General features: G+C 46.6%; 1 protein-coding gene across 1 annotated transcript; it reads right to left on the bottom strand.

Annotated features, from left to right (window-relative positions):
• Positions 1–19,477: 19,477 nt before the first annotated feature.
• Positions 19,478–95,966, bottom strand: Edar (ectodysplasin A receptor). The gene is made up of 12 exons (XM_052164577.1): positions 95,745–95,966; positions 50,457–50,525; positions 49,772–49,894; positions 48,926–49,107; positions 41,890–41,975; positions 31,025–31,111; positions 29,540–29,665; positions 29,364–29,438; positions 29,027–29,099; positions 26,432–26,591; positions 24,924–24,984; positions 19,478–21,822 (listed from the first exon to the last, which is right to left on the bottom strand). Exons 2-12 carry the CDS (start codon positions 50,505–50,507, stop codon positions 21,500–21,502), a joined length of 1,347 nt encoding a protein of 448 aa, XP_052020537.1. The 5' UTR covers positions 50,508–50,525; positions 95,745–95,966; the 3' UTR covers positions 19,478–21,499.
• Between the last annotated feature and the right edge of the window lie 41,461 nt (positions 95,967–137,427).

Raw genomic sequence — 137,427 nt, 5'->3', positions numbered from 1 at the left:
ATTCCACGCTCTCTGCCTAAAAGCCACTTATAAATAATATAAGTCTTAATATCTACTTATCAGTAAGTACATGCCATGTGTGTTCATTTGTGAATGAGTTACCTCACTCAGGATGATATTTTCTAGATCCATCCATTTGTCTGCAAATTTTGTGAGGTCATTGTTTTTAATAGCTGAGTAGTACTCAACTGGGTAAATTGGGTTGTTTCCCTCTTCTGGCTATTATAAATATAACTGCTCTGAACAGAGTGGAGCATGTGTCCTTATCACATGTTGGAGCATCTTCTGTGTATATGCCCAGGAGTGGTAGAGCTGGGTCCTCAGTACTATGTCCAATTTTTTTGAGGAACCACCAGACTGATTTCCCAGGTAGTTGTACCAACTTGCAATCCTACCAGCAATGGAGAGTGTTCCTCTTTCTCCACATCCTCACCAGCATCTGCTGTCTCCTGAGTTTCTGATCTTAGCCATTCTGACTGGTGTGAGGTGGAATCTCAGGGTTGTTTTGATTTGCATTTCCCTAATGACTAAGGAGGTTGAGCATTTGTTTAGGTGCTTCTCGGCCATTCAAGTTTCCATAGTTGAAAATTCTCTGTTTAGCCCTTGTTCATCATTTTTTAATAGGGTTACTTGGTTCCCTAGAGTCTAACTTCTTGAGTTCTTTGTATATATTGGATGTTAGCCCTCTATCGGATGTAGGATTGGTAAAGACCTTTTCCCCATCTGTTGGTTGCTGTTTTGTCCTGTTAACAGTATCCTTTGCCTTACAGAAGCTTGGCAATTTTATGAGGTACCATTTGTCGATTCTTGATCTTAGAGCACAAGCCATTGGTGTTCTGTTCAGGAAATTTTCCCCTGTGCCCATGTGTTCAAAGCTTTCCCCCACTTTCTCTTCTATTAGATTCAGTGTATCTGGTTTTATGTGGAGGTCCTTGATCCAGTTGGACTTGAGCTTGGTATACAGGGAGATAAAAATGGATCAATTTGCATCCTTCTACATGCTGACTGCCAGTTGACCCAGCACCATTTGTTGAAAATACTGTCTTTTTTCCACTGCATGGTTTTAGATCCTTTGTCAAAGATCAAGTGACCATAGGTGTGTGGGTTCATTTCTATGTCTTCAGTTCTATTCTATTTACCTACCTGTCACTATACCAGTACCATATAGTTTTTATCACTATTGCTTTGTAGTACAGCTTGAGGTCAGGGATGGTGATTCCCCCAGATGTTCTTTTATTGTTGGGAATAGTTTTCGCTATCCTGGGTTTTTTGTCATTCCAAATGAATTTGAGAATTGCTCTTTCCAATTCTATGAAGAATTGTGTAGGAATTTTGATGGGGATGGCATTGAATCTGTATATTGCTTTTGGCAAGATGGTTGTTTTTACTATATTAATCCTGCCAAACTACAAGCATGGAAGATCTTTCCATCTTCTGAGATCTTCTTCGATTTCTTTCTTCAGAGGCTTGAAATTCTTGTCATGTAGATCTTTCACTTGTTTAGTTAAGAGTCACACCAAAGCCTGGTGGTGGTGGCGCACACCTGTAATCCCAGCACTCTGGGAGGCAGAGGCAGGTGGATTTCTGAGTGGCCAGCCTGGTCTACAGAGTGAGTTCCAGGATAGCCAGGGCTATACAGAGAAACCCTGTCTCGGGGAAAAAAAATCCAAAAAACAAAAAACAAAACAAAGCAAAACAAAAGAATCACACCAAGATATTTTACATTATTTGTGACTATTGTGGAGGGTGTTGTTTTTCTAATTTGTTTCTCAGCCTCTTTATCCTTTGAGTAAAGGAAGGCTACTGATTTTATATTATAAATAAATTTAATTTTATATCAGCCACTTTGCTGAAGTTATTTATCAACTTTAGGAGTTCTCTGGTAGAATTTTTGGGGTCACTTAAGTATACTATCATATCATCTGCAAATAGTGATATTTTCACTTCTTACTTCCCAATTTGTATCTCTTTGACCTTTTGTTGTCTAATTGCTCTAGCTAGAACTTCAAATTTCTATATTGAATAGATAGGGAAAGAGTGGGCAGCATTGTCTAGTCCCAGATTTTAGTGGCATTGCTTCAAGTTCCTCTCTATTTAGTTTGATGTTGGCTACTGGTTTGCTGTTCATTGCTTTTACTATGTTTAGGTATGGGCTGTGAATTCCTGATCTTTCCAAGACTTTTAATATGAAGGGATGTTGAATTTTGTCAAATGCTTTTTTAACATTAACATTTAATGAAATGATAATGTTTTTTTCTTTGATTTTGTTCATATAGTGGATTACATTGCTGGATTTCCATATATTAAACTGTTGACCGCCAGCAGCCACATACGAACCGGGTTACCTGGAAGAGAATTCTGAGGTTAACGGGAAGGGGGCGAAAGAGAAATGAGTCAAGAGGACAGTTGCCCATAGAGACCAACTTTACTATCATTAAGCCAATATTTATAATCTTAGGAAAAACCACCCTGCCCCCCAAATGGCCGAGAGTTCATTAGATCGTCTTCTTGGCGGGTTGTCTGCTTTCAGTCACGCAGTTTTCTGTTGGTCTCCAGGTGGAGCTGCGCTGAGGTGAAATCGGCTGTATTGTTCCCAAGGAACTAGGGCCGGAGATAATGCCCGGGAAGGGTGGAGGCTGTAGGCCAGGAATGCAGCTTGAATAGGCCGGAGATAATGCCTGGGGAAGGGTGGGGGTTGCCAGCCAGGAAGGTCACAGCTAAATGCTGTGGGGGGAAGGGACATTAAACCATCCCTGCATCCCTGAGATGAAGCCTACTTGATTGTGGTGAATGATTGTTTTGATGTGTTCTTTTATTCAGCTTGTGAGAATTTTATTGAGTATTTTTGAATCAGTATTCATAAGGGAAATTGGTCTGAAGTTCTCTTTCTTTTCTTTGTCCGGTTTTGGTATCAGTGTAACTATGGCTTCATAGAACTAATAGGGTAGTGTTCCTTCTGTTTCTATTTTGTGGAAAAGTTTGAAGAGTATTGGTATTAGGTCTTCTTTGAAGGTCTGATAGAATTCTGGTTGGGAGACTTTTAATGACTGCTTCTATTTCTTTTGGGGTTATGGGATTGTTTATATTGTTTATCTGATCCTGATTTAACTTTGGTACCTGGTATCTGTCTAGAAAATTGTCCATTTCATCCAGATTTTCCAGTTGTGTTGAGTATAGCAAGCACATAGTGGCTCACAGCCATCTGTAGTGGGATCTGACGCCCTCTTCTGGTGTGTCTGAAGACAGCTACAGTGTACTCACATGCATAAAATTAAAAATAGTTTTTAAAAAAGTAATGTTTGTTCATAAAAATATCTGAATCATTAGAGCTGAAGAGATGGCTTCCTAATTAACAGTACATTGGCTGCTCTTCCAAAGGACCTGGGTTCAATTCCCAGCACTCACACATGGTTCACTGCAGTCTGTAACTGTAGTTTCAGGGCAGCCAATGCCCTCTTCTGGCTTCACCAGGCACCTGGCATGCATGTGGTATACAAACATACATGCAGAGAAAACACTCAAGCATATATTTTTTTTTAATCTGAAGACTTCCCAAGTAAGATGAAACCCATTGCTGTAACTTTTCCTGTCTTTAAAAAAAAAAGATTTATTTATTTATTTTATGTATATGAGTACACTGTAGCTATACAGATGGTTGTGAGCCATCCTATAATTTCTGGGAATTGAACTCAGGACCTCTGCTCACTCTGGCCTAAAGATTTATTTATTGTTCTATGTAAGTACACTGTAGCTGTCTTCAGACACACCAGAAGAAAGCACCGAATCCTGTTACAGATGGTTGTGAGCCACCATGTGGCTACTGGGATTTGAACTCAAGACCTTCAGAAGAGCAGTCAGTGCTCTTAACCGCTGAGCCATCTCACCAGCCTAACTTTTCCTGTCTTAAAATTGAAACATTAACAGAAACCTGCTGTTAAGGAATCCAAATGCCTACTTAAAGATTTGTCTTTCTTACATAATTCTAGTCAGACTGGTCAGTTCCGGTAGAAATGTAAACATCAAAGGAGTTAACTCATTTAAGACTTAAGAAGCAACACTTTATGTCTTAAGGTTTATAGCTGTTTACACAAAAATCTAAAAGCACTTTTGATAAATCCATAGGAGCTGGTTGCGAGGAGGCCGAGCCAGAGGCACGCCTGTGGCTGCTGCTGTCTGTCCTGTGAGATGAACACGGCTCACAGGCAGGGGGCCCGGCGTGTTCTGAGCATTGTCTGCCATCTGACTTCTCGTCTCTCACAGACACAGCACACCACCAGAGCTGCACCCTTGTCCTTCTCCACATAGTAGATATAAGCAGCTGAGGCCGGAGAGTGAGCCGGTGTGGACCTCGGTGTCAAGGAGCTAGGGTTGCAGACAGGAGTTGCTGAGACCTTCTGTCAGTTGTCGCCCTTGCTGCAGATGCAATGCCTCTGCAGAGCCATCCTGGTAAAGAGAGAGGGTGCGGGCTGTCTGCTGCTAGTCTGCTTGGCTGTGCTAGGGTTCTGTGTGCCCCCTCTGGACCCACTCTGCACTCTTCGGGTGGGAGACCAACCTGAATTTCCTACTGGACTTGGCAAACTTCAAAGGACATCAGAGACTTAACTTTCCCACTGTTCCCTCAGGGCCGAGCCCTGCCAGGTTTATCCCTGTAAGAACTGAAATGAAACAGGAAACAATGAAAATTCAGACCAACCTCACTAGCAAGAGGGAGACCTGTTTAGCCTGCAAGGGGCATCCCAAGCCCCCCCAGCACTGTGACTAGACACAGCACATGATGTGAGTGGGGTTTGTATAGTTAAGGTTAAGTAAGGGAAGGACAGGGTTTCACTGGGGACAGGATGGTGGAATAAACTGGGGTTGTTTGTTTGTTTGTTTGTTTAGATAAGTTTGTGTTTAACTACAGGAGGAAAGATAGGTTTGTTGTCTATTTCTGCAACCACTAGGGTTGGAGTCAGCTGCTTTTTCTTTTCAACCTTTGGGAATTGTGAAATAGTTGACCTCTTGGAATTTTGAACCCAGTTTAGGGCCTTGATTTCTAAGAAGAGGTGGAAATTTCCCTTTTTCCAGATCAGAGTTACTCCAGAGCCAAAACAACAAATCCCTCCGATCAGGGAGTAGTTACGGCCAAAAAAAAAAAAGGTGCCTCATATAGATAGATAGATAGATAGATAGATAGATAGATAGATAGATAGATAGATAGATGCTGTCATGTTTCCCATCTTGATGATAATGTACTAAACCTCTGAAACAATGTGCCAGTCTCCCAATGAAAGTTTGCCTTTATAAGAGTTGCCTTGGTCTTAGTGTCTCTTCACAGCAATAAAACCCTAACTAAGATATATGTATATATGTGTAAATGTGTGTATATGTGTATGTATCTGTATCTATATATCTGAACAGAGCATTGACTTTATCTTGTATAGTGTGGTAAACTGGGTGATTAGCAATAAACACTCCAGGCAGAATCTCAGTATGGTGTTTAAGCAACAAAGTAAAAATGTCTGGAGGAGGGGGAGGTTCTGTCTAGAGAGAAACTTGTTGAGATTTTTGTGCCTAGTTTCTAAGTCTTTGGGCCCTAAACTAGTTCTGCTTTGTTGGTGGAGGAGCAACATTATTCCTATAGGAGTGTGCATAGCTAGCTGTGGACTGTAGGCAGGAGTCCTTTGTAGTTTTGGAGCCAAGTAGATTCTGGAGCGTGTCAGGCTGATCAGAAGTTTCTCCAGCTTTCTCAGTGCTGGAGAGACAGAAGTTGATGTAAAGATTCCGAGGCCTGCCACGCAGTTCCCAGCCTACAGATGCTGTGAGTTGTTAGGGATGAATTGGACAGCTGTTTTTGCTTTTATTGGAGTAGAGGCCAGAATGGGGAGTGGGCCGTCTGAAGGTATGAGAGACGTGGTGGGCAAGAACGATCCAAGAGATGTCCTGTCCCTGTCTCCAGTCACCAGTCAGATAAAGGTAAGCATTTGACCAGCAGATTCAAAATGGCCCTGTGCTATAGGAGAGACATGGGCACAGTTTACCTTTCCAGTTATGCCAGAAGGAAGATGAGTGCCCTAGGGACAAGGCGTAACCTAATCAGGTTACATTAGGCGAGATTAGTTAATTGTGGGGATTTTCCTTAATTAGGTGGAAAGTACTATTGTCAAGGAGAGAAGGTGCTAGGAGCCAACAACTGGGAGTGGGATTGTACGTGAAAGGGCAGGGTTTTAGGAAAGACTTAATTAGCCCTGGGAAATCTGCTCTCTTCTCCTCAGGGATATTGGGAACTTCAGGTAGATTTGAACAGACTGAAGGTAGGGAGGCCAGTAAGGCAGTTATTTTCTGAGGAACCTTGTGTTATAGGGGGGTCTTACATGTTCCTTTGGGGGGTGGAATAGAGTGGGGATGAGGTTGTCTTGCCATGGCAGGAGGTAACCAACAGCAGGGATGACGGGAAGCAAGGCCTGTGGACACACAAGGCCTGTGGACACACAGGGGGCCTGATAAGCCAGGGCTACCTGGGCCTAGTAAGGTCCTTGAAGCAGGCTGTAGAAACGTGACTGATCATGATCTGTTTTCTCAAGTCCTCTAGACCAGTCCAGAAATCTCCCTGTGATTTTCTAGATTCGAAACCAATCCACTGGAGACCCTTTTTAGTTTGTTTGGTATTATGTGAGGGATGAAATAAACCACTGAAATGGCTCCTTGGTTGGGGGAAGGATTTTAGTGTGTGTGTGTGTGTGTGTGTGTGTGTGTGTGAGAGAGAGAGAGAGAGAGAGAGAGAGAGAGAGAGAGAGAACTAGAGGCACCTAGAAGAGTCCAGAGCACAGAAAAAAAGAAGCAGACAGGACATGACCAGGGCCAGAGAAGGGGAGGATATTGAGAATAGTGGGGGCAAGGAGACAAACCTTATTATAAAGAGAATGGGGATGTGGAACAGCCTTGGAGCTAGCCTAGTGCTGGAGCAGTGGGGGAGGGGAGCAGGGCCAGGAGGGGAGCATGGGCTTTGACCCTGAGTACTGTCAATAGGGACCATTAGAGCCTGGAGACCAGCACGGACTGTGAAGCCCTTCTATAGTCTGGTTTAAGTTGGGACTAAACTCAACTTGGAACCAAATCAGTGGGCCTACCCTTTTTGGAGAGTAGGGTGGACCTGATGTGTATATATTTAAATTAGCAGGGGTCAGCATTAGGAGTGAGATGAAAACCCAGTGGAAGTAAGCCAAGCAGGAAGAGGTATGGGAAATGCCTGGTCTTGCTGTCTGGGAGGGGTGAAATGAGAAGAAAACAAGGGAATGATGTTCCTTTAAACGTGTTGAGCAGGGCCATGGTGGTACACACCTTAATCCCAGGGCTTAGGAGGCATCAGCAAGGGGATCTTTGAGTTTGAGGCCAGTCTGGTCTATAAGGCGAATTCCAGAACAGCCAGGGCTACACAGAGAAATCCTGCTTTGATACAAACAAACAAACAAACAAAAAACGGCAAACAAAAGTTGTGTGGTCAGAGGGAGTTTCATTTGGGAAAGTCTGAGGATGTAGGTGCTCTGGGAGGGTGGTAAGGTGTCGCAGGTGACCCAGCCCTGTGAACAAAGCAAGGGTCAATAGAGGGAAAATGGGTTTGTAACAGCCTTCTCGATGGAGGGCAGCTAAGGGGATATTTTTAAGTCACATCCATTTTTCTGGGAATTACTTTGACTAAGATCATAGAAAGCATCTTCTTGTTACTATGAGAGTCTGTAAAAGTCAGGCATTGTGACCCCATCTCTAAATGTCAGTTACTGAATGTGTGTTGTCTGCAGGCCTCTTAGCCACTAGATTTGTTTCATCCTGTAGGGTTTAATGAGGAGGGAGGGGCAGTGAAAGAGTGAATAAGGGAAAATGAAGAGTCAGTGTGACAAACTGTTGATCAAGGGTGAAGGGGAGGAAGCTGCACTGTCACCAGAGGGTGTCAGTGGCATCCAGAAGTTGTCAGAAGTTATGACTGGTCAGGGTCTAAGCCAGACCAGTTGTATTGGATCAAGATCAATCATTGGAGGGTGAGACTGCCAAAGAAATTTCCTCTGGACTGGAGAAAGCCTAGAGATTCAGAGAGAAGTTGGATCTGTAGAAATACAGTTATACAGGGGCGGGTGGCGGGGGCAGCTTGAGTTTAGACATCCTAAGAGTTTCACTGCTATGGGGTAGTGAGTATGACTTTAAATGGCCCTTTTCATTTTTGTTGTAGGTATTTGATGTGTGTGGAATATTGAGATATTCTTATGGTTCAGCCTCGAGATGGAGGGCTTGGGTTAGGTAGAGGGTGTTGGAGCTTTTGGTCTACCTAGGTCAAGAGGATTTCTTTATTGGAGGAATTGGAGGAAAGAAAGGTGGAGTGGGCGTGGGGTGAAGTGCTGAAAGGAAAGAGCTGTCATTCGCAGGATTATGAGGGATCTGCAATAAAAATGTTCAAAGGTATTTAGATACACCTAATACTTATGTGGAAGGGACCCTCAGGAGGACTGGTGGGAGGAATCTGATCCCGTCTAAGTACAATCTCTAGATAGTTTGGCTAGGGACTCTTACTACACAGTATATGTGTTCTACTTTGCAGGGGATTTGGAGATGGCATGGGATATGTAGGTTCTTTTTTGATGTTAAAGAACATGGTCAGAAATTGTGAGGTTTAGTGTGATTGTAGAGGAGAAGAGAGGCCAAGTTTTGGTCTTATGTCTGTGATGAGGACTTGGGCAACTGTGGTTTTCTGTAATAGTCTCTGACTGTTGCAGAGAGAGGCTTCCTTAAAGGGTGAAGACTACACTTCTCTGTGGATATAAGGGCAAATGTTTATAGCTTGCCATTAGGGAGGAGGCTGGCTTAAATTACTGGCTGTAGATTCTCCTCCAGTAACCATGATTTCAATTAGCATGGAGTAGATAGCTAGGTTTCCGGTACCAGGCACCGTCTTTTCTTGTTGAGTTTCTTCTTGGATCTTAAATCTAATTAGAGGGCTGTTGGTTACTGCCAGGGTATGCGTGCCACTACTGCACCTTTAGGTTTATCGTGTCATGCTGGTTGTGGATGTAGTTCTTGGGTGTCAAAGCTGGGTAGGGCTGTTGGCTGCCTCCTTCCTTTGGAAACTGGCATGACTCCTGATACCATGAGAGCTAGTCCTCAGGGACGGGGCTTTCAGGACAGGGGACTCTGGGCCCTGCTTATGAAGTGCATGGTATCCTCAGCAATCAGGATTTACCTTCCACCTCTGGGGGCAGGGTGTGTAACCAAGAGCAACAGCAAGAGGCTGTATGTTTTCGGAGTCTCTTGGACAGCCCTAGTCAACAACTCAAAGGAAGGCTCCTCATGTCTGGTGTGGAAGGCATTTTGTTTAGCCCGTCTTTGGTCCTTGGAGGGAGCATCATCAACCCAGATGAGGAAAAAAAAATATTAAAACTGCATGTGTGTGTTTATACATAGGAGTATGTGTAGGTTGGAGGTTTTGTGGGTTTTTTGTTGTTTTGTGTATGTGTGGGGGTGCATGCATGCGTATATTGGTAATTAGTTAATAGTGTGATTTACTGTGGCTTTTTCAGACACCCACAATGTTATTCTATTCAAGTCCCTCCTTATGGATTTCTCTCACCCTTGTCCCCTTTCTGCATTTCCATGTCATGTTATTTGTACCCTGATAGCTCCCCTTTACTTCCCCCCCCCCCAGCACCCTTCTCCCCGCTTCTCATGTCTCTGACCAGATCACCAGTACCCTGCTATTCTTCTCTATTGTTCCTTATTTTCCCCATCCTGGTAAGGGTTCTGCTTTAATTTCCTGGTTTCTGTAGTTACTACAGGTATGTACTCACATTTAAAGATTTGGAGTTAGGAGTCTATAATGAGAGAGGACATGTGATGTTTGTCTTTCTGCGTCTGGGTTGGTCACTCAATATGACCTTGTGTGGGTCCATCCACCTACCTACAAAGCTCATGATTTCATCTTTCTTTACATCTAAATAGTGTTCCATTGTGTGTATTTACCACATTTTCATTATCCATTCATGGGTTTTGTGTAGAGCTTTAAGTTTGTTTCTATTTCCTGGATTTCCTAGATACTGAGACTAGAGCAGCAGTGAGCATGGTCGAACAAGTATCCCTTAGTTATATGTCAAGGAGTGGTATAGCTGGGTCATAAGCTGCATTTATTTTTAGCTTCTTGAGTATCTTTTACAGTGATTTCTATGGTAGCTGCATAGAATAGAAGGGCTGTTGCTCATTATTTAGTCCTAAATGGGCATACATGGACCAGGAATAGCGTTGGCCCAAAGTTAGGAATGTAATTGGAACAAAGTTCCCAACAGTGTCATAGGTGTTCCTGGGGGAACTATGAAGAAGAATGGGAGACTATGTCTGAAATGAAGTCCCAGGATGCCACTGGTAGGTCAATAGGGCTCTCACCTGCCTCTCTGTGCTCAACATGGAGAATAGCCAACATTGGGAGGAAACATCAGTGGTGGGCCTGTTGCCTGCCAGAGTGAGAGCAGCACCCATGCCAGTAAGAGGTGAGACAAGACCCTTCTCCACTCAGGCGGAGTGAGGCAGCTGGAGACCATGGCTCCAGATCGGGTGAGGTCTCTGGGTACTATATCTGCAAACTCAGAGGGCAGAGTGACTCCCAGAAAGACAAAGGAAAAAGAGGATACAAGAGACAGAGAAGGGAAGCCTGTAGAAGAGGCGGCCAGATGGGACTGCGCCCTTCCAGAGAGCCCTTCCTGGATTTCAGCACCACAAGTGTTGAGTTTACAGAAGGAAACAGGATGAACATCGAGACCAGCCTCAACAGCAAGAGGGGCATCTCCATGCCCAGGGGCACCGAGCCAGGCAGCATGGTTTGAGTGGGCTTTGCAGCTAAGGGCAAGGAACGAGCAGCATGGTCTCACCAGGGCAGAGCTGGGAAGTAAGTTGCTTTATTCTAGATATGCTGTCATTCGAAACTGCAGAGGGAAGGGGAGGTCTTCTGTCTGTCTCTGCAAGTGCTGTGTGTCTGGGGTTGGAGTCAGCTGCCTTTCTTTTGCAGCCTCTTGAGATTTGTACAAATAGTTGACTTCCTGGAACTCTGAGCACCCCCTCCCCAGCCCCTGTTAGGCCCTTGGCTTTAAGAAAAAGGGACTTTCCTTTAATCCTTCCAGCTACAGAGTTTGGCAGCTGATGCCCCATCCTCCATCATTTGCCTAGAGCCTGTTCCTCTCCTAATGAACAAGCTTTCGTGGATCCCAGCTGCGATGGTCTGAATGAGAGGTGTCCTCCATAGGTTCATGTATTTGAACACTTGGCCCCCAGTTGTTGGCACTGTTTAGGTTTATTATGGAAGGTTTGGGAGGTGTAGCCTTGCCGGAGGATGTATGTCACAGGGGACAGGCTTCGAAGGTTTATAGCTTTGTCCTACTTCCTGCTCTCTCTCCCTCTCCCTCCCCCTCCCTCTCCCCTCCTCCCTCCCTGTCCCTTTTCCTTGTCCCCTTATCTCCCCTTTTCCCCCTCCCCCTCTTTTCCCCTCTCCCCATCTTCCCCTCCCCTATCTCCCTCTCTGCTTCCTGTATGGATAGTAATGCGAGCTCTCAGATTCCTATTCCTGTTGCCTTCTACCATGCTCTGTTCATTTCCATCATTATAGACTCTTGTTCTATAACTCTCTAAATTAACTCTCCCGTCTACAAGTTCCCTTGATCATGGCATTGAATCACAGATACAAAAAGTAACTAAACACCCATCTGAGTACTCAACCGTTTCTGCTGGGAACCAGCCTGGCCATCACCTTCTGTGTGAACCCCAAACTGTCGTTAGTTCTTAGGACCCAACCTGTCTTGCTTATCAAGAGACGCCATTGCAATTTTCCCATCCATCAGAAGAACACATGCTCCTCTCTGAGTTGCTGGTCTCCAGTATTGTTCGTACAGACTTCCGTAGGGCACAGAGGCTGGGAGGTGCTAAGGTACCACAAAGGATTGATTGATGAATCTTTCTCTCCCAGGAAAAGTGGAAGGGAGGGGTCCCCCCGGCCCCCAGTTTGGGCCATGGCGCCAGATTGCCGAGGATGCCCTTGTACAGGAGCAAGGGCCGGCTTAGTGTGCTGGAGTCCAGCCAACACACTTAGATGACCATTCAAAAGTCATTCCAGAAAGTGTTCCGTTTGTTTTAAACAAATAGGCTTTGGCTCTCATATAAACATTACATATGAAAAGAAAAGACCAAAACACTGGAGTGGGTCAAGCAGTTTTCCTTGTTTGGATGTTGTACTGGCTGGTTTTGTGTGTCAACTTGACACAGGCTGGAGTTATCACAGAGAAAGGAGCTTCAGTTGAGGAAGTGCCTCCATGAAATCCAGCTGTGGGGCATTTTCTCAATTAGTGATCAGGGGGGAGGGCCCCTTGTGGGTGGTGCCATCCCTGGGCTGGTAGTCTTTCTTGGGTTCTATAAGAGAGCAGGCTGGGCAAGCCAGGGGAAGCAAGCCAGTAAGGAACATCCCTCCATGGCCTCTGCATCAGCTCCTGCTTCCTGACCTGCTTGAGTTCCAGTCCTGACTTCCTTTAGTGATGAACTGCAACGTGGAAGTGTAAGCTGAATAAACCCTTTCCTCCCCAACTTGCTTCTTGGTCATGATGTTTGTGCAGGAATAGAAACCCTGACTAAGACAGATGTGTTTTGTCTACCAACTTAATTAAAGCCAACTTCTGCCTTCAGGAAGTCTAAACTGTCCAGGGCATTTGTTGCTTTCGATCTTGCTTTCCTGTAGGAAGGGCTGACTTAGAGAACACAGCCAGCATTGTCACCTGCAATGCTCACCGTGCACACAGCAGAGCCCTGAGATCCTTTAGGAAGTAGCTTGTGTGTGCTCAGCGGGCAGTGACAAAGTCCGCTCTGTGCTAAAGCACATAGGACTTCCCGAAGAAGTCTTGGATTGCAGCTGCAGTGGTCAGCCATCCTTACTCAGCCCATTACATACGGCAAGCTGTGCATTTCAGGTGGCTACATGTACAGCCCTTTCTAGTCATGGCCCTGTGACTTCTGATAACAGGGGAAATACGTTCTCAAGTCCTGCCAGTGACTGGGCCTGCTGCAGGGGACCATTCTGGGAGTAGAGTAACATTCCTCAAAGTCCAGGCCTTCCAGCCTGCGTACTGGAGCAAATTCAAGATCAAGTGACCTGGATCTGAAGAGACAGCTCAGTAGTACAGTAGCATCAGGAGTAGAGCCAGGGAAGAACATGCCCTAAGTCAATGGTAAGCTAACCCCTGTAGTGTTGGTCCACCTTTCTCTGAGACCAGACTCACCGCTCATTTCTGTGCCTGCCTTACATGGCCTGGGACCTATGGGCCTTTCCAGTGAGAGCCCTAGCAAGAGAGTGGAGAAGGAGCAAAAGGATGGGTTTCTTAAATCCCTGCTTCCCACTGTGGACTTGAAATAAGTAAAGGGGTTGACTGTAAGTCAGAGCTGTAAACCTGAACCCACTCCTCTGCTCACAGTTAACCTGCAATAACCTTTCCTCACACCTCAACCAAAAACATCCCTTCTCCTCAGCCTTGAGACTTGACAATTAACTTTCTCTTGCAAAACTGCTTTTAGCGATGGGTATACTAACTCAAAATGGACCTGGTTCAGTAGCTGAGTCCTTTCAGCTGCGTGCATCTCTGCTGTGGTTTAAATAAGACTTGTTCCCTGGGGGGCTGGAGAGGTGGCTCAGAGGGTAAGAGCACTGCCTGCTCCTTTAGAGGTTCTGAGTTCAATTCCCAGCAACCACATGGTGGCTCACAACCATCTGTATTGGGATCCGATGCACTCTTCTGGTGTGTCTGAAGACAGCGACAGTGTACTCACATAAATACATCCTCTAATTAAAAAAGAAGAAAAAAGAATTGTTCCCTGGTGATTGGTTCTCAGCCTGCAGTGTTATTTTGGGAGGGAGCAAAGCTTTAGAAGCTGGGGTCCAGCTAGGAGAAGTAGGTCACCAAGGGAGGTGGGCTGTCCTAAAGTTATCCCTGGCCTCTGTCTCTGACCCATGATGATGTTTCTAGTCTACCAAAAGGAGAGCGGCCTCTGCCCCACATTCCTGACTCCGGGATGCTTTGAAACACTGAGCCAAAACATGCTGGCTACTTTAGCAATGATAAGGGTGATTGAGACAGTCCTCAGAGGAGCACAGTCTCTCCACAGGCCTCCTTTCTGCTCTTCGATCCTTCAGGAGCTAGCACCTGTTGCAGCCTGTGGTTCTGAACCCTGTCTACACCAGAGGTCCTAACCTGGCCCTGTCTGGCTGTGCTGCTTATGTCCGGTAGGACCGTGATAGATTTACTGTGGCCTCCTTCCACTCCAGCAGGCCCCTCCTTTCCCCAGGGTCACAGAGGGAGGAAGCTCCACCTGCACTGTGCAGGGCTGGCCAGGATTCCCTCTGCTCCCTCAACACCCATTTTGCCATAAAATCAAATCGAGTATTATCATAACTGTTGCTCAGAACTCACTTTGGCGGTTTCCTCTTTGTGTTTGAGAATCTGTCCCCATTCACCCTTCCCTGTGTGTGTGTGTGTGTGTGTGTGTGTGTGTATGTGTGTGTGTGTGTGGTCCAGCTGTAAGATGGATATCTACTTTTCCCAGTCTGTCCCTCTCTGCTATTCCTGGGGAAGGCAGCTGCCTGACAAACACCATGATTTCATATCAGTTCCAATAGAAGGAACCTGTGTGTTTGATCTCTGTCCCCAGCAGGGTAAGAAGTCGTGGTACTACATACTGGTCTGGATGAGAAAATGTAAAGTCAGCCTAGTGTGGTGGCGCACGGCTTTAATCCTAACACTTGGGAAGCAGAGGTGGGCAGATCTCTGTGAGTTTACAGCCAGCCTGGTGTCCAATATTGGGTTGTAGACGGGCTATGGCTAGGCTACATAGTAAGATTCTATCTCAAAAGTGAACAAAAAGAGACAAGTGTATGAATATCTAAGAGGTGAAACGGGAAGTGTGAGTGGTAGAAAGACGGAGGAGGAGGCAGGGATGCTGTAGGGCAGGGAGAGGGCGGCCATGTAAGATATCCGTCTTACAGCTGGACCACACACACACACACACACACACACACACACACACATGTGTGAGGTACAAAGCCAGAAGCTGAGCAAAACCTTCCAAGCCTTAGACAGAAAATTACAGTTTGCAATAAGATGAAATTGAACGTGTGCTGTCCGCTAGTACTTCGTCCTTGCTGGGATGATGATTACCCTTACGTTCAGTTATCTTTCATCATCTATAGGTGACCGTGATGGCTGTCAGCTCTAGTAACTCAAGCCAGTTAAGTCCATTTTCTGCCCAAATGTCCCAGCCTGAGGCCCTTGCCCTCAATTATACCTTGTGATTTGGGGGGCTGACATCCGAAGCTTCCTGTGACTGAGTCTCTGAGGGGGTTACAAGCTTCCCTCCCCCCACCTACCTGTGTTTGCCTCTGTCACTGGGGACTTCTTCCTGATCAACCCTCAGGGGACTGCACCAAACTTGGCAAGGCACATCTCTGGGTCCCTGTAGCTTGTTTGGGTGATGGCTGGAGTACAGCCATGTCTGGGTGATATCTCCAGGGCCTTCACTGTGGATCTCAGCTCTGTGTCTACATTGTATCCTTCCCTGATACATCAATCTCTCCTCTATGTAGTCAGTATCCACCCCAGCCCCACTGGCATCCCTGGGGCACAAGACTGTCTCTCTACCTGTCAAGGTGACAAGCTGTCCTTAGCTTGGTAGGGGTTGGAGCATCTTGGTACAGCTGGATGCTGGGCTTCCTGCTGCTTGGTAGAGACAAGCCTCACCTGTGCACGTTTCTCTTCAGCTCTTCTTTATAGGAATGGGGCCTATTGCTTTTTTATTCTAATTCCTGTCTTTCATATGGTGGTACATAAGCAGATATTCTTTTTTTGTTGTTGTTGTTTTTTTTTTGTTTTGTTTTGTTTTGTTTTGTTTTTTCTAGACAGGGTTTCTCTGTGTAGCCCTGGCTGTCCTGGAACTCACTCTGTAGACCAGGCTGTCCTCAAACTCAGAAATCCACCTGCTGCTGGGCAGTGGTGGCACAATCATTTAATCCCAGCACTTGGGAGGCAGAGGCAGGTGGATTTCTAAGTTCGAGGCCAGGCCAGTCTGGTCTACAAAGTAAGTTCCAGGTCAGTCGGAACTATACAGAGAAACCCTGTCCCCCAAAAACAAAACAAAACAAAACAAAAATCTGCCTGCCTCTGCCTCCCAAGTGCTGGGATTAAAGGCGTGTGCCACCACTGCCCGGCTACATAAGCGGATATTAATCTACCATATTATCCAGAAGTTATGCATGTGAATGGTGATCTTTTAGTTATTTCCCTTAAAATAAGGTCCTATAAGCTCCATTTGTAATGGAAATGTAATGGAGTATATATAACTACTAACTAGTCCTCTAGGTTTGGATGACTTGGCCTAAGTAAATAATTTCAAATAAGGAATATATGTTAAAAGTGCTGGTAGGGTTTGTAATAATATAATTGATAGGTATAAAAATTTTAAAGAACTTGCTACATATCTGAAGTTTAATAATCCACTTAACATATTATGCAAACCTTAGCATAGTAAAATGACAGTCGCGTCTGGATACATGGAGAAAGCAGGCTGGAACTGTTCAATGGATATAGACAAACCTGCAATGTTGTATACTTACTTGGAATCCAGTAAGAGGCCATGAGTAGAAACTTTTTGACAAGCATCCTGATTAGGAAGGGCCTTCACACAAAAGGTGCCAGGTTCAGGGACTGAGTGTCAGTTAGTAAACAGGCACCATCTGGAGCTGGCTTCTCACTCAGGGGACGTTGGGGACAGAGCTGCAAATCTGGTCACTGACTATGAGTCTGACAGCTTGCATTCATGGGAACTTGGCAGAAGTTAAGTTTAACTTGGTTCTGTTGTAGATCCGAGCATCTCTAAGGCGTATACACTGAAGAAGGATCAGAGCCAGGAGCAGTGTGGGCTTCTGAGAACACAACACAGTTTTTTCCTGTGGAGAGCCAGGTAGTAAGTTCTGATACTATATACCAGATCCAGGTATACATAACCGCAGTGCAGAAGACCTAGGCCTACCGCCATGCCTGCAACTACCATTCCCCCATGGATCAGAACGGTTCACATTCCATTATATTTATAATTTTGCCCATTTAATTAAAAAAGAAAACGTACACAGCAGTAACAAAGGGGTGGGGACATTCAAGTAAGACCATAGTAACCTTGAGGTAATGAGACCTCAGGGTGGGAGCGGAGCCAACACCTATCTCCTCCATCCCTGGGCCACGGTGTTTCCTCCAGCTATCATCAGACTTTGATGTCTGAGGACCGGGTCTCCCTAGACTCATCTCTACCCAATGAGCTACCCTGCCAGTGTGGCCACAGGCATGTCGTGATTGTGTGAAGTTCCCTTCCTGAAGAAGAACCACGTAAGTTCCTGATAAAGATACATTTGACACACCGTGCCACTGAAGATGAGGTCCCTGTAACTGTGCATCCCCAGGCCACGCAATACTGTAAGGGATTGTTCCAGCCCCGTTCAGATACCAAAGCTTTAGGTTTATAAGCCAACAGCAGCTTGGACTTGAATTCTTGAAGATGTAACCGTATCCGTTTGGTGTGCTGCGACTTCGAAGGACTCTCTTATCCATGTTGTACACGGAAGTTTGAATTGTAAACAAATGTTTGGTTGGTTCTTTGAGGTCAGGTTAGTGGATGGCAGCTGTCTCTGGTATTTGGAAATTGAATTTAAAGACCAAAATAGGAGCAATGTACCCTTCATGCAGTGGATGCCATGATCTTGGGCCAGAGGGCCTAGACACAGAGTCTTCTGTGAAAGGGCTATAACTTATCTGTGGAGCTGAAGAATTTGTGTGCTAAGAGTTCTGCCAGCTTCCTCTTGCCTTCTACACCGAGGCTAATTCTCTTGGTAGTGACCATAGCAAGTCTTATGATAAGCTTTGTTAACCAAATTCTACTTGGAAAACTTTGCAACTTATTGGTTTCCATAGTGTGGAAGAGCAGCGAATAGTGCTGTGAGCCAGAGGAAGTGCTTTGTACCGATTACTTAATTCATCCAGCAATCCCCAAACACTGTATTATTATTGTCCCGTGTACAGAGAACAAAACTGAGGCATCGAGAAGAAGCTTGCCATTGCTGTCAGAAGAACATGGTCCCTAATGTAAGATAAGCCTTGCCAGTGATGCCAGCCAGCAAGATGCACACAAGGGTCGCCAGCACACAGGGGCACCAGCACTCGGGAGCACCAGCACTAGGGAACACTAGCACTCAGGAGCACCAGCACTCAGGAGCACCAACACACGGGAGCACCAACACACAGGATCACCAGCACTCGGGAGCACCAGCACTTGGGAGCACAAGGACACGGGGGGGGGGGGGGGGAGGGGGCACCAGCACGTGGGAGCACCAGCACTAGGGAGCACCAGCACACAGAAGGATCAGTACACAGGAACACAAGCAACACAGGGGCACCAGCACACAGGAGCATCAGCAGCCTGCATCCTTAGAACCCTGAGGTGTTTGTAGGACATGTGATGTAAAACAGGTTCAGGGTGACCATCAGGCAAATAGGTTTAACTACCTCTTCCCATTCCCACCTTCTTATCTCCACACTGGGATTGTAGAAATTAACGCCGTTAAGGGAAACAATTTCTGATATTCCGGAGCATTCAGATCCCAGAGCAGTTTTGAACCCTTACACTGAGCAGTTCTCCAACTCTCTGGATACCTAGAGGGTGCCGACAGCAACCTGTTGCTGTTCACTGGTGGCCAATTAGCACGGTCCTACTTTCCATGGTCTTCGTTGTTCAGCCCCTCCTGTGCACTGGGGGTCTCCTTTCTTACTCTTGTCTCTGGGTCTGGACAATCGATTTGCCTTGCCAACAGGATAAGCTAGAAAACACAGGGAGCCTGTTCTGAGCCCCAGCCTTCCGATGGCCTCCATCCTGCTCCTGGCTCCGTGCCAGCTCAGGCTCTCCATCTGGTTTGTGGAAGAAGATGAAGGCTGACGGAGCAGAGCTGCCCTGGCCACGGTTGTCCAGCAGGCAGAGACCTGAGCACAGCCTGGGCAAGCTGACCCCACTGGCCCTCACTGACCCCAAAGCTAGACTGAGAAATGACTGTGCTCCAAGACACTGAATTTGGGGTAGTGACAGAGTTTGTTTGTCACTGATGGTGGCAACATGGAAAAGAGTGTCCCGTGTTGTCTTCACGTTCCCCATATATGCCTGCCTGTTAGCAAACACCTCTCTGTTCTAACATGTCACGAACCTCGTTCATTGATGGGTGGCCACAACCCCACAGTCTCAACACACACAGTGCATCGACCAGTAACATCCACTCACTTCCACTCATACTGCCCCACTCATAAGTGTTCACAGGCTGCCAGTCTGCAGGTCCTTTTATTAATATGTTTATTGAGCTTATAAAAATATAATAAGTTACATAAACAGAATTATATAAAATATTCACAATTAAGACTTCACTGGCTCAGGCCCTCAGACCTAGCTCGGGTGTTCACCTATAAGTACTGAAAAATAATGACAGTTTCCAGACAAGAATGGCAACATGGAGTTCCAGCATTGGTCAGTAAGAGTCACTGTGGTCTTGTCGGTTCAGAATTCTACAGCATCGACAAAGCACACTGAAGCAAACCCTTCCTGGATTTATTGTCAAATAAAGTGAATGACGAGGCACTAGCTCCCCTAAAGCAGCAAGCTGGGGGTCAGTGGAACCACAAGGATGCTGGCGGTCTCAAGCCTTGAAACCTAATAGGGTGAAGGGAGAGGCCCGCCCACTGCTGCCGCCGCTGCCCATTCTTCAGCAGAACCACAGCCTAGGAGGAGAGCCTGCTGCCCCAGACCTGCCCACGCGTCACAGATGACATTTACAAGTCTAATTAAGGGGAAGCTCTGCGTCCTTACAGAAGACCCAGGGTAAGGGACACTGCAGGATCTCAAAGAGGAATTAAAGGGACAATTAAGCAGACTAACTTGCAGGATATAGAAAATGCCTTCTTTAAAAAAAAAACACAGAACAGACAAACGCAGGAAAATTATATTAAAAATTCAGGACCTAATGATGGTCCTCTCACAGTATGGTCTCGATTCAGTGGTGGGAAATTGCTTGGTTTTAAACACACAACTGATTCCCCTCCAAAGGCTTTGTTCAGTCGAAAGGCTTGTAAAGAAAAAAACAAAACAAACAAACAAACAACCCAGCAGCCTTCTAAATCAAAGGCTTCACGGAAAGCTTTCACTGCTGCAGTCAGCACGTCGGGAGGGGGCCCAGCAGCCCGCCTGGCATTAACCCCCTGCCGGGAAAGCTTCCTTGGTTTTCCATTTCCTGGCAGTTACAGGTGCAGGAAGGGAATCTGCCAAGAGCAACGCCTGTTTACGAGCTCCGAGCTCCGTAAACGCTCTGTCCTTCAGTTGCCCTTACGTGAGAATGGCGGCTGAGTTTCCCTTGACTCCCGTTTCGTGTGGCCACCCACACTGTATGTAGCCCACGGAGGCTCCTCTGGCCTTTCCTTTCCTGCCTCCGTTTTCTTTGGCTCACCCGAGCCACAACTTTCTTGACTACAGACACGAAGACCAACCTCTTGTTTGCAGAAGAGAGGCTAAGTCTGGGGGAGGAGACAGCCACGTTGGATGACTCCCCTCCCACCCCCAGGGGGCCCAGGACTCTCCTCCACCTCAGGCTGCACCGTCCCTCACTGGCTCAGGATGCTGTGTCTGAACTCGCTCAAGCCTCACCCACGAATCAGGCCTGGTCACACTCTTAGCAAGTCGCCATTTCCCTTTCTAGATAGAACACATTATCCCTTTGAAGTCAAAACAGCGTGACACATTGTAACTGCTGGGCCTGCGAGTGGAGTGGTGTTGGAGACCAAATCTGCCCACACTTATGGCTAGACAGACATACCTTGTGTTGTCGGTGACACAAGGTGAGTTCTTCCACTAGCGACTGCAAAGCTTGCACCATTGGGGGTGACTGTAAGCACAGGTCCAGTTATCCCTGAAACCATAGGGCATGCCAACAAACCATGCTCTCTGTCTGAGGCAGTGCAGGCTGTGGGAGGTCTGTACCTTGTAACCGGTTTTCTAAAACCTTGGAGCTATTTTCTCCATTAGGATGCTCTTATTTTCAACTCCTTGAGACTCCATCACCCTTCTTAAAACTTTTGCTACCTTTTTAAAAAGCATCTCTTCATTTGCCTATGTGATGGTTTGGTTACATGGTCTATACCATGCCCCCTGCCTCTCACTAAGTGCCTCCTTAAAAGACAGGGTCAGATTCTTCACCCGTGTCCTCCCCGACATGATTTGGTTCATTTGAGTGCACAGTGAGCTCCTTAGGGGCAGCCTAAGGAGTACTGTGCCCCGCCAGGAAATGCCTTGAGTGTTGGCAGTCCGATGGCATCACTCACAGCTGGAGTGGCTTCATTAGGTCCCCAGCCGGTCCCAGGGAAGAGAGTCCGAGACAAACTCCTCAGGACGCAGCCGGGGGTGGGGAGGCAGGTGGTACCACTCCGGCCCACTCCAATATGTCTGCACACAAGGACTCCACAGCGTCCAGCCGCTCGATCTGCACCAGCTTGGTGAGCAGCTCGGGGATGCTGTAGCCCGCGGTGCTGATGCGGTCGAAGAGCTGCATGCCGTCAGTCATGCCCCCAATCTCATCCCGCTTCAACCCGAAGCTCTCGGCGAGGTGGCGCCAGGTTTTCACCACCGCCTTCTCAGAGTTGTAGGTAGAGCTGAGCATCCGGCTGGTCTTCTCGAGGCAGTCAAATGGCAGCTCCGTGGGGCTGAGGCCTACGAGCGGGATTGGTCAGAGTTACACACGCGTCACAAGGGGAAGCTCAATATGAAACATCTGGTAAGCACTTAAAAAACAAGTAATGTAGCCGGTCGGTGGTGGCGCACGACTGTAATCCCAGCACTTGGGAGGCAGAGGCAGGCGGATTTCTGGTTCGAGGCCAGCCTGGTCTACAAAGTGAGTTCCAGGACAGCCAGGGCTACACAGAGAAACCCTGTCTCGAAAAACCAAAAAAAAAAAAAAAAAAAAAAAAAAAAAAAAAAAGAACTAATGTAAACCCTAAATAGTCTCTTCCAGAAAATATAAAAGAAAGGAATATTTCTCAATCTGATATCAAAACTAGACCAAGACCAATCTTCTTAACAAAATACTAACAAATAGAATTCAACAATAGAACAGAGAATTATTTGTATAGTTCTGGTTCGGTATTCAAAAGTCAATGTGACTTGGATGTTAAGTCCAGACACTGCTAAAAGCTGAGGTCAGGACCAGGGCTCAGCTCACAGGGCTCCTATGCGACATCATGCCAAAACAGAGAAGGCAGAAAAGGAAAAGTAGACAGAGATTAGAAAGGAATAAAACTGCCCTTGTGTGCACAGACAATGCAGAAATTTCAAAAAAATCTACTCAAAGACTTCCATGGCTAACGTACATGGTAACCCAAAGGAAGCTGAGTGCTCTACTGAATTATGTATGGTATGTGAATCCAGTGTATCACTGAGCGTATACTGTATAATTCAACTTTCAAAAGTGTTTTTAAAATGTATATTTTACATGTATGGGTGTTTGTCTGCAAGTATGTTTGTGCTCCATTCACATACAGAGTCCACAGAGGCCGAGAAGGGTGTCAGACCCTCTGGAACTAGAATTAGCAGATGGCTGTAAGCGGCCACGTGGGTGCTGGGAATTGACTCCAGGTTCTCTGCAGAACAGTCAGTGCTCTTTAGCACGGAGCCCTCTCTCCAGCCCCCAGTTTGACATTAATAATCTGGAAATGACAAAATTGTAGCAACAGAGAGCAGACTGGTGGTTGATAGGGCTGCACTGGGGGAGCTGGAGAACGGGAGATTCCCCTGTGGTGGTGGAAGGGGTCTCTGTCTACTGTGTTAACATCAGCACCTTGGTTGTGATTTTTATGGGCTTTGTGAGCTGTTACCATCAGGAGAAGCTGGGAGAAGTGCACCCAGGGCTTTGTCCTATTACCTTACCAAGTGGTAAGAATATCACAAGCCAGATGGTGGCACACACCTTTAATCCCAGCACTTGGGAGGCGGAGGCAGGCAAATCTGAGTTTAAGGCCAGCCTGGTCTACAGAGCAAGATCCAAGCAAACCCGGACTGTTACACAGAGAACTTTGTCATGGGGTGGGGATGGGGTGGGTGGGAAGAATATTGCAATTATTAAAGAAAAACAACTTTAAAATAACTGGTGTCATGATAAACACATTAGGATCTTGAGGAAGGTGGAGCAGGTTGGGGAGGCAGAGGTAGTGAGTATTAAGGTCTTCATGCGATTCTAATGGTCTTGGGAGCCAAGCCACACTGGCTTTAGAGACTCGGGCTTGGCTGCATCTTATTGCTGTGGCATTAGGAGGCACACATGCCTGGGCTGTCAAGGAGCACCTGAGGGCACAGACTCGAAGCTTCTACCCTACAGGACCCGCTGGAGAGCCCTCTTCTTATGGCTGAAGTTTCAAATTAATTTGAAAGCCACAGTCCCGTGGGCTTGATCTTTCAAAGCCAAGACATTCTTTGGAAGGGAGCAAAGGTTTGGGGTTGCTGGAATGTAACTCCCAGACCGTACTCTTCTGGGCAGCCACAGCACCCACCATGTGCCAAGCCCGATCAAGCAGGCTGACCAGGCACGCACTTATGGAGCCGTGCCAGGTTCCTGAAGGCAGCCAAGAAGAATTCTTGGCCCTGGAATTCCTGCTCAGTGGTTACTTCAGGCCAAACAGAGCATCTAACCAGTTTGCCCCGGTTTAGGGCCTTGCACCTCTCCCACAGGGGACCTGAGTGACAGCATGTGACTCTCTTTAGTCCCAAGGTTCAACCAGGTCAGGTGCTTTGTGGAGAGATGCCAGCAGGGCGCGAGGCAGGAAAGTCCCCTGACCTCAGGAGTGAGGAGCTGATTTCCAGGAGGAACAGAAGTTAACTTAGGGCCTGGATTTTGTAGCATGTAGGATTACTGACTGGAATGTTCTTGCTTCTTATCCACTTGCTTCTTACCTGCCTGCCTGACCTGGCTGTTCACGTGGCTGCTCTGGAAGGAGGGGAGAGCCCTCCTGCCTCGTGAAGCTCTAGAGGGAAGAGAACAGCTTCTAGGCACAAGCCATGCCCTTTACGTGACAACGTTTCTGTCAATGACAGAAGACTCTGGATCTATCTGCTGATGCCATTACCACCTTTGTTTGTGTTTGTACACCTAATATTTTTTTGAACCTAAATTTTTTTTTAATTTTCTGTATTCTTTGTTTACATTTCTGTACACCTAATATTGACACAAAGGCAACTCTCAAACCTATGCACTTCTTAGAACATGTACCCATTGGCACTGACTACTGGGTGCCATTAGACGTTTCCATGATGACAATACCGACACAGGCACAGGAACTATGGGACCCCTTCGTTGTATCCCATCAACACCCACGCTGGGCTGTCTCTTATCCTGCAAGGGAAGCACTATGGGGTGCTTCAGCCTAAGCCAGGAACCAAATTCCCTTCCCCTCCACATTGGAAGTCAGTTTACTTAGCCATCCTGACAACCCCCATTAGATATGGATGAATGTCCTTGATTGGTTTTTCACTTAGGATTCTATTTCCATGCCTGGCTTTGGGTCAGTAGGGTTGGGAGGGCTTATCAGGGAAGTGAGCCCTGAATGGATCTTTTTTTTGTTTAAGACAGAGTCTCACTATGTAGCCCCGGATAAGCCTGGGACCCACTATGTAGACCAGGCTGGCCTCAAACTCACTGAGATGTACCTGCCTCTGCCTCTCAAGTGCTGGGATGTGCACTTAAAGATGTGCACCACACATTCAGTTCTAGGATTAAAGGTACACCACCGTATCCAGCTCTAACTGGTTCTCTAGTCCCTTACCTTCCACAACGCCACACACGTTGGCATACACATCCAATATCTTTTTCCTTCGGCTCTGGATCTATAAAGAACAAGGAAGACAATGTTCAGAAAGAGGAAAGACTCCAAATCTTCCCCTTTGCGCTGGCTTGGTCCTGATGGCTAGGCATACTTGCTGGGCCAAGGCCTTAGGTAGAAGCAACCCAAAGTTATCAAGAGGAAGACTGTCCCTAGGTTTCCATGCCAACCCCCATTGTGCACACCAGAGGTGCCATTTGCGTTAAAAAGGACACCAAAATCAGAGCTGTCCTTGGTCTGTTTAGAAGAATGGCCACCAGATGGCCACCAGGGCAGCCATGTGCACAGAGGCCAGCAGAGCTTTGGAAGCCTCTCTTTTCCAGGGCAGAAAGCTCAGGGAAAGCTAGGTGGTCCTGGGTGACAGAGTCCATGCCTGTGGCAGGTAGCATAGATTCTAGGTCTTTTAGCTCACTACACCTAGAGGACAGGACCAGGCCAGATCTAGGATCTCAGTGGGAATTTTCTTTCCTACCAACAATGTTGCCGCAAGGTTTAGCTGGGTTACCCAAGGCACAGACTAAAGAAGGAATGTATGTATGTCAGGGTTTCAGAGCACACCCTGTGCCACAGACATAGCATGCTTTAGTGATAAAATCCTCTGAACAATTTATACATGTGAGTCTATTGCTATGTAAGGGAAATGTATATGTGTATGCACATGTGTTTACATTTACGGCACAGAAGCCTATGTTACTCAAGACTACTATGGAAATGTCTATTTGCATAAATCCTATTCACATCATCCTATGTGCTTTAAATCATCTTCAAGTTATTTCAACTAACACATGGACCATTATGCAAATAGTTATTGCATTACATGGCTTACAGATTAATTATAATAAGAAGCATGCATCTTTAGTACCGTTTTCTTTTTTATATGTATGTTGAATAGAACCCACAGATACATACACTGTGTGTGAGCGTGTATGTGTGTGTGTGTGTAACTGCTTAGATATGCATGGTATGTTTTTGAAGGTTTTTTTTCTGTTCTCTGGCATTTACAATAATTTTTTTTGTTGTTTTTTGGGTTTTCTTTTTTTTTGGTTTGTTTGTTTTTTGGATTTGGTTTTTTCGAGACAGGGTTTGTCTGTATAGCCCTGGCTGTCCTGGAACTCACACTGTAGAGCACACTGTAGAGCAGACCTTTATCTCAGAAATCTGCCTGCCTCTGCCTCCCAGAGTGCTGGGATTACAGGCGTGCGCCACCACCGCCCAGCTACAATAATTAAAAAAAAAAAACCCTTTTCTCTTTTGTGTATAAGCAGTATGTTTAAAATCAATTTCCTCTTTTTTTTCCTTTTCTTTTTTAACTTGTTACTTTGCCCAGCCTCCTCTCTGGGACCTTTGGGAGGAACAGCGCCCTAAGGGGCTTATTCAAGGTAAGATGTCTTGTCTGATGGCTGTAAGTCACCGCCCCCGTGCACACATAGCCAGTGTTGCCAGAGCCTCACCCCAGCAGACTTGTTGCTGGCTACAGACTTCTCCCTGGCCAGGTGAACCAGCGACAGCAGACATAGCTCTGGGGACCCCTGCTTGTCTGGGGCTGGTTCTTCATCACTGTCCACACTGCGACTCAGCAACTGCTCGTTCTCAGAGGAGGCATCGTTCTCACTGTGGAAACAAACAGAGAACCTGTTAGAGAAACTGCAACCCCGATGAGCTGTCCCGGCACCCATCTTGTTACCCAGGCATGGGCAGTGTGGTACAATGTCTTGTTCCCGAAGCACTTGCTACACAGTATGAGCTGTAGGTAAGGAGACATGAGGTGAGAAAGGCACATCCAGTTTCCTGACAAACAAGAAATTCTGGTACTCAGTGGCCTATAGATGTCTACATGGGGTTCCCAAGAAGCTGTGAGTTCCAAGAGGCTGGGGACACCACCAAGGGCTGCACCTGAACATCTCTCCACACTGTGACGCCACAGATGCTTGGTAAAGATTCACAGAGTGTGTTCTAGATTCATGCACTTAACCCCAACAAGGCAGGTGCAACCGTGGGTCTTGGTGTTAAGTTACTGAGATTAGATGGTTGGAGCCCAAACCACACCAGGTTTCTAGAGGATCCAAGAACACACAAAAAAGTGCACTCTTAACTAGTGGTGTTAGAATGAGCCTTGTGGGAGCTACAGAGAGCTCCTAAGGGTGGGCAGGGTGTGTGATCATGTGCACCTAGCCTCGGGTGCTTCTCCCCGATCATAGCTCAGATCACACAAGACCTGGCACCCATGGGTTAGAGCTGACGCCCTTAAACTATTCAAGATAAAAGCAAAACAGTATTTTTTTTCTCAAAGCATTCTGCTTACTTTCTTGCTTTGGCTAAAGAACTTTAGAAAACAAGATTATATTTGCCACACATTATATTTAAGTGTTACTGTTAGCAGTGGAGGCCATATGCAAACACAGCCCTGGAGCCAAAATAAAGAAAAGAAGGTATGAAACCATCTAACAGAGCCACATTGTTGTTATGCTTGAGGGCCTAAGAGGGAGATGGCTGGCCCTCCCCCATCAGTAATTCTGGAAGGCAAATAGAAGAACATAATGGTATCTTTACAGAGCACCTCATGACATTTCCATAGGTCACCACATAGCTCCCAAGTCCCACTTCCAAGACCCGAGAGCTGTTTGTAGGGACAAAGCCTCATGACCTTGTTTTTAGAGCAAAAGTGTAATATTTATATATGCAAAGAGTAGATATTTCCCCAAGTCCAGTCCCACAAATTCTCTCCTCAGGAGAAACCCAAGCCATGGGCACATCCTTGCCTGTTCTCTTTGCTACTTTTAAGAACAAAAAGTCCTGAAAGATAGAAGGGCCAAGCTGGGAGCAAATGGCATCGCATCATACTTAGAGCCCTTCCTCAAACCTTGGCACCTCGTGTGACAGGGCTCAGCCCACAACGTCCCAGAGTCTGAACAATGCTCAGAGTTAAGGCACTGTGGGAACTAAGTCCTTTCCAAGGCCTTGAGTAGTTTCACATCTACTACCCACCTCAACTGTGCAGAGATGCCTGTGCTAGGAGTATTGAGAGCCCTGGGCTGGTCCTCCTCAGTGCCTGAACCCGATCTAGGTAGCTGGAGTCCTTATTCTCAAGTAGGAAAGGCTTGGCAAGAATTTGTGAGTCATTGTGGGAAGATCCTGTCTTGGGTCAGGAAGGAGGGTTTGGCACTCTGTTCTTCTGGAAATTGTCTTAACAACACTTGGGAACGCTGCACCCTAGTTGCAAAGACCAGCATTGGGTAGATGGGGTCCTTCCCATACTTGTCTATAAGGCCACAGTGCAGGACCCAGCAGAAAAGGGGTTTATATGCTTTGTTGCTGAGAACCAGTGCAAGGACCAAGTTCAGATGACTACCTAAAGGGGACAATAGGAAATGACTTCCCTCTTCCGTCGATTTTAAAGCAGAGGTAAGTTCTATAGCCCAGTGCTTAGAAAATGTGCTAAAATATGGTTAGGTAAATCTCTTCCCCCAGAGGCTTATTAGACCAACCCTTAATAAATAGTTGACACTCTGGGCTTTGGTTCCAGTTCTGTTGATCACTGGTGTGTGATCTTGGTCCAGTGATGGAAGTGGGGATGGCATCTTAGGGGTGTGGCAAGACCAGTCTCAGGCCTGGGGCTGGGGTTGTTGGCTTTAAAGCAGTGTAAGCACTGCTGGCAGCTGTGGGAACCCGACTGGCATGTATGTAACCTGTGATTCATACTGGCTTCTCAGTTTGAAGAGAAGGGTGGAGGGCTCGGGGCATCTGGGAGATTGGGAGCAGGGAGAATGGACAAGTAAGGAGTAGCAGGCAGGTTTTACACCTGCCCCAGCTCCTGTAGTCAATGAGGAACAGAAAATCAATGCTAGTTTACAATGCCCCCTTTGATGGGAAGCTGCTCTCTAATATTCTTGAAGCATCCTTAGACCAGGCACCAGCACCCAGTACACTCACGGATACAGCTCGCCTGCCTGCTCAAGGACATACCAGGACCCAGCTGATAACTCCGTCCCTGGGACTGGGACTGTTCAACCTAGCAGTGGGTGTAGATGAGTCCCTGTTCCACATACCTTTTGGGGGTCTTTGTGGGTGTTGCAGTCAACTTCTGGAACTCACCATTCTCAGGGAAAGTCACCACGCTGTCTGTAGGAATGGAGTTTGGGGGTTGGTGAGAGTTAGTTTGTGGTGCTGAACTTGTATCTCCCTTCCCGTTTCCTTTTTAGTAGACATCCTTGGGGACCAGGTCCCCACCCGGGGAAAGAACAAGTGGGTACACCAGCCACCCCAGGGAGCCTGGAATCAGGTGGTCAGGAGGCTGAGCTGGCAGGTTTGAGGACAAGGTGATGCACATATTCCACCTTCATGCTAGATAAGGTGCATGGGGCAGCGTGGGCTATGTGTACAGACCTGGCGCCTCTTTTTTCTCCTCGTGTGTGTTAGCTGGGGCTTCTGCACTCTTTCCTGGGGGACTGCTACAGCAGGCTGCTTGAAGAAAGAGAGAAAGGTTGGCATGAGCTCCCTGGCTCTCTCAGAGAAGGAGACCGAGTATTGGATCAGGGACATGGGTGGTACAAGGATGTCACCTGGGGCCGACGGCTTAGTCTTCATGATGTAGAACATGATGATGAGGACAATGGCAATAGACATGATGAAGATCGTAGACATGGCAATGATCAGGGCGGTGGCCAGGTGTCCTTGGCCTGACAGCTCTGCCAACATCAAGGAGAAGAAGATAAATGAGTTTGAAGGCCCCCTCCTCCAAGCCACAGCACCCACGAGACCCAATCACAGGAATGCTTCGGTGGATCACACTTGGCCCAAGGACCTGGCCCTCCAATTGTGTGTTGGCTGCTAGGTCACGACCCCTCATCAGCTTCCCCCACACTGCCCACTGGGCGTATGTGCATTGTACTTGGAAGATCAGGATGCAAAACGAGAAGTCATTCCTGAGGTGCTCACTCTTAGTACCACTACCCTGAGATCCTGAGAGAAAGGTAAAGATGAGGGCTAGAGAGGCCCATGGACAAGTATCTGTCTTGGAAGCGTCCAGGCACTCCCAAGCAAAAGGCCACCCCTCTGGCTAGAGGTTACATTCCTGATTTGGTTGTAGTTGGCACCTCATCTTCAGAGTGTTAACAAGAGCCCCAGGGTAAAGAGGGCTGAACGGACCCAGCAACCCCTACTGTTTCCACTTCTGCTGAGCTGCTGCTTATTCCTGGAATTGTTTGCTTGATTCCCTGATGGAGCTTTGGACAGGTGGTCTATCTGAAACCTTCCTGTAGTTCTCCAAAATAACTAGACAGGACATCTGGTTTCCATGAAGCAGGATCCAAATGTCCTGCCACCCAAAGAGGCAGTGACGGGCATCTGGCACCCTGGACCATTGGAAGGATGTGCAGAGTCCACTGAGGACGTTGAGACTCCTTGATGCTATCTGGTGTGTTTGTAACTGTGGGGTGTTATGATGTGGGGTGAGATGGGTGATGTATGTCTTACTATTCTCCGTTGCATGCTAGTCCCGAGTGCCGGGGGAAGTGAGGTAGGTATGGCTGCCCTCATACCTTGGGTCAGGATGTAGCAGGCTGCATACTGGTGGTTTGAGGATCCTTAAAGGTATCCCAAGCCTCACGGAGACCCAACCCCAAGCATGCTTAAAAATCAGATGGCATTAAAACCATGGAGCAACTCCTTTGTGCGTTTTATGAGTCTTTATGAGAAGGGATGAACTAAACTCAAAAGCTTGCACTGAGAGAAACATAATGGGGGTGAGGAGAGTGCCCCTCCTCATCATTTCCATTTCTAATGAGCTAGGGAGAATAAAAGCCATTGGAAATGAGTATTAAGTGTAAATCACTGTTGACCCTGGCTCCCGACTGTCACCTCCTACCCTGCCCAGGTGGCTGGAGCACCAGGATACCCATGGAGTAGTAATCACATGCAGCGATCATGTGATTCTGTCACTTTAGGGAAGTGACAAGAGGAAAGGGCTCTGTCTTCATTGCCCCCTCTCTCTCCTCACTCTCAGCTCCCTGAGTTCCAGAAGACCCACAGCTGAGTGCCTTCCTCACCTTTGTGAGCATGCTGGAAGGGGGACAAGGTGCTGCCACCGGAAGTGCTGGAGGAGTGAGCTGAAACCCCGGAAGTGACTCCCACACCTGCGAAGAGAAGAGAGAACCTCAGAGATCTGGCCAAGCGTCACCTTCAAAGGCTGGAAAATAGGGCACAACGGTGAAATGAACCAACCTGGAGTTCTAGACTGTATCGCAGGGAGTAGGGCAGAGAGGAAATGTTTAATGTTCCCCAAAGAGGATTCTGATGTCTTAGAAATTCTTTTATTAAATGTATGTATGTGTGTGAGCATGCCGCCTGTATGTATGCCACATGTGTGCAGGTGCCTGCCAAGGCTAGACAAGGGCATTGGACTCCCTGGAGCTGGAGTTACCAGCGGGCATGATCCACCCAGTGTGGGAGCTGGGAACTGAACCCAGTGCTCTGCAGGGGCAGCAAGTGTTCTTACCCAGGAGTCATTGCTCCCTCCCTAGGACTCTTGTTCTTTAAATAAAGGCAGCTCTGTCTCCTCCACTCCGTTCCCCCATAAACTGAGACAGAGTCTGCGCACTCTATAGGAAGGACAGCAATATATATGAGAGCAATTTTAGGGAGACTAATATTTGGTTAATTTTTTTCAACTATGGAGAGCAGAAATATGTTCTTAATGCCTTTTCTACTCATAAGAGCGCTATATCTTCATTACTAAAAATCTGAAAAAATAAAGCCCCGAGAATAAGCAGAAGAAGCCAGCCGAGCCTCGTGGTAGCATTCTCAGCTCTGGCTGGCCTTGTGCATGCCAGGCAAGCACCGCACCACGGCGGGTATGCACCGCACCACAGCGCGTATGCACTCTGAGCCCAGGGCGAGTTTTTTAAATAGTTTTGACCAATCCGTTTACTAATGGATGTGCTCTGCTCTCCCCCTTAGCCAGGGTTCATTACTCTCCCGCCGCCTTAGGAAAAAAGAAAGTGTCACTGAACAAACAAACAAAACAAAAGGATGGGTATTGTAATGCTTGCCTGCACTAGGAGGCAGAGGTAGGCAGATCTCTGTGAGCTCAAGGCCAGCCTGGTCTACACAGTGAGTTCCAGGGCAGTCAGGATTACAGAGAGATGCTGTCTCAAAAAGAAAAGAAAGACAACAGAAGGAAAAGAAAAAGTGTCAAAGAAAAGAAAAATGGAAGCTGATTTGCTATCAGATAAACCACAGTACTTTTTTTTTTCCTGATAATTAACCCTCTTTAGGTCAAACTTGAGTTTTTCAATTGATAAAAAAAATCAGGGTTGGACCATAGCTTGCAGCAGGGGCAGAATAAGCAGATGTGACCCCAGCCCTTGAACAGGAAAGGGAGTTATGTTTTCTTTTTCTTTCTTTTCTTTCTTTCTTTCTTTCTTTCTTTCTTTCTTTCTTTCTTTCTTTCTTTCTTTCTTTCTTTCTTTCTTTCTTTCTTCTCTCTCTCTCTCTCTCTCTCTCTCTCTCTCTCTCTCTCTCTCTTTCTTTCTTTCTTTCTTTCCTCCCTCCCTCCCTCCCTCCCTCTCTCTCCCCTTCTCTCTCTCTCTCCCTTCCTCTCCCTCTTCCTCTTCCTCTCCCTCTTGTCGCTGCTGGTTATCAGTTCTGAAGAGGTTGATATAGTAATCCCTTGCTTCTGAAAAGCAGCTATAAGCCCAGACAGATCCCCAACCTCCCTGAAGTCAAGTCCTTTCCATCCACCCCAACCAGCCAAGAGAATTGGTGTGGATGGTACACAAGGGTCAGTCCACAGCACCGCAGGGCTTCAGTGAGGAGTGAGTAAGCAGGGACAGCAGTCTAACAGAGATTCCGGGACAAACACAGGCCTGCTGTGTGGAAAGCCTCCCGCCATCTGGCTTGGGCCATCCCAGGAGCAGAAGCCCAGTCCCACTGAGGCGGAGGGTGCTGCATAATCAGCTGACAACCTCACTTTTGAAGTCCATACCCTGAAGTGGAAACGTCTAGTTCTTTGGAAAACTAGTTATATCAAATTAAGTTTTGCTGGGTCACCAGGTGAAACAATGTCTTGCTAAAGCAAACATGTGGAAGACTATGGAAGACACGTGGAAGACACAGGTGAAAGGAGGTTTGGACTCAGCAGACATGTGGAAGGACCTGTGATGAAGGAGTGTAAATGTGACCCCCACGGACAGCAGGAGGTGAGCACTGAGCCTTGGTTTGGTTTGCTCCACCCCCCTATTCTTTATTAAAGACACACATGTGTTGGTTCACCTTAAAATGGTAATGTTGAGCTCAACTTGCGGTAACTGCCATTGAGAAAGAATCTAGCTCAAGAACTGCTTGTGAGGTTCCTGTGGTGGCCTCACCTCAGGCAGGTTGGGGAGCCTGGTGGTTTCTTCAGGATTGCACTACAGTTGCCTGGTGTCTGACTGCCTAGAGGACTTGTCTGCAGCTGCTGAGTCCTATTTGGTGTTTGCTTTGGGACTGCCCAAGAAGATCCAGCTCGTCCCCAAAGAACTACTACTGAACAGGTCTACTTCCTAATAACTTTTATCCTAATAACGTTTCTCTTCCACTGCCTCTGCTGGGTGGTGGCCTAGAGGAGAGGTTGAACCCTTATTAAAAGCAGGTTGCGAACCATTCATGCCTACACTAAATACCCTGTGGAGAGAGGCCAGGTGCCTCTGTTTTCATCCTTATACGTAGTTCAACAAAGATAAACAGTGTGGAGATACAAAAGACTATCACAGGCTCAGGGCAGGCTGGAGGTGTATTTCTGTGCATCAGTGAGGTGCTAAGTTAGCTTGTCCCTCAACATTAGACAGAAATAGAACTATGGCGTAGCCAGAAGAATAAAGCCCAGGAAGGATAAAAATCTCTCCTTCTTTCTCTGAGGGAAGACTGGAAGCTTTCTTGTGGCCCATAGGCTCCAAACTTATGTTCGGCTTTTAAAGTTTATATTTGGGGGTCACTCTTAGGGAGGAGCTGCTGAGGGAGTCCCAGTGGTGGTCTTGTCTACATAGCTATGCTAACCTATCACATGACAGACAATCAGGCTGTGCCTGTCCCTGCTCACAGACCCCACCAAATCCTCTGCAGGTTGGCAGCTGCTCCAGCCAGCTAAGGGGAGATCCCGAGTCCTGCCATCTGTACTTTGCTAGGAAACTAGCTGTCACATGCCATCAGGTGGACTGTCCTGACCCAGCTTTGAACAGTATCTAATTTCTTTTTCTCTAAAGCAAATAGGGAACTGCAAAGAAACGGATCTGTTGGTTTGGTAAGGGGCTCAAGTGAGCTTAAGATATGTGGGCAGAGGGAGAAAAAAAAGCCATGGGCTATGTCTGTGGACGCCAGCAGTCTCTGTCTTTTCTTGTCCCTTCTTGCTAGGACTTGCAGACCAAGGCAGTGACAGGGTTGGGGCTGGGGCACAAACACACCCAGGCCTATGGTCTAGAAAGAAACAATGAAGGTAACTTGGTGAGTACAGACTTATGAAATGCCCCTGTACCCAGGAGGACAGGTTACAAGACATCGCCAAACACTGGTGCAGGCTGCTACTTGCTAAGGATATCTTCCCGAGCCGCAGATGCTACCTGCTTGGACCAGCTCTGCCTTGCTCTGATCTACTGGACATTCCCCAAACTGAACTCCTGCTGGCATGCGTGGAGCACCCAGACTGCACAGGCTGCAGGAGTTGCCAGGTACTCTCCAGCCAAGGATGCTCTGCGGAATACCTGAGAAACGGTAAGTAGAGATGAGGTGGGCAGGAAGGTAGACCTCCCTGAGCCAGAGGCTGGAGCCAAACACCTGCAGGCATCCCCCAACCAAACCCTTCAGTTCCTCATGACCTCCATCCCTGTCTTTTCCCTGTGGTAGACCTCAGGGTCCTTCCAGAATCTGCAGGGAGGCAGACATTTCCCTCAGGGATCCTGCAGCAGATGCTGGGACCGATGTGTGCAGAAGGAACAGAATTACACTGATCCGGCCAGGCCTGCAGGCCATGCAGGTCCTAAAGGGCAGCAACCCATGAACTGACAATAGGCTTTTCAGTATCAGCGCTGAGAGGAGAGAAGGAAGCTGCTGTCTCAGCAGAGACAGAGCTGAGGCAACTTAGAGCAAATACATGCATGGGCGCCTAGATCGGATGTTCTCGTGAGAGTTCTGTTTCAGGCAGGTGCAGGGAGTGTTCTTTATGGAGCAGGATTCAAAACAAATCCAGGGCTGGAGAGATGGCTCAGAGGTTAAGACCATTGGCTTTTCTTCCGGAGGTCCTGAGTTCAATTCCTGGCAACCACATGATGGCACACAACCATCTGTAATGGGATCTGATGCCCTCTTCTGGTGTGTCTGAGGACAGCTACAGTGTACTCATATACATTAAATAAATAAAAATAAATTTTTAAAAACAAATTTAATAGGACTACTCTGAATACAGTAAGTAAAAAACAAATAAACACAAAACAACCACCATCAACAACAAAGCAAAACCCTGCATCTTATTTAGTCTTTTTTTTGTCCCCAATCCAGTGTCCTCTGCTTCCACACAAGAGAGGCATGGCGTGAGTAGACCAAGACCTAGTCCTGCCCATCCCTGGGCTGACCTCAGACTACCTAACCATCATTACGCACCACAGGGGCCCCCAAAAGACCACCTAGAAGCAGTGCGGTATGAGACTGGGCGACAGGGCACCTGCAGGCCTTGGTAGACCGAGTCAGGCCCCTGGTAATGACTTCAGGATGTGCCTGTTCCACAGGATGCTTGGGAAATTCCTCCAGAGAAGACAGACACCTGCTCTCCATGATCCCAAACCCTTGAAACACACATACGAGAATTATAGATGCATGCACGCTAATCATGTGGAGTAAAGTGTGTATGGCTTATGTTTGAGCAAAACTTAGAGAGAGAGAGAGAAACAGAGAGAGACAGAGACAGAGAGAGAGAGACAGAGAGAGACAGAGAGCGACAGCCCAGAGGGCTCAGCTACTGCTACTCATCACTGTATACCTTTCACAAGCCATGGGTCTACAAACGATCCTACCCTGCAAGGAACATGGGTGGGCATAGAAGACACATCGGAATCCACATCGTGCATCATGGAAGCGCTGCTACAGTGCATGTTCCCAAGAGCAGCATGCTAGGCTCCTGCAGACATATTCCCCTGGATCAGGTTGTACTCTGGGCTGATGCTGCCTGACTCTTCACTATCAAGATGTCTGGCAGCCAGGGACACCCCACACGACCCTGTGTCCTCACGCGGTTATTTGCTCTTCCACAGCAGTCTCTCTGAAGAGTCAACTGCAGAGTGATAATGGCTGGTAAAAACTGACATTCCAGAAAATGGGCAGAGGTGTCTGCTCGAGGTCCATTGCTAGACCAGATGGCAGGGACAGATGTGCCCAGTGCACTCTGAATTCCCAGTCTGGCTGCAGCTCAGCTCACCTTCCTCGGGGACTTAGCGAGCTGCAAGCACCAGGCTTAGTGGAGTTATACCTCTGTTCAAAGAGATGATGGCACATAAGGGGCCTTTGAAGTTGTTAATCCACACAATTTATAAATGTGCCAGTATGTATTAGAGGCTGGCTGCCATTCATTCTCTATAGGGTGTAAACAGTTTGGAGTTTTAAGAGTGATTTGGCTATGAGAGTTGTCAAGGAGGTGCCCCTCAGCCCTGGCATCGGCCACACCCTGGCGGTGGATCTGTGAGCGATGGGTGGGATCGTCAGATGCTCTCTAGTTGCTAGGAGTGAGAGCAGAACCTAGCCTTCACATCTGCCCAGATGTGCTTGACAGCCGTCTGCTCCTCAACCAGGTCCTTGGTGCTATGTGGCATGTTCTGGTGTGAATAGTCACACGGGACAGCCTGGTGTGAACAGACACATGGGACAGCCTGGTGTGAATAGTCACACGGGACAGCCTGGTGTGAATAGTCACACGGGACAGCCTGGTGTGAATAGACACATGGGACAGCCTGGTGTGAACAGACACACGGGACAGTCTGGTGTGAACAGACACATGGGACAGCCTGGTGTGAATAGTCACATGGGACAGTCTGGTGTGAATAGTGGCACGTGGGGCTTCACAGAAACAACGGGGCCCACGCTCCTGGAGGCCGGGGTTTCCTATTTATGCTCTAAGGCTCACATGAGCAGTCCTTGGCTCACTGTAAGCCACGGTTCAGTCATTTACCTAGGTGTCCCTTCCTAAGAAACCACTCTATTCTTGATTTAACTCATGGGTCTTAACCACTGACAAGTGATTAAAAAAAAAAAAAGACAGAAGAAGAGGTGTCATGACTGTTCTCAACACAACACAGTACTTCCATTGCGTTATGTCCGTGTCCCCTCTAACTGCTCTGTCCCAGATGAGCCGTTGGGAGTTCTGAGCTGCTGATGTGTGGCCGAGCCTGCTGCCCACCACACTGATATATGCCACCAGCATCAATGTGGGCATTTCCCCGCACACTGCCCATACAGTCCCATCTGCCCTCACAGAGATCTCCTGACACAAGGCCTTAGAGGAAACTGAGGTCCAGAGAAGGAGATCACTTTCTCAGGGATGGAAGCTGAGTGGGGTACACACCTTTCTCCATTCCTGACTTTCTGCCTCCCTCTAGACGGACCTCTCATCAACTCTCATTACAGCACAGGCAGGCTCCGTATACTTAGCTGCCCTGGCGCCTGCGTTCTTAGGACAACATGCGCGAAAGGAAATTGTAGCCAGAGCATCTTGCTTATGTGCCTTTTGCCCTCTGGTTTACTGAAACAAAACAAAGGGCTTTGTGTGTCCCTTTGGTCTAATGTGGACTCACCAGTGCACCATGACAGCAGATGGCAATGAAGAATAAGGCCTGAAGCTCTCCCAGTGGGACTGGGACTGGCAGGAGCGGGGGAGGGGCTTTGCTTCAGGGCTTTGGGCAGAGGCTGTATATGGCCAGTTCCGTGTAGGGAAGACACCGGTTGTATCTGCCTAGTTTCGATGTACCCATGCTGTCAAGCCCACTATGTGCCGGTATTGTCTCAGTAATATGGGCGAGAGAAAGCAGAAACTGAAGTGGTTCCAAGAATCCCACTGCCCCCATGCTTTAAGGGAGATGACGATCAGCTGGGCCCGGCCACCAGGAACAGGGAACATTTTATTCTACTTTATGAGGAAATGCGTTTTCTGGTTCCTCCCGAGAGTCTCTTGGTGGCCTGTGTCACATCAATGCAGCAGCACTCTTGTGCGTGTGGAAGGGGCTTGGTGAGCACGGGCTCACCTTGGCTGTGCAAGCCTGTGGTGGCAGGGATGGAGCAGGAGCTCCACCAGGCAGGATAAATACGCTAACAAAGGCAGGAAGGTTCTAGAAAAAGCCTTTCACCTACACCCAGTGTCAGACCTGTTGAATCAGAGGCAGGCCCAGAAACGTGCGCTATCTCCAGCATTTCATGGGCCGGCGATAAGGATCCTATTCCTCTCATTGCTCCGAGAGGCAGCAGATTCTCTGAGAAGGCCAACAAGGGCTCAGCCGTGCGGATGAGGAGAACGGCGGGTACCCCGACCCCTGTCCTTCCTGCCGAGGAGACCCTTATGCGGATTCAGGCATGTAGCTGGACTGGCTGTCCTGCCCCTGGCCACCTGCCTGCTCCAGATCTCCTGGGCGTGTAGCTGCAATACCACGTGCCCCGGGGCCCTTGACTCAGAGTCCCAAGAATGACAACTTGGTTCCACGCGTCCCAGGAAATCCACCCTTCAGGAAGAGGCGCAGCCTAGGCTACAAGCCAGAGATTTCAAGATCCCGACAAAGATGAGGTTTGGCTTTCCTACGGTGGGGGCTGTGGACAACACGGAGGGTATACGGATCTCCTAGTTTCACCCGGCTATGGTTCTAGGTAATCGGCCTAGTCACAATGCATTCTGGGTAGCAGTAGAGACAGGTAGAGTAGAAGTGTTTTATGTTCTGAAGGAGGCTCAGACCCACTGAAGGAGTGTTCGGCCTACCGTATCTGTCACAGACAGGTTTCTGGGCTGATCAAGATGCCTGGAGACTGGCTTGGGAGGTCCCAGAGCCAAGACTGAAGGTGATCTTGCTGGATTGTAAGAACCTACAGTGAGGCCTTCCTGGGATCTAGCTGTCAGTTAAGTAATGAAGGCAATTAAGGGATTTATTGATTTGTTTGTTTGTTTGTTTGTTTTTAAATCTCTAGGAGTCAGGGACTCTGCCTGCTTACCCCAGACTGGATGCACTCGATTAGGTCTTCTGACTAGCCAGACAACTAGGGAAGGGCATGTGTCTCCGTGACAGCCCCCAAAGACAGCTGCTTTCCTGCCAGGTTCCAGAGATCAAGGACCTTTCCAGCTGGGTGGTGTGGTCCAGCGATCTTCCACTCTGGTGAGAGCCTCATCCCAGAATTATCAGGCATTTAATTCAAATAGATCCCCTGACAGAAGATACATTAGCAATGGCAGCTGACTTTACCACAGGTCAGGCTGGCAGCCAGGAGCCCCAGGGCCTCCTCCACTTTGTAAATTAATTAGCATATGACAGGTAAGAAGTTCAATTTTAAACACATGCAAATCTATTCCAATTGCCAAACTCTCTAGAAGGCAGGGAAAGGTCTGGCCTTCTGATTCCTGACACTGAGCACCCCTGCCTCCAGGCATCTTGCCCAGTCACGTGATCACCTTTCGGGAGCGTGGGGAGGAGAGGCTAGCGGTCTTCCTTCATCCTACCTCCAGTCAGCAGATCTGAGTTGCCCACTAACACATCTTTAGTAAGCTTGACATCTAGATGCAGGGTAAGGGCTCCAGCTTCAGAATAGCTTTATTAGATCACGTGGCAAAGTCCAAGAAACCATACATTAGAGTCCTTTTGCAACAGAAGGAGACCCTTCCCCACGAATGAAAGATCATAAGACCAGAGAAGAAGCAGGCCCATGGAGGGTTATAAACTTAGGAGGGTGACCGTTTATGCATAAAGATTCAATTCTTTGATAACTTGTGACTATTTCCACATTTCACAGCTTTGTGTGGCCCTACATATACAGGAGAACTGAAAGGATAGAAAATACAGCCTAAGTCTCTAATGACCCCAAGAAATCAAAAGTTTAAAATGCTATCTTGCTCCAAAGATAACGCCAGCCTTCAAAGGAGCCCCAAACACTTCACATTCCAGAGCCCGCCCTTTGTTAAGAGCTAAGCAAAAAGGCCTTGAATAAGTGATCCTGGCCCCTGTAAAGTAACTAGAAATGAGCTAATTATCTGTTTATCTTGCTTCTGTAAACTGCTAATGCCATTACCTCCCAACTCAATATTTTTAGCTTATTAGCAATTAGCTTAGCACTGAGTCACTGAGTAACTTGCCTTTCTGCCCTCAGCTTGAGACCTTTGGCCTCAAGAGACATCTGATGACTGGCCCAATGTTTAACTCTACAATGCCCCAAAGATGTTTGCTCTAGATAATCATTAACCTTCCTTAAGGCATAGACTATTGACTGACTTGTTCATTCTGTGCTTCCTGTCCCATGCAGGATTGTCCTCCACCCCTTGCCTTGTGATTTTTCCCGTAAATACCCCTGACTTGAGTTCCTCAGGGTCCACAGTCCTCTAGCCCTGCGCGGTGTACGGCTGTGGAACCCAGAATTCTGGAATAAAGAAATCCTCATGTTATTGCATCAAGACCATTTCTCGCGAGTGATTTGGGTGTCACCTTCTGGGGCGTGGAGTGCTGGGGCACCCTCGGTTTTGGGGGGTCTTACAGAACTTAGTCACTTAGCACCTCATCATACTTCCAAAAGATCTTTGTATCTGTGGTCCCCTTAGCTTTCTTAAGGGTCACAGAAGGTGAGTGGGTCCAGTCTTAAGGTCTCTCTGTCTCTCTGTCTCTCTGTCTCTGTCTCTGTCTCTGTCTCTCTCTCTCTCTCTCTCTCTCTCTCTCTGTGACAGATGGTACAGCTAAGGGACTTGTTTGAGGTACTGCTGGTTGACCTGCATGACAGCCTTACGATCTGGCTCCAAAAATCTGACCCACAGCAAAGCCCTTTGTTGTGTTGTTCTTTAAAAAAACAAGGTTTTATTTTTATTGTGTATATGTGTGTGTTTTCCATAAAGGCCAGAAGAGGTCATACAATCCCCTGGAGCTGGATGGTTGTTAGCCACCCCCCTCCCCGGAGTGGGTGCTTGGAACTGAATGGCAGGCCTCTGCCACAGAAACAAACGCTGCCCAAGGCTGAGCTGCCTCATTGCCAGCCCCTTCTACATCAGTAGTAAAAGACTGGAACTTGTGTTGGTCTTGACAGCCGGAATTAATACTACACCATGAGGTCACTTGGACTTAAGAATGCTATTCTACTGGTGTTCAGCCTGTTTATTTAACCTGCTAAGACAACACAACAACATAACAGCTAACCTTACTATGTCTTGGATTTCCCTGTGTCGTCAACATTCACAACCAAAGACAATGCATAGCTGTAACCTTAAGTTAAACACACTTCTGTGCCCCTAACCCGGGAGCAATGCATCTGGGTCGACTGTGAGTGTTATCGAGTTTGTTACATAGGACACTTGGAGTCAGTGACTGAATCCCTTGTAAAACTCTGCCAAAGGTTTCTGTCAAGTTTCCTTCATCCCTTCCCCATGTGATGCTTTCTGTGCTTCTCAGTACAGGAGAGAACGAAGTCCTTTGTTAGGGACACACACAGCCATGGGGACAGACAGATTCACAAGACAGCCTTCAAGCAGGCATAGATTCAGACTCCTACATCAGACAGACAGTGGGGAATTCGGATCTGGGCTTGCTCTTGGTAAGACTACTCCAAGGGGAAGTACTTTGATTTCTTTTTCTTAATGCAACGCTGCACACATTTTGGGCACTGTGGGGTCATTACTAATGCATTTAAGAGAGACAGTGGTTCTGTTGAAGGGTGGAACACTCACATTCCTTGGTGTTGGGAGGTGCCAAGAGGCAGGAGTAGCAGACCATGCCGTAGATGTTCCTGGGTCTGTTTTCCAGCATGTAGTAGCTACAGGAGGCAAGATGAGACAGAGTTATAAGCAGATGAGTGAGAGATACGGCACAGGTACACCCCAGATGTCACTAGGCCATGACTGAAGCCAAGCATGAGAAAACTTGGTGGGAACTGAGGAGCTGAGAAGCCACTAGTCCTCAAGACCCCCTCAGTTCCTTGGGGGTAGGGGGAAATGTTTAGTATGTCCTGAAGTAGAATGCTCTTTTTTTCCAGGACTGAGATGTTTGGGGGCCTGACCTTACATGTTTTTCTTTGTTACTTCTTTTGTTTGTTTGTTTGTTTGTTTCTTTACCAGAGGGTTTGTTTAACAGGTGTGTGCTTGCGTGCATGTGTTTGTGTGTGTTCACAACTTTCACGAAGGCTTTCAGAGGGATTTTCTATGCACCACTGCATGTGGGCACCAGTGAGCTCCCTGTCTCTCTCCCCATCACTGTCACCTTTCCCAGAGACCACAGGTTGGTGGGGTTGCTTGCAAAATGCCTATTTGGCCCTGCAGCCTTTGGGACCCCACAGTTGCCTGAGTGGATTACAGTGATAGAGACAGAAAACAACTACCCTGGCCACACAGGCCACTGCAGGTGGCCTTGGAGATGACCCTCCTCCCCAGAGAAACCAGGTACTGATAGAATGAATGGGTTGCCCCGGGCTAAAGACATCTGCGTAACTACTGAGTTTGTCTACAGTTGTACTCAGAGGAAAGAGTGAACACTCCGAGTGGCTGCTTCTTCCGGTCCTTTGAACCCAAACAGTGCTCCAGCTACTCCTCACACCCCACCCCTTAAAGGATCCAGCCCTTAGCAGCTGCCACGCCCCTCCTGTAGTGTTTTTCTTTGACATTTTGACTCATATCTCGATGTGAGCCATTTTCCATGAACAAACATTGTATGGTGACCGTGAGGCCACTTATCACATTGTGAGAAATCTATCCAAATAAAGGAAGCTGGTGTCAGTTACTAGAACTCAAGAGATGAGAAGCCATCTCTGCCGGTGGATCCATCTGCAATTGCTTCCTAACTTCTTTCTCATTAGTTGTTTACCGTGAAGGCCCTCCAGATGGCTGTGGGTGGTAAGATGAGACTCTCCCTGGGGGAAGGCGGGCTGGGACACTCTGGACCCCAGCCTGCCTGAGTGCCCCAGCCCGCCTGAGCTTGGATCCTTACCAGTAACATCAGGGTTGTAATTGCTTATCCTTCCCCAAAGCCTTTTATCCTCAGATCCCGGAGCATCTTACAAACATTAATTAACCAATCTCAAAAACACCCTTGGAGAAGCCACAACAGTTTAACTGTTAAGTCTTCTGGAGAAAGCTCCCAAACACACCCTCTGGTCCCCCTAAGAAGTCATCTTTGTCAGTGAAGTAATGAATTACAGAGAGACAATGGCGGATCTACCCAGCAGGGGGCAGGTAGTCCTCCCCTTGCCCACTGAGCCCTGCTTACAGCTTTCTAACTTCTTCTAAGTCCACACCTTTTTTTTCCCCTCCCATCTCATAAGGATCAGGTGCTGGAGGTCAAAAAGGATGAGCCTTGGTCACACCTCTTGCTGGGCACTAGGGAAGGACATTGGCTGTGCAAGGCAATGAATGTCACTGTATTCTGCTCCACAGTTGAACAGTGTTGGGCTAAGGAAAGCTCTAAAGGTAGGCCACACATAAATAAAGGCAGCAAAGCCACAGACTTGAATGTCCCAACTGTGTCTGGAGATCGGTCTCTGTCACAGGTAAGGCTCCGGAGGCATACATGTAGGAGAGGTGTGGACCAGCAGGCCTCAGGACCCGCTATGCACTCACGACCCGGATATTTAGCACCTGGGCAGGGGCTGCTGGCTGCTGGCTGCTCAGTCTAGGGTTGCCTTCTGTGCTGAGGTAGTTTTATCTTGGCAGTAGGCAGGTACTTTCTGCTGTAGGTTGACGTGTTCTGCTGTAGTAGTCCCATCTGGTATCTCTGACTCCCTCAGGGCTCTGAATGTTTACATCTCCAAGCTCTTGCCCTGGCCCTGACTGTGCACTTGACCGAGCAGTACAAAGTTTACTTACTGAAGGAACACTGCTGAATGGCTGGTTTGTTTTTATTTTATGTGTGTGGGTCTTGCGTTTGCCTGTTGGTTTACTCCTGTATTCCATGCATGCGGATGCCACTGGTGGTCAGAAGATGGAGTCATAGCCCCTGAGGCTGGAGTTACAGTTTGCCACGTAGATGCTGGGAATCAAACCCAGAACCTTTGGAACGGCAGCCAGTGTTCTTAACTGCTGAGCCATCATCTCTTTAGCCTGGCTATAGACATTCTTAAGAGCTTGGTCGGCTGTGGGAATCTGTTTAGAGGTTGCATGGTCCACCTGGCACACATGTCAAATGCCTGCAGATGCACAACCGTGTTCTAGCACGTATTGCTGCAAGAGTTTATATGTGTGTGTGTTGTTGTGTATATGTTCCTCTATGCTCGTGTGCACATTTGCATGCAGGGCCCATGTACTTGTGTGTGTAAATGTATGGCGACCAGAGGTCAACATCTGGTTCCTTAGTTGGTTTGCTTTCTGCCTTACTGTTAAAGGCAGGGTCTTTCCCTGAGCTCACCGAGTCAGTGAGACTGCTTGGCTAGTGAGCTGCGTGGCTGGTCCTGTCTCTGTGATGCTTGTTGCCACTTCTGGCTTTTACGTGGATGTTGAATTCAGACCCTCATGCTGTACGGCAGGCACTGGCTGAGCCATCATTTCTCCAGCCCAGAGAACATTTGAAAGTGTTAGCTTTTCCTTTCAGCACTAACCTAAACTAATAAGAGTTTGCACTTGTAGTTCCGTACACAGCTAGACGAGAGCGGAGAACGCTGACCTGTCTTCTGTTCTCCCAGAGAGAGCTTCTGCAGTCTGAAGTGTTCATTAGATACCTCCGGCCCAGCTAGTGCCAAGACCATTTATCTTCCTGTGAAGATGTGATCCCTTACTCTTCGATCCTTTTGATTTTCTCTACAGATGTTCCTGGACTTATCATGGGATTGCGTTCTGACAAGGTCATTATAAGCTAAAGAAATTGTCAAATAGAAAATACATTCAGTGCACCCAGCTCTAGACTCAGCTGGTGGGGCATACCCAGAACATGCAGTCTTGCCTACATCAGGTAACACAGAAGCCTCCTTTGCAATCTCATGTAGTTCTGCTCTGGAGGTGAAAGTCAGATTGGTTGCACTGGGGGACTCACTAGGAACTTTGGGTTCAACCATTCTGAGCACTGCCTCAAACATTCTCGCATCCTCTCCTTTTCTCTCCTGTTCTTCCTGCCCTAAATTATCCAGTCAGGGGCCAAATCCAGTTTAAGCAAGGATCCAAGAGTCTTCTATTCAGACTGACTTCCTCTAAGATGGTAGGAAATGATTCCCCCCTTCAGATTCCTGTTTTTGTATTACCTAAGATTACAGTGGATGTGCTGGGTCATGAGACACCCACGCCATACCACGCCACGCCCTTCAACCTGTGACCTGCAGATTCCTTTCCGCAGCCTGCCAAGCCTGTGGCAGTTGCTAAGCCTCCTCTGTAAAAGCAGTGGCTGCAGGAGCTACCCAGGGCAGGGGATGCCAAGGCCGGGGGAGGTTACGAAATCTAACCCCTTCCCTGCCGCCTTGTCCGTGCCTCCCGGTTGGGTCTCCCACACAGACCTTTCATAACAGGAAAGCCCCACGTGCTGCTATTGCTCAGTGACTGTCTGGGCCACAGGTCCCTACAGAGCTGAGGGTGGGAGCCAGCGGCCGCCAAACCACAAGGAGGGGAGAGGCTTAGCCCTCTGCCTTCAAAAGACAAACACCAGGGAAATCTACATCCTGGCTCATAACCATAGGGGTTCACGGAGCTGATCTGTCCAGCCTGCAGAAAAAGGGCCCCCATAGTCGTCTGTGACAGCATGGGAGCCTCGGTTTTGTTCTGTAAGTTTAGGGCATGCATCAGGAAGTGGGCCCTGCCCTGTGGAGCCTGAGATCCCCAGAGAAGAAGTTGTGGTAAGAGGACCTTGGGGACTAGGGAAGCAGACACTTCCTCTTTAGTGGCTTTAGGGTCGGGAATGATGGACCGATTTAGCAGATATATCTCTCTGCAAACTAAATAGGGAACTGACTACCTACAAACCTATTCCACATGTTGTAGAGTGATGTATTGCGCGCTGAGACGGGGATAAACACGGGCTCCCTCTCCCGCTCGCAAACCCCGATCTGTCCCAAGTGTTGAAGGTAAAGTTACTGTTGCACAGAAGAGAGAGAGGGACTCAAGACTTCAGGGCTGGAAGCATGCTTCTGGAATCTGTGCAGCCCCAACACTCCTCCTGCAAATGGCGTCCACTTGGAACTTCTAGAGGAAGCGGCCTCACTACTGTTGTTAAATGTCTTTGAGGAGTTGGATGCTTTCTGGTAAACATTGGGACCAGATAAATTGTCTCCAGGGCTCTCAAGTGCTAGCTGGCATCTTGCAAGGTACCAGGCTTGTCTGTTTTAGCTAAGAAGTCTCTGTGGCTCTACCTGGTAGTGGAGTGGCTGCATACAGTCACTGCCCCCTTTTAGATAATCTTCAACAGAATGATAATTGCTTCACGGACCCCCGATGGGGTGCTGTCTTGGGCTCTCCTACAGTCCGCTTGAGAGCTAGGTGTGTGGGTTGGGGAACTTCGCCATGCCCTAGCCCACACTCCCTGCACTGTGAGACTGCTTCCTGGATCCCGTCTGGATCAATGGCTCTAGCGTGACTAATGCTCATCACTCACGTTGAATCTTACACCTCGCCACCCATCCATGTGTGTGAGTTGGTCTGGGTGTTCCACAGATGTTCATCACCTCTGGCTGCCACCTTTTCCACATCCCCACCAAATCCTTCTGCCTCCTGTATTTTACATTTCGATATGTGGCACTACTATCCACACCGGCACTGGGAGGGCAGACACCAGTGAATCTTATACACCTATTCTATACCTTGTGTGTCCCCACCCCCATCTAGCTACTGGGCATCCCTGAGACTCTTGCCACACACACACACACACACACCAGGGCTTCTGTCCCAGCTCCTCTGTTCTCCATATTGTTTTTCATCTTTGCTCCGTAGTTCTCAGATCATTCACTCCTCAGTCATTTCCCTTCCTGCATCCAAAGGATCCTGCTCCACAGGGCCTGCTGCATCTTTCCCTGACTTGGCTTTCTGAGTGGGCACCTGCATCTGTTACAAGATGAAGGCCCGAGTCTTTGCTGCTGGTTGCTAGGGTGCTTCCATTTGGCCCCTGCCTCTAGCATCTCCACACATCCTGGCGTGAACTCCTCACTGGGGCCACAGGAACCAAAGGGCCAGGCCCTGAAGATGCTTGTTGCTTTTAGGGAAAAAAATAATCCAGCCGTTGCATGGCTCATAAACGGCGTTTACACAGAGGGTTCTTTCCCTCCACAGGAAGTGCGATGGGGTAGGTGTGCCTTGCACAGGTGACTACCAGGCACTCTGCATTTTGCTGTGTGTCATATGTTTGAAGTAAGAAAAAAAATCATTCTGAAGCCAGTGAATAAATGAATTAATCAAAATCAGAGGCAAGCCCAGGGTACCTCAGTGGTGCTTACACAGTTATATGGGGACCCATATTAGAACCCATTCTGGTTCTAATGCTGTTGCTGCTTTTTGGGGAGTCCCACAACACAGTACCTGCAACAACTATGCCAGTAGAAACATATTTTTCCTCGTCTTTTTCAAAGGGAGCCATCTACCACCCTCCCCATTTATACTTCTCTGCTTTTGTGCATACTGAAGGATAAGGTGACAAGATGAGGTTCTACTGTTTCACAGAATCACCAGGTAAATACATTTGAGTAGTGTCAGTGACCTGAACATGGGATTGCCTAGTAAATATTTGGATACCCGGAGTCTGTGGCTCAGGAGGTGACCTGAGCTAAAGGCAGAACTCTGGGAAACTGGGGCGGGGGTCACCATTGTCACAGGCAGTGGTGGGCGCTGTGTGCGTGCGTGCATGCGTGTGTGTGTGTGTGTGTGTGTGTGTGTGTGTGTGTGTGATGAATAGTGCATTTACAGCACAATTATGTTTACATTGGAATTGCCTTTCTGACCTTTCTGTATTTTCTTATCAAAGGGTAACATTCACTACTAGGATTAGTTCCTCCCACTCCCCTAGGCCCACCACATCACGGGTCATCGACACCATCCAGTCAGCTATACCACCTCTGCCACCACCTCCACCCACACCTGTACCATCACACCTCCACCCCCACCACCTCCACCCCCACCGCCAGCCTTCTATCCCCTCCTCTCTCCTCCTCCCACCCTGCTTCCCTCTTCATCTTGGAGTCTGGAAAAACGTGCTACGTTGTGGCCACTAGAGGGAGGCAGTAGCAACAGCTGTGTGTATTGATTGGGTGTCCAGACAGGAATTTTCTGATGCCAGGCAGAATTTGCGAATGCATTCTATCAGGAAAATAGAAATATTTGTATCTTTTTGTTTCTCAGACCCATTGCATCCTCACTTTGCTTTTTGGGGGGGAGGGGAGGGGGTGGGAGACCTATATCACTCGGGAGAGTGGAAAGCACAGATATCAGAGGACTCAAGCCTTTACCCACACAGTTCCTAGAATGCTAAAAGTAGCACCTTCCTATAGAATACTAGATTACTTCCCCTCCAAAATGCTTTTCATGTATTATTTCATTGTAAGTGTCCTGCTGGCTTGTTTTACATCATAGTCAGGCTGTACTATGATGACACCCCCATATCAGTCACAAATGTAGTGCCTGAAGGCTGCCTACCTGGCCATGGGCAGTGATGAGCCTCACCATCCTGTTGTTATCCCCAGGAGAAGGTGATAAATTTAGGTGGCCATGACACTTTGTGAAGGTCTCTTGTGCCTGTGGGGTTCTGCTCCTAGGGTCAGTGTTCCTTACCCTTCAGGGGTCAGCCCAGCAGCACCCACCGCCCTCCACTTACCCAGGGAGACATGGGCCACACTCGGCGTCGTTTTCCATGTCTCCTGGTGTCAGCACAGTGGCCCGGAAGAAGCCCTCACAGTCCTTGTGGCGCCTGCATATCTGATAACCTCCTTTGGAGAACTTCTCTGCAGGGCAGGGCACACAGCCGTAGTCGTCGTCTTTGGTGCCGTATCCACAGGACTGGCCAGGGAGGCAGGGGATAAGAGAACACACAGCACGTGACTACAGCACCTGCACAGTGGAGTACGCACAGTTTCCAGTCTCAGCTGCAAACTCCTGACTTCCTGGGCTCTTTCGTGAAGAAGCTTCCTCCTCTCTACCAACTGATGCTGAGGGACAGCCTCCAGCCTCAGATGAGGTCCTTTAAATTTAGGTCCACAGGTCCGCTGGCTTCTCGGACTGCCTAAGAGCCCGAGTTTTCTCAGAACTCTGCGAGAATCCCAGATACTGTCACCCCAGACATTTTTCTGGTGCTTCAAAGAGCCTTTTCACAGAAGGGGGTGGGGCACCTCTCAGAACTGATGGCCTGTTCCTGGAGAGCATTTCCACCACATCTAATCAGACTATGAGCCCAACAGGGCAGGATAAGACAATTTTTTTTTTAAAAAAATTCAGGACACCTGAGAAAAATATGCTGGAGAGTACACATCTGGAGAGTGCACATCTGGCATGTGCACATCTGGTATGTGCACATCTGGCAAGCGCACCGGGCTCTGCAGCTCACACCACCCAGCCCTGGTGCATATCCCTTGGTGACCTCTTCCTCCTCAGTGCCAGTGATGGTGATGTGCCTCGAGTGCACACCCCTGCTCCCGAGAGCTCACGGGCACAGCCTGGTCCTTACCATGTAGGGCTCCTCCCCTGGTCTGCATGGAGGGCACTGCTGGCACAGCCCGGTCGTCTGGTTGTGGTATTCATTCTCACCACAGTTGGAGTCCTCTGCCTTGGCTGAGCACATCAGAGACACCTGCCACAGAAAGGATGCCTGGCCTCCACCCTCTCCAAGAAGCAGCTGTTATGTGGGGACAGTGCCTGGAGAGCCCGAGGTTGGCCGAGTACTCGTACCTCCCATCCCTAGCTATCCTTAAAACCCCTTCTTCCTGACCCGGCTGCACCAACCTATCCTTACCCCACGCCCATTCTGCCTTGGCTTCTCTTAAGGTCATGAAGGAGGTACCCTCCTCTCAGTCTCTAGATGTCTGTGTGTTCGTCCTTCGGTCGCTTTTCCAGCCCGCTCCTCCAGGAGGAGCTCCGGAGGACAAGGGCTTTCTGGACTTTTCCAGCTGTGGTGTGGGTCCATCACACAGGCGAACTCATCACTGACCAGCATTGAGGGGCATTTCATCTACAAGCCCCCGAAATAGGAGTGCCAGGTACCGTGGTCCTCGTGCCCTTTTGATAACTACCGAAGCCTAGGTGTCAGAGGCTAAGGCAATCTGAGGTGGTAGAGCTAGAGAAGGTTGTGGTCTGAGGGAAATGGAGGTGCTAATGTATGTGCACCATGGGAGCAGGCACTAAGAAACACTTACCACCAGCACTGGGAGCCAGGACATCCACTTGCAGTCCCCGACGTGGGCCATGATGTCTCGGAAGCACACCTGAAAGACATATTGCATCAGTGCCAGGTGGTCCTGCTGCCTTTCTCTTTGCCGTGTGGATAAAACTAACTTTCCATCCGACAGCACAGGGAACGGCACAGCCCAAAGAATAGACAGACTCTGAGGGAAGCTCCAGGCTAATGGTCCTCACCGGCCATGCCATGGAAAGACCCACTCCCCCAGGGAAGGCTGAACACAGGGGGCCTGCTGTTAAGCTGGAGCTTAGGGCCAGGGTTTACTATGCTTTTCAGTTGGGAGAGTAGTCTGGTATAAACTTTAACTATGGGGTGCCCTGGGCTGGTCCTGCTGGTTGGGATGCAGGACAAGAATCCTGGAGATGCCCATCCCCTTGCTCTCATAGCCCACTGGAAGGGTCTGCCCTCTCTGCGGATGCCCATTAGAATGGATAAGTCAGGTAATGCAGTTCAGCCACCCAATTTTATAGCTGAAGCAACTGAAGGCCAGGGAGCTTAAGTGACTTGTCAAAGGTCATACATCTATTTAATGTATAGAGGATAGCCGTAGTGCAGGGATTCACATGTTTTCACCAACTACTCTAGTACACGGCTCTGTTAGTTAATGGCTCTGTTAGTTAATGGCTCTGTTAGTTAATGGCTCTGTTAGTTAATGGCTCTGTTAGTTAATGGCTCTGTTAGCTAGCCATAGTGTTCTCTGCTCACCTTTTCACTGGGAACTGGGAATTTGTATTTGCAAGGCTAGCTGCTTTACCTGGGAGTGTGAGTATTCATTTCCATATATGTTAACAAGAGCCGATGTGCTGGATTCCCCAGATGCCACACTACGGCCATGATGCTAGCACTGGAGGGTAACCTAATTACAAACAGCATATTCTCTTTGAGAGGTAGCGTATACTAGGAACCTTCCAGAATCCACTGATGACTTAAGCCTCAAATCAAACTGAGCGCTCAGGAACCCCCCCCCCCCCCCCCGAGTTCCTTTATCCCACATTCCCTTGTCATTGTGGTTGGTCATGGGAGCCGGTGATTTCCAATAGCACACCAAAGAATGCTGGGTAGGGAGGCGCAAAGCAAACACAGCACCTGGAAGCCACTTCCTTCCCTGTCTTTCCTCCTACTTGTAGGAACTTGGCCCAACAATATTCTAAAGACACAGAGAAAAGTAGCCAAAGGATTGTGTATTGAGAATAAAGAAAGTAAGCTCAAGTTGGAGAGGGGAGCTGAATGACTCGGGTAGGGTCAGGGAGACCTTGAGCACTGGGACATATTTACTTTCTGATCCCGGAAGAGTTAAAGCCTGCTTAGTCCAGGTCCTAGAATTAGAGTGCTCATTTAGGAGGACGTCCATTTAAACAGGCAGAGAGACAGAAGGAAGGCCGCATCTGATGAGCTTGGAACTTACAGCTTTCAAAACCTGTTTTCTTCCTGCCCTGCCTCCTCCCCACGGAACAGTCAGCGTCCACACTCCTGTTTAAGGGGGATAGATGGGGTCCAAAATTCTGAGCTGTGGGAGTAGTTCAGTGATCAAGTAATAACCCCCCTCAAAACCCCTGCATAACACCCCCAGCGTGTGTGAGGCCCCGGGTCTGGCCTCCAGCACAAGGACCAGAATGTAGGTGCTTCAGTTCCCTGCAACACCACACAGGCTCAAACGTCCACTGTTGAGTGACCAAAAACTTCCTAGAGTAGACCTTCCTGTCTGTGGTCATAAAGCTGTCTGTGTGTACAGGGATGGGCTCTGAGTGACACCCTGGTCTTAAATCAGAGATTGTTTTTGGCTGGAGGTGAAAGAACGAAGTGGCATGGACCGAGGATTAGAGCAGATGGTTTAGTTCTACTCTGGGAACTTTATAATGAGAAAAAGGGCACAGAGCTATTTCACTCTGGGGAGAAGTGTGTTCCCAAGAGCTGTCTGAAGATGGCCATTCTGCACGTGTCCAGGAGACCTGGCCAGGGTCACTGGCAAGGCCTAGAGGGACAGGGTCTGAGTCTTCTATGGGCTCAACCACATGCCTCAAAGTTACCCTCGCAGATAATTGCTGCCTATTGGGTGGCCTGTCAGAAAAGGCCAGGCTTCCAGACACTTTTGCACCTCAGTCCCCCATGAGGCAAGATGAAAGCGCCCGGGTTGCCCTCAGTTGTGAACTTGTTGGGTGTTTTCCTTCTGGCAAGGAGCAAGCTAAGGCAGGTAGCAGGGGAGGCTGGGAGCCTCAGCCTATAGGCAGAGAGGCTGGCTACAGCCCTAATGAGTGGGCTGGGGGCAAGGCAGCCGAGGTCAGACAGGGGCCTCTTCCTCACACACACAGACTCCTGCCTCAGGTCCACAGCTCTGACCTTGCTTCAGGACATCAGGTTTAGCGGGGATGAGTTTCCACCATGACTGTGGAAAGAGCCAGAGGCCCTGGGTACTGGAGGCCCTCCAAGAGGCATATTAATGGTTTCTAATTTAATTGACTTCTAATTATAGCAGATTCTTAGGAGCTACCCTGAAACACGGGGAAAGGGCTGGGCCTGTGCACTTTAGTGTCAGCCTGTTTTGAAAGGCTCATTAAAGATGTGCCCAATAAAACCAGGGTCAAAAGGAAAACAAACAGACAAAGGTAATCAAAAAGCCAGCAGCATCTTCAGTCTTTGCCACTTCTTCTGGAGGGTGTAAGGTCTGCGTGGGACGGCCCCTTGATCAGTGCTGTCCTGTGCAGCAAGAGCGCAGGTGGAGGTCAGCCCTGCCTGGAGGAAATGCGCCTGAGCTTCCTGCTGTGACCTCTCATTACTTTGGGGAGCCCCACTTCCTCACACTGAGAGAGGAGGTACAAGGGCTAGGAGCTGAGAAAGCTGCTTCCAATCCAGGAGCGCCATGACTGGGTTGGCCACCACCAGATGCTGGAAGAAACCAAACCATTGACATGCGATGCTGATCTTTAACCCTCATAATTGGTTGAATGCTCAATGACCCAGGTCAGGGCCCTTCAAACCGAACCCTTGGTAAATTACCAGCCCCCACTAAACTGTCAGCATAACTCACTGGAGTTTAGCTGCATTTGTCTGGGACCTGATATCTAGGACATTTCTCATGATCCAACAGAGACCCTGGGCCCATGCAGACCACATGAGCCACATCTGCTGTCAGTCCTGGGTAGGCAACATGACCAACTGTAGAAATGCTAACTCATGCGACCCACTGTAGTGATGCTAGCTCATGACACAGTGCAGCACACCTCAGACTTCGCTTCTTATTATGTCCTTAGCAATTCTCATCTTTGTTCTATAGGTCAGGAAACAAGTTACCAAGAGGCTAGATAACCTGCCTGAAATACAAAATACAACCATCCCTTGCTTCTAGTTCACACACACACACACTGGATTGAAATAGTGGGTCCCATTTCATGATTGTCTCACAGGTTGGGTCTGTACAGCACCTGTCTAAGGAGTTCACGAAGGATGAGGAAGAAGTCAGGCATTCCTGACCTGGAACTCAGCACAGCACACTCACTCTTGGACCTCTGTACGTGGCTTCCTTCCTCTAACGCACTCCGTGGCCAACACTGGATGACCTGACCTCAGAGAACTTGGACCAAAGAGGGTCTTCTGGATGCCAATGTGCCTGGGGCAAAGCCATTAAAGATTCAACTGTCTGCCTTTTCTTTCCTCTAGATGGAGGTAGAGAAGCTAAATAGACACACCCATCTGCCCAAACCCAGGAAGGGCATCACGGCTGTGCATTTGATGGCTGGAACCAAGGATGAGAATTCAAAACTAACTCACGGTGCAAACGAAGAGCTGGGCTTCTGTCAAAGAACTCTCTCTACTTGAGGCCTGGATTCTACTGACAAGCAGTAGGTAAAACTCCTATGTGCATGGCACGGGACAGGAAGGTTCAGGTAGGTCACGTGTGACGGATGACCCTTGGGACATTTGTGGTTCTTCAAGCCGGAGGTACATATTAGAGAGAGATTAGTTAACTCTCTGAGTCGTGTTTCATGCATTGGAAATATCTCAGAAATGTTCTACCTTGACCACGTTCTGGGCTATAGGATGGGACCAATTTCAGCCCCACTGGAAATACTTCAGGGGTCAGGAGATCATCCACAGCTTAAAGACTAGAGGTCCATAGGAGGCTGCAGTAGAGAGGCCCTGTTGCCCCAGTGTCCTGCTCCTTCCAGCCATTCCTGGTGTTGACCACGGATGCCTCAAGCAGAGCTGATCAAAGGCACACACTTAGCTCTCAGCAGCCAGCGCCCTGCCTAGCCTCGGAAGCCCACAGCCCATTCCTGGGGAGAGGCAACAGGTGGAGATGCACCTAAGTCTTGGAGGGGCAGGTAACATTAACTTGGAAAAGGTCTTCTAGGAAAAGGGCCAGAGGCAGCTTGTCTTAGTCAGGGTTTCTATTTCTGCACAAACATCATGACCAAGAAGCAAGTTGGAGAGGAAAGGGTTTATTCAGATTACACTTCCACATTGCTGTTCATCACCAAAGGAAGTCAGGACTGGAACTCAAGCAGGTCAGGAAGCAGGAGCTGATGCAGAGGCCATGGAGGGATGTTTCTTACTGGCTTGCTTCCCCTGGCTTGCTCAGCTTGCTTTCTTATAGAACCCAAGAAAACCAGCCCAGGGATGGTACCCCCCCTTGATCACTAATTGAGAAAATGCCTCACAGTTGGATCTCATGGAGGCACTTCCCCAACTGAAACTCCTTTCTCTGTGATAACTCCAGCCTGTGTCAAGTTGACACACAAAACCAGCCAGTACATCCATCAAGGCAGGGGGGTGTCTCTGGCCGGATGCCACAGCTCTGTGAGAACCAGGGCTGCATTTAGCTTTCTCTTTCTTCCCTTTTATCCTACCCCTAGCCTATGGGGTGATACTGCCCCATAGAGATGCAAAGGCTGTCTCTTCTGTAGTTAATGCTTTCTGGGGATGGCCTCCGACATGGCCAGAGGTGTGCCTCACTAATCTCCTGGGTGCTTCTCAACCCTGCCAAGTTGACAGCCAACATTACCCATTGTCTTAGCTTTCGATTTCTGTGATCAAACATCATGATCAGAAGCAACGTGAGGAGGAAGGGTTTATTTCAATTTACAATCCTCATGTCACACTCTATCATTGAGGGAAATCAGGGCAGGAAGTCAGCAGGGGAACCTGAGTCAGGAACTAATGCAGATCAGGAGCTGATGCAGAGGCCATGGAGGGGTGCTGCTTACTGGCTTGCTCCTTATGGCTTGCTGAGCCCGTGTTCTGATACAACCCAGGACCACCAGCACATCAGTGGCATCACCCTGGGAAGTGGGATGAGCCCTTCCACATCCATTATTAATTATTCCATATTCACCATTAATCCAGCTAATACTCCACTATCTTGCTTACAGACTAATCTTACGGAGGCATTCTCTCAATTGTGACTCCTTCTTCTCAGATAACCCTAGCTCGTGTCAGCATACCCATCACACCTTGTGACAGAGCAAAGAGGGGTGGGGCAGGATGATTTCCGCTATCATATAACAGGAGGAAACCCAGAGAGGAGAGAGATGCCACAGTGTGACCCAACATATACACACATCTGCCCTTCATCATCAGCATCTTCTAAGAGATGCAGCCCCGGGCCCTACCCACGCTGGCTGCTTGGGGATCTGTATTTCCACTGCATCTGTTGCTTCTGAGCGTACTGAAGTGTGAGAAGCATTCTCAGTGGTGCTCCAGGAGCACGGTGTGGAGTGGGAGGAGGAGGAACGTAATGTTTACCTAGGTCTGAGGAACACAGAAAGAAAGATCTAGCTAGGTCTCTCTCCGCTTAGGCCTGCTGGCCAACAGCATCTCTCACCTATCCTTTGCAGTATCCTTAATTTTGTTTATCCATGTATGCACACATGCATCCATGTTTCTGTACAGCCGCTATAAAATTGTGCATGCATCTGTCTTACAGACCCTGGGGATAGAGAAAGATAGGGTTCTTGCTTAAAAGGAAATGCACCAAACATTTAAAATCATATAGGAGTTTAGGCCCATCCTCCCAAGTTCGCTCCTTAGCTTGCCTCTCTGTTCTCTGGGGTGGCTCCACTCCCTGCTACCACCATCCCAGCCTCTGTGGCTCTATGGTCTTCTAGCCTGCTGGACCACCCTTGAATGAGGAGGGGCTGCATATGGGTTTATTAGGAAGAAGGCACCACCTTGGGTATATTCTATCCCACATCTATCGACTGAGACAATGTAGCCCTGCAGGAAGGGCAATCCTGCAGAATCATTTTCTTATGTGTGTGGGCCAAGGTTGCCTCTGTCCGCCATCTTTTTCGGCTCTACCCACTGGAGTTCTGCATTAGGTGGGTCTTCTTGTTCTCAAAAGGTTGCAGTGACCAGGAGCAGAGGTCTGGCTATCCCTGCACCCCCCAAGCCATATGATACCCTTAGGGGGCCATGTCTGATGGGAGAGAGATGAGGCCCGCAGCGGGCTCACCCTGCTCCTCTGTGGAGCGAGGCCAGGTGCTGGAAGCCAGCAGTGTGTGGGAGGCAGCTGCAGGGCCAGATCCTCTCCCTCCAACCTCCCACCCTCCCACTCTCCTCCACCTCCCAAGTTTTCTCCTACAGGAGGAGCCTGAGGGGAGGTTGCTGGTGGCCTCTTCCCCATGCTTTACAATTCTCTGATCTCCCAACAGCCCCCAGTCCTCTCTAACAAAGATAGACTCTCATTGCCCCAGAAGCTGGAGTTCATCATCACAGCAACTCAAAGCACTTCCCGTTGATGATTGATGACACGGGGGAGGACTAATTATTGCTCAGTGGTGCGGGGATGTGTTCATCTCCCCCTTCTTGTGTTTGGGAAACCTGCTTCATTTCCTCTTCTGGGCCCTCGGGGGAAGGGTTTCGTATCACGCTTGTGCGACAGTGCACCTCTGGCATAGGTCTGCAATGATTGTTTGGGACCAGGAGCCTCTACTTCTGTTTCTTACCGGGTCCCATGGCAAGTGGGATTGACCCATGGATCTGGTAGGGAAGGACTCATGGCCACACAGCTAGGGACGGCTCAGAGTGAAAAATAACCTGGCAGTCTCACCAAGCAGAGTCCTAGAGAGGCAGAGACTGAAGCTGAGGTAGGATGCTTGAGCACTGAACACTGAGAACGTGGAAGAGCTAAGAAATCCAAACCACATCCCCTGGGGGTGGAGAACCGGGTACCACTGATAATCTCAGAGCTGCGAAGGGTCATCCAGCTTCTACTGCATCCTCAAGGATTACAGGGCAAGTCTCTGTGTTCTCTCGGGGGACACTTGGACTTGGAAGCACACAAGCACATGTACACAGGTGAGAATGTGTACGCTCTGAAGAAGTTGTCCTGATGGGAGGTGTCATAGACTGCTCTTGCCCAAACCTAAATGGTGAGGCCTAGCACATAGCAGGCTGTTGGTATGTGTGGTGCGGCCTACTGCCCCTGGGGCCATGGTGAATGAAGAGAGGAACCGGAGACACACAAAAATGTGTTGTCAAGAGACACAGCGAACGTGGGGTGTTTAAGCCTGATGTTGGTGGAACACAAAACAGGGCTCCACAGTCAGCTGCAAAGCTTTAATACAAAGACTTGTTTTATTTAATAGTGTGCATGCACATGTGTGTGTGTGTGTGCGCACACACACACACACAAATGAGTTTGGATGTTTACATCAGTTGTAAAGAGCATCAAATTCTCCAGGAACCAGAGTTACAGGCAGTTACAAGCCTCCAGGCACGGCTGCTGAGAACTGAACTTGGGTCCTCTGCAAGAGCAGCAGTAGACATTCCTAAGAGCAGAGCCATCTCTCCAGCCCTTAACTTGTTCTTGAACAAGTAAAGGGGGGGGGGGTGAACTCTAAAGCAACAATTAAAAGTTAATATAATAAGTATGTAACACACAGCTCATTATCGTCGGCAAATGTCAAGGTGATTTTACTACGTGTTTTCTCTTACACAGTTGGTACCGCAGTAAATTTATGTATACCACGGTCACCACAAACACACAAGGAATGTGTTATGTTACAAGGTTCTCGTGGCTGCCGATGTCACCAAGCCACAGGAATTACTCAGCTCCATTCTAATCTCACAGAATAACTGCTGTATATGCAGTTTGCTGTTGTACTTTAGTGTTGTACAGTCAACCCCTCTTCCTCCTCTCCCTCCCTCCCTCCCTCCCTCCCTCCCTCCCTCCCTCCATCTCTACCTTCTTTCCCCCTCCCTCTCTTTCCTCTCTCTTTCTGCGTGTAGGCACACAGAACTTCTCTCTCACGGTCTGCCTATCCACCAGCCCATTTGTCTGTCACAAAGCAAAGTCATACCTACTCAAGACAAGACTGAACAAACAAGTCAACCCCGTCCTTGTCCTGGGAGCATTTCACATTTTCATGGAAATCACAAAAAGCCAACACAAGTCAAAGAGATAAATCCTGATGGAAATCAGTGCTGAATTTAGTGGGAGCATGGTGGGGGTGGGGTGGGGGAGGTGGCCCAATTAGGAGGTCAGGAGGACTGTTCCAGAGACTTTGAAAGGAGAGTAGCTAGGCATTACTAGCTGAGTCAGTGTAGACCTTAGGTGGCCTGCCCCATTCACCAGTGGGAAGTCCTAGCATGTCCTCTCCAAGGTCAACCACTCTGTTTTCTTCTCTTAGCAGCAGATAAATTATTTCCTAACCGTGTTCCCACGAAATCTGGCGCATCTTGTTTTATGTTTTGCAAACACCATGCCAGGTCCTCCTCAGGTCTTCCCTCAATTCTTTGCTCTCACACACTTTAGTATTTGGAAAGCCATGTGCTCAGCCTGCCCTGTCCCCTCGACACCAGCTGTCCCTCTCAGAGGGCTCTACTAGGGGGCAGGAAGCTAGTGTCAGTCACGCTGTGTAGAGAGAAAGCCTATCTGTCCCACAGTCGAAAAGCATGTCGGACAAATACGACCTTGACCAGAGCTGCAGTGGGCTGTGACATGAAGGCATCTCAGAGGGCTCTTGGCTCTAAATTGTTCGATGGGTAACTTAGTCTGCTCCCACACGGACAGGGCAGTTTGATGGTGAAGACAGGCCGAGGATGTGCAGAGCGCCAGGCAAGGTGTACACACGTCATCATTGTAACCACCCCCACTGTGTCCCACATCCCTGTCCTCCTCATTGCCCTCTGTAAGTCACCATGGGAGCAGGACTGTAGACAGGACACTGAGGGGCTCTTGAGGGCCCTGGTCAGTCCAGTGGAACTGTCTGAGCCTTAAACAGGACCTAAGAGCAGTCATCAACTGTGATACTGGCCCTCAACACCAGAGTCTAATGTCAACTTCACTTAGCGCAGAGCCAGATGTCACCCCACACTTTGACACAGCAGCCAAGAAAGGGCTGGGATCGGGGCCAGCACGGCCATTAGGAAAATAGTAGTACCCCACGGTGGGAGCTGTTCTCGGAGCCCGCATCTCACCATTCTTATGAATATTTGTGTTTTTACATTCGTATTGCTGACTAAATGAGTCTTAAATGCCCATTTGTTTTAGGAGTCACTCATAGCAAAAAACATATAATTTCTGTATCCAGACAGCAATGTTGATCATTTGTGCCTGCGTAGATTTCACGGTCCTGAATAAAGCACCCTTCCTCCTTTCTCTCTGTCATCCCCTGCCTCCTGCCCATAACCTAGCTGTTGAGAATCAGCGTTTGTCATTTAAAATGGGAACAGCCTTGAAATGCAATCCCCCCGACTCTGCTGCACAAGTGCAGGGGTCCCAGGTGGCCCCCGTCACACTAATGAATGTGAGTAGCTTTTCATTTGCCTATTTGATTTCTTCTTGCTAAGCCTATGTTTTTGTTTTGTTTTGTTTTTTTGTTGGGTTTTGTTTTCAAGACAGGGTTTCTCTGTATAGTCCTGGCTGTCCTGGAACTCACTCTGTAGACCATGCTGGCCTCGAACTCAGAAATCCACCTGCCTCTGCCTCCCAAGTGCTGGGATTAAAGGTGTGCGCCACCACTGCCCAGCTAAGCCTATGTTTTAAAGAATTGGTTTCCAGTTGTTTCCTGAACCCTCATGCCATCTGCTTGACGTAGGTGGCAGGTTTCAAAAGGTAAGTACCAGAGGAGCTCTTGCCTGTGTCTTTTTGGACTCTCCCAAGACACGACACACCCACAGGTTGCAGTCTCCCTTCCCGGCCATGAGTAAGCTGGGAGACACCAGGCTTCCAAACTACTTTCACAATGTTTCTGAAGGCCCAGTGGCCGGCTTGTCACTGGCCAGGGAGACAAACATACAAATTCACAAGAGCCTGGCGTGAAACGCATAGCCTCTTCCCAGCCAGCCATGAACGTGGCGAACGGGAGCATGCGCAGTTTAGAGCAGTGGTTTTCGCTGCCCCATTGTGGGTCAAACATCAGATATCCTGAATATCAGATTTTTCTATTATAATTCACAACAGTAGCAACATTACAGTTATGACAATGAAGTAATTTTATGGTTGGGGCATCCACAACATGAGGAGGGTCGCAGTGGAAAGTTAGGAAAGTTGAGAGCCAATGGTTAAAAGCATAATAGGGTTTGCTCAGAGCCCTCATAGCTGATGACCTTCCCAGAATCACCTCAAGGAAGCGTTGAAAACGACTGCCTCAGGCTATTGCAAGTAATCACCCTCAACCAAAACTGCCATATTTTTTATGCATGTACACAGAGGGGCAGCAGCTTCTATGTGCTGGGATCTTGGTCCCTGTAGCTTCCTCTGGCTTAGGAAATAAATTGGGAAGTCACTTAGTGAGTAGGGAGTTAGGCAAAACTGCTATGCAGGAGATGTGTCCACAGAGGAGACAGCGGCGGCCAGAGAGGACTTCGTTGGACTCCCTCAGGCATCTATCTGTGTGATGTGGAGCACAGAGGCTCTGATATTGGCAGATGCTCGGTCACATATAGACCTCTCTACCATCTGGCACTGCTAGAGACACTTGCCGATCCTTACTCGCCCCCGCAGAGGCTAAGGAAGAAGCAGAGGCGGGGAGGTCATTCTCTGCAAACACAGTATTAGAAATGCTTTGGGAAGCCAAGGTGCCCTGCAGGTCTTGCACACAGTGGGGACTGTTGAAGCGCAAGCCGAGAGCTGCTTAGTATTTCTCATTTTCCAGAGCTTTGGAAGTTGAAGTCCCAGAACCAAAGAGCAAGGCGCCTAAGTAAGGCACAAGTTAGAAAGGGGCGGGCTCAGCGTGCCGTGGGCGTGGCTCAGCGTGCTGTGGGCGTGGCTTCACAAAGTCAGGTCTTCTGCAACCTTGTGAAAACCATGGAAATCGCTGGGATGGATGTGTTCATTCTCACCTTTCCTAGGAAACGTCATTGGCGGCTTTGGTGCTCATGTTCTGAGTGAGGCTGGAGAGGCGAGGGCTCCTCCTCCACCTCCCACCTACGCCGTGCGTGACCCATGAAGAGTTTTCTTTTCCCGAAACTTTTCCCTTCCAGTATGTTCCTGCTTTCCTCTCGACCCTTTCAATATCAGCCAAATCAAAGTAACCACAGTACCCACGAAGGGTTCACACTCCAGGAATCGAGGGGGATGATGTAATAAGCTTCCCCCATCGCAGCCACAAAAAGCCACCCGTGCCCCAGGCTCCCTACATTTGAGTGGACGGGATTTGGTTTGTTTGTATTTCATAAGTAGATGCCCCCCCTAATTCTGGGGCTAGGCCACTCCCCCTCCCCCCACTGGCAGAAATAACCCAGCACAGCTGCTGCTTCATTCACCCCGATGACCCCAATGGGGCGACTATAAATAGCACTTTGTGTCGTCCTCCAGAGAGCACTTTGTTTTCTATCTTAAATTCGAGTCCCAACACGAAGCAAGGAACCTGAAGATTTGGATCCTTCCTGTCAAAATCTGCATCTTGTTCCACCGGTTTGAAAGAGCGTGCTCTCTGCCAGTACAGAAACAGGAAGGACCTGGGCAGGCCATGATACCTTGCAAACTCAGCCCGGACCGGAGATAGAACCGCCTTGTATTCCTAGGGCCTCTGCGGGATGGAGGAGGGACTGCTCGCATCCTCCAGAGCTCGGTGATCTGTTCCTGGCTCCACTCGCTCTCCACACAGCAAACCACTCACTAACAGAGGGAGACTGTAATGCGATTACTCTCTGTCCTCTTTCCCACCCCAGACCAGTCTTCAAGTTGAAGTAGCTGAAGTCATTGTTGAAGTATTAAACGCACTTTTTAGAAAAAGAATAAAATGAGTTGGGGCTGGAGCTCAGGGGAGACTACCCAGAATGCATGAGGCACTGAATAAAAAAAAAAAAAAAAAAAAAGACAAATAGCATTGTCCTTCCCAGTACAGGCTGTGACTAACCTGGAAGATCCCAGATCTGGTTTTGACAGTCACACAGGTTTGGGGGTAAACTTGCTTCCAATGGCACCCTACCTTCTGTCACAAAAATTTCAAAGCAAAGACTGGCCTTGAATGCAGTCATGGACAGGAGGAAGAGATTCTAGTGTAGCTATGGCTGATGACAATTAGTGGAGCATAAAGAGAGTTAGTAGTTAAATGTGATGTTCCCAATACAAAGAAATGATAAATGACAGACTTGGCGGACATACCAATCATCCTGATCTATGGTGTGTGCGTGCACACACATACATACATACACACACACACACTTAAATAACATCCCACACTCCACAAATCTGTATAATTACTATGTGCCGGTTAGAACTTGATTGTAGCATCTTTTCATTGACCTAGTGTGTTGAATAACAAGTGTTCGCCTGCGTCTGTCTGGGCTCCGTGCTGGCATCTGCGCACTCTGGAGAGACAGCTCCAGTCAGCTGCTGTTGGGATGCTACTGGGCTGGGTCAAGGTGAACAAGAGACAGCCCTGAGCAGTGACTTACAGGAGTCATTTCTGCTCCCCGTGCCTTAGAGACCTTACTTCTCAAGGGGGGGTAAAAAGAGGAGGGATTTTAAGATGAGGGGTTTGAGAAGACAGATCAGCAGTATGTACCTGAAATCAGAAAAGTGGTGTTTTCTTCCAAAAGTCAAAATAGGTCAACTGCAATGGTGTCCGTGGGAACTGCCTCTGTTGTCCCTAATCTAATGGGAGTGTTATTCATATGTCAGTGGGAGGGATGATAGGACCCTTTCCTACTCTACGAAGGACCCAGGACACTCATGCCCACAGTAGACAGGATTTTCTTGCTTAGTTTGGCTAGTCTTGCAGAGTTAGGGGCAGAAAGGCCATCAGCCCAGAGCTAGCTCAGGTTCAGGGTTTGGAGAGAGGGTCTGTAGTTCCTATCACACAGAGAAAAGAACTGGGCTGCAGGTCTAGGTCCAGATGCTCTGGACATCACTGAGTCAGCACAAGGGCAGAGGCAGCTCCTGACTGTAGAGCCTGCCCAGCCTTACCGTGAGATCTCCACAGCTACCTGTGTGGATGACAGCCTTGGGGAACCCTTAGCAACTCTGCTTAACTGTAAGGGCGATGAAAGCGACGTGGCTCCCTGGTTGTCATGTTATACCAGTCTGGTGACTGGAGAAAGTCTGCTTTCTATTAGTGCAACCTGGAGTCTCTAACCACCGGGAATTGTGACTGTATACATGTAGCATTGCCTGTTTGCATGAAACTTCTCCTTCTGGTGGCACGGGGTGGGATCTTATCTGAAGACAAAGGACCATACCAAGCACACTGTGTGTGGCTGAGCCCTCCTCCTGAGGCCCTGGGAGAGGTTAGTGGGTGCTCTGCCAAAGAATGAATCAAGCTATGCATAAAGGACTGTTTTATTAGGTGTTCCACATGCGTTTCAATGCTGTTCTGGTTGGAATGTTGTGGTTTATGTATCCCTGCACCAAGAGCTCTCCAATGATGCCAAAATATTTAGAACTCAACTATACTGGTACGACAATAAAATTAAAGTTTAAAAGCCCGAAACCAGCTCACGTTAAAATCCTGGAAAGGGTTGCTGTGGGAACCTCATGAGAGTCGGGTGAAAAAGGTTGACGGCATGAATAAAATTCACTCGATTTGAGCATCAGAAGCATCAATCACCTAGAATTCCAGGGGAAATGATTGGAAAATAATACAGCTAAAATTAAAAAAAAAAAGTTGAGACGTATTTGTTTCGAAGATCATGGGTCCTAAATGGATTGAGACAATGTGGCCTGTGCATAGAGTGGAATATAGGGACGGGAGCCCTGTCATGTGCTGTGTGGCTTAAGGACCCATGTTGTATACTTCCATTTAGTAAGGTGCGCAGAGCCTCTAAACTCAAGGGGCCAGAATGCAGAAGCATCCACGCCTGGGACAGGTCCTGCACAGAGAAACTGCTCTGTCCTACGCTTCCTTCTGACACTGCCGGAAGTAAAAGATAATTCAACCAGACTAGAGATTCCCAATGGAGACCCATCAGGCTGCGCTTCTCCGCCTCACTGATGGAAGCGCTAATCCTGGAGCAAGAGGAATCGGCCACCTGGGAGAGCGCCCTCCTCCTGGCAGTCCTCCATTCCAGGGAAGATGTGCTCGGAGCACCTGCTGGCAGCACCACCTGGCACTCCCAGCCTCCCTTGCATCACAGAGAGAGAGGGGCTCCTCGGAATCACCCAGATTCCTGCTAGCACCTGCAGTCAGGGCTGCTCTTTGGGACGGTGACACACCTGGGACAACAGACACAGGAGCATGTCTGCATCAGCTCAGGTCCTGCCCGAAGCAGGGGCTCTGGGAAGCCCGTGGATCTGTCCTGAGCCATTCGCCATTCGTGTTTGTCACCGAGCACAGCCTCTGCCCTGCATTCTTAACTGCGCAAGTGAGATGGCTTTGGCAGTTACTGTTCTGTAAAGAGAACAGCTTTAAGCTTGGAGTTCTTGTCATTTCTTTCAGGACGCCGCATTCCTTGAAGAAGTAACAGAACTCTTTCCTGGAAAATCTCCAAGGACTTTGCTCACGTATACAACCATTCCTGTATTGTCTACTGCAAGTTAATAACGACAGTTATTTCTGGGTGGGAGATTTAGAATCTCCCCCCACCTGGCTTTCTTATTTTATTACCCTGTTTTTATAAACTTTTAGCAGAGACTATTTTTAATAAAAGCAACAACGTAATTATTATTTAAGAAGAAAGGACTATTATTCAGAGATAGATAGATAGATAGATAGATAGATAGATAGATAGATAGATGGAGAGATAGATAGATAGATAGATGGATGGATAGATGGATAGGTAGATAGATAGATGGATGGATGGATGGATGGAGCGATAGATAGATAGATAGATAGATAGATAGATAGATAGATAGATAGATAGATAGATAGATAGATGGAGAGATGGATGGATGGAGGGATAGATAGATGGATGGATGGATGGATGGATAGATAGATGGATGTATGGATGATGGATGGATGGGTGGATGGAGAGATAGATAGATAGATAGATAGATAGAGATGGATGGACGGTTGGATGGATGGATGGATGGATGGATGGGTGGGTGGGTGGGTGGGTGGGTGGATGGATAGATAGATGGATAGATAGATAGATATTGTGGCAGTTTTGTTTTTCAGTCAGTGGTAGAGTGTGGGCTGGCTAACCTGTGCCCACTGTATGACTCATTGTATGGCTATGTTGGCAGGGCCTGGGCCAGCTGCTGCAGATGGCCTGTTGTACCTCTCTGATTGCTGTGGGCCATGATCTCCTGCTGCCAACCACTGTCCAAACCAGGGCATGATTTGTGTGTAAAGTCATGAAAAACACCTTTTTTAAACTTAGAAATTGCCCAGGGATTCCTTCTTTTGCTCATTAGATGTGTCACTTGAGGTTGGAAGCAAGGTCCTACAGATAGCATGGAAAAGGGGGGAATCTCATCTCTCCGAAACCCCACAAATATGCAAAGATCATGACTGATCAGTGCCCAGATCGTCATGGTGTTCAGTGGCAGATCTCATGGGCAGCTGCCCACAGGATGCCACATCTCTTCCGGCTCAAAGTCTCGGGAGCTCCCTACGGCCAGCACCCTCATTTTGTGAGAGTTACGAAGGAGGCAGTATCTGATAAGAATGCCTTGCTGTGGTACTGGGGCCCGCCAGGCAGTCGTTGCACAAAGGTTGGTTTCTGCTAGCTGTGAGGCTGGAGGAAGGACACCTGGACGATGCCTGACCTCAGGAAATGGCTGTGACACTTGGGGACACACCCGAGCTTTTACAGTAGAGAAATCCACAGCCCTCTAAAGCACATTCTTTCTACATGCTCAACAGTCCCCTGCTTACAGCTTTAAGACAGAATGAGGGTAAGGAAGCAACGTGCGTTTGGTAGCAGCCACACTTTAATGATTACTAACCATACCCCATGGTGAGTTCTCACCCACACAAAGTAGGCCTTGTGGTAGGTGACTTTACCCAGTTACAGGCTGATGTGAGTGTCCTGAGTATCCGTGAGGCACGCTAGGCTGGGCTCCAACACTGGGAAGACTAGGTGTCCTGAGAGGGGTTTTTGATTTAGGATGTTTCAACAGGACCTTACTGTAGGTCAGGGAGCATCATTATCTCTTACAAGGATCGAACATATGAATGTGGGGGTATGTAGGGGTAGGGTCGCATTAATATGGGAACCACACGCACTGTTTAATTCTCCTGTTCCTGCCATGCGGCTGAGAGGTGAGGCAGGGCATGCCACAGAGGCTCCGAGTCTGTCCTGCGTATGTAACACCGACCATTTGCCATCCTCTCTGACCAAGAAATACATAACTGCGCTGCCTAGTTTTATGTCCATTTGACGTAAGCTAGAGCCACTTGGAAAGAGGGTCTCTCAATTGAGAAAATGCCTTCGTCAGATTGGTCTGACGTAGGTAAGTCTATAGTGTGTTTTTAAAATTAGTGATTGTGGCCCATTGTGAGTGGGACCACCCCTGGGCTGGTGGTCCCGAGTTCTGTAAGAATCCAGACTGAGCAAGCCATGGGAAAGAAGCCAGTAAGCAGCACCCTCCATGGCCTCTGCATCAGCTCCTGCCTCCAGGTTCCTGCCCTGTGGGAGTTTCTGTTCTCACGTCCTTAGCCAACAGACTACGATGTGGAAGTGTCAGCTGAACAAACCCTTTCCTCTTCCACTTGCCTTTGGTTATGGAGTTTCATCACAGCAAGAACCGTAACTGGGACAATGGCTTTGGAACTGGTGAGATGGGGAGGTGGGAGAGGAAGAGACGGCAAACTTGTTTGAAGGAAAAGCTGGGATTGGGTAGGCCATGCACTCTGGTGGAGATGCACCAGCAGCCCAGAAACTCAGGGCTTCTTTACATACTTAGCTGAACAAGGAGGTGGGTTTATTATATTTAGCCAAAAGAGGACATGGGTTAGCCCTTTTCAATACAGGGTCCCTGTAAGAGCTCAGTCTCAGGCTACAGTCATTCAAGAGAAGGAATCTCTGGGTGACATTTTCTGCACACACTGTCAACATTCATACTTGACCAGAAGAAGGATTTGCCATTCCCATGAGTTTGAGGCTTTAGGGTCCTTGACATCCCCACGATTATCCACTCGAAACTTCACCTGTTCCCCATACGCTCTGTTCTGTGGGCACTGCTCTCAACTCCACCTGAGGCTTCAACTTCAGAGATGGTGAATCTATGTGACATCTAGTGACAAGAACCCGGTGCTGGAGATGAAAGCTCAGGGGGCAGAGGGGAAGTAAGGCTGTACTGTAAGTGTCGGCAAATGACATCCCTGGAGGGTCCCCGTGGAACTTCTGCCTTCACACCCCACCCCTGCACAGCAGGAATTGCCTGTGGCTGATACAAAGAGGGAGTGTGTCTTTGAAGTTGCTGCTTGCTGGGGACACAGCTGTCTTCTGTTATGCCTCACTTTATCCGAGCATCTGGGAGAAAAAAATGCTGTGTTCTGGGGCCATCAAGGCAATGCATCTATTATAGGCCGTCTATTTCTGGTGCTTGTTCACGAGGAGGTTGATAGTTACCTATTCAAGTGTTTCTTAGCACTCTGAGAATTCCATAGAGGCTGATGGTGTCTGTGCATTGAATCATCTTAGTAAGCATCTTCTGTTTTATCTAGCTTGGTGGAATCTTACTCCAATGACCAACCTCTAGAAGAGGGTTAAGAAAGACCCTAAACTTAGTTGACTGTTACCAAGAGCTGAACGGACACTTATTTCTGGTATCTCAGCATCTATGTCTAAGACCATTTAAGGCTACGACGTCTGCCATTCATGATTCCCGTGCTAGCTGGGAGTGAACTTCAAGAAGATTGAAAGTAATTCAAAGCAGACTATAAATGATGAGGGGGGAAGAGGTTAGTCCCATTAAAATTTAAATGTGTGTTTGAAAGTCATTATTTCAAATCCTTCATATGGTTTCTTTATGATCTTGAATGGGTATGTGCATCTGGGCAGTAGCGATGTGCCTTAAAGAGGAGTTCTGTACCAGGATGGGTAAGATGCTTGAAGACACCCAGGTCTTCAAGTTCTTCCTCTGTATGTACACTGAGGATATCGGGCTAAATGTAGAGGCTCTTGTGTTCTACCAGCTCATGAGTGCCTCTTAGGTCTATGTCATTCAGTGAAGATCTTTGCAAAACTTTATGAGAGAAATAGCCAAAGGACCACTCTGTTACAGCATAGTTACATGCTTACTAACTCAGTGGATGGATGTGACTGTTGTCCGAGACTAAATGGAAAGCCAAGATGAAGAAGGCTGGGCTGTAGAAAAGTTGGCGGGACTGGGGACCAAGGACATTGTCACACAGAAGCAGGAGTGCTAGCTGCTTCCCTGTGATGCTGATACATATTTTTTAATCATTCATTCAATTGGGAGAGGACGAGATGGAGAGGGTTTCAGATGGTCTCGATACTCAGAAAGATAGCAGGTGCTTCAGGATAGTTTGTTCATGTGCCAGCTTGTCACAAACTAGAGTCACCAGAGAAGGAGGACCTTTAATTGAGGAATCCCCTTTGTCGCATTGGCCCACAGGCAGCTCTGTGGAGCATTTCCTTGATTAATAATTAATACGAGAGGGCCCAGCCCACTGTGGACAGTACCACCTCCAGGCAGGTGGTCCTGGGCTGTGTCAGAAAGTGGGCTGAGCAAGCCGTGGGCTGCGAGCCACAGGCCGAACTCCTTCATGGCTTCTGTGCAGCACCTGCCTTGAGTTCCTGCCCTGATTTCCCTCTGACAAATTGTTACCTCGAAATGTAAAATGACATAAATCTTCTCTTCTCCAAATTTTATTTGGTCTCAGTGTTCATCATGCAACAGAAAAGCAAACTAGAGCATGAGTGAGGCAGGACCTCATACAGAGGCAGAAGGAGCTTGAGGATTAGCTGCACATGGCCTTGAATCCATAGGCTCTGTCTCCAGTGAGTGGGTAAGGCAGGGGAGAATGAATGGGTTTCTGGGAAATGGAAGGGCATGATAAAAATGGTATTAATCAGTCCGGCGGTGGTGGCGCACACCTGTAATCCCAGCACTCTGGGAGGCAGAGGCAGGTGGATTTCTGAGTTCAAGGCCAGCCTGGTCTACAGAGTGAGTTCCAGGACAGCCAGGGCTATACAGAGAAACCCTGTCTGGGGGGGTGGGGGGGGGGAAACAAAAACAAAAACAAAAAAAACCAAATCCAGAAAACCAAAAAAAAAAAAATGGTATTAATCCTCTGTTTTTCTAGATAAATTTACTTGATCTAACTTCACTTCACTGCTCCTTTATAACCTCCACAGGATTAAGCCCTTTTCTTCTTCATTCTAGAGTTTTCTTGCAAAAACAATCTCACTTTCTTTGCTGAAGTCCTCCAACTGCTCACTGACGGTGCTCAAATTTTCCTTTAAATCTTTGAGCATACTGAAAATTAGTTGTTCCCAAGTCTTTGTTACTTCCAACAAGGGTTCGCTCTAAACTGTGTCTATCAACTATTTTTGAAATTATTATTTTTCTGGGTCACATTTTTCTGCTTCAAGTACTAGAAATGTTTTCTTGTGCATTATAATGATAGACTATAGAGAATCTAAAGACAAGAGTTATATTCCGGCAGTCGTTAAGTTACGAGAAGGTTCTGTTGACCCGGTAGGCCTTGACTCTCTTTTTCAGGGCTGGACTGTTGAAGTCACCCACTGCCTTTAGCCTTAAGGATTGGCCTGATTTTCTTTCCTAAGTCATGACCTTTCAGAGCCCCCAGATGACCCACTCCTCCAACAATGCTGCATCTCCTAATCCTTCCCAAACAATCCACCAACTGGGAAGCAAGCGTTCAAACACAAATACAGCAGCTCAATTATAGAACATCTGTTTCTCATAGCCTTGGCTTCCTGGTGTCACAAGAAAATAGGTAACAAAAGTCCTAGTTTGGTCCCTTGGTAACTGCATCCTTGAAGACTATCCTATCTGTGTGTGGTTATCTCATCAGTAAACGTCGCTGCATAGAGTGCATAGAGAAGCCAGAGTGTCTGGCATACACGAGTGCCAAGAAATGCTCAGTCTATAATATTTATTTCCGATTTTAGAAGAACTGGAAATAAATATCTAAAAAGGAAATAACATTGCAACCCCATTATGCATTTTGTTTCAGTGTTTTATTTATTCAAACCACATTTTAAGACAAGATTAGGTAGCTTTATATACAGAGTGGTTTGCTTTGCCCTTCCCTGGGGGAGTGGTTCTCAACCTTCCAAACGATGAAACCCTTTAATACAGTTCCTCATGCGTGGTGACCCCCAACCATAACATTATTTTCATTGCTGCTACTTCATAACTATAATTTTGCTACTGTTATGAATCATAATGTAAATATCTGCCGTGCAGGATGTCTGATACGCAATCCCCTAAAGGGCTCTCAACTTACAGGCTGGAGCCTTGGTTACTATTAAATGAAGTTCTTGTTAATGGTTCAAAGAATTTCATTATATTGGTGAATCGACAATCAATTAATTCTCTCATATTTGACCTTCAGATTGGTTCCGCTTTTCACTATTGCAACTACTGTTGCAATGAGTCTCTTTGTCTGTAGGATGGGATCCTTCCTGTAACCTGTGAAAGAAGGAATTATGGAGCTAAAGGGCACGCAATTAAAACAGGAGATGTGAGAATGACACCCTTGGGCGTCATTTAAAACCTGGATCATCTGGATAGCAGGTTCTGGTTTCTATCTCACACGTGCCCAGATACTTCTGTAATTTTTTGATTGAGTAGAATTTCCCTGTGTTACTTCATTGGGCTTAGTCACCTTCATCTTCTGGGCTATCAAAACATGCTAAAACAAACAAACAAGCAAACAAAAACCTCTGACTTCTTATTCCTTTTTCTTCTTCTTCTTCTCCACCCTGAACTTCTGTAATTGGGATCTCAAATTTGTGAGACCCAGCAGACAGGACAGCTTGTCAACAAACTGAACATCCTCTCTACAGTTCCTTGGGTCTCAGTTTCCTGAGTTTACAAGCTATGCCCATGGGATTCCTTAGTGGCTTCTAGGTGGTTGTTTTCCATCAGCTCTGTGACAGGGCAAAGCCCTTGCACGGCTGTTTGAAAACAGAGCCAACCCCTTTGAACTCGCCCGTGAAAGCCACAGGTCTTAGTCATGGGGTTAGGAACTCACCAGAGCGGGGCAGGTATCCACTGAGTTCATCTGACTCTCTGTTTTCATTTCTAATGACTGTCTTCAGCGGGCTCGAAATAAAGTACGGCCTGGCTTGCTTGGTGCCGCAGCAGGCTAGATTGTTCTAGGTAGACCCGCCCTGGCTTCCTCTGTCCCGCCCATTCTTTTCCGGCTCCCCTCTCTATACGTAGGCTCCCAGCCTCTGATCTACATCCACACACCTGGATAACTTAGGTTAAGCTCCTGAATCCTCAGGTACTTCCAACTGCAGTGGAGGTGTAATTGCTGCGTTAGAAACTATTTGATGTCCAAACTCTGTCACCCAGCCTACTGTGGAAGGCTGGCAGAGGGAGGGAATGATCCCGCCGATCCTTGCCTTTTAGTGTATCTGAGTTATTCCAAAGGGGCGTTTGTTTTCCCCCTCGACGCCTCTAATTGATGCAGCTGTAGCCCAGCCTCATCTGCATTAAGCTAAATATTATGTCTTTGTAACGTTTTTTTGATCTTCATTAATTATAGCTCAGGAAAGCTGACAAAGGCTGCCTGCCTCTTTAATATAAACAAGATTAATTGCACGGTTCCTGCAGAAAATGAAGTACCAGCAGTTTAACAAAAAATGTTTGTCTTTAAGCAGCCTTTGGATAAAAAAAAAAAAATTTAAAACAGTTACAGGAAGTGCCGAAGCTGCCAAATTACCATGCCCGCGAGCCTCGTCCTCATTATCAGACTAAATGAACGCACACACCCCTGCACTTTCATCCTGCTCCAGGCCCAGGGACAAGAAAGGCGGGATTGAAGAAAAAAAAGGGGGGGGGGACTTTATTCAAAGAAGTGTCTCTGAAGTTTGGAATGCACCCTGGTGTTTGAAGACGAGATTTATACCTGACACCTTTCCGTAAGTTCATTGTTCAGACTCGCCTGTTTTCACATCAACCGCAGACTGCGGCTGGAGCTGTTTCAGCTCCTAACGACCATAATCTAAGATAAATACACGGGGATTGCGATCACTTTCATTAGCAACCGTGAGCTATTCCCTCCTTCAGTGGAAAAGCTTAAAACAGACAAATGGGGCTGAGGGCTTGCTGGGGGCAGAGGGCAGAGGGAGGATGGTGGGGCTGAGGGCGGCTGGAGGCTGCGATGACACCTCCTTGTGAAACCGCAAAGCCAAGAGCCAGCCAGTGCTGCAGTTGGGAGGCTGGGCTCTGTCCTGAGGACAGAAACGGGATGGCTTCTGTGGAAATACACAGTAGCCCAGGAGACCTGGAGGTCCCAGGGTGAGAGTCTGGTTGTTTTAGGTCACTGAATCCCTAAGTTACTTCAAAGGGTGGATGGGGAGAGTGGGCTGTCTTGCCTTTAGGCTGCACGGGAAAAGGCTCCGGTCAGAGCAGGATCCCGGCTGCATCACGCAATAGCATCCTCCTTTGATGAGTCTTCTTGAAGTAACTGGAGTCACCAGCCGTGAAGAACAGAGTCTGTGCATGCTCCCAAGGTCATGCTTGGGATATGGGCTGTGGCTAGGGAACCATCAGTGCCAACCCAAGCTCTCTGTGGCTTCCCATGAATTCCTGACTTTAAGAACATGTTGGAATAGTGCCTAATGGTGTGGGGGAGGGGGAGAGGCTTGTCATACAGGGGAAGTCAAATGTCAGAGATGCTGTCGGGGCTGCTGCCGGGTCAAGCTTGGGACCTTGGCTGCTGGACCCCCCTGGCCTCGGTCCTGGAGAGTCCCAGGAGAGAATCCGACCTTCGGGTGTGCAAAGGAGGAGACACAAGGCATGTTGGAGCACTGCAATGCCCTTAGCTAGCACCGTGAAAGTCTTAAGAGGAGGGAGGGATGGGAGGGGGTTAGCTAGCTTCTGGTGAAGAGTCTAAACCACGTGCTCCCGGGCAGTGACACCTACATACCTCTGGCCAAGAGAGCCGCATGAGGGGAGTGTGGTAGTTTGAATAAGAATGCCTCCCATCCCCACAGGCTCCTCTATTTGAAGGCTTAGTCACCAGGGACTGGAACTCTTTCATAGGATTAGAAGGATTAGGAGGTGTGACTTTGTTGGAGGCAGCACATCCTGGAATTGGGGAAGGGGGGGTAGAGGTGGGGGTGGGGATGGTGAGGGTGGAGGGTGGGCTTTGAGTTTTCAAAAGCCCATGCCAGGTCCAGTCTCTGTCTCTGTTCCCTGTGTTCTCTCTGTCTCTGTCTGTCTGTCTGTCTGCCTGCCTCCTTGCTGGTCACGATGTAGCTCTCTCTGTGTCTTTGTTTCTGTCTCTCTCTGTTTCTCTGGGTCTCTGTCTCTCTCCCTCTGCAGGTCAGGGTGTAGCTGTCAACTGCTTATTCTCCGGCACCATGCCTGCTGCCATGACATGGGTGTATCCCCAGGAACTGGCATTTGATCAGCCTTTCCCACAGAGAATGCTTCCAGGTATGCGCAGGGCATTCAGTAGCTCGGTGGCAGTACTGGCCAACAAGAGGAAGCTGTGTCTGCCCCAACACTGACAATTCAACCAATCTGCTGCCATAGTAACCAGAAACATGCATCACACTTGCACACATATAGCTGAAGGAAACGTAAGGGTCTATAAACCAATGCGTATTACACGAGAGTCTGTCTCCATTCCCATCCCATGTTACAATGCTGGGCAAGTAAAGAAATGCTAGTCTTGACACACTCACTGGAGGTCAGGGTCCACTAGTGGTCTAGATGTCCTCCAGTGAGGGTACAGATGTTAGGTGCCTATTGACACACTCATCACACTGATGTCCCCACCCCAGCTAACAACCAGGATTGAGGACAACTGGACATCTGACTGAGGATGTGGCTTGGCATGTAGATGGTTCTGACTTCCAAACCCCTTGAACTGCAAACAAAAGGAAACTGGATTAATTGGCTAAATTCATTCAACTACTGGTGTGTAAATATGACCACACCCCAAAACCACCATTTGCCATAATAGCTTCCACATGTTTGCCTAGGTACAGTATCACATACACTTCTTATGGCCACATGTAGAAGCAGGCTGCACGTGGAAGAGTGATACTGGGTTAAAATCACAAATCTAGAGATCCTCTCTCTTCAATGGTTTTGTTAAAAAAATCTACAAACAAGAGATCTAGGGAAAGTACCTGTGTGGTAAGCTAACCAAAGAGGTTCCCAGGGAGGCTAGGAGAGGCGGTGCCTACTGTGGACGCTGGTCTTGATAGGGGTTTCTGAATGGCAATCAACTGTAACAAAGTCCTATAGGGTTGTGTGCCAGGGAAGGCTGGTCACTGTGAATTTCCGTAACCTTTGTTACGGAAATTCAGGTTGGAGAGATGGCTCAGCAGGTAAGAACACTGACTGATCTTGCAAAAGTCCTGAGTTCAAATCCCAGCAACCACATGGTGGCTCACTACCATCCGTAATGAGAACTGATGCCCTCTTCTGGGATATCTGAAAACAGCTACAGTGTACTTATATATAGTAAATAAATTTTTTGGGCCAGAGTGAGCAGGACCAGGGAGAGAGAAAAGAAAGTGTCTGAAGATAGCTACAGTGTACTTACATAAATAAATAAAAAAAATCTTAAAAAAAAAATCAGGATTCTGTAAGACCCTGATTCTCATAACTTAGATCATTTGACCATGAAAATAAGTAAAAAATAACATCATTCTAGTATTGCAAAGTATGCTATAAAATTTCACATTGTCCAGTCTTATCGGAAATCCTGTGGCAGGTGAAAAATTTGTGAGTAAACCCATGACAAATAATCCTTAAGTGTGGTAAAACTACAGCGCCATGGGAAAGAGAAATTCCATTTGCTTTTAAAGATCCGTTGTTGGTCCTCTAAAATCGGTAACAATCAAATTATAAAAACTGTGAGAAAGCTTTTTTAAAAGTTAAGTGTTAATCTGTGGTCATTGTAGATTTGCTTGTAGACATGGTATATTTATTACCTCCGTGTCCCTGTCACCACTGCCCAGTTTGCCCACTGGGTTTACATGTAAACTCACAGCATGGTAGCACCCCAGCACACAATTCCATGAGATTCCCAAGATACTGCGCAGTTTCTAAAGGACATTTCAGGACTTGGTTTTCTAAAACATATGATGTAGAAAAGTGAGCACATCGCATAATGACTCTGGGGATCCCACAGTATATCATGACCAGTAGGGTGACTCTGAGATAGAGGTTCTTGTAGGAAAATCTGGCCCTGTGATCTAAAGCATGCAAGGGAGGAGACAGGGCTGTGGTAAAGATGCCCAGGCATGGAGATGAAGATCAGAGTAGGGGTGGGGGTGAAATGAGGCCAGCTCAGGCCAAGCCCAGCCAGTCCCTGCCGTAGCTCAGTCTCACATCATCCTCAGCCCCATCATCCTTTTGTCCATGTTAGTGTACCCCAGACAAACCTCAGCCCAGCCCAGCCTAGCACTATGTCTGGTACACACATGGTCCCTGCTGCAGCGCAACATCAGCACCTGCCTCACTCCCCAGCCCCATCCATATCCTCAGGCCCAGCCCAGCCCAGCCCCAACCGAATTCCAGCTGAGGCCAGTCATTTCCCAAGTGGTTTTCCTCAAAACTATTCGCACTTGGGCTAGCAAGCTTGCCACACCGAGTTCTTCCTGTATGAAGTTTAAGTAAGTGTATGTAAGCAGGCCTAGTGGGTGGTGGTTACCTCAGTGAATGGCACAGAAGGCTTGTCTTCCAGATGCCCCAGCCCCTCAAGAGCTCTAATTGAAAATATCTAGTTGTCTCGATAAGTCTGCTCTCAGGCTGCTCCAGGAGAAGTGAGACCTGGAATTTTCTGAGTTCCTACTGATAAATTGTGCTGGAGGCAGAAGCCCACCAGGCAACCTGTTACTAGATCAATCCTTATTGTATAATGCTCAAAGCAATCCTATTATATGGTAAGCAGGGATGGAGAGGAATTAACACGGAGCCGTGTTCCCTTACGTTGGGGAAAAGACACACATAGAGGAAATAAAAGGAATTTGGGCTGAGAGGAAAGAGGTACTTTTGGAAGAGAAAACCCCTGGCAATGAGGGAAGTTAAGTTTTGGACACAGAAGACCGTCGTTTATAACCAAGTCTGCAAGCAATGGGGAACCTGCGGCTATCAGACTCTAGAAAGCATGAATGCAAAAGTAAGCCAATAGGAAAGCTCCCACAGACCCAGGTCCCAAGTGAAGACTGAGGCCCTTCCCAACCAAAACACCGCTGAACAGGTGTGGCCGTGTCCACCTCTATCCCCAGCCATTAGGGACGCGGAGGAGGGAGGCCTGTGAGTTTAAGGATTTACTGAGCTGAAAAGCGACTTCAAGGCAGTCTTCGGTTTCTTACTGAAAGGGCTGGCGATATGGCCGAGTGAGAGCAGACTTGCCAGGCACTGATTGCAAGGCTCTAGGTTCAAACCTCCCCACCTCCAGCAGCGCAGAGAGACAAGCAAGCAGGCAAAATACCTGCTTTGTCGGAGCACCTCAGACAAAATCTTTTGGGGGGGGGGAGTTCAACAAGCCATATACCACTACAAAAGTAAAACTGTACACTAGCAATACGTTTAGAACAAAAACTCATTCCCATTAATTTTGTGAGGTTTCATAAAGTTCAGCTTAACACTGAAAAATACAAATTTCAATAACCTAAGGCTTTAATCTTCAATACTGCAACCTGCCCATTTTCCCAGGACTTCCTAAAAGCATATTTTATTTACTATTACCCTATTCCAAACATTTCACCAGGTCAGAAGATATGCATCTGGGTGTGTGGATGAGGACCGGTCCCAGCTGTCCCTACCAATGATACTATACATTTCACTTGTCTTCACATCCACTAAGAGAGGGAACTTGGCAACCAGGAAGTTCTTAGGCGAGCTCCACTCTGCTGAGAATCTTTCCTCTCACATCCCACAGGATCCAGGGAGCGTGCGTCTTCCCCTCTGCCTTGGAATGCTTGTGTGCTTTTCCCGTTTCTATCTGGGGACTGCTGAGGAGGGGAGGTCTGTGGCCTCCATGGGTGCTAGGTTGGCATTTGATGCTGGGGAGGTGTGGCCTTTGGCAAAGGAAAAGAGGGAAGCAGGGGTTTTATAACATCACAGAGGAAACCCAAGATGGAGAGACCTTTCATGTCCAAAGACCCCTCCCCGGCTGCAGACAGACTCCCTTGCCCCACGGTTTCCCTTCTAGAACAGACCCTGCAGGCAAAGATACGTTTCCTGCAAACTGGAAAAACCAGGTCCTCTCAACCTCAAATCAGTGCTAATTAAATCCAGTTATAAAATTCAGGTCCAATTTCCTTATCTTTGAGTGACATCTTCTACCTTCCAACGGTGGCTCTTAATATGCACCATGAAAACAGTTGACATCATCATATCCTCGGATCTCCGGCAGTTTCTGGCCCTGGAAGAGCTTCTGATATCATTAGCACATTCAGTGTTTTGATCCGGGTAACTTTGAAGCGCACCTCTCATTTTCATTTGCCTCTCCTATCCCTGTCCCGCCGAGGATTAAATTTTGAAAAACTCAAAGATTTATTTACATAGCATTTTACTAACTATCCAAATTCTGATTTTGTTGTTGTTGTTGTTGCTCTTGTTGTTACTTTTAACACGAAGAATCCTCTTTGACTTGTGATAGTTTGAGATATGCATTCAGTAGCAACGACTTGGAACTTTGGATCTGAATCCTCTCTCAAGATATTGGGCATGGGCATGGCACGGAGCCTGGCTTCCGGCCAGTTCCAAGTGTGCTACTGACACTAACCTGCTTAATGTTCTTATTTTCTGAGCAGCCTTTCCAGTCTCTATTCAATGCATTTTTGACTGGGTATTTTTTGGCTTCTGAGGGACTTACCAGGACATAACCCCACTGTCATTTGAGAAACAGCTGTATCTTTGAATTGGATAATGTGCAATGCATGCATAGAGGTTGGGTGGAGATTTTAGTATTTACTCCTGTTACTCCAGGTCTTTGAGAAGTACAGTGCATTGGGCGAGCATGGAGCACAGAGTGGGGAGCACAGAGTGGGGAGCACAGAAGGAAAGGATCGGTTACCTCAGGTGGACTGAGGAGTTCTGGACAGGAGAGTTGAGTTGACTGACAACACCCATGGAAGCTTCTGGTAGGACCCACATACCAAACCCACTGGTGTCTACCACTCTGAGACAGCAACTGGCCTGCGGATGGAAGTTAACTCTCTTCCATCCAAAAAAGACCTCCACCTCACATGCCTATAGTCTCCATTCCCCAGAGAGACAGCTTCAGCCCTCCAGTTGATCTGATTAAAGATGGCCTCTGCTCCGGAATTCACATCTGTCTCTTTCTTTTCACACTGCCTCCAGCAATCTGGACCTAGCAGGAACATAACCTGAGTCTTTTGCAGAATGGCCCCTCCTGGAACACAGAATATCCCTTTAATATGAAGTGTCCAAGGGCCACGGGGCAGTTAAGTGGGGTCAGAGCCGCGGGTTTGGGTCAGTCATGCAGTGGACCCTCTCCGGGAGGGACGGGATATGTGGAGATACAGCTGAAGGCCTCCAAGGAGAAGACCCTTTTTATTCTGAACACCAGGGATAATGGGGCTCCAAGACACGGAGCTTATGTAAATGATGGGGACCTTCTTGGTTCCTGAACACCCGGGATACTGTGTTTGGTTTTCATGGGAAATGTCCTTGTGTGATGGAGGCAAACTGGCTCGGTGAGGGGTCCGTGGTAGCTGGGATGGGGGACCCGCCCCAGGAGAGGTCCCTGAGTGCCTGTGGACTGTTGTCCCCTAAACAGACAAATAAGAGAACAGCTCCACAATCAAGAAATCAAAGGGGAGGCAAAAAAAAAAAAAAAAAAAAAAAAAGATTTGCCCCAGAAGGCAGCCAATCTCATGCGTCTGAGATCAAGTCTCTGTGATAACCACTGTGGGTTTGTATTTCAGAGACAAACAGAAGAGAGAGAGAGAGAATATCAAAGGCTAGAATTTTCTCTTACTTCAATGGTTTGTGTTTTCCCCGAGGCTGCTGTGAGCAGTATTGGGGAAAAGATGGTTTGAGGGCCTGTAAGCCAAGCAAAGGGGCCGAGAACAGGAGGCTGGGTGCTGCTCTGCGAGTCTTTCAAGTCAGGGTTCCCATTCCTCTCTCTTTCATCCTTTTTCTTTTTCTTTTTTATAATCAGGACGTTTACAACAGCACGGTGTGCCTCAAGTGACTTCCTGATTTTTTTTTCCGCCCAGATGAGGTGGTTGTAAAACTTGAAACGAACAGGGTTATCTGTGCACGAGAGAGTGCGTCTTTGTAGAAAATTTGTAGTAAGAATTTGATCATTTAATTGCTTCAATCTTACTTCATAGCCCAATTGCCCACCCCACCCCCAACCACCACAGAGCTTCCAATAACACAATGTGGAGGGAGCTGGGGTGTGGGAGTGTGTGTGTGGGAGGCTAGACAGTGTGTTTCTGTTTGTTTGAAGGTTTCATAGATTTTTTTTTCCCCAAAAAGGAAAGTAAGAATTCTGCAAGATAAATGTCTCTTCATGTAACAATGTTATTGTGAACAGGGACTTCGACTTCGCGGAGACAAAAGATAGAAAACCCTAGAGATTAGAAAGTCTGTGTCTCCTGCCAACTCCAGCTTTGTGGAGACAACAGAGTCCCACCCAGCCGCCAATCCAGGAGCAGAGCTGCTCAGGGCAGGGGACCCCTGCAGTCTCCAGGGATGCAGCATAATGGAGGATGAACATGGCACTATGAGAACCGTCAGGGCACCCAGAACTGTCCCCAAAGCCCCCGGTGCAGTACATGGCAGTGCCTGCCTGGTGTGGATGAGTTTGGACCCTCTTGCTTGGCTGTTTTAGGAGCAGCAACCTGAGTGTGTGTGTGTGTGTGTGTGTGTGTGTGTGTGTGTGTGTGTGTGTGTCGGGGGTGGGGGGGCATTTACCTTACTCTCACTGGTGGGAAGACTTCCGGTGTGCAAGGAGTTGCTGCAGCATCCTCTGGGAGCTAGAAGTCCAGAGTCTGGGCGGGCCCTAGACCACTCCTTCCAGATCTGCCTCTAAGTTACATTTTCTGATGGCTCAGATGCACAATAAAACTTGAGCTACTATGGCCAGGAGCACACATCTCCAAGCCTTCTACTTTTCTGTTTTTATCTTCTTTCTCTCCTCTTTTCCTCTCTATCTTTCTCTCCTTTCTTCTCTGCATTATGCATCACTAAAAGAGAATGCTGGAGTGTGAACGCATGCGATGACTCTGGATGAGTGCATGCCTTAGCTTTACTAGAGACTATTTATTTGGCTAAAGCCCAGTCCCTGTGGGATTATATTAGTATGCAGATGTTAATTTCATGGAAAAGACAACAAAGACTATTGTAGCCGGACGGTGGTGGTGCATGCCTTTAATTCCAGCACAGGAGGCAGAGGCCCGTGGACTTCTGAGTTCAAGGCCAGCCTGGTCTAAAGAGTGAGTTCCAGGACAGCCAGGGCTACACAGAGAAACCCTGTCTCAAAAAACCAAAAGAAAAAAAAAGACTATTGTAACTTCATTGCCCTGTAGGACCTGCCTGTAAATTGCTCAGTGCTCCAGGGACAGCATGACCACGTTATACACTCCCTCAAGTGTCCTAGCACACACACACTTCACATATGAATATTGGCTTTGGCTTACTAAAAACCAGATTTGAGCTAGGCAGTGGTTGTGCAAGCCTCTAAGTCCAGCACTTAGGGAGGCAGAGGCAGGCAGATCTCTGAGTTCGAGGCCAGCCTGGTCTACAGAGTGAGTTCTAGGACAGCCAAGGCTACACAAAAACCAAACCAAACCAAAGCAAAAAAACCCAAATAAACCCTTTCAACAACAAAATCTGGTGGCTGTGATGGCATCCCAGTGCCCTCAGGCAGAACAAGGTCCTTGTTATTTCTTAGTTATCTCTTCTGCTTTTTCCTTCCTCGAAGGGAAGCCTCAGGCTCACTCCCCAGACATTTTGTCAGCTCTTTGATCCTGTCTTTCTCAGCCCTTGTTTGAGGATTGCTCATTTCCCCTGGGTTGTGTTTTTCCTATGGAATTTTATGTCCATGCCTGAATGCCGACAGCTCTGTCTCCCACAGTTCAGGGAAGCCGGGAATCCTGCATGCTGGGTATTTGCTACATGTTAATGGAGCCAGACACCAGAGACCTAACTAACCTGGGACTGTGTTTGAGAGCTGGGCTTTCCGTGGCTTCTGCGGCAGGGAATGGAGAGGGTCTGATGCCAAGGGGCCAGGCTGGGATGGGGTTACAGCGTCTCCCTCATCACTCAACATTTTTGTTTAGCATTTCCCAAAGGGTGGAGGTCATCCTTGTATTGTTGCACACCCTCCATGGACACCTAGAAACTTGTAATAAATAAATAAATATTTTAAAAATCTCGGTTTGGAGTTTCTGCACACCCTTGACCATTCATGTTCCCGGATGAAAGGCATACATAGCCTTTATGTCCTTAAATATGCCTTAGGCAGCCCAAGAGCTGTGCAGTTGTCTACCCTCCATGCGGTTAGAACCTACCTTCCTAGCCATAACCCGAGTTATTATTTATTATGTTTCATCTGGGCTGTTTTTAGCTCCCGTTGGCCAGCCCACAAGGCTGCGTTTTGATGGTTCCCCTTACCCATGCTGGCTCTCCTTTCTTCTTTCCCGTATGTTCTTCTATCCCATGGTAGCTTTTTCTTTTCCCCTCTTTTCCAAGTCTGTGAACACTCGACCCCACCTCTTTCTCTTTCGTCCAGCTACTGCCTGTTGGCATCTATATCCAGCCCACGACCGAAACTCACTCTCTTCATCCCGGAAGCATCAAGTAGGAGATGGCTGGAAATGAAAATTTCAGATTTTCCCCGAGCCTGCAGTGCCAATATCTGCACTGTACCAAGAGTTCAGGTTTATCTGTGAGCACATTCAAGTAGGAAGGTTGGGTTGGTAAGCTCACCTGCGATAGTTTCTTGGAGATATGTCAAGGTTGGTGATATGTCAAGGTGGGAAGGCTGGTGAATTTTACTGTCACTTCTCCTAAATTGGGTTTCTATTATACCATGGCCAAAAGTAAGTTGGGGAGGAAAGAGTTTATCTGACTTATACTTCCTTATTACTGTTCATCATCGAAGGAAGTCAGGACAGGAACTCAAACAGGGCAGGAACCCGGAGGCAGGAGCTGATGCAGAGGCCATGGAGGGATGCTACTTACTTGCTTGCTCCCCCTGGTTTGTTCAGTCTGCTTTCTTATAGAACCCAGGGGTGGCTCCACCCACAGTGGGCTGGCCCCCCTCCCCCCATCAATCACTAGTTAAGAAAACGCCTTACATCTGGATCTTATGGAGATATTGTCTCAATTGAGGCTCCCTCTTTTTAGATGACTCTAGCTTATGTCATGTTGACATAAAACCTAGCACATCTACCTTGGGCCAGTTAAAACTCAATGTCTCTGGGTATAAGGGAAAATATCTGTTTCTAAAGGATCCTCGGGGAATTCTAAGCTAAGCACAAAGCAAGAGCCAAGTAGGCATTTAATAAGCAAACGTAGCCATTGCATGAAATGTAGTGCCTGGGGGCTTTGCCGATCTGAACAGCACACTCGTTTTATAAAAGAAGAAACTGGGGCCCAAGTCCTCAAGCAAAATGTTCAGGGAAACCCAGATATCAAGGGCCAGATGGGGAGAAACAAGTTAAGTTTAAACTAAGTACTCCAATTCTTTGACACCGCCCTCCAAAAGGTAGAGCCTAGCCCCTCCTTCTGGAGTTTAGTGGCATGCTTCTCATAAAGGAGACATAGAGCAGGAGGGACCACGTGCACTCCATAGTCAGAGGGTTCCATGGTTTTTGGCTAGCTGTCTCTGTCCTATGGCTCAACATCCATTTGTACTGACACGTTGGGAAGCCTGTGGGGAAACTCATGGGTAAGGACCCAGGGTGACCAGCCAATCACAGCCGTGTGGCTCCGTCTTCTGGCTATAGATCTTTAGCCCCAGCTCAGTCTTCAGCTCCAGATGCTGGCTGCAACCTCAGAAGGGCTCTGTGCCAGAACCACCATCCAGACCGCTCCCAGTTCCTGGCCCTCAAAGGCCTGTGAGAAAGTCACAATGCTGCCCCCAGCTGCTACATGTTAGGATCATTTATCATAACCACAGATGACTAAGACACCTTAGTGTTCTGTCATTATGGGGGAGAGACATCACAAGGCACCCACTTCTAAGCTATAGACCTTCTGGCATTCTGGCCCCGTGCTGGAGAAGTTAATGATTTAGCCAAGACAGTGACTATGAGTAAAACCATAGACAGGCACAGAGTAGGTCCCAGCACACAGTCAGGCAGCCATGCTGTGGTCCCCACTTCTCTCTCAGCCCTGCAGGCATCCAATCAGCCCTTCTGGCTGGCTTTGGTGTTGACATTCAGCCACTGCCCTCTCTAATCCTGCCAACTGTGAGAGCCCAGGGGCAGGGTAGGCTCAGAACTGTGTGCAACCTTAGGCTAGGGTAGGATACTTCACCTGCTGCCAAGTACTTGGCAAAACCGGTGTCCGGCCAAGCTCGCTGGGGTTTCCCCACTCTGCTGGCCTTGGCTGCTGATTACGCTGCAGTGAGAATGTAGCTGACAAATTTGAACATAAAACAAACCACCTTTAGCTGATTTGTTAGTCACCAAACAATGGGCCAGAAAATAGATAGGACACTGAGACTAAGGACAGAGGACCTCCTCTCCTCTCCTCTCCTCTCCTCTCCTCTCCTCTCCTCTCCTCTCCTCTCCTCTCCTCTCCTCTCCTCTCCTCTCCTCTCCTCTCCTCTCCTCTCCTCTCCTCTCCTCTCCTCTCCTCTCCTCCCCTCCCCTCTCCTCTCCTCCCCTCCCCTCCTCCCCTCCCCTCCCCTCTCCTCTCCTCTCCTCTTCTCCCCTCCCCTTCTCCCTTCTCCTCCTCTCCCCTCTCCTCTCCCCTCCCTTCCTCTCCCCTCCCCTCCTCTCCCCTCCCCTCCTCTCCCCTCCCCTCTCCCCTCCCCTTTCCTCCCCTCTCCTCCCCTCTCCTCTCCTCCCTTCTCCTCCTCTCCTCTCCTCTCCTCCCCTCTCCTCCTCCCCTCTCCTCCCCTCTCCTCCCCTCCCCTTTCCTCTCCTCTCCTTTCCTCCCCTCTCCTCCCCTCTCCTCCCTTCTCCTCCTCTCCTCCCCTCTCCTCCCCTCTCCTCCCCTCTCCTCCTCTCTCCTCCCCTCCCCTCTCCTCTCCTTTCCTCCCCTCTCCTCCCCTCTCCTCCCCTCCCCTCTCCTCTCCCCTCCCCTCTCTTCTCCCCTCCCCTCTCCTCTGCTCCCCCCTTCTCTTCTTTTCTCTCTTCCTCTCTTCTCTCCTCTCCTGTTTCCTCCCCTCCCCTCCTTTCCCCTAGGACTTACACACTCTAAGAAACTAGGGTCTTATGTACACTAAGTGAATTTTCTGTCACCGAGCTATGACCCTAGCTCCTTTTTCTAATTCTTATTTTGATACTGGTTCTTGCTAAGTTGCCCAGACTATAGCCCAGGCTGGCCTTGAACTTCCCATCCTCCTGTTTCAGCTCCTATGCAGTTGGAGTTGCAGATCTGTTCTGTGATCCTCGCTGGATATTTTACAGGGTACAACTTTTTTTCTCTCTTGGATGGCTAGACTGCTCCATTTGCTTTCTTGACTTTTCTTTAGACTTTGAGCCGTGCAGACCGAGGTTTGGCAATCTGGGTCCCACATTCTGAGTTTCCTATAAAGCCAGCTCACCAAATAGTTAGTATACCATCTTCTACATCGTGTAGAAATGGGCCAGTAAGCTAGCAATTCCTTCCAGAGTGGTCAGGGACAGGAGGGAGGTGCTGAGCCCAGACCCAGAGATCTGGAATTCACCAGCCTCAGCAGCCTCAACAGAATCTCTCAGTTTATCCTCGGCCTGAACCCAGGTTGCGCTGGGGAAGTCTTTGCTTCAAATATAACCCTCAGAACTCCCCACACCTTCTTCCCTGGTGCTAGGGGCACAGAATGAAGGATGTCCTTTCGGGGGACAGGGTGATGGAGAGTCCACACCTAGCTATGTTTGAAGCTGCCGGTTCTATGTCTTGATAAGAAGAATGTATTATGAAGACTCTTGGAGACTCTGTAACACCCCATCACACTGACCTTTAATTTTATATAAATAACAACCACTGCTAGGACTCACGGTTAGTTAGTTATACACGGCATTGTCAGCTCAAGTTCTCACTGCTAGGAACACGAACAGCGGATCCAAGCATCCCCCGTTCACACTCTCCCTATTTTCCACAGACTATGGGACCCTTTACCAATGCTACTTTAATTCTTTTGCCATGAAAACCAGATTCCTAGTTTACAAATGGAGAAGGAGAAGGACTTGACTAGGCTGTGTCAATGCTAGAGCCAAGCTTTTCCCACTCTCTGAGCCTGCCTCCAGGCTCCGGCCTCTCTGAGGATCGCAGGGGGCTCTGGAGGAGAGTCAGGATCCAGAGGCGGTGACCAATTTTCCCTGATACCATGCAGACAGCAGTTCTGTTGACTCCCTTACACCAGGTGCCCTGTGTATCAACTGGGCAAACACAGCCAGGCCAAGGGGCCCACGGGTAGCCGGTGATGCTGCACTGGAGTTGCTTCCAGTATTGAGCATGTGGAGTCAGGGATGCTGGAGGAGCAGGGAAAGAGTAGATCTGAATTATGGAGTAGGAGTCAAGCATTAGAGAAAGAGGTAGAGGGTAAGTTTCTGCTGGCCGCCATTTTCCTGCCCTTGGCCTCCCTCAGACAGACACCGCCTATCTGCAGAATACAACCAGAAGCCAGAAGGGGCCGATCTGGTAGATTAGTTTTCTCTGCTTAGACCTTGGGGACAACGGGTTGAGAGATAGGGAAAAGTGTGAGCACAGGGTGGCAGGACCTGTGACTCCTACACACGGCATGCGGCATGCGCTCCTGGACCTCAGGTAAGCAGATGGTTCTAGGGGGAGAGAAAGCAGCTCGTTCATTTCCATCCCAGCATCAGGAGCAGGACAGCGTACGCCACATCTAACCACGTGCTTTGTCAACTTCTGCAGTACATGATGACAGTGGCAGGTCAGTATGGCGCTCTCGGTGACTGCAGGAGCCCACCGTGCCTTCACCTCAGCAAAAGTGATGGCTTCTCATTTGCATTCACTGAGTTCAGATGGTTCTATAGGAGGAGGAACCTAGGGACATACACAAACACACACACAGTGGTCTCTACGTCACATTGTGTGTATGTAAGTTTGTATGAGTGACTGTGTACATGTGTGTCTGTATGAAGGACTGTGTGTATGTGCAAGTGTGTGATTGTGAGTGTGTGTGTGTGTGTTTCAGTGTGTGAATGTGCTAAAAGCCATTAAATGAGCAATGTTGTGGGTTAAAATGAGTTGCTGTGAGACCTTCCACAGACCAGGCCTGGGAGAGGACCTGTTTAGTTTGTGTCCCTTTGACACAAACTAGAGTCACCTGGGACAGAGAGACCCTCAGCTGAAGAATTTCTTCCATTGGATTGGCCTGTGGGAGTGACTGTAGGGATACTTTCTTAATTAGCAATTGGTGTTGGAGGGTCCAGCTCACTGTGGGCAATGCCACCCCTGGTGATCTTGGGCTGTATAAGGAAGAAGGCTGAGTGAGCCACAGGAGGCAGGCATCAGGGTCATTCCTCAGGAAGCAGCATTACTGCCCCATCCCGACTTCCTCAGCGATGGACTATGACTGTGATGAGATCCTTCCCACATTGGTTTTGCTCCGTGTTTTAACCACAGCAACAAACTAGGAGGGGAGAGCTTCCCTGAGAGGATGTTGTATTGGCAGAGTCCAGAAGTAGTGTGTGCAAAACAAGACAAGATGGACAGCTACCTGAAGTGATAGGAGGAGCGCCAGGCAGGTAGACGCGCCTGGGTGTCACTGGTGGGAAGGTGGCTTACTCAACAGTGATGCTATCCCTTCACTTCAGGACCCCGGTAGCATTCTGGGTTCCCGCCATATTGACGATTGTTTCCAGGAAATTAGACGCCTCAGGTAGATTTGACCATGGAGAAACCACAGCATGTAGTTGTTGAGCCCTCTTGACTCTTAAACTCAGCCTGAGTGTGTGTGGTCTTGGAGGACATGAGGCGTGTTGTGTCTTGTGAAGGGGTGTGCCTTCTTCTAGAGTTCAGATCTGTTATATGCCCCAACGGCCCCCAGACTGGCGTAATTGGGAGATGGTAGAACACTTAGGGAATGGCCAGGTGGGAGGTCTCCAGCAGTGTGGGACCCCAATCTCTTCCTCTCCCCTCTGGCAGGTGAGCAGCCCTGCTCTGACACATGGCTCCAGTTTGGTGTGTTGCCTCCCTGAGAGCGAACAAAACCCATTCTTCTGTGTGACCACGGACTAGGACCTTTAAAGCTGTGAGCGAAATACGCCTTTCCTTTTCATAAATTCTCTCTCACATTTGATAATTTAACAGAACCTGGCTAGCATACCCACCTCATTTCACTTAAACGCCCTGGCAACCTCTCTTAGGGACCTGCCTCTATCTTCTCTGCCCAAGCGTATCTCCTGAGGGCACACCAGCCTAACTTTGGAGATAAGACAGGTAATGAGGCTTAGGCAGTCCTGGGTCTGGTGTGATTCTAATACTGGTGTTTGAGAACATGGCCACCTGCATCTGCTTTCTGCCCTGTGGGCGGGGCACTGAAATAAAGGCTTCTACTTTTTGCTTGTGTGACCCGCATCTTCTAGTTCTGAACAACACTCATGCAGGTTTAGGCTGCCAAAAGAGTGGTTGCTGCTATATCATGACCTGGGAGCTCAGGGGTACCCAGGACTGTAGACATCTGTGTAAGGACAAATCTCCCCTGCAGCCAAGTACGTAGGGCTACACCTCCATTTCAGCTCAACCTGTAACATCCCACTTCCCAGCCTTCAGTGGAACAAGTCAAAGTCTGTGTCCTTGCACTAAGATCCTGTCCCTTACTAGCAGAGAGCTCTTGGGACTACTGTCTCACTTCTAGGTGCCTTCCTTTTCTGTGTAGGGTAAAAGAGAGCAGAGGGAGAGCTGAGATTTACTACCAGTCACTAGAGATCTGCAGACGGGTTTCCACACATCAGCCAACACTGTTCCTGTCTCCTCTCACGAGCTTGCATCTTTGCTAGTCCGTGAATCCTACCTCTTCCGTAAAAAGTAGGGTCAGGTGTTTTGTTTCTTGCAGTTTTCACCACATTTTGAGCAGGCTTGGAGCTCATTGTTCTTTGGCAGACACAAGAGGCGCAGTTCCCCAAAATGCTTGGGATTGTGTCTTCGCTAGGTCACCAGGGTGGACAAGAAAGATGGCCACCTAAACACAGCATTAAGCCCTCAACTCTGAAACCGGATCCCGAGACCATTCTAGTGAGAACTTAGGAAAGCTGTGGGACCCTAAGATCCTTGCTGGGTGTGAAGACATTTGATGACTGAGCCCGTGTCTCCGTGGTGGGTGGGTGGGGCTCTGCTTTCCTTGGTTTAAGAGATGCCGAGGAACGTGAGCTGGCCCTCAGAGGACAGAGCCTTTGTCGCTGTCTGGATTCTGCTTATTCTGTAAACACAAGGAGGGGCCCAACATTCTACGGTTCCCAGTGTTGCAATCTTCACAAATTAAATATTTGCCTTCAAAAGCAACAACTGCGATAGCATCGGGGTAATATTCTGAAGCACCCGTTCCCTCACACGCCAAGTGCAGAAGGTAAGGCAGTGTGCTGTGGGTGGTCTGTTTGGATAATGGTTTTCATGTGGAAACCTCAAATTGGAAACTAACTGGCAGGCATTCTGGAGAAAGTGGGGTGCCCTGAAAGTGAGGTCTCAGGTTGACTTGAACCAAAGGCCTCTCAACTAAGTGAAGTCCCTCTGCCTGCTCTTCTTCTGCCTATTTAATGGGGGGTGGGGGGTAATTGTTTAGTGACTCCAGGAGGTGACCAAGATGCTTTGGGAGCCAATGGGGACCAACAGACAAGTGCTAAAACTCAAAAGGGTTTTCACTGAATGGAAAGCAATACTCCCTGGAAAATTTACTTCCTCAGAATATGCCCACCAGCAGCCGGAAAGCCAACAAGTCACAGTGAGGCCAAAGGCCAGCTGAAGAAGTGTGTGCTTCTCCTCCTCTGGAGAGAGACTGTCTGTTGAGGAGAGCGTGACAGCCATGTGTACTTCCTCCCCTTACCACGGGCAGGAGGCTTTAGAAATGGCACTTGGGCTCTTTTAAAGGCCCAAGTCTTTAAATTTTTTTAAAGAAAAATTTAGATTTTTTTTTTTACAAAGTCCTTTATTTCAACATGTAGGGGAACATTTCATTTCCTTTTTGATACCTCCTTTGAGTCCAATCCAAAGTCCATCATCTTCTATTATGTTAGGCACTGATCACATGTTGAGTCTTGGTAGGTTCTAGGTGCACCTTCTGAATAGAGATAAATTCATGGTTCCTCTTTCTCAGTCCTCTGCGGAGTCTGGTGTGGTCCCTGTGATGCCTGTTCTAGGTCTCTCCCAAATCAACAACAGTTGTCCCATAGACTCTACTTTTTGTTGTCACTTTGATAGAATCTCATTATGTAGACTAGGCTAGCCTGGAACCCACTATAGAGACCAGGCTGGCCCACAGAGAAAAGCCTGCCCTTGCCTCCTAAGTGTCGGAATTAAAGGTATGCACCACCACCCCTCATGGAATCTACTTTTATTTCTTCAAATCTACCTTTTACTCGATAGTTCTTAATTTTGACTTGGTTGTCTGGTCGTCAGTTCATTTTCCTAATGATTTAAAATGCTCACAAGCCTCGTTTTGAAAGGGGTTGGGTCTATGGAACGCCAGGCCCATGCCTTTGCTCTGTCTGTTTCGTGCAGTCTTGGAACAGAGCTGGTGAACTTGACATTCATTGCACTTACTCCTACCGCCAATGCCTTGGGCCCTTTGCTGTCTGAAGGACAGGGACTAGGGAGCTTGGGAAAGTAATAGCCAGGCTTTATAGCATGACAGAGATTTACATGATTTCTTTAGAGTTAATTTTTAACTTAGCCTAATTTTAAGTTAGCATAAGGTAACGCATGTCATTTGCATGCATGCATACATACATACATACATACATGCATGCATGCATACATACATATCATTCTCTGTTCTGTCTGGTTCCCGTCCTCCCCCCCCCCCCCCAGTAGTCCCTGCCTCTGCCTCCATGCCACATGTCTGAACGGGCACTGCAGACAGTCTGGTGAGGGGTTCGAACAAAACTAGAAACAAAACTACAGAATAACCAGCTCTCCACGGAGCTTTTAAGAAAAGAGATTTTGGTAATGGTCTGATTGTCACCAGAATGAGGATATCTCATTTTCTGTTCATTATGTAGTCTCTGTGTCTTCTAACAAAGTGTTTTATACCAGGATTAAAGTGATTTGGCAAAACTCTCTGTTATTTTCAGAATATTTATTTCAGAATTTGTCATGTCTTTTATCTAAATATCAAATAGCTTGTATCTAAATATCAAATAGCATCTGTTAATAGTGCCTTTTCCTCTCCTCTCCTCTCCTTTCCTCTCCTCTCCTTTTCTTCTTCTTTTTTTAAATACAGTGTCTCATGTAATCTAGGCTGACCTTGAACCTATGTAAGCAAGGATGACCTCGAACTTCTGACTCTCCTTCCTCTACCTCCAAGTGCTTGTCTATGGCCTACATCACCAAGACCAGTTTTGGGCGGTGCTGAGGACTGAGCCTCCGGCTTTGTGCATGTTCAGGAAGCACTCTCCCAACTGAGCTGTCTCCTCCGCGAGCTGTACGGATGCTAAGGCATCTAGAGCCTCCCAGCACAGCCTGGTTTCCATCTCTTGCTACACTGTTACAGGCAACACTACTGTGATTGCTGTCTGTAACTCCCTAGTCAGGGTTCCTCCTGTGGAGCTGAGTTTGCCTTACTGACTAGGAACAAAGCTTGCAGACTATGTGGCTGGGGATTAGCAGCACAAGTACTAGGTTCAGCGCCACATTTGTTAAGAATGGGGAAGAGAGACTTCTCTACTAACCAAGCACATAAAGCGACAGGAAACTTTCAGAGCCCTCAAGGAGAGAGGCTCTTTCAGGGAGTTTGTATCCTACCCGGACAGCCAATCTGTCTCATACTACGAGAACCCAGCTATCCATCCTGAACTCTTATGCCCATGGAAGGGACATCTTTGCCAGTTGAGGCTGGTTTGCTCAGTAACTCAGGTTGTATCAATGTATGAACAGCCTTTTACCCCAGTGTCTGATTAGGATAGCTTTGATATAAACGACCCAGAAGCTCAAGCGGGGTGGGGGTGGGGGTGGGAGGTGGGGGGTGGCAGCTAATGGTTCACTCTGTCTTCCAGCTGCTTTTGGGATCTAGGTGGAGAACTCTCAGCTCCCTCTCCAGCACCATGTGCTCCTGCGGGCCACCATGCTTCCAGCCATGACGATAAAGGACTAAACCTCTGAACTGTAAGCCCGCCCCATTAAATGCTTTCCTTTGGAAGAGTTGCTGTGGTCATGGTGTCTTCTCTTTGCAGTATCAGAAACCCTAACTAAGACATTCTCTAAGTACTCACTGAATCAACGGCTCGTCCTGCCAAGCCCCAGGACAAAGCTGCCTCCTTGTTTTGATTGTGCAGGGCTAACCACTCTGAATAAGTCCTTGTGACACCCTAGGACAAGTATTGAAAAATCAAATACAGCAAAGTCTTATTTATTTGCATTAACAGAAGCCAAGGAACTGGGATGCTGGACTCCAATCCATTTTGAGTTTTTCTCTCAGTCATTGATCTTATCAAGACAATCTGCATTTACCTATATCTGACAGTTCCATCTTGAACTCTTAATAGCTCAGTGTTCTCTGATCTTTCTTCAGTGACCAAGACATTTTCACAATGGCTCACCAAGATCAGAACTTCAATGGTTTCTTGGGCCTCCTTGTGATCAGGACAGGATGTGAGGAAGTGTATGACTAGGGGGTGTCGTTACCATGGCAACTATAAAATGTAGGAAGCTGGGAGTTGCTCGTGCCAGCACTGGTGGTTGGCACTGCCGGTCTCCTCACAGGCAGAGGACTAAAGCTCTCATCATAACCCTAATCCCAATCCCAGGCTCCATGGTCAGCGTGATGCCTCTGTGTGACGAGTGGTCACTCCAACACAGTAATTAGTGCCCTCATGGCCACTGTTAGCTGTGTGGCTTCAGGCAAGTGCAAGGACTTCTCCAAGCCTCAGCCCTAGAGAAAACATGGAAGTCAAGCAGAAAAAAAAATGCTAATATGCGAGAGTGCACGTGTGTGCATGTGCATGAAGGCCAGAGGCAGATGTCCTGGCGTCTTCCCCTGTGCTTCTCTCTTTACTAAAGCCCCCGTCTACTTGCTGAATCCAGAAAACATCATTCAAGCCGTTTAGCTGTTGCCGCAGAGATTCCCCTGCCTCGACTTCACCAGGCTTTTATCTGGGTTCTGGGGACCTGGATTCTGCTCTTTGTGCTTGTGTAGCAAGTGAGTTATCCACTCCAGCCATCTCCCCAGAACTCTTTGCTTCATTAAAAAAAAAAATAATAATGATCCTGTAGATCAAATAAAAGTCTTGCCTAAAATGTTGAAGTTTAAGGGCTGCCTGGTAGGTGAATGACAGGGGTGAAGGGCTGGCGCTTTTGTTTCTTAATTGCTAAGTGAGTTTAATGTGGGTTAATTAATGATGCTATTGGCGAGTCGAATTAGCTAATGCAAAACCTAAAACAGCTTCAAAGCACGCGTGGAGGCAGGTGCCATCTAGGATAATTGAGGGAACGGAGGCCAGGGTTGAGCCCCTAGCAACTGGGCAGACCAGGGGAGGTAAGGGCTGAGCACCAGGCCAGCCTAGGGCTGAGCCATTGAAGCAGCAGGGCTGACCGCCAAGAAAACCCGCCATCCTGTTACAGCTCCCGTATTTGAGTTTCAGATTTGCCTGAGTCTTTGAAGCTAGCTGGGTTCCCCAGGCCTTTCCTTGAGAATAAATTCCATTCTTCGGAAACCACAAAACACACTCTCATAGTCCCAGGAAGGAATGTGAGCGACCTGACTTCTGTATGACCCTTTGGGACCTAAGGGACCTTTTCATTAGAAGATGCTCCAGACTTAAAGGAATCAACTTGGATTTGCACCCTAGGGACAGTGGGTAGCAAAGGCAGGGTGGCCTCACAGTGGCAGCACTGAGCTGGGGAGTGAAGACCCGGAGATCTCTGAGGGATCGTCACAAATACAGAGGCTCTCAAAAGACTCACAGAAAATAGAAAATATTGTTTAACACTCCCCACCCCCCAGTTCATGCGACCTGCTGAGTTTTATGGACGGGAAGCACAGCACACTGCAGACTGTCAACTGTCACCCTTCCCTTCGTACTCTGGAGAACTACAGCTGGTCCCCACTTCTGGTCCCCATCCAGAGACAGGTGAATCGCCAGCCAGGGATAGGATTCAAATTCAAAACTCGAAGTACAGTTTCTACCGAGTGCCACTCATTTTATACAGTATTATAAATAATCTGGTGGGATCCTCTATATATCTCTTCAACAGAAATCAAAACAAGACGAAAGCAAACTCCAACCAACGGAACAGACAGACAGACGACGGTGTCCAGAGAGTAGGCATATGACTTCAGTATGTTTCTGTTTAGTTTTTTTCCTTGCAAAGAATGTGACCTAGGGTACCCTCCAACAACACCATCATAAATGGACAGAGGAATGAATGCTGACGGGAGACACTCACAGCCCAAGGCCCTTGGGACATTTCCTAACATTAAGTCCTCCTAAGTCACTCTCTGGAAACATATCTTTAAAGGTTTTAAGCGACCTAGAATGTCTGTTGTACATCGGGACTTCCCTGTCCTTTGCACCCTCTTGACTCCTTGACATTTTGAACAAACCTCAGTTTCACTCTGCATTTGAGGATGTCCCCAGGTGCCACTTCAAAACAGCAGGGCAGTGGCCCCTGAAGAAGTGGGGAAGAGCTTGGCCCTGCCACACTCCACTGCCTCTCTCTTTACAGTAATTTCCGTCTTGAAGGGGGCATGCTTCCCACTGACTGTCTGGCACCCTGACTGACCAGGCCTTCAGCCCTTGTCACCTCTCTTGCTTTAGCTGTCCCCTGGTGATGTGGATACTCTAGCAGTGACCTCTCCTGCTGCCCTGAGATCACACCTTTTGCCCTGCAGGAACCTCTCATGCAAGGACTGGAAAGATCAAACTCTTACTCTCTACATGAAAACTTTTGGCTAGAAATGAAAACCTCAAGTGTCTCAAAGACTTATCTAACACACTCCGTTCCTCTTCTCTGACAACATAGGTCTCAGGCTCGATTGGAACCCCTGCCTGAATGGATGGTCTCTTAGGACAATGAGCTACCCCTGGGCAGAGGCAGGTAGAGATTATCATTAAAGTCCCAGATGCCATTTACCGCCTCCTGTGAGCCAGTCTTGGGAGCAAGTCGGAGAAGTACCGGTCCTGTTTTAGTAGCACAAATACCGTCTGCAACACACAGTTTGGCATTCTAACCAAATCACACTCAACAGCAGCACGGAGTTTCAGATATTTTCTTCAAAACAAAGAAACAACCTCAGGTCTGTGAACTTGTAGCGCAGACACACAAATAATCAGTAACGCTTGTCCAAACGCAACCCAAAAATGACATGCATTTCAAAAATGTACCCGGGACCCTTCCTAGCCAGGGACACCTCGGTTTCGTCCACAGTTGAAGAATAAGGAAAACCAGAAGTGAAGGACCAAGGTTTACCTGGTACCCGAAGGAGGTCAGCTTTTCCCAGCAGAGGATGGGTCTACGGAGAAGGCGAGCAGGTAAGGGATAGGGGGCAGGCTTCACAGGCGGCCACCGGCGTCCTCGCCAAAGCAGTGCTCTACAATCCTGGGGGCAGCCGGGTGACAGCGACAGCGGCCAGGCACACCTCTGCCTCCAGCTCCACTAACTTTCCAATTTGAAGGGCTCCCAGGAACTCTCTCCCTTGACTGCTCCCAGTCTGGACTGCGAGTTTACAAACAGTCGGGCGGAGAGGCGGCTCCTCGCCGCAAACCCACCTGCGCCACCTAGAGGCCGCGACAGGCATCGGCAGTGCACGAACCTGGGCACAGCCTCAGGCTCTGCCGCCAAATGCACCTGGCTCCACAGGACTTCCTGCCCCTTAAGGGACAAGCTGGAATGTGTAAAAAGCATTGATTTTTTTTTCTTTTGGGGTGCATGGGGGTCTTGCTTCTATCAAAACAACTTGGGCCTTTGGGCACAAGAGTGATGAGAGATGAAATTTGCATTAAGTTATCATTAATCTAAGCGCAGCCCCCTTCCCCACAGGACGGTTACAGGTATGATGAATACTGCTGTTTTCATTCCCGCTCCTTCATGCAGCCCGGAAGACACTTGTGCACATTTCCAACCCCTCTCCTGCTCACCATAGACCTGGACCACCGTTTTCTCCTCAACACCGTCTCTCCGTGTCATTCCAGGTAACTTGATATAGACTCCAGATAACTTCAGATAAACATATCTAACTCCTGTAACTACAGTACATGCCTCATAGAAACACAGCCTCTGCCACTCCAGGGAAGTGTGCATACCTCACAGAAGTCTTGATAACCCTATGTATGTATCCTTTATACTTCAGATAACTATGTATGCTCTGATAACTTCATATGCCCTGTGTGGTTAAGTAGCAAGGAAACATGTAAAGTACATACCTTTCAGTATTGATCAATTCTCTTCCAAAAAATAAATTATCCGGAAAACACCCAGCCTTAAAAGAATGTAGCAGCCTCCCCCATTTCTCCTTCAACACCATGGTCTCTTCCTCCTCCTCCTCCTCCTTCTCCTCCTCCTGTTGCTGCTCCTGTTTTACCTTCTCCTTTTCCTCCTTCTCTTTCTTCTTATTCCTCCACCTCCCTTCTCCTTCTTCTGTCTCCTCATCTTCCTCCTCCTCTTCTTTCTCCTCCTCCTTCCTTCTTTTCTTCCTCTTCCGCCTCCTTCTCCTCCACCTCTTTGTTTTTTTGAGACAGGGCTTCTCCATGTAACAGCCCTGGCTATCCCGGAACTTGTTTTGTAGACCAGGCTGGTCTCTAACTCACACAGATCTGCCTGCCTCTGCCTCCCAAGAGCTGGGCCTAAAGGTAACTGCTGGCAAGCCAGCCTAGGAGTGGAGACCTCTATGCATTCTGCTCTCGTCCTGTTTGCTCTGCCTTAGATTCACAGGAGAAAGCAAGGAGCTCGCTGGAGAGACAGATGACAGTGTACAGGGATCCTGAACTTAATGACTACTTCTGAGGGAAAGCACGGTGCTCTACTTAGTTTGCTGACCAGTGTGGATAGCTTCATCCAGATGGTGCAGGTGCCCCTCCATGAGTGTTCAGGCTTGGTTAGCTACGTTTCCCAGGCAGAACCTACAGTGAGTTTGTGATAAATGAAAATGTAGTATCACGTTGAAGAATCCAATGCATACTACTGACCTAGTCTTCCCTATGGTGTACTTCGTTATTTTGAGATGTGTATCTGAGGACACAGATTTAATTTTAGGTGTAACTTTTATTTTCTATTCAACATTAAGTAATACCTTTAAACTTATCAAAGGGTGAGGGAGACAACATTGCTGCTGTCACAAGACAGGAGAGGTGGAGGAAGAGAAGAATGTATACAAAATGATAAGAACCAGAAACAGAGCTGGCCTCTGGCAGACTTCAGATGGATCAATATGAAGTCCCCATGGTCCTTTTACCTAAATCAGAATGTATGGGCAAATTAATTCAACACATTGAGAAAATGAAGCAAGAGAAGTTATTGTTTATCTGAGTCATTTAGAAACTTGGGATATTCACTGTTTTCTGTTTTGAATATTTCCTGGAAGACTGACATAAAAACAGCCACAGATCCCCATTGTATGTGGAAATGAGTCAGGACTGTGGACCATGGTTGGTCACACAGTGCTGTGGAGAACACAGTATAATTTAGAACATGTGCTTGATACAGATAACACAGCCCAGGCTGGCCTGCCCATTTCAACACGTGTGTGTAGATGCGTGGCAGGCTGTGGGGTACAACGTGGGAGGACCCCAAGACTGAGCTCTATTACACTTCCACATGACCAGAGGCTGTGGAGATTCACGAGACACAATAGTTAGAAAACATGCATCTGGTAAAAGAATGATGGCCGCTAAGGAAGTGTCTTAGAGTTTCTATTGCTGTGAAGAGGCACCGTGACCAAAACAACTCTTATAAAGAACAACATTTGACTGGGGCTGGCTTACAGGTTCAGGGGTTCAGTCCATTAGCATTATGTCGGGAAGCATAGCAGCGTCCAGGCAGACATGGTGCTGGAAGAGCTCAGAGTTTTAAATCTTCATCCAAAGGAAGCTAGGAGCAGACTGTCCTCAGACAGCTAGAAGGATGGTCTCAAAGCCCATCCTCACAGTGACAAACTTCCTCCAACAAGGCCACACCTCCTAATAGTGCCATTCCTTGGGCCAAGCATATTCAAACCACCATAGGAAGATACTCAACAATGACCTCTGGGCCATCATACATATGTGATATATATATATATATATATATATATATATATATATATATATATATATTCTACACATACATATACACATAGAATATATACATATTCTACACACATGCAAACGCTCATACACACACAGAGCTGAGACACATTCTGTTCATTAGTTTGTAAATTCTGTGTCCTAATTTCTAATCTCATGATGAGCAAACAGGAAAGAAAGCACTTGACCCTCACAAATTCCACAAAACAGCCTTGTACACTAACATGCTCACTGTCCCATTCATTTAGCAAATGGACACATTTACCCAACACCGTGCTTTTCCAGGGGCTCAAGGTATCTTGAGAAGATGAGAAAGAGCCAGAATGTGTCAGCCCTCACAGAACGTACGTGGGTTAGGAGGCAGAGAGTAATCAAGTTATCAAATGAACATGAAATGCACTTTCTGCTGGTAACAGGTGGGGGCAGAGGATACCTGGCTCGTGTGTGTCTGTCTGTGTGTCGGTGTGTCTGTGTGTCTGTCTTAGCCTACTGACAACAGTTTCCGGCTATTTAACTACTGTCTGACAAGAAACATCAACTAAACACAGCAAAACTCATATGTTGCCCTGCAACACTCACTTGGCTTTATTTGCACACTTCAGAAAGCCTTGTTACCTACAAAGAGAGATAATTTTAACATTCTTTAAAAACATGCTGCTGTTGAAATCATGCAGTAGTATTCGAGAATTTGATAAACGTTTTATATGTCCAGGGTTACCGGTTAGGAATATTTAGGAAGTTGTTCAGAATCAAACAGTTGCAGCTGTGTCTGTGGTGCAGCTCACAGCTTCCAATCTGTCCCAGAGCTGGGACCTTGTCTCTGTCCTTGGAGGTTGGGGGAATGAGGAAAGCAGGTCCTCAGGCTGTGGTCCTGTTCCCCTGCTCTCCCAAGAAGACGTGTTTGTCAACAGCTCTGTTTATGGTATATACATAGGCTCCGCCCTCCTCAGTAAAGGTTGGCTAATGTTAACATGGCAACACAAAACTGCCTCTCACCCTTAACATAGCTCTGTTCGTTCAGGTGGGGAAGCATCTCAGGAGCCACGAGGTCAAGGACCTCGATTTGTAAACAGACACCGAAAATGCTGGAATTGAGTAGGTGATGGAGAAGAAACTGGCAAACCGGAGAGAAGGAGGCTGAAGGCACTGCAAGGGTCGTGCCACTCTTACAGACGAGGGGCAGCGCTAGTCTGAGGAGGAGACAGAAGCTTCCTTCTGGAACTGGGCAGTATGTATGTACTTGTAAGGAGAGACGGTTGTTTAGGTTTGGACAAAGCTTATACAGAGGCCCTGCGTGAAAGGGGCCAGGCGTACTGGAAAAGCTGAGAGAACTTATGACTCACAAGACAAGGAACTGGGCTGACAGTGAGTTGAACCTGCTTGGGAAGGGGGATGGGGCCTGGGCTCCACAGGGCACCAGGCAAGAGGCTTGGATTTTATGCAGAGTTTAGGAGACTTTGACTCTAATGGAAGCTTCTAGATGTGGAACAGGCTTCTATCCCTGGCAAACGAAGGAGAAGAAGAGACTATGTGTGGTATCTGTTTGCACATTGGGCCTTTAATCTATACTAGCTCGACCCAGGGAGAGGAAAGACCACGTAGACTGTGAATATGCTCAAAATCAAAGGACCACTCTAGCTAGGAAACAGCTGGCTTCCAACTGATGCCTTTATCCCACGGAAGAACGAGATTCTGTATTCAGTTGTTTGAACGTTGTCGTGGCGACATCCTCTCACCAATAAATAAATAAATAAATAAATAAATAAATAAATAAATAAATAAATAAATGTATGTCTGCCTTTCTCTTAACAGCCTGCTTTAGCTCAGGCTGCTGTAACACAAACAGCAAGCACTTGTTCATTACATTGATGGAGTCAGCTGGAGAAGCTGAAGTCAAGGCATGCAGCAGGTTTGGTGTCAGCTAAGGATGCACTTTGAGGTCCACAGATGACTACTTATTCACTGTAGCTTTCTGGGACAGAAGGGCTTGGCCGTGGACGAGGATTCCTTCTATAAAGCATTATCCGGTTGGGGCTCTGTCTTTATTACTGAACCACTCTCCAAAGGCCTAACCTCCTGAGCCTCACTTTATGTGTTGTAATTGTGACACAGAAAGCTAGTGTGCACATGACTGGGCAGACAACGGCGCTGCCCACTTGTCTAGGAGTCCTACTTTATACTCTTTGTATCATTTGGATCCAGAACATGGATGTCCACAATGACTGGTGCCAGTTTGCACCCAGGAGGCTGCAGGGTGGAAGGAATGCTTGGATTCTGACTCACGACAATGCTGGACATAACAAGATTCCATTAAAGGGGGAAGGGAAGGAGAGAGCGAAGAAAGTGAGTGGGGTTGGGGGTAGAAAAGAATGAAATGGAAGAACAAGCCGTGGCTTATTCTACTTTGTGGAGCAAGAAGCTTCCAGGCTGGGCTACGTGAAGGGCCGTGACATTTCCCCCAGTGACTTTGGTCCTTTCTAGTGCCAGGCCAGCATCACGTACGATGCGCGCAGCCCCAGTGTTCGTAGTCAAAACAAAATCGAAATCGGTTCTCACTGAGAGGGATACCAGGAGCCTGGGTAGTGCAGAAGTTCAAATATTAACTCTTCTTTTTATGACTTTTAATACTGCCATTACTCGACAGTGGAAAAACAATCACTGTTTTTCTAATAAAGAAAACCACAAATGTGTAGTAAAGTCTATTTGTGGACTACCTCTGTGAGCACCTGGCACACGTGTAGGACACATGCATACCAGGCTGGAGAGATGATGGCTCAGCAGTTAAGAGCACTGACTGCTCTTCTGAAGGTCCCGAGTTCATATCTCAGCAACCACATGGTGGCTCACAACCATCCGTAATGAGATCTGACCCCCTCTTCTGGTGTGTCTGAAGACAGCCACAGTGTACTTATATGTAATTAATAAATAAGTAAATCTTAAAAAAAAGGCGCATGCATACAGGTAAAAATGCCAACACTCGTAAAAACAAGTGAATAAATCTAAACACATTTAAAACTCCATTTGCACTGTACCTGAAAAATGAAGATGGGGGAAGCTGGAGTTTAAAAATATAATATTGATATATTCAGTCGGAAGCAAATATACTCACTCCTCTAATAGACAAGGCATATTTCTAACATAAATCAGGACTTTCAGGCAAGGGATTGAAGGCCATGGGAGTTAGTATAGGATTATTGATGGACCACAAACAGATGATCCACAGAGGAAAGAATTAAAAAAATCCCCACTATTGGGTTATACTTGATAAAATTAGGTAATGGATTTAAAATTTACTAGAACAGTTTTGTAGATTTTATGTAAGGTAGAAGAATTCATCCATTTACAAAGTCTACTATGTTCTTGGTAGACAGTAATTATTCCTCATTCTTTTTTGGGGGTTTTTTTTGGATTTGGTTTTTTCAAGACAGGGTTTCTCTGTATAGCCCTGGCTGTCCTGGAACTCACTCTGTAGACCAGGCTGGCCTCGAACTCAGAAATCCACCTGCATCTGCCTCCCAGAGTGCTGGGATTACAGGCATGCGCCACCACCGCCTGCCTATTCCTCATTCTTTATCTACCATAGATATGAAAATCATTGTCCAATCCCATTCCCACCCCCCAAATCTGTGGTCAGCACAGAGAACTCTTTGTTATGGCTTGTGAAGTTTTTGTGTTTGAATATACAGTCCTTAAATGGTTGTGCTATTTTGGAAGGTCATTGTACTGGCTGGTTTTGTGTGTCAATTTGACACAAGCTGGAGTTATCAGAGAAGGGAACTTCAGGTGAGGAGATGCCTCCATGAGATCCAGCTGTAAGGCATTTTCTCAATTAGTGATCAAGTGGGGAGGGCCTAGCCCAGTTGTGGGTGGTGCCATCCCTGGGCTGGTAGTCTTGGGTTCTATAAGAGAGCAGGCTGAGCAAGCCAAGGGAAGCAAGCCAGAAAGGAACATCCCTCCATGGTTTCTGCATCAGCTCCTGCTTCCTGACCTGTTTGAGTTCCAGTCCTGACTTCCTTTGGTGATGAACAGCTGTGTGGAAGGTGTAAGCGGAATAAACCCTTTCCTCCCCAACTTGCTTCTTGGTCATGATGTTTGTGCAGGAATAGAAACCCTGACTAAGACAGTCATAGAACCTTTTGGACACATGAGCCTAGCTGACCAACCTAGAGCCATAGGTGTAGACCTAGGGTTATAGGTCAGCTTGGTAGCAGTCTGTGCTCTATCATATGTCCTGAGATATAACAGGTCCTGCCCTGCTGAAGATGGAGCAGCCAGTCTCCAATAAAACTGTGAGTCAAGATAAATATTTCTTCTATGAAGTTGCTTCTTGTCAGGCATTTGGTCCCAGCACCAGAGAGTTAATGGGAGTTCAGGTCAGCTAGCAGAACCCCCCTCTACCATTTTTAGTAGAGTTTCCCAGCCCTAGGTGGAATGACATAGTTCCATTTCTCTTCATCCCTTGCAGCTAAGAATAGATAGGCACATTCTTCCAAATGGGCTGATAGCCCATGGCAGAAGTGCATAGGGATTCCCTAAACGCTACTTCAGGGGACTCATCTGGGATAAGGAGCTTGCCCTGTCCTTTCTATTTACTCTCTGCCACTTCCTGGAGTGTGAAGGCAATGTAGGCTCAATGTTGGTGGAGCAGAAGGGGCTCTGTCCCCTCCAGTAGAACTTCCATATAAGCCCTAGCAGGAGTGTTTATGGAGAAAACAAACACTCCTGCATTTCAGCACCAGGTCTCTGCTAATAGGAGTCTAATTGGTACGCACAGTCTTATTATGAAAATCGGACCATACGATGCCTTAGTCTATTTTCTGTTGCTATAAGTGAATGCCATACTCTAGGAATTTATTAAGAAAAGAGGGTTTGGTATATGGGTCTAGAGGAAAGAAATTCAAGAGCATGGCTTTGGCTTCTGGTCAGCATGGGTAAGGGCCTTTCTAATGTAGCCATCGCAGGGTAAGCCAGAGTTAGTGGACCAGCTAAGGCCTCTTTTCTTCCTCTAACAAAGCCACTAACACCACCAAGGATGCAGCCCTCATCACCTCATAGGATCTTGATTACCTCCCACACACGCAACCATGTACCACATATCAGAAATGTTGGGAGATTAAGTTTCAACGTGGGTTCTGGAGGAGACAAGCACTCAAACCCTGGTATGAAATGTATTTGTTTTTCTAGGTGAACAAGGTTTGAGAATGTTTGCTTCATGGTGATCTTAAAGTTCCTATCAGCTGCACTGAGGTAAACTCATAGCATGGAATGATATTCCAGGAAACTGAAGCATTAGTCATGGAAAGACTTGGGAAGGAAAATGGAGAGCGAGAGTTCCCAGTGCTCTCAGTAGGTCAGGGTATCCAGCCATGAAATATCCTGAGACCCCGGCTTTGGATACAGTAGTGTCTGAATCAGTGGCCTCAACCCCACCCTATGCCATGTGATTCAGAAATTCTTGCATTCCAAGTATGGGGACATGGATTAAAGACATCACATTGATCACAATACCAACTCTGGGCAGACATTAGAGATGGAGTAAGGCTATATTGGCCCACACCTTCATGCTACAGTAGTTTCAAACCATGCAATTTGCATTCTATACAAATATTAATAATACATTATTAATACTTAGGGGCTAATGACCATAAAGGGTCTGCACATGTTGGGCACAGACACTTTTTTTTTGTGAGGATATTTCTGGTGTGTAGTTGGCTGGATCTCTTGGACTTGGAATCTCTGGGTGGTGAGGGTCAGACACAGGACCTCACTGAAGCTTGGCATAAGGGCTAAGCAATGTGAACTAACATTTATTCCATAAGATTATCCTCTGAGGAAGCAAGCTGAGGAGACTTACAGGCTTCTACATAGTAGCTTAGAACTAAAGGAATTAACCTATCTTAGGTGAACTACTGAGATGAGTCTCTTTCTCACAAGAACGGAACACTATAACCCTTGGCTTGATCGATGATGTAAGATTTTAGTGACGTCAGGTGGCCTGAGCTTCTTTGATGTGGCGGTGGTACATTGAGGTGCTTGGGTAGGCTGAAGACAAAAAGCATCAGTTGTATTAGACATTTGTCAGGGCTGGAATTTCGCTCAGATTTTTGAAGTTACATTAACTAAGCATCTAGACTTTCTAGAAGGCAAAAATTGAATAATTTAAAGAAACCTCATACGTCTTCCTTACAAAAACATGGTAGCATTGAGAAAAATGAAGATTCACGATGCTCATTCTGATAAACACAGAAACTATCTTGCACAGAAACTAAAAATGCCTTGACTATACCTTAACCTAGGCAACATCCGACATGCACAGAATACTCACTACGTCATCCAGGCCTGGGCAGGGCCACCTAACATAAAGCTTTCTTTATAGCCAGCTCCTGAATGTCCTGTGCAGTGGATTGGCTGCTGTGCTGAGGCTCAGAAACAGCACAGTTGTGTGAGAACTCAGTACTAATGTATAGTTGATGTACATTAAAGTATACCTTAGATTGGTTTAAGGCTCCATGATCAAAACCCAGAACAGATTAAACATCTGGGAGCTGCAGAGCAGACTCAAAAGTTCAGTGGGATCTCTGTGAAGTGAGGAAATAAATCCAGAGAGACTTTTTGAGGAAAATGCTGGCCTGGTGGATAGACCAGAGTCAGGACGGGAAATGGCATCTGAGATGGGAGTAGGCGAATGGTATATTTGAATATAGAAGGCTCGGGAGCCAAAGGAGAAATGCTGATAAAACCCCATGAAATGATTATAGTTATGAATCAGGGACCATGATTGACAAGGAGATCCTTTGTCTGTATGGGGTTCATAAGTGTAGGGAAAAAAATAATATAACTCCACATCTAATGCCTTGTCCTGAATTGAGCTAATTGGGCTGAAATTCAAGCCTTCAGTCATCCATGGGATGGTGGTTGGTCCCTCTGTGTCCCCTTGATGGGGGTGGGGGTGGGTGACATATTTTACTTCTGATTTCATGTAACTTAGGTAAAGAACAATATAAGGACATTTTCACAGACATCAAGTATCACTTGTTTTTTAAATGTTATTTAACCATACATGAGAGGAATGAAAACATATTTTATATAAATACCACTGCACAATTTTCACTTATTTCATGTTTTATAAATTAGGACAGACAAAAATTACAACGGAAAAAATACCACAAAAGCATGAGGTGGGTCAAATTTTGGAAAGCAGAGATAATCTGTTGGAGAATGCATATTGGAGTCAGGCCTTAAGGCAGAGGATATAATAATGTTTAATACAAAATAAAAACATTTGGCATTACCAAGTACTCGCCCATGAGCCAGACATTAAATGTTTTTCATAGTCCAACTTTTTTTTTCCAAGACAGGGTTTCTCTGTGTAGCCCTGCTGTCTTAGAACATACTCTGTAGACCAGGCTGGCCTCAAACTCAGAAATCCGCCTACCTCTGCCTCCCTAGTGCTGGGATTAAAGGCGTGCGCCACCACTGCCCAGCTCGTGGTCCAACTTTTAACAAGCCTCATGACTATTCTGTAGGACAGTCATTTCAACCTATTTCACAGGTAGAGAAACTGACACCAGAGTCACTGAGTAAGGTGCTTCATTCAAATCACTGGAGCCGGGACTCAGCCCCAGAGCTCCGGCTGTTGTGTCAGAGCTCTGGTGTCTTTGCTTTGTTGCTATGGAGTGACAGTGAGCACAACCTCCCCTCACCTGGAGGAGTAAGGATCAAGTTCCAGGGTTCCGCCTGCCAGACACTCTCTGTACTTGCTCTGATAACTGGCCTCATTATCTGCAGAGAGGTTCAGCTCTTTCACAGTCACAGAAGCGGCTCACCTGTGTGAGTGGATGCCACACAGGAAGTGACGGGCTGGAATACGCTAAAGGCACTAGAATCACTGGTCCCAGTCAGAGCCCCAGGGCATGGTCTTTGACATGGTAGAACAATCCCTGAAAGAACTGGACTTGTTGATAGAGACTTGGGAAAGCTGAGCAGAGAGGGCTTGTCTGTGACACAGTGAGGGTCACCGGAGGGGTAAGCCACTCTCACTGCAAGGACAGGCAAGTTTAGGCCTGATCCTTAAGGGAATGATACTCAGAACCTTGGCTGTCTGGTGTGGCAGCTGTGTGTGAGGAGCTGGTGGATGAGAGAGTGAGGCCTGGAGGAGGGGGAGAGGGCTCTCCCCACTGTTTCAGTCTCTGTGGCAGCCTCTCACTGTGACCACCTGCTGTGGTAGCTGCGGGGGGCCTGGGGGCCTCTGATGCATGAGAGGTTTTTTATCTGTTTTTAGGTTAATGATGATGATGATGATGATGGCGGTTGTTTGATCTCAGAATATATAACAAGCCTTCCTCGAGGCTTGCTACAGGTGAGGACTGTTGAAGCAGGGTACCATTCTCCACCTCTGGGCCCCTCTTTTCCGAACCCCTCATCCATTCTACCTGTGAAACTTCCATTTTGTAGCAGACTTGTTCTAAAGGCCCTCCCATGCCAGGAAAGCGAGTAGCTACTGTCCTGCCTTCTTTAGTAGCGCTGGGGAAACCTCTCTAAATAGCACTAAGATAGTATTAACACTCAGGAGGCAAAAACCAAAAAAGGTCTGCTCGTGTCCACACACACACACACACACACACACACACACACACACACACACACACACACAGATTTTTGTCAGAATATTTGGCTTTATTCTCTGGACTTGGAATCTGTGGATGTGCAGGGTCAGACAAAGGACTTCGCTGAACCTTGGCATAAACTCTAGGCAATGTGAACTATCATCCACTCTGTAAGATTATCCTCAGGAGAAACTAAGGTGACATAGGTTTAGCAGCTACACAGTAGCTCAGAAGTAAGGGAACATGGCACACAGCAGGTTCTCAATGCATTCTCCAACAGGTAAGTGAATGAATGACATCTTGAACGCTATGGTGCTGACTAAAGGCTCTACATAAGAACCTGTGTGTCTCTTGGGGATGGGGGCCTCAAGAAACTCTATTCTGTATGATATTAGAAGAAGCTCTGGAAGGGAGGTCTTTGGGACAACTACCCTGGCTGATCTGCAGAGCAGGTCATAGACAAAAAGGTAAGCTTTCCTTACCAAGGTCCTTCTGAAGGGATGCTGAGCTCAGTACAGTTTTTTATAAAGATGGAAAATAATGTTGGCAGGAAAGATGTAAGATTGGCAGCTGTATGCTGTATCCCTTCAGCTGAGAGAATGACCTGATTCTGTCTCTGGTATGTCTAGAGGGTAATATTATCTACCCACTCCCACTTTCGTTGTGTTGGGCCAACTGGTTTTCATATAATCTATTGTAGTGCTTCTGTGTTTTCAGGCCCCTGGCCTCAACTCTACTCAAAACCTCTTATATAATTCAGATTATATTTACTGGGTACTTAGGGCATGTGATATACTGTGACAACCCCCACCCCCAACCCCCAGGAACATAAGAGGAGGTTGTATACACTTTGTCCTGGAGGAGCGTGGCTCTGGAGTCATTTCTGGAGAAAGTTAAAGAACAGCAGAGTTAGACGATTTTAAGGAGGTGTAGTGCTTTGAATATGCTTGGCCCAGGGAGTGGCACTATTAGGAGGTGTGGCCTTGTTGGAGGAAGTGTGTCACTGGGTAGGGTGGGCTTTGAGACCCTCCTCTTAGCTGCCTGGGAGACAGACTGTCTTCTCCTACCAGCCTTCAGATGAAGATGTCAACCTTTCAGCTCCTCCTGCACCATGCCTGCCTGGAGGCTGCCACGCTCCCTCTTTGATGATAATGGACTGAACTTTTGAACCCATAAGCCAGCCCCAATTAAATGTTTGTTTGTTTTTTTTAAGAGTTGCTGTGGTCATGGTATCTCTTCATAGCAATGAGAACCCTAGCTAAAACAGGTTAGTCCTTAATAGTGTGAACTGGAGTTAGATGGTCTTACAGATGTTAGACCCTAGCACTGTGAACTGGATTTGCGACAGGAAGGTCTAGAGGAAGAAGGCTGATTGACAGATCACTACCATGGTTGCTCTCCTGCCCAACCTGCCAGAGCCAGTTGCCTTTGCCACCCTTCTGAACTGGCACAGTGTGCTTGCTGAGCACTTCACATAAATCATGTCTTAGCACTGATTGCCTCATGGCTCCAGTTGATCATGGAGACAGTCAGCTCTTATGCCAATAACTTGACTTCTCTCGTGAATCCAGGTCCAGCCTCAGACTCCAGCCTTCAGCCCCTCGATGACTTCTGCGAGTGCCTCCCCTAAGGAACTTTCAGTCGTTACCAGAATTTCCTAGGTGACAGCTAAAAACCATTCAAATCTCAGCAGCTGACTTCAGCCTGGCAGACTGTGAGTCCTCCATCCTGGCTGAACAAAACGGCCTAGGTCTTGGGAGTGACTGTCACAGAAACAGTTGCCTTGTGGTGCCCAATCTTGGTTGTCAGTCTGATGGCATCCGGAGTCTATTAAAACCAAAACAGCGGGCACACCTGTGAGAGGTTTCCTTGACTGGATTATTTGAGGTGGGAAAACCCATCCAAAATCCAGATCATACCTGCTGATGGCAGTCCACACAAAAGATGAGGAAGAAGGAAGCTTTTGCTTTTTGCTTGTTAGCCTTCCTTCTCCCTGCTGCCCAGACACCCCATTGCTAGTATTAGAGCCTTCTGTCTTTGGATTTAAACATAGGCTGAAGACCATCAGCTCCTTAGAAATCCTCCAGGACTAGAGGATTCTAGGTGCCATTTTGGGACTCCTGAAGCACCCAGTCTCACAGACTGAAGGGCTGCTGGATTCTTGGCCCCTCTGTTGTGAGGTAACCACTACTGAACTACCTACCTATATATACTACACAGCCTGTAAGCTACAGTAATATATCTCTCAATCGTTCAATCTCTATCTCTCTTTGCTTCTCTCTGTCTCTGTTTGTCTCTGTATCAGGTGAGATACAGGTCTGTTGCCTTGGAAACACAACTCCACAGGAAATAACGGTCCTACAATTTCCAGGAGAGTTTCCAGCTACACAGCAGGTAGCTTTTAGAATTTAGAGAGAATGAGTTTGGGAGGACTCCCAGGCTAATATTCAACCCAGGGGCATCTACTGCTGAGCAGAGTTGAGAAAAGGGTCCCTGCTTTCCAGCAGGTTCAGGGGCAGCTTTTTTGAAAAAAAAAAAAAAGATCCATAATGTATGGCAGACAGGATGCCTTGGGCTTTCTCCAGTTTCTGAAGGGGACCTAGAGGGGTGGAGAAGCTTGGTCTCAGCAGTGCGGCCCCTGCTTGTGTTAATAACAGAATTTCACTGGGTGAAATGACTAGAAATGGACATCGCTTTTATGTTGTCTTAGTTAACAGTTTCCTTAGCTCCTGAAAACGGAAGCAAAACATGGAAGTCAGCACTTTTTTCACATGCGCAGTCAGTCCTCAGTTTGTCCACAGTTCAGGAGGAGGGCAGAGTGAGGGAGACAGGACAGAATGTCACCACAGAATGAGCTACTCGGGACACGGTGACATCTTCTTAGTTGAAGTCACAATTCTCAGCAGAAGTTTACAGAAATGCACTTTATCATCCATCAGCACATAAAAATGGAAGATTCAATGACAGCACAGTTCTCCACTCTGAGAATTTCATGGTCTGTCTCAGGACACTTGGGTTACTGGCAATTAGAAAATGTACAGATGTCTTTAGAACGCCAGGGAACATGTGCTGTCAAGCAGCCAAAGAGTAAAGACATTCTTTAACACCCATAGACGTCACTTTTAATATATTAATGCTGCAAAGCGAAAGTTAATCTTTCCATCATTCTCAGTGGCTTTTGCCTATTCACATTGTATAACTAAAGTTTTAAGTTATACAATAAGTTACAGTTATTTTGTTTCCACGCATCCACCCATCCACACATCCATCTACCCACCCACCCATCCATCTATCCATCCAAAACGGAGACAGTTTTATGGAAAGCAGAAAAAGTTTGCTAGAATGCAAGTGTCTTAAGGGCAAAACTTAATATGCACTGCTTATGGACAGGTGAGCCTCCAGTACTAGAGAAAATTGATGTTTTTTGTTACACACACACACACACACACACACACACACACACACATATATATAACTTTTTTTTTTTTTTTTTTTTTGGATTTGGTTTTTCGAGACAGGATTTCTCTGTGTAGCCCTGGCTGTCCTGGAACTCACTCTGTAGACCAGGCTGGCCTCAAACTCAGAAATCCGCCTGCCTCTGCCTCCCAGAGTGCTGGGATTACAGGCGTGCGCCACTACCGCCCGGCTAATATATATAACTTTTAATTAAAATTTTATTAAAATTTTTCCATATGGTTGTTCATGTTTTCATTATTCCAATGTCTCGCAGGTCTTCCCTATTTTCCTACTCATTCAACTCTTTTTTCCCTCTCTCCTTTTCTATAACCCCCACCCCCCCACACACACAAAGAAAATGAAAATCAAAAAACAAAACAAAATGAAACAAAACAAAAATCCAACAACCCCCCCCCAAAATCAATAAGACAAAAATATTGTCAAAATTAAAGAAAAAGTCTTCAAAAATGTAATGGATTTCATTTTGAGTTGGCCAGTTATTACTTGGGTGTGGGGCACCTGCCCTGGAGTATGGTTGATATACTACTGGGACAAACTGATTTTCATGGAGTATGGTTGATATACCCAGTGACTCTACTGGGACAAACTGATTTTCACTTTTCCAATGGGTATCAACTACAAATAGCCTATTGGTTAGGAGGAGAAACCTGTTTTCCCTTCCCCCTCTTTGTGCTGATACCCCATTTTAGTTTGAATCCGTGTAGGTCTGATGCATGCTGACTTAGTATATTAGAGTTCACATGTGCATCAATTGTACATCAATCAGTTGCATCTGGAGGATATTGTCTCCTTAGAGTCATCCACACCATCTCTGGCTCATACATCCTTCCTACCTCCTTTTCCACATGGATCCCAGTGTCCTGGGGTGGTGGTGGTGGTGATGAAGACATCACATTTAGGACTGAGTGCTCCAAAGTCTCACTCTCTGAATGTTGTCCAATTGTGGACTCTGTGTTCATCCCCTTCTATTGCAAGAAGAAATTTCTCTGATGAGGGTTGAACAAGGCACTGACCTATAAATATAGCAGTATGTCATTAAAATTCATTTTATTGTTTTATTCCTTTAGTAGAATAATAGCATTAAGTTTATGTGATGGTTTGTATGTGCTTGGTCCAGGGAGTGGCACTATTAGGAAGTGTAGCCTTGGCGAAGTAGGTGTGTCACTGTAGGTCTGGACTTTAAGACCCTCATCCTAGCTTAGCCTGAAGCTCAGTGTTTTGCTAGCAGCCTTCAGATGAAGATGTAGAACTCTCAGCTCCTCCTGCACCATGCCTGCCTGAATGCTGCCATGCTCCTGACTTTTTGATAATGGACTGAACCTCTGAACCTGTAAGCCAGCCCCAATTAAATGTTGTCCTTAAAAGAGTTGTCTTGGTCATGGTGTCTGTTTATAAGAGTAAAACCCTAACTAAGACAGTTTTTCTCTAGGCCAATAAACTCTCTAGTCTTAGGCTCTTTTGTACATTTTAACAGAGTTATGGGTTCCATCTCATGGATTTGGGCCTTAAATCCAATAAAAAAAAGTTATTGGTTACTGCCATAGCATCTGTGCCATTATTGTATCAGTCCATCTTGTAGGCTACTGTAGGTCATGGGGTCTGTGGCTGGGTGTAGCTGGGTGAGGCTGGGTGTGGCTGGGTGTGGCTGGGTGGTACGGATGATATAGTTTCTCCTCCAGTAGCATGCAAAGTACCTTCCAGTACCATGAATGCTAGTCAGTAGGGGGAAGCTTCTAGTCAGGCACCAGTGTTACTGTCAGAAGTAAGGCCTTGATATCATGTTATGGAGAGTAAACAATAACCTTGGCAACAGCCTGTGATGTTGGAGAGGTTGCCATGGGGACCCTTTGGCCCATGACTCAACAAGATGTAACCCGTTTCTGGCATGGAGGCTTTTACGTGGGCAGTTTGCTTTCGTGATCTTTGCCACTCTGACTGGGGCAAAAGGAAATCTCAAAATAGTTCTAATTTGCATCTCCCTGATGGCTAAGGTCTCTCTGCTTAATTCTGCTCCATTTTAAAATTGGGTTGTTTGGTTTTTGTTTTTGATTTTTTTTTTTTTTTTTATTTTATGTTCAGTGTTTTAGGTCTTCGTAGGTACTAACCTTCAATCAGATGCACAGTTGGTAACAGTTTTTCCCCCACTCTGTAGGCTGCTGCTTTGCCTGAATGGTGATGTCCTTTGTCATGCAGAAGCTTTTCAGCTTCGTGAGGTCCCCTTTATTAACTGAGGGTCATACCATCCATACTAAAGGTATCCTGTTCAGAAAACCCTGTCCTGTGTTAATGAGTTCAAACTTATCCTTCATCTTCTCTTCTATCAGATTCAGAGTATCTATCTGGTCTAATGTTAAGGACCTTGATCCACCTGCAATTGAATTTTGTGCAGGGGTGGTGGTGGGTGGTGGTGGGTGGGGTGGTGGTGGTGGTGGTGGGGGTAATAGATATGAATTTGTTCTCATTTTTCTACATGCAGTTTCGACATGCCTAGTATCATTGGTTGAAGATGTTTTTCCCCCCAATGTGTATTTCTGGCTTCTTTGCCAAAAACTGTGTCCATATGTATGTGGAATTACGTATGGGTCTTCAATTTGATTCCATTAATCAATGGATCTTTTAAATACTAATGCTATGCTAATATTGTGCTTTTTTTTTTTTTTAATTACTATAGCTCTGTAATACAACTTGGAGTCATGGATGGTAACTCCTCCAACAGTTCTATTATTTTTCAGGACTGCTTTTAGCTTTCCTAGGTTGTTTTGTAGTTTTGAGACATTAAATGTTGATTTTTTAAAAATTTCCATGAAAAATGTTGATGTGTATTATATTGAATCTTCAGATTGTTTTGGGTTAGGATGACTATTTTTATAATATTAATCATATTGATCCATTAGCGTGAGAGATGCTTCTGTCTTCTAGTGTCTTCTTCAGTTTGCTTCTTTAATGTCTTAAAGTTTTTGTTATACAAGTCCAGTTGCTTGGTTAAAGTTATCCATATATATGTATGTATGTATGTATATAAAAATCTATCAAAAGGTACTATTTCCCTAATTTCTTTTTCAATCTGTTTATCATTTGTGTATCGGAAGGTTACTAAGTTTTGTGCACTAATTTTGTAGCCTGCTATTTTGATGGAAGTGTTTATCAGTTGTAGAAATCTCCTAGTAGAGTCTTTAGGATCTTTTATACATCAAATTACATCATGTACACATAAGGATACATCTTCTTTCTCTATTTGATCTCCTTCAGCTGTCTTGCTGTTCAAGTTAAGCCTTAGGTCTCCGTTGGATAGGTCCTTGTCTTGTTCCTTTCCTTGCATTGTCAGAGGCTGTTACTACCAATGGTACACTGAAATTCAGATCCTGGAGGTATTGCCTCCATGTTTAGAGGGTGTTAGAGCTATGAGGTTCATGACCAGCTCTGTCTCTACTGCCAGCTTTCAAAATGAGAGGAAATATGAGTGTGGGCACACCAGGGGACCGTGGAAGAAATCTCACGATGGCAGGATCAGGTCTGGTCAATTTCTTTAGCTTCTTCGGGACAGGTTTAGATAGAGCCTCATTTGAAATGAAGGGACCATCTGAAGTGGAAAGCAACCTTTCCCTATTTGGGCGGAGCTGTTGCCTGAATGTCCCACATCCCTTTTCTGTGGTGATTTACTCACACATTGTTGGGCAGAGCTGGCACGATCGGTCACTGGATAGTTGTGTGCATCCTTGTGCCATCTGTGAATGCTGAGTTCTTTAGACACACTCAGTGATGGCACCTCAGCCACACATCTTCCCTCTGTGTGGGCGAGGGAACAGACCTGCACGGGTATCACCCCATACTTAGACCTTCTAAAGCCCCTGTCACACTTGGCGTGAGTGTGGCAGATCCTCTTACTACTGTTTCCTTTTGTTTCTACCTTGGAAATAATCCTGTGCTTGTAGATTACATCGCCACCTCACTGGTTAAGCAATAGCCAGGATGCTGTTCAGAAGAGAGCTTTGTGCTAGTAACCATTTTCTTACAGCCAATCCACTGCCCCAGAGTTACTGTTGCCAAGATGAATCGTGAATCAATGATGGCTGACAACAAGTGTTACCACCTGGAGCTTTCTGTGAGAAAGCTAATAAAGCATTATTAGCCTTATTCTGAAAGCCAAGGTGACTTTTATTTGCAAATAGACCCAAGTACTTAAGGTGCAGGATGGGAGCAATTGGGAACAAGGACATCTAAAGAATCTTTTCAGCGATGGCTTATCCCACTGTCCAGCAGCCTGTGTTGCTACCGCCCAACCCCCATCCACAGTCCCTGCTCAGTCCTGCACCCAGAGCACCTTTCCCCAGAGCTGATAGGATCTACTCTCCTTTCATTTCCTACCTGACTTCCTTAAAGACTTCCTGTTGCTCGGGGAACTAAATTTTAGCATGTGTGATGGGTTACATTTATTAATTGATTGTGATGGATAAGTTTTTGGATATGTACTCGAATACAATTTTGCAAGTGTTTTATTGAGAATTTCCCCATATTCACTAGAGAAATTGTCTCACAACTCTCTTTTCGTTTGCTTGGTCTCTGTTGAGTTCTTTCTTTATAATTACGGAGTAATTTGAGGAGTATTAGGATTAGTTTTTTCTTGTAAACCTGTTAGTATTCTGCACTAATTCATGTGATCCAAGGCTTTCATTAATTCGAGATTTTTAATTACTATTTCTACTTCATTGGTTGCTACGTGTCTGTCTAAATTACTTACTTCATTTTGGTTTTGCATGGGCAGGGCATATGTATCTAGAAATTCACTCTTTTTTTTTTAGATTTTTCAGTATGATAGAATAACTTCTAAAAGTATGTCCTTATACTTTGATGCATTTCATCACTGTCCATTGTGATGTCTTCCCTTCTATGGCTAACTTTGCTAATTTAGGTTGTCTCTGTTTACTTTTGGTTAATTTGGCTAAAGGTTTGTCAGAATCGTTACTCTTCAAAGAACCAAATGTTCATTGATTCGTTGTACCATTTTTTTTCACTTCTACTTCATCTCTGGTTTTGACCATTTCTTCCTATCAACTGTTCTTGGGTGTTCTTGTTTTTCCATCACTTTCAAGTGCATCATTAAGTTATTAATTTGAGAACTCTCAACTTTTTATGTAGGCACTCAGTACTATAAACTTTCCTCTTAGGACTGTCTTCACTGTGCCCCTCAGATTTTTGTTTTGTTTTGTTTTTTCATTTTCATTCAATTCTGAGAGTTTTTAAACCTACTTCTTGATTTCTTCCATGACCCAGTTACTATTCAGCAGCGTTGTTTCAGCTCCTTAAGCTTGTGTGCTTTCTGGAGTTTCTCTTGTTTTGATATCTAGCTTTATTCCTTTGAGGTCTGATAGGATGCAAGATATTATTTAGTCTTCCTTTTTGTGCTGAGACTTGCTTGATCCTAACATGTGATCAATTTTGGGAAAAGTTCCATGAGTTCCTGAGAATAATGTGCATTCTCTGTGTTTGGGCCAGAGGTTCTCTGTATGTGAATTTTGATTTGTGATGCCATTTAACATGTTTCTCTGTTTACTTCTTGTCTAGATGGTCCACCCAAAGATATTGAAGTCACCACAATCACTGTGTTAAGGCTTATTTGTATATTTAAATATGAAGTTGTCTTAGGGTTTTATTGCTGTGAAGAGACACCATGACCAAGGCAACTCTTATAAAGGAAAACATTTAATTGGGGTCGGTTTACAGTTTGAGATTTAGTCCATGATGATCATGGTGGGAAGCATGGCAGCCTCCAGGGAGAAATGGTGCTGGAGAAGGAGCTGAGAGTTCTACATCTTGATCTACAGACAGCAAGGAGGAGACTGTATAACACACCGGACATAGCTTGAGCATATATGACTTTGTACTGGCTGGTTTTGTGTGTCAACTTGACACAAGCTAGAGTCTCAGAAGAAAGGAGCCTCAGTGGAAGAAATGGCATTTTCTCAATTAGTGATACATGGGAAGGGACCAGCCCATTGTAGGTGGTGTTATATCTGGGCTGGTGGTTCAGGGTTCTATATGAAAGCAGGATGATCAAGCCAGTGAGACAAGGCAGCACTCCTCCGTGGCCTCTGCACCAGCTCCTGTCTCCAGGGTCCTGCCCCATTTGAGTTCCTGCCCTGACTTCCTTCACTGATGAACAGCAATGTTTAAGTGTAAGCTGAATCAACCTTTTCCTCCTCAACTTGCTTTTATCATGGTGTTTTGTTGAAGCAATAAAAACCCTAACTAAAACCTCAGAGCTCACTCCCGCAGTGACACACTTCTTCCAACAAGGCCATACCAATTCCAACAAGGCCAAATCTCCTAATAGTGCCACTCCCTAAGGGCCTTGCATTCAAACAACTAAGTCTATGTGGGCCATTCTTTTTTTTTTTTTATTGATATATTTATTTACATTTCAAATGATTTCCCCTTTTCTGGACCCCCACTCCCCAAAAGTCCCATCAGTCCCCTTCCCTCCCCCTGTTTTCCCACCTAACCCTTCCCACTTCCCTGTTCTGATTTTGTTCAATACTGCTTCACTGAGTCTTTCCAGAACAAGGGGCCACTCCTCTGTTCTTCTTGTACCTCATTTGATGTGTGGATTATGTTTTGGGTATTCCAGTTTTCTAGGTTAATATCCACTTATTAGTGAGTGCATACCATGATTCATCTTTTGAGTCTGGGTTACCTCACTTAGTATGATGTTCTCCAGCTCCATCCATTTGCCTAAGAATTTCATGAATTCATTGTTTCTAATGGCTGAATAGTACTCCATTGTGTAATATACCACATTTTTTGCATCCTATGTGGGCCATTCTTATTCAAACCATTGCAAAAACATTACCTTATCTCTTTTGATTAGTTCTGGCTTCAATTTTTACTTTGTCTAAAATTAGAATAGCTATGCCTTTGTTAGTTATATTTTCTTGGAAAACCTTTTCCATCCTTTTTACCATAGGGTAGCTTTTATTACTGAGAGTGATATGTGTTGTTTGGGGACAGCAAATCCAATCTGCTTATCTGTGTCTTTATTTTGAGACAAGATCTCGTGTAGCTCTGGCTGGTCTGGAACTCTCTGTGTAGACCAGGCTGGTTTCAGATGTACAAAGATCCAACTGACTCTACTCCCAAGTTCTGGAATTAAAGTTCTTTTCTACCATACCTAGTTTAGTCTGTGTCTTTTAAATGTGTAATTATTAGGAATTATTATTGAAAATGGTTTTAATTCCTGTAATTTTGTTATTTTGTGTTTTTAGACTTCCTTTGATTAACTATTCTGCATAGATTATTTGTTTCTTATGACATCTCAGGTGTGTTTTTTTCCATCAGACTGAAGTATTCCTACCAATGCCTTCTATTGAGATGGCTTAGTAGCTATCCATTACTTTAACTTGTTTTTATCACAGAAAATAATTGTTTCTCCTTCAATTTTAATGGTATTGTGCTGGGTTGACAACTGCGGCCTTTTAGAAGTTAGAAAACATTGTTTTTTCCAGGCCATTCTGGGTTTTAAAGTTTCTGTTACTATGATGTCTGCTCAGGTGTTACTATGATGGACCTGCCTTTAGAAGTTACTTGACCTTTCTCTCTAACAACATTCAATACCCTTTCTTTATTCTATGTTTTAAATATAATACATCATGGGGAGTTTCTTTTCTAGTCCCATCTATTTGGAGTTCAGTAGGCTTTTTGTACTTAGATGGGCATCCCTTTTCCTAGGTTTGAGAAATTTTCTCCTTCAATTGTGCCTAAAAATTTCTCTATACCTTCATTGTAGTGTTCTTCTCCTATGCCTGTAATTTGTAGGTTAGGTCTTCATGGTGTCCCAAAGCTCCCCCATGTTCTATTCATATATTTAACATTTTTCTCATTGAGCTCTACGGAGCAATCCAATTCCTTTACCTTGTCTTAGAGCCCTGACTTTGCCTTCCAAATGATCCATGCTGTTGGGGTGACTTTCCACTGAAGTTCCTATTTGGCTTAATGCGTTTTTAATTTCCAGAATCATTTCACATTGGCTTTTCTTCAGCAATTCTATATCTTAACTGAATTCAATTTTCATAGCTTGGATTGATGTCCTTATCTAATTCAGCTCTCCTCCTCCTCCTCCCCCTCCTCCCCCTCCTCCTCCTCCTCCTCCTCCTCCTCCTCCTCCTCTTCTTCTTCTTCTTCTTCTTCTCCTCTTCTCCTTCTCCTCTTCCTCCTCTTCCTCCTCCTTCTTTAGGTTGTTTGAACATAGTTATCAAATGGAAATTTCTGGTTTATTTAGAAACTCAGTTGTTTCCACATGATGTTTTTGTGGAAGCTGTCTTGTGAGAGGGCATGTAGTGTTTTGCTGGAGCAGACACTTGAGAGGACGTGTGATGTTTGGGAAGAGGATAAATAGAACCTCACAGACAGTGAAAGGATGCTCTTTGCATTGCTATGCCATACACTGCTTTGCAGGTCTTGCTTGTCGTGATTTGACTTTGTAGCGAGAAATGCGCCAAAGAGCTTCTTGTGGTATTCTGGCTGCATCTTTCTGCTTCTGCTGACTTGTGATGACTCAGCCGAGCCTTGTGTTTTCTGCTGGATGGAGCTGTTGCTACTGGTTTGTGTTTGGCGTTTGCTATTGGACTGGGCTGTTGATATCCTGACAATAAAGATTGGAATCATCCCAAAGAACTGCTTCTAAACATGGTTACAACCCCCTTTGTCCTATTAACCATCTTTCGTTTTTACCTCTGGTCGGTTGCTAGAAGAGGTTGAAGTGTTAAAGAACCCTAAATAAAGTAGACTTAAAAAAAAAATCAAAGCCTACAAGTTACAATCATTCTTTTGAACTTTTTGCTTGGGATATACTCCAGATAATTCCCATTGAGTTTCATTATTGGTTAGGATTAATACTTTTTTTTTTTTTTTTGGTGGGGAACATATTGTTTTGTTTTCTTTTTTTGTATAATTTAAACTCTATTTTTATTTCCACTTATTTACCCATACAATATATTTTGATCATATACCTTCTCTTACCTTCCCTTTCTCTACTTCTCCCAGATCCTACCCACTTGATTACTTGTCAATATCTTTTGTAGAGGATGCTCTCTCTCTTTCTTTCTTTCTCTCTTTTTTCTTCTTTCTCTCTCCCTCCCCTCTCTCTCTCTCTCTCTCACACACACACACACACACATACATACACATACACAAAACAGAGAAACTAAAAATAATAAATGAGGTGAAAGTACCAAAAACAAAACAAAATTTATATGCACACATATATGTGTGAATGCACTCCACGCATACATACACAACACACAAAAATGAAGTCCATTTTGTGTTGTCCAACTATTCCTGGGCATAGAGCCTTCCCTGGAATATGGTTGGTATACTCAGAGGCACTCTATTGAAGAAAATTGATTTTCCCTTTTCTTTTTAATTTTTTATTGGTTATTTAATTTATTTACATTTCAAATATTACCCCCTTCCTGGGGTTTCTACTCTGCAAATCCCCTATCCCTTTCCTCCCTTACCCCTGCTTCTTTGAGGCTGCTCCCCCACCCACCCACTCCTGCCTCACTGCCCTAGCACTCCCCTACACTGGGGCATCACGCCTTCACAGGACCAAAGGCCTCCCTCCCATTAATGCCAAATTAGGCCATCTTTTGCTATATATACAGCTGGAGCCATGGGTCACTCCATATGTACTCATTGGTTGGTGGTTTAGTCCCTGGGAGCTCTGGGGAATCTGGTTGGTTGATATTGTTCTTCCTATGGGGTTGCAAACCCCTTCAGATCCTTCAATCCTTTCCCAAACTCCTCCATTGGGGTCGTCGTACAGCCCTATGGTTGGCTGCAAGCATCCACATCTGTATTGGTAAAGCTCTGGTGGATCCTCTCAGGAGACAGCTGTATCAGGCTCCTGTCAGTAAGCACTCGTTGCATCAGCAATAGTGTCTGGGTTTGGTGTCTGCATGTGGGATGGATCCTCAGGTGGGGCAGTCTCTGGATGGCCTTTCCATAAATCTCTGCTCCACACTTTGTCCCTGTATTTCCTTTAGACAGGAGCAATTCAGGGTTAATATTTTTGAGATGGGTGGGTGGCACCATCCCTCAGACGGGGGCTGTGTGTTTTTCTCTTACAGCTTTCCATATTATTTCTTACTGTTTTGTCTATGATATGCTGTGGTGTTTCTTTTTTTGGTCTTGTCTAGTTGGGGTTTTGCATGATTCTTGTATCTGTATGGGTATGTCTTTCCTTAGTATATATACATACAGATGGGTAACATGTATATATATATATACATATATATATATGTTATATATAATACACATGTATATGTATGTGTATTATATATAACACATACATATATATGTGTTATACACACATATATGTATATATATAATATACATACATATATATGTTATATATATGTATATTATATATATTTGAATCCTTATCTGTCTTCTGCTCGATTTCTTCTACTTGTTAGCTTTCTCCTGAGTTTTTCAAATCCATCTTCATTTCAGCTCGTGTTCTCTTCAGTGTTTCCACTCTTTACTGAATTCAGTTGGTAGGGTGGGCTGTGCCCAGCTGTAAACCTGAGGTGAGTTTCTTGTATACAACAGACATGTTCTGTTTTTTAATTCCATTCAGCTAATATATTAAATTATTATATATAATATATAGTATATAGATAAGAGGGAGAGAGGGAGGGAAAGGGGGACAAGAGAGAGAATGGTAAAAGTTGTGAGTTGTAGAGATTAGCACTAGCCTGCATTGTTTTTATTTTTGATGTTGTTGTTGTTTGTTTATTTGTTTGATGTGATTTTTTTTGAGACAGGGTTTCTCTGAGTAGTGCTGGCTGTCCTGGAACCTACTCTGTAATCCATGCTGACCTTGAACTCAGAGATCCAACTCTTCCTCCTGAGTGCTAGGATCAGAGGTGTGGGCCACCACCACCACCAGGCTTATAGCTCACACTGGTGACAGGGTCTTACGTGGATGCAGAACATCTGTAGGTGGGGATGAGAGGTGGATGAGCTGTCAGATGGTGCTGTTGCTGGCTTGGGTGTTGTGTTTCTCCTCCTTGGCAGATCAGCAGGTTTGCCTTCCTGGCTCAGCTCTAGGCTGTATCCTGTGTTGATTTTTATATCAGTTCTGGTTTCTCGTGGGCTCCGTGTTCACTCCTGTGTGGAGCGTCTCTCGTGAAGACACTTGGCTCTGTTCTGTGAGCTAGGCATAGCTGAGATAAACTGCCCAGATGTGGTGGTTATGACCCTTCAGTGCCAGCAGCAGATGTGCCCAAAGCACCATTTACACGTTATGCCTAGTTTTCAGCTTCGCTGTTTCCGTTTGGGCAATGACGGTGGTAACAGCTGCAGTGGCTAAGCGCACCTCCATAGAGTCCCCATCAGTGCTGCTTGGGAGAGTAATGTTAGCCTGCCTTATAGTTAACCGCTGGCATCTTCTGGATCCTGCAGCTGCAATAGCCGTTGTGTTGGTTGCAGACACAGTAACAAGTCCTCGGAGGAGGTAGAGGAAGTTCCTGGATTTGAGGGCAGCAGGTGTGTGTGGCACTAGTCAAATGACAGGCAACTGATTGAATTATTGAATAAATTATTTCTGCTCCCTTTCTATCCTTAGCTACAACCGTTAGTCACTCATTTTGACAGGGCTTCTAGGCCACTATCTTGTCTCTAAACTCCGCCTTGAACTGGAGCTATGCAGAGGATCTGAACCCCAGGAAGACAGTACAAATGGTGTGTCTGTTTAGGAGTTATCAGCCATGGAAGTGTCCCTGTGTAGGCGTGTGTACTGGAGGCTATGCGTGCGGAGATCTCTGACCTGGCCAGGGGGAGGGTTCAGGCGAAGGGGAAAGGGCTCTAGCAGGGAGGGGAGATCACCTCCACTGCTTCCGCTGCTGTAGTTTCTGTTCCTCAGTAGCCGGGCTGATCCTAACAGGGCTAAGTGGCAGAAGGCTGGCTGGCCAGCGAGGAGAGTGCAAAAGTTTCACAAGAGCAGTTTTCTTCCCTGGCAGCATTACAGCTCTTTTGACAGATGCTCTCAAACGATGGAGTATGTCTCACACACCTTTATTCTTCTGGACAAGATCTTATATACAATTTTGGGGTGGGTTGGGGGGGTGGTCCGACAGTAGGTGCTTCCTATTGGTTTGGTCTGAGACATTAGGGATGCCTCATCTACATGTGGAAGGGCTTGGGCATTGCTCCATATGACTGATGGCCACAAATCTCTCTGGAGGTGGGAGGCTTCAGCTACATGACAGGGGTCTGGTGTCAGGAACAGGCAAAGCTCTTACATCCTTTCAGGGTCTCCGGGGCTTCTAGCCTTAGCTGGACCTTACCAGACTTCTGCTCACCGTCTACCGCCCGGCATTCTTGTGTGGTTAGGAGGACTTTACCTACAGGATGGGTCCTGGAACTGAAGAGTTCTTTGCAAGGGTGGAGGCAAAGTGAGGAGGAGGCCTGGGTGGAGAGGCAGGTTGTGTTAGACAGCAGAGAGAGCAGAGGTGAGGGTGACTGGACTATCACGTAACCTCTTATGTTACTATTGCTTGTGTCACGTGACCCAAGCTTGCCGTTACATCCAGACATCAGCAAGGTCCATTAAACAGGACCTGGCAGGAACAGACAAGTAATGTATAGAAGTCCAAACAAAGTCACAAACAAAGGCTTTAATGGCCCTTTCCTTCCTACAAAGGTGAGACTGCAATGAATGACAGGATTGTAACCTCAGCCAGGATGGAGCAGTGCTCTCTGACTGTTGAAATGGACCCTGGGGCCAAGAGGAAGGTAGCTTTCGGCAACCGTCCTGGCACGGGGGCTTTTACACCAAGTTCCTTTGGCCTGCTCAGGAGTTTACACAATTCAAAAGATTTCTGGAACATGTGCCCCAGAGTGAGTCCAAGCTAGTCTGTTGTGTCTGGCAGTCAAGGGACTCTGTAAGGCTCTGTGCCTGAGGGTACTCATGCTCTGCGTACCATTGCCTCTCTGCCTGCCAGTTCAGTCCTGCTTGGCTCACTGTGGCAGAGGGAGGCTGAGGAGGGCACGAACCTTGCTCCATAGTGAGGGGAAGGCTGACAGGTAGGGTTTGGGTTGCCCAGCCATCCAAGGCAGCAGCTGCTTTCTTTCCCAAACGTGAAGCACATGCACGCACGGTGTCTCCCCTCTGTGGTATGTGCTGGTAGCAAGTCTGTCCATCATCCTTTTCCCAGGAGAAATACTCAGGCACCAGTAAACTCATGCGATCAGTAATGCCAGGCTGTTGGGAGTCACTGGAGAGAGAGTCCAATGCCTTTAAAAAAAAAAAGAGTGTAATTTCTGGGTCGTGAAAGGTTTTCCTTTAGTCTGTAAAGACCCTGAAATACTATTGTTGTGTGTATTTTTTTTTTCTTTTGCTTCTTTGGAACTGGGCAGGGATTAGAACCCTGGACCTGTTCGTTCTAAGCAAGTGTTGCCCAGGTAACTTTGAGTATATGAAAGGAATACTTCTGCACTTTGCTGAGCAGATGCCACAAAAGCATTGTCTCACTGCGGGCGACTCAGGGACTGTCCTTCTGACCCTGATAATTGTCCTACTTTACACAGTGCACCTGGAAGCTTACGGAACCGATGTCCTCATGGGGAAGAGTTCCAGTGCCAGTTCCAGAAACACAAATGAGTGGAGAGAACCCTAGAAAACCGAAGTATCTCTTTCCCATTTCAGTCCATGTTAATTGTGAGAGGCTGATGTGTACTAAGGAGAAGGAGAATATTCGATTGCTGGACTGAGGTGTCATGTAATGTTCTGCTGTGTGCTGACTCTGTCACAGTGGTTATCACTGGGAACAACTGTTAATAATGTCATTTCATTTCTACTTTCTGCTTACCCTCTGGTCTTCAAGGTAATAATGTGTTTCTGTTTTGCAAGTCTGGCTTTTACTTTTAAAATGGTGTTGTTGATTTCAAGAAGATAAGACCGGTGTTACTTTGAATTCCTAATTTGTTTATGTTTTTATAGAATAAAAAGCATTCTCTGGGTGGGAGAGATGGCTCAGCAGATAAGAGCACTGGCTGCTCTTTCAGAGGTCCTGAGTTTAATCCCCAGCAACCAGAAGATGGTTCACAACCATCTATAATGAGATCTGATGCCCTCTTCTGGAGTGAAGGTGTATATGCAGATAGAGCATGCATATACATAAAATAAATAAATCTTAAAAGAATGTGTTGAGACCCCAGGCCAAAGACTCAGATACATTTTTTTTTTTTTAAGGAATCCTCAAGATTGTTCCCTACACTATTAAGCTTGGTGTTTTGGGGGAGGAGTGGGGTGAGGAGAGATGGTCAAACTCACCTGTCTGTCTGGAGTCAGCTTCACCTCAGCACCATACGTCAGCAGTAGTCCATTTGGGGTCGCCAACTATTTGAAAGCATTTCTCAGCATGACGGGATGGCAAACTTTTCAGTCCTGTAGCTCTACCTCTTCCTAATGTCATCCCTACACACGTCTCTCACCGTGTCTATGCAAATGTGGGTACTGCCCACACTTGAAACCACTTCTGAGTAGGTTTCCCAGGCGTCTAGGACCTAAGCTTCCACAGCTGCCTAATGTTCTGTCTCTTCACGATAGAGTTGTTATCACTATAAGATGTTAGGTGTCAAAGCTGTCTCAGACTCGTTGCTTGCCCATAGGTGACGTTGCCTCATGCTGGAAGTGTGGCAGGTGCTCCTGACTCACACCAGAGCCCAGGGACACTGCAGGGGCCACGAGGCAGAAACCGATAAAACCACAAGGAAGGAAAGGATTTTGAAAACAAAAGAAATTTTCTTCTTTAACGGAACCATACATTAAAGACACCTATGGGATCACAAAGCAAGAAGTAGGGGTCACACTCTGCCATGCCCTTCTGGTTGTAAGACACAGGATCTCCTTGCCTACTGTTGGTGATAAACTTCCTAGGATACCGGGCATTGATGTGGATGGGTAGGGGCATGGAATCTGCTAGCGTTGGTATTGCTGTGGGCACTAAGAAGCTCTGCATTGAGGGCTGGACTCCAAGGAAGGCAGTAAGAGTGGCTAGCCCCACTGTGCACACTCATGTCTGTGGGAACACGCTTGCACACTCCCTGTCTCCACATCGCCTGTCTTTTCCAGAGCTTTCGTTCATAGGCCCATCATCAATGGGCTAACTGGACTCTGCCCCACCCCCATCAAATTCCTATCCACCTGGGAGCAGGAGAGCTGAAGGCTTCCCAATGGTGTTTGAAAGCGTACTGCTGGGTTTTGATAGATAGGCCCCAGGTTACCACCTGAGCCGCCTTGCTAATAGGAAACACAAGGCCAAGCAGAACCACGGGAGAGGTAGCTTGGTACCCATCACTGCACTGAAATGCTGTGTCCCCGTCCACCTGCCTCTGGCTTTCCCTACTGGGGGCTGACCGTCTCCCTCCTGCAAAGACTCACTCGCTGCTCCACCAAGGATGACATCACGAAAGCGACATGTAGCCATTCTTCTCATGTACTTTTTATAGTTTACGTATTTTTCACTATTTTTTGTTGTTTTGTTGATTTTTAAAAGTTTATGTGGTTTCATGTACATATATGCATTACATTCACATCCATAGAGTCTAGAAGAGGGTATCAGATTCCCTGGGACTAGAGTTGTGGTGGTTGGATGTGGGTACTGGGAGTATACACCTAGGTCCTCTCCAAGAGCAGCTCCTAACTTCTGAGCAATCTCTCCAGCCCCACGTCATCCATTTTTGAGTTCAATTATCCTCACTTTAAAAGCCCCTTCAGCATCTATCCTTGAGGCTGAGGAGTGTGCTGTGATTTCAACATGTCACCCCCACCCCAAGTTGTCGCCCTGGATGCGTACCCCTCCGTGAGGTTGAGTGTTGACACGCCCCTTCTGCGGAGGGATGGCTTTCCCAGTGGCTGTGACGAGGTCCTCAGTGTCCCTTTGCAAGCGTGGGTTAGTTGGAAAAGTGGTGTCAGCTCTTCTTGCGCTCTCAACCAGTCCCTCCTTTCCGCCTTCTGCCAGGGCGTGACACTAGACGCCAGTGCCTTCCTCTTGAGCTTCCAGTACTGTAAGGAATGGATTGTTGTTCTTTATAAATCAAGTTTAGGAGTTCTGGCATGGCATCTCAGAACAGACTAAGATGGGGTGACAGACGATGCTCTTAAATGACATAAGCATTCAGGTTACCATTAGCCATCACTTCTACTTCCCAGCTACATGATATCCACATGTAGTCCTTGGGGGTTGTGGCTAGCCGAAAATAAGTGTAGTGATTTGATTACCTTGATTTTGATTACAGTAGTTTGTTTAGACCTTCCTTCCTTCCAGGCAGAATGGCTTAAGGTAGATGATTATATTTCTGTTCACAGTAGCCCTAGACTCTTTTGTTATTTTTTTTTAAAAAGACTTATTTTATATACATGAGTACACTGTACTCACACCAGAAGAGGGTATCAGATGGTTGTGAGCCACCATGTGGTTGCTGGGATTTGAACTCAGGACCTTTGGAAGAACAGTCAGTGCCCTTAACCACTGAGCCATCTCTCCAGCCCTGACTCCCTTCTTATTCTGCTCTCTTCTCTTTCTACCCCCAGAGCCACCAGCAGCCTTTCGGCTCCCCGAAGTGCCTTCTACCAACCGGCTGGAGCAGTTTCATGTAGAGGGAGAAGATGCCCGTATATGAGTAACACTGAAACCTCTCAGTGTGTGTCAATGCCTTCCCCAAAGGGTGACTAACAGGGCTGTGAGCACCCCAAGGAGCAAGCAGTCCAGTGGTGATTCTTGACCACTGCCAAGGGTAAACGTTTTCTTAAGCAGTACATGAAAGTTTGGGCACCTGACATCATCGGGCCCCAGATGTAATGCCCTGTAGCTGCACTACAACCACCCGACCCCGAATGCCTTCCACGCTGCTTCTCCGTTCCTACCTGGGGCAACTACGGGATGCTCCCTCCAGACCACATTCCCCATCGGTGCAGGCCTTTCAGTTCCAGTCTCGTCTCCCATGGTGCAGTCGTCACACAGCGGAGGCCTGTGTTGGCTCCAGTGGGTACGTGGTGCTTCCTCTAGCTGAGTGGCCTCAGCTTTCTCCGGTAGCCTCTCATTCTCTTGAGTGACTGACTTATTTTCTCATCCATTCAGCCAGCATTTCTATTTTGGCGCATCATGATAGCCTAGACTCGAGGCTCCCGGAAGTACTGTTGCACATCTGGTGGGAGTTCTTTCTTTTTTGTAGTGGCTCCTTGCAGAGTTTCCGCGCGCGGCAGGAGACTGGAATGCCAGGCTTCACCTACCAGAAAGTGGAACGCGAAAGGTGGGAAATGAACATTCGTCACTGTCCTAGGAGTTTCAACTAATGACTCTGGTAGGGACCAGAGCAGCCTAGGACTCCTGCCTCAATCGCGTGAGATTCTCCAGGAAGGCTCCCCGGCAGATTTGGCAGTGTGGCACTCAGAATATGTGGAAGGGATACGCAGCCTTGGTTTTGGGTGTTTTCTGTAGTAGACTCACCTCTTCCTCAGCCCAGTGGCATCAGGTAGTGGCAATAAGATTGGCACAGTAAGGCTGGCTTCATGCCTGGGCTGCAGACCTTGGGGGCCCCAGATTGGCAATACAAACTCTGTCTGGGACTCATGATAGGACAAGGCAGTATTACCTTGCCAATCCTCTGCCCCCAGCCCTCCACCCACTCCACCTCTCTTCAGACTTTTAGTTCTGTAAAATTTCTTTTAACATGAAAGCTTTGCCCACTCCCGTTCTCTCCCTCGTCCCCCCACATCCGTTCACTCTCTTTGACCCTCTGCCAAACCCTCTTCACATTCAGCCAGCCCCCCCTTCCCCTTCCTTCCTTGCTGGGTTCAGGTTGTGTGAGTCCTCTGTGTTCAACCCCTAAGGTTACATAAACAGTACTTTGAATTTCACTTCTTTCGTTTGCTTCGGAGCTTTGTTTTCGGGTTCATTGGGGACTTCCTCTCTGAGTAATTACCACCGATACTCTTTGACTGCTCCATACCTTCCCCATTTTGTTTAAAAGAAAAGGGGGGGGGCATAGATCTTCTGATATTTCTTTCTCTTTCAAAGTTGTTACCTGCCTCCCGGCACATCAATCTTGTTGATTCTGTTTCAAGGCATTTTCCGGAGGCAGGCAGCTTCGGCCGCCAAAGGAGCTCTGTTTCAGCCCCACCTCCCCTTCCGTTTACAAGGAGGTGAAATAGGACAGAAGAAAGGATTAATCTTCTGGACTCTACCTTGATCCTTCCCAGAGTCTTGTCTGTACACTGGCTGCTTCTGTGGCTCGGTGTCTTGTAAAGCTTTATGTGTGAGGCTTCTCTGGTTACTGACTTTTGTATCTCTTTTGATTCCCAATCCCACTCTATTAACAAAGTTTCCTTCTATTGTGTGGTGCGCCTCCAGCTGAGACCAGAGGTCTTGGCAAATGGAATCTTGTCTTTCGGCTATCACACATGGGCCACCTCTCACCTCTGCCGTAGGCTGGTGGCATAAATGAAAGTGTGTCTGTAATTCACCCAGCATTTGATTAATGCTAACATTGATTGGAACTCACAGGTCAAAATGGAAAATTAATTCCTCTAAAGTTGCAAGTGCAATCACTAATGAGCAGTCAGCAGACTCCCTGGCAGGGCATGCTAATTCTTTGGACTTAAAGGTGTCAGAGGAGTAATTGCACCACGGGAGATTGGGAGCTGATTTTTCCTGGATGCTCATGGAGTCTTCCTGGTTTAACCCATACAGCAGAAAGGTGCGATGTGAGACCCCATCCCACTCCCCCACCCCCAAGTTTCTGGAAGCTGAGCCTTATGATATTAGCCCCAGGAAATATATTTCCTTTTGATCATCAAGTCTCAGCGTTCCCACAGTAAATGTGACTTCACATGTTTGGAAATTATCAAGAAGATGCTTTCTGGAGGGGGCAGCAACTTCCCTAAGGTAGAAGAGCATGGATCCCCCAGTCCATTTTCATCTTGAATTTAGTTAGTGCTTTGATTTTTTTTGATTACGGAGACTCTCTTTGTTGTATAGCAGCTCTGCAATGATATATCAATCAGGGGCTTCCTGATGGAATAGCCTGTGAGAACCACAGGTTGGAAATTAGGGACCCCGTAGCTGCTACACTTACCTAGGACCCAGAACAGTGGACAACAATAGAATACGCACTTAACAAAGATGAAGTCAATGTCTACACCAACAAGCACCTCACACAGTGTAACTTCAGAGCCTGAATCCCAGATCTGTACAACTAAGACAATATACCCCCTCTAGAAGTCACAAACCTTATTTCAATAGCCTTGAGAAAAGCTGTTCAGCTGAAACAAGATAAGGGCTTCAAAATAGTAAATAGGAGTATGCTTGAGTACCTTAAAGAGAATATGAAAAATGCCTCAGTAAAGATGGTGAAACCACCATATTTTCAATGAAATAATGAAAAAATCAAGAGACAAAAGTATATTTTTAACAAGGAAATAGAATCACCAAGGAAAATCCCAACTGAAATAAAATTGAGAAGGAAAACTCAGGATGTCAAACAAAAGTCACAGAAGGAAGCCTTACCAAAACAACAACAACAACAACAAACAAAAAAACCGAACAAACATTAAAAACCCAAAGCGAATCAACAACAACCAACTAGACGCACACTAAGGAAAGAATTTCAGGTCTTGAAGACAAGGAAGAAGAAACAGGTAGTTAGGTCAAAGAAATATTAAATCTAAACAAACAAAAAAAAATCTAGGCACACGACATCTGGGACACTATAAAAAGACCAAACTTATGAATAACAGATATTGAGGAAAGAGAAGAAACCAGGTCAAAGGCACAGAAAATACAAATTAAGGATGTGTCCCCAGTCAAAAGCAAATGGGAAAGTACTGGCTCAGGACCCCCAAGACCAAGTTCTCAGACCAGGCTGTCATCCCAAAGGAAATTTATTTGTCCCCAAGGGACAGAGGGGAGGGATAAGGGGCAAAGACAGGAGATATAGGAAGAGGGAGAAGGGAACTAAGAAGAGTGGAGAAAGGGGGCAAAGGAGAGGGAGGAGGGGATTATTCATCCAGGAGGACAAAGGATTGCCTCCAGATAGAGAGGAGACAGAGAAAATATGAGGTATATGAGAAAATAGTGGTTTATAAAGGTAAAGGGGAAAACCCTGTGTTAGGATGAGTGTTTAATTCTAATTGCACATGTTAATTAGGTGAGCCACAGGGTACTTTTAATTTCTGGACTTCAATACTTTGATAGCTCGACCTTGGTGGTCAGCTTTGGGAGAAGGAAGTGGCCAATAAGGCAATAGACTTTGGTGGCTATCTTTAGGAATATAATTTAAACTTTGTTTGCTTGTTCTTGTTTTAGGAAGGCAGAGAGAATCTAAGAGAATGGCAAGGCCTGTCAGAGCTATGCTCACCACACTTGAGCTAGCCAGAGTCCCTTCAAAAAAAAAAAATGCCAAAGATGCCTATCAAGGTATAAGAGGCATGTGCAACACCAAATAACACCAAATGATAGGACCAGAAGAAAAATTCCCCATGACATATGATAAGTAAAACACTAAATATGCAGAACAAAGAACGGATATTCAAAGCTGTAAGGGAAAAAGACCAAGAGACATAAAGGCAGGGCCATTAGAATAATAGATTCTAAAAGTCAGAGGGGCATGGAAGAAGTTCTAAGAGATCACAGATGTCAGCCTCAACTCTTATACCCAGCAAAACTATCAATTGCAATTGACAGAGAAAGAAAAACTTCATGACAAAAACAATGGTTTTTTTTGAGACAGGGTTTCTCCGTATAATCCTGGCTGTCCTGGAACTCACTCCATAGACCAGGCTGGCCTCAAACTCAGAAATCCACCTGCCTTTGCCTCCCAAGTGCTGGAATTAAAGGCGTGTGCCACTACCGCCCAGCTATGACAAAAACAAATTTATGCAATTTCTGTTCATTGATCCATTTCTACATAACCCACTAGAGAGAAAAAAATTAACTACACCCAAGAAGATACAAGGAATAATTCTAAAACAGCTAGTCAAGGGGTAGGGGCACATTGCAGCAACAAAATAGTAGGAAGTAATAAACATTAATAACTCTCAATACTAATGGTCTAAATTTCCCCATAAAAAGACAGAGTACCAAACTGAATTGGAAAACAGGATCCATCTTTATTCCACATCCAAGAAACACACCTCGACACCAAGGACAGATATTACCTTAGGGTAAAAGGATGAAAAAAAAGTATTACAATAAAATAGAATCAAGAAACAGGTAAGGGTAGTTATTTTAATGTCTAACAAAATCAACTTCAAAACTAATTAGAAGAGATAGGGGAAGATACTATAATCTCATTAAAGGGGAAATCCAGTTATAATTATAAACAGTTGTGCACCAAGCACACAGGGACACTGTACTGGCTGGTTTTGTGTGTCAACTTGGCACAAGCTGGAGTTATCTCAGAGAAAGGAACTTCAGGTGAGGAAATGCCTCCATGAGATTCAGCTATAAGGCATTTTCTTAATTAGTGATCAAGAGGGAGGCCTCAGCCCATTGTGTGTGGTACCATCCCTGGGCTGGTAGTCCTGGGTTCTATAAGAAAGCAAGCTGAGCAATCCAAGGGAAGCAAGCCAGTAAGAAAGAGCCCACGGCCTCTGCATCAGCTCCTGCTTCCTGACCTGCTTGAGTTCCAGTCCTGACTTCCCTTTGGTGATGGACAGCAATATGGAAGTTGTAAGCTGAATAAACCCTTTCCTCCCCAACTTGCTTCTTGGTCAAAATGTTTGTGTAGGAATAGAAACCCTGACTAAGACAGGCACTCAAATTCATAAAAGAAACACTATTACAGCTAAATACCCTACTCCTGGCAATAGACAAATTATTCAGACAAAAACTAAATAGAGGATCATTGGGGTTAAATAACATCATAATTTATATGAACTTAACAGATGTCTACAGAATATTTCACTCAAACACCAAACAATATATTTTCATCTTAGCAGCCTATGGAACTTTCTCCCAAACTGACTGCATATTTAGACTTAAAGCAAGTCTTGAAAATTAAAAAAAAATGAAATAACACCTTTTGCCCTGCATCTTATCTGACCACCATAATGTTGGATGTCAACAATAGATATGGCAGAAAGTATACAAACTCACAGAAGCTGAACAGCTTACTACTGAAGTAATCTCCCATTTCTGTGATAAGAAACTATGACTAAAACAGCGTAAAGAAAAATAACTTGTCAGTGGCTTACATTTTCTGAGGATGGGAGTCCATGACTATCATGATGGGAAACATGGCAGCAGGCAGGCAGGCAGGCAGACAGGTAGGTAGGCAGGCAGACATGATGTTTGAGCAGTAGCTGAGAGTTTATATCTGAATCCACAAGCATGAGGCAGAGAGGAAGATAACAAGGAATAAGATGGGCTTTTGAAACTTCAAAGCCCACCCACAGTGGCACACCTCACAATCCTTCCTGAATAGTTCTACCAACTGGGAACTAAATATTCAAATATATGAGCCTACGGGCAACATTTCATTCAAACCACCACAATACAGAAATAAATAAATAAATAAATAAATAAATAAATAAATAAATAAATAAATAAATAAATGCATAAATAAATAGAGACCTTTTAGAATTGAATGCAAATGAAAACACAACATATCCATGTGGTCCATAATGAAGGCTATTTTAAAAGATAAGTACACAGCACTAAATGCCTAAACAAACAAACAAACAGGAGAGAAATTCTATGTTAATGACACAATGTCACACTTGAAAGCTCTAGAAAAAACAAGAAGAAAATGATACCTCAAAAGAGTATGGGAAGAAATAATCAAATTCAGGGCTGAAATAAAAGTAACAGAAACAAAATACAACAAATCAATGAAATTAAGTGTTGTTTTTATTGAAGGGGGGGGGAAGGTAAACCCTTAACCAAATTAGCTAAAAGATGGGGAGAGAAGATACAAAATAATAAAATTAGAGATGTAAAGGGAGACATGCAGCAGATACTAAGGCAACTTAGAGAATCATTAAGCATCTCTATTCCACCAAACTGGAAAACCTAAGAGAAGTAGATGAATTTCTTATTACATAAGACCTACTAAAGTTAAACAAGGGTGAAATAAACAATCTAAACAGAGCCATATGCCCAGTGAGATAGATAATCAAAGACTTTCCAACCAAAACATGCCTGGGGACTTTTGGATCCATTGCACAATTCTACCAGAACTTCATAGAAGAACTAATACCAACACTCCTCGAAGTATTGCAGAAAATAAAGTCAGAAGAAACAGTTCCTAATTCTTTTTATGAAGCTACTATTACCCTGATGCCAAACCCACAAAACACAACAACAACAACAACAACAACAACAACAACAGCAACAAAACATCACTGGCCAGAGCCCTGTATGAACACAGGTGCAAAGATTATCAGTGAAGTGCTTGCAAACCAAATTTTAAGAACACAGCAAAAAGATTATCCAACATGATCAAGTTGGCATCGTCTCAGAGATGCTGGAATGGTTTGAGGTAAATCGATAAATGTAACTCACTACATGTACAGCCTGGAAGACAAAAGCCATAGGGTCATCTCATTAGATGTAGAGAAGGCCTTTGACAAAGTCCAATGCCATTTTATCTTAAAAGTCCTGGAGAGACTATGGATACAAAGGAAATACTTCCACATAATAAAGACGATTTACAGCAAGCCCATAACCAACATCAACACAAATAGAGAGCCGCTAGAGAGGTGAATGAGTAGACAGTCTTCCTGCATGGCTCTGCCAGAGGCCCGCAAAGACATTGTCTAACTCAGTGGTTCTCACACTTCCTAATGCTGTGACCTGTAGTACAGTTCTGTTCCTCATGCTGTGCTGACCCCCAACCATACCATTATTTCATTGCTACTTCAGAACTGTAATTTTGCTACTGTTATGAACTGTAATGTAAACATCTGCTATACAGGATATATGCAACTCCTGTGAAAGGGTTGGCAATTGGCAAAGGGTTAAGAACTGCTGGTTTAAATGGAAGATTGGTCCCTGAATTCATGCATAACCCAGGTTTGCTTGCAAGTCATAAGACATCTGCATGTAAATTCTGATTTCTGAATTATGTTATGAAGTTTATTCATCTAAGGGATTGGGACATTTCTTGGTATTCTAATTACATTGTTCATTTATTTGGCCAACATCAATAAAAAAACCAAACAAACAAACAACCAAATAGTATATGTGTAAGCCTAGCTACAGACTCCCTCTAAACCCCAGTGAACGGCCCATATTTGCCCAAGAGCTGTTAGTAGAAAGGATGATTTTACAGTAGGAGAGTGTTTGTAAGCTTAGTAAAGAAAATGAGATCTGTGATTAGAGGACCATCACATGATTTCAAAAAGCAAAATTCTTTAATACCAAATAAACAAGAGGAGGAAACCCATGACATTTTCTCCTTGTTACTGTTTAATTAGAATAGGAATTTTGAAAATGAAAAATGATAAACCTTAGTGCTTCTACAATAGCCACCCTCATGTTCTGAGCTGTTAAGATGAAGTCTTCCATCAGAAGGCAGAAGTTGGTGGGAACTACATCAAAGCAGGTTTGTGGGCCGTACCTTCCCAGTCCCAGGCCTGTGTCTGGGGACAGCTGATCTTTCCTGTCCAGGGCTCTGGATCTGGATTTAAAAAATGCATCAGTGCTGAATGCAGGGGCATTTTCTTGTAATTACTTCCTGAACTATATAGTGCAATAATTATAGGCTTAGTACTTAAGTAGAGCTCAGTAGCATATGAAGTCTAAAGACTAATTAAGCTATTCTGAAGGATGTTCATAGGTGTTATGCAAATGCTGCAACATTTTATACAGCCTCCAGGAAGTTTTGTATCTGAGTTTTGGAAACATCTGCTGGAATGGCCTACAGACAATCATATATTGTTGAAAAAATAAAGGTTACCAAACGGTTTGTCTTCATGATCAACACAATTGTTTTCTTACAAATATTAAGTGATCAATTCAACAAATTGATTATGAAATCTAATAATAAATATTAGACACACATTTCTTAACTCTGCCTATGAGGGTTAGGGCAGGAGGACAGTCACCATAGGAGAGAGATGAAGAGCCAGGTCAGGTGTGTGGTGGGTGCTGCCAGGCTCCTTTTCTGACTATAATTAGTAGGAGTCTGGCATGCTGTATACCAGGAACTCAGAGTGGCCACCACCAGTTTTCTGTGCTTATTAAAGTTCTGTTTTACCCTTCAGTGGTTACACTAGGATATATAAAACTACTGAGTTGTCCACACAGGGACCATGTCTTAGTGTAGATTTCTATTGCTAGATAAAAACACCATGACCAAAAAGCAAGGAAAGGGTTTATTTGGCTTACACGTCTACTACACTGTTCGTTATCATGGAAAGTCAGGACAGGAACTCAAACAGGCTGGAAACCTGGAGGAGGGTCAGGGAGGGGTACTACTTACTGGCTTCCTTCCCATGGCTTGCTCAGTCTGCTTTCTTATAGAACCCAGGACCACCAGCCCAGGGATGGCACCACCTACAATGGGCTGGACCTTCCCACATCAGTCACTAATTAAGATAATGCCTTACAGCTGAATCAGGGAGGCATTTTCTCAGTTAAGGATTCCTTCTTTCAGATGACTCTAGTTTGTGTGTCAAGTTGATGTAGAGTAGCCAGCACAGACCCTTCACCCTTATCAAACACAGTCCCCATGGGGGTGTTCTTCTGCTCTGACCTTCCTTTAGCAGGCCTGGGAAAGCCAGCAAGATGTCATTATTTGGAGAACAACAGTGTCTCCTGGACCTCAAGAGGACGTACCTGAATTCATGTATATGGAAGCAAAGACCAAACTGACCTGTGTTCTGGATGGCAAGCACATAGATGAGTTCTTTGCTTTCTGTTTTATTTATTTAGTATTTAATTAGATGAAAGTTTTATGAGGAGCAGCATAGCTTTCTATGATTTAAAATAGAGCAAGTCGTGAGGCATAGCCCCTACTAGAAGTCATGGGGTTCACATTTGCCAAACAGGAGCTGTGGGACCCTGGGAGCAAGCTGCCCTTTCAGGGGCCTCCACCATGCAGACCTCTACCCTGCCTGAACAGCCTCCACCACTGCCCCAGGACCTGTGCTTCTGAAGCCAGATTGATGCACAGGACCAATTTACAGCAGATCTCTCCGTGTGCCTCAAGTCGAGGCCCTTGTGGGGGGGGGGCACTAGAACCTAGATGTAAAAGCCTCCCACATGCAGTAGAGGTCTGTAGAACGCCCATCTTTGGGATGCAAACAAACAACTCCAAGAACCGAATGAAACAAATAAAGTCCTTGCAGTGACCTGGCAAGACTGAAGCTGGATCCTGGTTCTTCCAGGGCATTTCAGCCAGCCATGCTGGACTCAGAGGTTGTCTAACCCAAATCTAGAGATCTAGTCCAGGTGGGAGCTGAAGAGAGCCAATGGTGTGCACCTCTCCTGCCAGTATGTCTAAGGACACATCACCATCGTCCAAGTCAGCAGTTAATATCCGTTGAAGTGCAATAGAGTCGGAAAATTTGCACGGAGAAAAAAAACAATTTGATGAAGGGACTTGGAAGTTCTTCGTAATCTAGTTTTCCTAAATGTAATAGCTACAGTGGAATATATCTGCTTTTTCTTCCCTGGCATGATTTATTTATTTACTTTCCAGGGTCTAATCATATCTTGAGTATTAAATATTAAATCGATTCTCTTCCCAAAGACATAACTTAGAATGCCAAGGGGATATTAAATT

This window comes from Apodemus sylvaticus, chromosome 19 (genome assembly GCF_947179515.1).
Source record: "Apodemus sylvaticus chromosome 19, mApoSyl1.1, whole genome shotgun sequence".
Lineage (NCBI taxonomy): Eukaryota > Metazoa > Chordata > Mammalia > Rodentia > Muridae > Apodemus > Apodemus sylvaticus.
Note: the sequence above shows the minus strand (reverse complement) of the source record. Positions and strands in the feature narration are given on the sequence as shown.

Coding starts and splice junctions, on each gene's coding strand:
- Edar (XM_052164577.1), bottom strand. CDS start 50,507: ATGGCCCACGTCGGGGACTGCAAGTGGATGTCCTGGCTCCCAGTGCTG. Junction 31,112..41,889: donor ACCTCCCAACACCAAGGAAT/GTGAGTGTTCCA, acceptor TTCTCTTCGCAG/GTGTGGGAGTCACTTCCGGG. Junction 29,439..29,539: donor GACTAAGCCGTCGGCCCCAG/GTGACATCCTTG, acceptor TTCTTCAAGCAG/CCTGCTGTAGCAGTCCCCCA.